General features: G+C 39.2%; 4 protein-coding genes across 6 annotated transcripts; 3 read left to right on the top strand and 1 right to left on the bottom strand.

The window, feature by feature from the left end:
- Positions 1 to 7,202: 7,202 nt before the first annotated feature.
- LOC139466102 (uncharacterized oxidoreductase YtbE-like) lies at positions 7,203 to 25,784 on the top strand. Its single transcript, XM_071248117.1, has 7 exons — positions 7,203 to 7,239; positions 15,220 to 15,424; positions 17,921 to 18,049; positions 18,742 to 18,849; positions 19,524 to 19,742; positions 21,678 to 21,825; positions 24,716 to 25,784. Exons 2-7 carry the CDS (start codon positions 15,225 to 15,227, stop codon positions 24,773 to 24,775), a joined length of 864 nt encoding a protein of 287 aa, XP_071104218.1. The 5' UTR covers positions 7,203 to 7,239; positions 15,220 to 15,224; the 3' UTR covers positions 24,776 to 25,784.
- Positions 25,785 to 32,541: 6,757 nt separating this feature from the next.
- Positions 32,542 to 53,712, bottom strand: LOC139465656 (endoplasmic reticulum resident protein 44-like). The gene is made up of 13 exons (XM_071247392.1): positions 53,575 to 53,712; positions 48,557 to 48,620; positions 47,694 to 47,733; positions 42,513 to 42,582; positions 39,915 to 39,960; positions 38,967 to 39,151; positions 38,396 to 38,511; positions 37,602 to 37,659; positions 36,749 to 36,865; positions 35,894 to 36,005; positions 35,489 to 35,636; positions 34,215 to 34,326; positions 32,542 to 33,684 (listed from the first exon to the last, which is right to left on the bottom strand). Exons 1-13 carry the CDS (start codon positions 53,629 to 53,631, stop codon positions 33,535 to 33,537), a joined length of 1,275 nt encoding a protein of 424 aa, XP_071103493.1. The 5' UTR covers positions 53,632 to 53,712; the 3' UTR covers positions 32,542 to 33,534.
- Positions 53,713 to 55,132: 1,420 nt separating this feature from the next.
- On the top strand, positions 55,133 to 120,147 carry LOC139465655 (protein PTHB1-like). 3 transcript variants are annotated; one of them, XM_071247389.1, is made up of 24 exons: positions 55,133 to 55,292; positions 57,731 to 57,853; positions 69,794 to 69,953; positions 71,583 to 71,647; positions 72,484 to 72,597; positions 72,847 to 73,021; positions 75,577 to 75,655; positions 77,204 to 77,291; positions 77,730 to 77,825; positions 78,527 to 78,656; positions 79,742 to 79,923; positions 81,173 to 81,249; positions 81,517 to 81,573; positions 81,761 to 81,863; positions 82,193 to 82,297; positions 82,908 to 83,048; positions 83,929 to 84,024; positions 85,351 to 85,517; positions 89,687 to 89,839; positions 93,053 to 93,235; positions 95,073 to 95,262; positions 95,907 to 96,137; positions 96,635 to 96,767; positions 116,205 to 120,147. In XM_071247389.1, the coding sequence occupies exons 2-23, from the start codon at positions 57,742 to 57,744 to the stop codon at positions 96,754 to 96,756; spliced, it is 2,826 nt and encodes a 941-aa protein (XP_071103490.1). In that variant the 5' UTR covers positions 55,133 to 55,292; positions 57,731 to 57,741; the 3' UTR covers positions 96,757 to 96,767; positions 116,205 to 120,147. The 3 variants fall into 3 exon arrangements, with proteins under 3 accessions (XP_071103490.1, XP_071103492.1, XP_071103491.1); XM_071247391.1 differs by lacking the exon at positions 55,133 to 55,292 and adding an exon at positions 55,568 to 55,583; XM_071247390.1 differs by lacking the exon at positions 55,133 to 55,292 and adding an exon at positions 56,228 to 56,264.
- LOC139465995 (uncharacterized) lies at positions 104,110 to 104,925 on the top strand. Its single transcript, XM_071248011.1, has one exon. It carries the CDS (start codon positions 104,110 to 104,112, stop codon positions 104,923 to 104,925), a length of 816 nt encoding a protein of 271 aa, XP_071104112.1.
- Positions 120,148 to 130,140: the final 9,993 nt, after the last annotated feature.

Raw genomic sequence — 130,140 nt, 5'->3', positions numbered from 1 at the left:
AAGGAACACCCCTTAAAGGTTTACATAGAGATGTATAAGGAACACCCATTAAAGGTTTACACAGAGATGTATAAGGAGCACCTCTTAAAGGTTTACATAGGGATGTCTAAGGACACACATTAAAAGGTTTATATAGAGATGAATAAGGAACACCCCTTAAAGGTTTACATAGAGATGAATAAGGAACACCCATTGAAGGTTTACATAGACACGTATAAGGAGCACCTCTTAAAGGTTTACACAGTTCACTAGAAGGAACACTCATTAAACGTTTTCATAGTTCATAAGAAGGAACACCCTTTAAACGTTTACATAGTTTACTATAAGGAACACAGATTAAAGGTTTACGTAGTTAACTAGAAGGAACACACTTTAAACGTTAACATAGTTCACTAGAAGGAACACACATTAAAAGGTTTACGTAGTTAACTAGAAGGAACACCCATTAAAGGTTTACATAGTTCACTGGAAGGAACACACAATGAAGGTTTACACAGTTCACTAGAAGGAACACACATTAAACGTGTACATAGTCCATTAGGAAGGAATACACATTAAAGGTTTACACAGTTAACTAGAAGGAACACACATTAAACGTTTACACGGTTCATTAGAAGGAACACCCTTTAAACGTTTACATAGTTCACTAGAAGGAACACACATTAAGGGTTTACACAGTTCACTATAAGGAACACAGATGAAAGGTTTACATAGTTCACTAGAAGGAACACCCATTAAAGGTTTAAACAGTTAATTTGAAGGAACACCCTTTAAACGTTTACATAGTTCATTAGAAGGAATACACATTAAAGGTTTACACAGTTCACTAGAAGGAACACAGATGAAAGGTTTACATAGTTCACTAGAAGGAACACCCATTAAAGGTTTAAACAGTTCATTTGAAGGAACACCCATTAAACGTTTACATAGTTCATTAGAAGGAATACACATTAAAGGTTTACACAGTTCACTAGAAGGAACACAGATGAAAGGTTTACATAGTTCACTAGAAGAAACACCCATTAAAGGTTTAAACAGTTCATTAGAAGGAACACCCATTAAACGTTTACATAGTTCATTAGAAGGAACACTCTTTAAAGGTTTACAAAGTTCACTATAAGGAACTCTCTTTAAAGGTTTACATAGTTCACTATAAGGAACACTCTTTAAGGGTTTACACAGCTCACTATAAGGAACACTCTTTAAAGGTTTACATAGTTCATTAGAAGGAACACCCATTAAACGTTAACATAGTTCACTTGAAGGAATACACATTAAGGGTTTACACAGTTCACTATAACGAACACCCATTGAGCGTTTACATAGTTCACTCGAATGAACGCATATTAAAGATTCACACAGTTCTCTGGAAGGAACACACATTAAAGATCATTAAAGGTTTACACAGTTCACTAGGAGGAAGAGCCATTAAACATTTACATAGTTCGCTAAAAGGAACACACATTAAACGTTTACACGGTTCTCTATAAGGAACACCCATCAAACGTTGACACATTTCATTAGAGTAACACCCATCAAAGATGAACATAGTTCACAATAAGAAATACACATTAAAGGTTTACATAGTTGACTAGAAGGAAACCCATTAAAGGTTTACACAATTCACTTGAAGTAACACCCATTAAACGTTTACATAGTTCATTAGAAGGAACACCCATTAAAGGTTTATATAGTTTGCTCAAAGCAGCTTCCATTAAGTGTATTCATATATCTCTTGATTGAACACACATTAGAGGTCTTCATAGGCCTCTAGAAGGAACAAACGGGTTTACATAGATCTCCAGGAAGAATACTCATTAGGGGTTTAAATCTTAAATCTGTTTCGGTGGATAACCTAGAATGGCTATTCTCTTGCACTGACAAGTATATTTACAAACTTTTCTAAAAGGAGTGAGTTTATATTTAACGTTACATCGGCAATATTTCAGTCATATCGTGACGATTTCTAAAAGGAACACCCATTTAAGGTTTTCGTATATTTTTGCTGAAGAAGCACTATCACAACGTGATCATACTCATCAAGAAGGTGTGAGTGAGTGATTGAGTTGGGTTTAACGCCGCTTTTAATAGTATTCCAGTTACATCGCGGCGTGTCAGCTTAATAAGGGAGGTAAGTCCGAAGTGGTGCAGGTCTCAGACGTTTACCATTTCGGTGAAACCCACGAGCACGGGTATGGTGCTGACAAACCTAGAAACATAATCGGCGCGAACTGGGATTCGAACCCACAATCATAGGTTTCTGGCGTGCCCAAGGGACTCAACTCTGCACAGCGAATCGCGGCGCCTTAGACGACTTCTCATCAAGAAGGAATATCCATTAAAGGATTACATAGTTCTCGAGAAGCGCCACCTGTTAAACGTGTTCATAGATCTCGAAAAGGAACATCCATTAGGCACAGTCAGACTGTATAACAGATAATCAAGACGCGGAATTTTGAAGAACAAAGGAAAATAAATGGATTACATAAAACAAGGCAACATGTAAATCTTCTAATTGCTTTAACGAGACGGCAATAATGATGCTCTTGTACACAACTGATAATTGGCGCAAATTGGTACATGACATTCATTTGTCAAAGACAAAGCATGCACTCATTGTTTTCAAGCATTGCGTGTGAAGCAATAAACATGTCTTGCGCTTTCATTATCAACGATGAAAATTGTAAGGTGATTATGTGTTGAAACGTAACAATTTTCATCATAGAATCACGAAAATCTGTCAATTTGTATGGACAATCTTTATGAAGAAGTAAAACAGACGCGTGCCCGTAAAAATCTCCTCAGCAGACAGTGATCAATGAGAAGGTTGTGCTCTTGTCTCAGGTTCTCAACATCTTATTTCCGCAGTTCTTCTAAACTATGGACAACCTCTGCAAAACGGAAGATCTTTTCATCCGACGGAGCTTCAAACAGATTTATTTTCGTCTTTCATATATACTTTTTTGGAAAACACGAAAATATTGTTACAACATGAAAATGAAATGACAAAATTTATACAATACATGCATTGACAATTAAGCTCATTTTCATGATATACGACCCATAGAGGACGTTTATAAAGCTGATTCATAACGTTTCGTCTACACCGATCTATTATGTGGGAAAGTGTTCACCGAATCTAAGATAAGCACGCAAGCGACTTGACACCTCTCGGCAGACGACAATTTATTACATGACGTCACAGCACGTGCACGCCGTGCTGTTCCGCTGACGATGGACGCCTGGTGTGACGTAGGTAATTGACAGTAATGAACTACGAAGAAGTCTTCTTTTTTTCTATGAAAGTCCAAATGGTTTCTCTCTGTATACCGACCTTTCCGTACCAATCCAGTCGCAAATTCTTCCAACTTGATTGAATGGCTCTTTCTTTGTGCAGTGTTCCTTCAGAAATGCCACCATGGCGCCTATTACAGTATCAAACCTCCCCTGGTAATTTGATGAGTTCGGGGATGTTGTTAATGGCGCTAATGACAGTGGAGATGTTGCCAAGATAGAGACGTGAAAATATAGAGTACGAAAGAGTTAACTCAATAAACAGCTATCTTACGCTTTTCAATGAGTCAATTTCCTAAACGGCGTTAATGTGCTTTTGAATGCTACCTTTGAAAAAAAACACTTGATCAGTTCTAGCACGGTGCATTAAAACGTAGTCATTTTGGGTATATATTTCGTGTGATACATGCTTGAGTTAGGCTTTTCAAAGCGCCAGTCTGGACACTTATCGCCAATCAAACGAATTATGATCTGAAGTTTCGTATTCGTTGTGAACAAATAGAATTAACTATAAGGTCCTGACAAAGACAGAAACAGGCCTAATTACGAACTGCGGGGCTGCTGTGGGACAAAAAGAATCACAATTGTTTCACATAATATAAAGGATATTCTTGAATGTTAGACTATCAGGCAAAAAATACTCAATGTTTTATGCAGATTGTAAGAACTGCGGGTGCTCCCGGTAGGGCAGGACATGTTCACCCTTTTTGCGAACACCTGGTGTCAACACTGATTTTCACTGGTCCATTCATATAATGTACACAGCTATGTTGCCTTTTACGCCATATGGGATCTGTTTCAGCAGAAAATCTAGGATGGTTATTCTCTTGCATTGACAATTTATGTTTATTATGTACCTCGAACCTACCGAGTACCCACGTACTGCTGGTTGGAAAAGACAATTCACCAAAACGGTATCGAGATACAGATATTATTGCAATAAAGTTGCTCATTTGAATTAGGCGAAACTGCATGTACCATGTAATCGCCATCAACTGAAGTGAGTGAGTGAGTACGGTTTTTTCGCCGTATCACGGCGGGGGACACCAGAAATGGGCTTCACACATTGTACCCATGTCGGGAATCGAACCACTAGGCTACCCGACCGCCCCTTGCCATCAACTGAAAGAACGCAGATAGTACAGGAGTCTTGTAGGCAGAGTACACTCTGTGCACAACCCTGTTAGTAAGCATACTTCAGTCTAAGTGAGTGAGTTGGGTTTAACGCCGCTTTTAACAGTATTCCAGTTTTATCACGGCGTGTCAGCTTAATGTGGGAGGAAAGCCCGAAGTGATGCAGGGCTCAGACGTTTACCCCTTCGGTGAAACCCACGAGCACGGGTATGGTGCTGACAAATCTAGAAACATAATTGGGGAGAACCGGGATTCGAACCCACAATCATAGGTTTCTTGTGTGCCCAAGGGACGCAACTCTGCACAGCGAATCGCGGCGCCTTAGACGACTGGGCCACCCGTGCCCCCTACTTCAGTCTAAGCAGAGTAGAAGTGTTGTGAGATACTCATTGACATGACATATGTAATATCGTAATATACCTGTATCAAATACATCACCATCGAATACCCATTACTTGTTTGTTTCATTTTAGCCACATCAAATATGGGTGTATATTTTCTGTTGCCCGGCAGCTGAGTCAACTAATTCGGGTGTTATTGTTAAGTTGAACTAGCAATATCTGATGACCCTTATCAATCAGATACCGTGCCTTAATGTCATGCACGTTGTGCAGTGTCTAGACTTTGAAATGGACACCTGATGGTGTTATGTAGTACATACAATCTCTTGTTCACAGGGGTTGTCAAGTCGTCTAAGGCGCTGCATTTCGTTATGGCGAGTTGCGTCCTATTTGAGTTTCAGAAATCTATGACCGTGGGTTCGAATCCCAAAGATTCACCCTAGGCTTGTCAACACCATAATCGTGCTCGTGAACCCCTGAGACCCGCATCACTGCATCACTTCGGGCTTTCCTCTCACTTCAAGCTGACACAACTTGATATAACGGAAATATTTTACAAAACGTCTCTCATTGTAAGTGAGTGAGTGAGTGAGTATGGTTTTACGCCGCTTTTAGCAATATTCCAGCAATATCACGGCGGGGGACACCAGAAATGGGCTTCACACATTGTACCCATGTCGGGAATCGAACCCGGATCTTCGGCGTGACGAGCGAACGCTTTAACCACTAGGCTACCCGACCGCCCCACTCATTGTAAGTATTAGTATTAGTAGTAGTAGTAGTAGTGAGTGAGTGAGTGAGTGAGTGAGTGAGTGAGTGAGTGAGTGAGTGAGTTGGGTTTTACGCCGCTTTTAACATTATTCCAGTTTACCACTTCGGTGAAACCCACGAGCACGGGTATGGTGCTGACAAACCTAGAAACATAATCGGGGCGAACTGGGATTCGAACCCACAATCATAGGTTTCTGGCGTGCCCAAGGGACGCAACTCTGCACAGCGAATCGCGGCTCCTGAGACGTCTGGGCCACCCTTGCCCCCAGTAGTAGTAGTAGTAGTAGTAGTAGTAGTAGGAGGAGTAGGAGTAGTAGTAGTAGTAGTAGTAGTAGTAGTAGTAGTAGTAGTAGTTTGATTTATTAAATCTTAAGCAGTGATATCACCGGGAGCAGGTCAAAACGGCCTCATGTCAGAACGGCCTTAAAGGATAAAGTGGTCAAGTCAAAACGGCCACAAGACCTATTCTACCCCGGATCTTCAGAGTGAGTGAGTCGGTGGGTGGGTGGTTTGGCCGTTGGATGGTTGTGGTTTTAGTAATATTCCTGCAATATAAAAGTAGCAAAGAGTTGCTTCCATTCCAAGTTTCAACAGTTCACTTTAAGAACTCATACTGTCATTTATATGTGCGACCGTGGTTTTCAAAACATGTTTTTAAGCGTGAAACTTGATGGTTTTTTCAAGAAGCAGCATACAAATGTGACAGAAACACCATCGTACATATTTATTTTATTCACCTTCAGTATCTGCTTTTAAGTGTTCAACTTTTATGTTTAATCATTAGCTAAGACAGATCAAATGTAGTTAATGTGTCCTTCATGTTGTAAGCCTTAACAAACCCAAGCCATGACGTGCTCAACTGATTGGCCAAGCTAACCCTCAAAGTTGACCCTTTGTCTCACTGCATGTTCTCAGTCTGCACACATTTCCTGCACAGACAAGTTGACAAGTGAAATCATCTAAAATCAGCTAAAATCAGGTTAGTTTAATATGTATGTGTATATTTGTATTGTTGTTATTGCAGTTAAATGTTGCAGTACATTAAACCTATAATACTAAACTTAACTAAACGTGTTTAATATTATCATATTCTCGATTACAATCTATTTAAGTAAATGTGGTAAACATGACTTATTAATTGTAAGCTTTGGTAATTACTAATATATCACTTTTCTGTCTCTTTATTATTGTATATATGCGGAAGAGTGTATGTGTTGTAGATACTATAGATAAATATATGACAAATCCATTGGCGGAATATACGTCTCTCACCCGTAGCGTGTGTTTGCCTATCGCTAATTCATTGCCCTGCTACACAGATACAGATGGATGACGGATGATTCAGGATAAAAAATATGAAAAGATTTGTTTCGGCGGGAGGTACATTTTCAGATATATGGTTTCAATATGCTGACTGTTTGGAAAAAAAGAACATTCTCTTTTCCTAAAACCGAGAACTGATCAGTCTGTCAATAATTAGATAATTATATGAATAGGAATATAAATTAATACTAATTACAGAATAATAATACATATTACTAAATGTTTCATGTTGTGAAAAATAGAAACGACGACGGTTTGGGCGCGACATGGCGTAAGGGACATAACTCTAAATTACAATATCTGAAGATGTTCATGTATTTACATATTATCTCCCTTGTTGAATCGTGATTGCAGATCATCTGACGCCTTGAGACAGGTGCGTGTTAACATCGTGATAGTAACTGTAACGGATTTTGTCAGTTTCATTTTTCATGTGCATCCCATACAATGACAGTTGTTTGAGGGGATAAATTAACTTAACGACACAAAACCCAGCAGGCTTATTATGGCTGCTGGGATCGTTTTCGGCACAGCCATGCGGATTTACAAGGACATAGCCATAGGTGCTCGACGAAGTCCTTTCTCTATGGTAATGAGTGTATGTGCAGTCACGACCATAGACCATAGGTACAAGCACGTGAGAATATGGAAATAGCACACTAAATTTGCCTGTTGTTGTTTTTTCATCTAAAATGGTTTTGAGACCAATAATAACAGATGTTCCAGAGTCATGGTACAGAACATCATGTTCAATTTCATTATTTGGTAAGGAAAACTGTTCGTAGACCCAGATCAAAGTTCATTGTATGCCTGTCACTGCTTCAGATAGCATGACTATGTGAGTCAATTAACCCAGATGTAATAGATGGTTTCAGAGACAGTCATTAAACATGTCAACATGGTAAAAGGACTGCTGACAGTAACAAATCATAAAACTTTATGTTAGAAGGCTAATTTTGATTACGCCGTTGTGGCTTGTTCATTTCATGTGCACGTGCCGAGTCAGTGCAAATTAGCCAGGTGTGCGACACACAGTAGTCAGTCCATGTGCGCGACACACAGTAGTGAGTCCATGTGCACGACACACAGTAGTGAGTCCATGTGCACGACACACAGTAGTGAGTCCATGTGCACGACACACAGTAGTCAGTCCATGTGCGCGACACACAGTAGTCAGTCCATGTGCACGACACACAGTAGTCAGTCCATGTGCACAGTCCATGTGCGCGACACACAGTAGTCAGTCCATGTGCGCGACACACAGTAGTCAGTCCATGTGCACGACACACAGTAGTCAGTCCATATGCACGACACACAGTAGTCAGTCCATGTGCACGACACACAGTAGTCAGTCCATGTGCACGACACACAGTAGTCAGTCCATGTGCACGACACACAGTAGTGAGTCCATGTGCACGACACAGTAGTCAGTCCATGTGCACGACACACAGTAGTCAGTCCATGTGCGCGACACACAGTAGTCAGTCCATGTGCACGACACACAGTAGTCAGTCCATGTGCACGACACACAGTAGTCAGTCCATGTGCGCGACACACTGTAGTCAGTCCATGTGCGCGACACACAGTAGTCAGTCCATGTGCACGACACACAGTAGTCAGTCCATGTGCACGACACACAGTAGTCAGTCCATGTGCACGACACACAGTAGTCAGTCCATGTGCATGTGCCGAGTCCGTGCAATTAATCCAGGCATGCCAGAACCTAGACTTGCCCCGGGCGTGAGCTTAGTTTATTGATGTCTATGGACATAATCTTCATAATATTATTTTATTTATCTATCTATTTTTGTTTTATATTAAATTTATCTAGTACTTATGTTCACACAATCTGTTATGAAAACATATCTTATATTATTTCCCCCTCTCAGTTAGTTTCTCATTACTCTTCTACAAACTATGGTGACTTTGATTTTATCCTTTCTTCTCACTGTTCAATTTACCAATATTTATCACTTACATTTTACCCAGCAGATCCTTGTGTTTTACTGTGCCTATTAGGGCTGGGACGAGTCCAAATTTACTACCCGGGTACCGACACTCCTTTTACCCGACCCTACCCGCGTACCCGCTGTTGGTGTCAAGAGATAGGTATAAAATGTCCGATTGGGAATAGTTCGACAGTAGCCCTGGCAGAATGTTTTTAGATACACTTATAAAAACGATGTGGTCATGCATACACTGAAGTTGACTGAAGTTTTAGCTTTGTTCAAACATATTTAAGTCAGAAGGAACGTGTTCATAGTCATGAAGAAATGCAAACATTAGAAATTTTAAATTGTCGTATAACCATGTAGTTATAATTATAGTGATTTTTTTTGTTTGTCATGAAACAATATATCGCGTGACTAACCACGAGTCCGGGTAGTCCTGTGAGTATCCGGGTCCTACTCAGTACCCACCCGACCCGGGTACCTGATTTACCCGTCCCAGCCCTAGGCCCTATATTGTGCAAATATTACCTTGTATATCATCACTGTTATTTCCAAATGTATTTTTGAAGACGTCTTCACACTTTCACTTCCAACCACCGATTGTGTGTCAGTATATAATACTTGGCTTCAAATGAACTTCGATAATGGGGGTTGATATTGTACATTACAGGCAGTCGTCGGGCATATTTGCAACAGTGATGTACTCAAAGAACACACATACATTCCATAATTGTTTGCATTTTTGTAATGTGGTATTCTATATAGATCACATTTCCTCTACCACGCTATCCTACAAATGATTATGTTACTCTGCTGTGGAGATATCCACCCAAATCCAGGCCCTCATAGACTATCAGATCTGAACATAGTTCAAATAACTCTACGCCGTCTTAAGGATAAGATAGACCTCATAGCTATTGAGTTTCAATACCATGATATTATCTGTATTACAGAAACGTGGTTACATCCTGGCATTCCGGATAGCCAAGTCTCTATTCCTGGCTATCATTTACCGTTTAGGCTTGATCGCAACACTAGAGGTGGTGGGGTTGTAATATATGTCAGGAATAGTTTACACGTTAAACACATGGACCAATAACTATATAATTAGACTTGAGTCGATATGGATCCAGGTCATATCCAAAATTTGTAGTGTAATAATTGGAAATGTTTATAGAGCAGACAAAGGCAACTCATACCGGGATCTCATAGACAAATCTATAGGTAATACCATAGACCTTAATATTGATACAATTATGACAGGAGATTTTAACATTGATTTTCTTGGAGTAAATAAACAAAAAATTGAATATCTTCAATCGGCATAAGGTCTAAAACAGATAATCTCTGAGCCAGCTAGATTAACCTACCATTCTAGTATGCTACTTGATTTGATCTTTGTATCACGTTATAGTAATGTAAAGGCCTTCGTTTCGCTTGTCCCTTTTTGTAGTGATCATTGTCCAGTGTACGTAGGAATTAATATGCCTAAACCAAAATGTTTTGTATCTTCATGTGGAAAGTTGTTGAAATGGTTTGACAGTTATCTATTAAATAGAATACAAAAAGTGGTTATTAATGGTAAAGACTCACAGTTAAAATCTATCATGGCAGGTATTCCACAGGGATCGGTCCTAGGACCATTATTATTTTTGATCTTTATAAATGACCTGGTTGATGATATAGACAGTAATATACATCTCTTTGCAGACGATACGTCACTCTATATTATTGTCGATGATGCTAACACAGCAGCAATTAATTTAAATGTTGATCTAGAAAGGATATCCGTATGGGCGAATAAATGGCAAGAAACGTTTAATATCCACACAAAACCGAAACCATGATGTTTTCAAGAAAAATTAACCCAACTGAAAAACCTGTTCTTAGAATGAAAGGTACTCCAATAACAGAGGTCTCATGGCACAAACACCAAGGGCTAATTTTACAGCAAGATGGCTACTGGTCAAATCATATAGATAATATAGTAGATAAAGTAATCCCAATTATTAACTGCTTTAGAACTTTCAAATACCGCCTGTCCAGAAAAGCGTTACAGAATATATTTACACAGATCTTTGTACGATATGTTTTTTCACAACCGGAACAAAAGGCAGAATGGTTTCGATCACATGCAGCCGGATACAATGAACGTAATTGTTTTACAAATACACGCATGTGGACTTCGACTGGGAATTATATCTCATCAGTTTATTTGTAACTTTATTTGCTTTAACACGCTTTTAGGGGGAAATTCTTCATGCATTTTTGGGAGCCAAGGTTTACCCCGTGGTGCATACGGAGTAGCGGTACATCGAGGAGCATTAAGTTGAGGGACCACTTTATTTATCATTTATTTTACCAATATTCGACTATTGTGACCAAGTATTGGATAACTGTTCTCAAGAACAAGTGTTGGTATTGGAAAGGCTAAATTTAGACGCACTGAGAACAATATGTGGAGCTACACGTGATACCAGCCACGAGTCTCTATACTCTGAAACTAACCTTACACCCTTATCCAAACGACGGCAATCTTATAAATTAAAAATATTTTACAAAATGGTTAACAAGTTAGCCCCTGAATATCTATGTAATCTTGTTCCTCCTAATGTCTCAGCAGGCTCACGTTACAATTTAAGAACTTCTTCACAGCTACAGACTGTAAATGCTAGAACAGTTAACTACCACAAATCATTTTTACCCGACACAGTGCGAATGTGGAATGAATTACCTGATAATGTTCAGTCAAAATATACTGTAAATGACTTCACTAAATGTATCAACAAGACAGAAAATTCTAAAATATTTAGCTTTAACTTAGACTATGGTACCTATGGTATGCTATCTGTAGTGTAGAATCATAGATGTGTAGTTAATTGTCGAAACCTTTGTATTCTTTCTATGTATCACTGCCGACAATTGATCCCAACAGCTTGGGCCTGACCGATGCTCAGTCAGGTACACATAAGTCAGGTACCTGTAGTCTATTCTCCTGTGTTTATACCCAATGCTTGGGAAGGTTGTCAGTTGTGCAAGGCGAATCGATCCCTAGCTGGGCCTGACAGATGCTCAGTCACGTACACATAAGTCAGGTACATGTAGTCTATTCTCCTGTGTTTATACCCAATGCTTGGGAAGGTTGTCAGTTGTGCAAGGCGAATCAATCCCTAGCTGGGCCTGACGGATGCTCAGTCACGTACATGTACCAATAGTTTTCTAGTCACATGTTTGCAGTGAGAATCCCCTTACGCCAGACTTGCTTAGGTATGTATGATATTGAATGTGTCTCAGGTATTAAATCATTGTTGCAAGTTTTGTGTTGAATTGTCATTTTAAATGCACACAAATATCATCTGCTGATCATAGACATATTCTTGATTCTACTACCTGCTCCTGTGGATATCATTATGGGGATCCTACACATTACTTCTTTTCATATCGCAACTAGGGTAATCTTAGGAACGATATGTACTACTATATAAAGGGATATGACTTGGATTCGGTATTACAATATTTGCAACAGTAGGCACAATCAATCTAAATTTATTATTTTATGTACAGTTTACTCTTATTAATTGTTAAATGTTCTTTGTAGGGAGAGGTGTTTTAAATAGGTTGAACCTGTTCACCAATCCCATTCCTTTGAAATTCCTTTGAAATGAATTTTGTTTAAATCATGAAACTTTATATACAACATCTTGGTCTCTTGCATTTAGCATTGTTTAGATGTAGATTCTTGGACCATTATCAAGATTATCTGCTGACAGTGCAGTTCCTTTAAGGGTCAGTGAAACCAGATCGCTGTAACCCAAAGCATTTGTACTGCAGTTGTATGGATATAGGTGAATTCATAACCAAACCAATTCGTAGCCATGGAGAATTCATAGCCACTCCCAACTTGTTGACAAAATTCAAGGTGAACTCATAGACAAAACAAATACAATAGAGAATAGAACAGATTACTTACCTGATTATATACAGTTACAAAGAATCAAGAATTATTTATCTATGATAATGGATCCTGCAAAAGAAATACTAATTTTAATACTTACCTTATTTTTTATTTAATACTGTATTCACAAAAGGCCCTGCCAATCAAATCACATGGAAACAAACTTGAAACTTGCAACCAATCGAAATATCTTTCATTTAGGAAGTGACGCAACCAATCATATGCCATGTACAAAAACTCTTATTATGATTCTATTCCAATATAAGAAATGTGTCTGGGAATTCACTCCAGGTTTGTCTATGGGTCCACCATAACTTGGTGGGAGTTGTGAGTGGCTACAACTTCACTGTGTCCCAGTAGTTCTATGACACCAAAGTCACAAGCAAATGTCCCTGTGGGGATTCCGGACACTATACTGACCCTGGGTATATTGGTAACCTGGTGTCTTTTTACAGAAATTTGGGTTATTTGACTTCTAAATGGTGATTCATTTACTGTGATACTAGATATGACAAAACTAACTTCTCTTGAAGACTTTAGACCCGAGAAGGTCCGGGGTAGAATAGGTCTTCAGCAACCCATGCTTGCTTTAAGTTCCACCACTAACTGTAACCTTTGGTACATGTTTTGCATCTCCAGGCTGCTCCTGCAAACAAAACAGTAATAATTTAGTAATGGCATGAAAATTGAAGTCACTCTGTACATCAGACCCGTGAAGACCCAGGGCAGAATGGGCCTTCACCAACCCATGCTTGCCGTAAAAGGCGACTATGCTTGTCGTAAGAGGTGACGAACGGGATCGGGTGGTCAGCCTTGCTGACTTGGTTGATGCATGTCATCGTATCTGAACTGTGTGGATCAATGCTCATGATATCAATCACTGGATCACAGTGGCATGAAGTGTGTTGATTTCCTTCAGACTTTTTTTGCATATTTGTTCAAAGTTACTTCTCCGATATTTATCGATAATTTATCGATATTTAGTTAACGTTTATAAATCTATATGATCTGTATCGATTGCCAGCCAGCCCTAATGGTCACCCTGCCCCACCACCCCTCCCATGCCACAGCCTGAAAGGGTTCATTCCCATTATGAGCCCCGTGTAGATCCAGGTAGGGAATACGTCTTCAGCAACCCATGCTTGTGTAAGAGGCTGACTATGCTTTTCGTACGTGGCAACTAACGGGATCGGGTGATCAAGCTCGCTGACTTCGTTGATGCATGTCATTGTATCCCAATTGGGTGCATTGATTCTGATCACTGTATTGTCTGGTCCAGACTCAGTTATATACAGACCGCCGTCATATAGCTGGAATATTGCTGAGTACAGCTTTAAGCAACAAACAAACATTCCCATTATGACTACCAAAAAAGGAAGGGGTAAAATTAGCCTACCTATAGAATAATGGACTGCTCCAGTCGTTATCTGTCCTCTGCCTATACATTCATGAACATTGTCTAAAGAGATGTTGTTATTTTTTATGTATCATTCTTTATTTTCACAACAATAATAGGGTATTCACAGAAGCAATAATAATATTATTGGTAAATGCAACTAAAACTATGTTTGCATTATTAAAGAAAGCATGAAATAATAACTTGCCTCTTCATCATGTTCATGTTTGTTATCAGCATTTGACACCATGACTTCTTTCAGTGCCATTTAGAAGTTGGTGTGATGAAGTAAGACAAGTTCTATGGATGAACAACTTCTTTATTACAATTAGTGCAATTGTAATAAAGAAGTTGTTCATCCATAGAACTTGTCTTACTTCATTTGACACCATGTTTGCCCTGATTTGTATAGTTCAGAATTTTGGGGATATGAAAATACAAATCTTATTGGATAGTAAATAGAAAATTTCTTATAATTGCAGCTGCTCTTTTTTACTCAACACCAAATTTCATGGACTACAGTAAATTTGGAAGAGAGCCACTGTATAATAAAATGTATAAACTCATTTTAACAAAGTTACATATTGTTCTGAAGAGCATACAGTTAACTGCATGTAATTCTTTCCTAATGTAGAGCGGTCCAATACCTGGCCAGGATCTCTTTTTGTTGATGTATGGCCATAGTGCTTCTAAATGGGGATGAAGAAGTGCTTTGAAATAATTTGTCATTTGTTTTACAAAGATGCAGTCATCAGAAATATTATGGCCTTATGTAGATATGAACTGCTGATGGGCAAATCAGAATGCAGGATTCTAAAAATGTCATGGCGGTGTTTTGCAAACAAAAGTGACTAAAGTCTATTGTGTGATTCTGACTGCGACCTAAACATGTGTTTACCAATCAAGACACATCTATTAAAGTTTCAGCTTCAGTTAGATGCTGACTCTATTTGGTCTTGGTGACTAATGGATGGATCTAAGCATGTATTGCCATTTTGTTTAAGATCTGATGAGATCAAAATTCATGTTTGAAGTAAGATTATTTTATTTTAGATTTGATGTCCAGAAGATTAAGCACAATGGTTACTATATGCAAGAACCTCTCCAGCACCATCACCCTGAATGATGGGAACACCATGCCTATGTTTGGTCTGGGAATGTACCTTAGCAAATCGGGCTCTGGCGGCAGTGCTGAAAAGGCTGTCACTCACGCCCTAAAGAATGGGTATAAGATGATTGACACAGCTGAATTCTATGGGTAAGATCCACAGCAAACCTTAATTACTATTATCTATCTATATCTAGATAAATGACGGTAAAAGATGGTACTTTTTTATTACCCTGTCTAGCGCTCGGCATTAAGTGGCTAAAACAAGGACTGTTTGGCTCGGAGTCAGTATACTGTGTCCGAGTGGGGTATTCTGTTGGCAGCCAATCGGTCAAAACACAAAGTTAAAATAAAGGACAAATGTTTGCAGTAATAGTCAAATGTTACAAAAATAAGTCACATCGAAAGAATGTGAACTAAATAACGTCAGTGCGCACGAAAGGACACTAAACTGCTACCAATTCTACCAATCTACCAGTGGTTTAGTTAAGAAATTCCAAATGAATATAACTTCCAAGAATTTTGATGCAGTGATCGGATGAATTGTATCTGAAACTATCATTTAATCAGCAATTATATATTCCAATAGTGAGCTATTTTAGTTGCATCACCACTGATTACTGTTTACTGTATATATTAAGAATAATGATAACCATAAGCATAGCACTTTGGAGCAGCTGATATCTATTGCCAGATATGTTTTATGTATGAAATAATTTGATCAGTCACCATTGAGGCCTCGCGTTCTTGCTACAGCAAATGAATGAAGCCAAATGCTTAAGTTATATGTATAATATTAGACAGTTACCTTGTTTGAGGTATGTGTCCGTCAATATAAACATAATGGATTATATCCCATACAGCTGAAACTGTACAAACTTGATCGATGTCACATGTCTTTGTAACAATCTAATATTTTGAATATATAGCGTTCCGGGATATTATAACCTGTCTTCATCTCTCAACTGGTCACATAGGTTTGTTATAATTATGTGATAATTATGTTCATGATGTCCACTGTTCTTTCAAAATCCTTGGAGTCCGACAATAATCAGCATTCAATCAACATACTATCGGGTAATCCTTTGAAAAAAGTATGTAGCACTTCATGCCTAGATAAGGGTGTATTCTGTCTGCTTTAGCAAACCTACACATATAAACATTTACATTTGACAAATCCACTGTGCATGATAACAGTGATTAATCAATCAACATATCATCGGTTAATCCTTTGATATTTTTTTAGCGAAAATGATCATTCCTCTCTTGCTGTGCTGCCACGTGCATATTACATGTAATACCTTCACAACATCAAACCTTGATTTATGACCAAATCTTTGATTGAATACTTACCCCAGACACGAGAAATGTCAAATGCGAACCATTGATTGCTATATACATGTATATCCTTGACAACTTCAGAGGCAGGGGTGTGCGTTATTGAGTTATTTTGCATCGTCTTTGTCAGGTAATCTGAGTGGTTCTACCACTAATTCTACCTGAAACAAAGTTGTCATTAACTGAGCATCAAGTGAATGACGACAAATACACAGGTGTAGGGTTTTACCATAAAAAATGGTTGACAAGAAGGAAGTAGTAATTGTTGTATTATATGCAATTTGCCTGAAAAGTAAGGGTCGTACATACACAATTACACACACAGACTTTGCAAGGTTGTAGTAAGCATCATCCAATCAAATGTGAGGAATCAACGGGACTCGCCCTCGCTGTCAACGAGGTGGTCCGAAGCCCAGTTGACACTAACTGGCATCTGGTGATTGTGCGGGCTAATTAAAACAGTGCCGGCTAGACACCTGAGTGTTGCTTTCTTTTAAAGGATATAACTTGTCTTCCTACACAACGCTTGTGCCATTGCCACGGTGCAATAGACTTAATTAGTCCCATGAAAGGGGTAATTAGTTTTCATAGATATCTGGAATAGTCCTCAATAGTTATGCTTAGGGTTTGTGTAATTACGCAGAAGTTTTAAAAACATTCTGCAAGTTTTACAAAATTCCTGCAGATTTACTGCAGAAATTTTGCGGATGAAGTAAAATACTTTTGCGTTGTAGTGTTTTCCACATCGGTTTATCACATTGATAAATCTGTTTATAGATTATTTTTATTAAAAACTGTTGTCAGTTTGAAATTCATGATATTCAGAGTGACATTACAGGTAGACTTATTATTTAGTAAATGAAGTTTTTAGTTTTTAGTCAACTTTTAGTTATATATGTTGGGTGGGATTAACTAAATGACAGCTTCATTCACAAAATGTATTGGTAATAGAGGTTTCCTTTTCAGCGAGGGGGGCACGGGTGGCCCAGTCGTCTAAGGCGCCGCGATTTGCTGTGCAGAGTTGCGTCCCTTGGGCACGCCAGAAAGCTATGATTGTGGGTTCGAATCCCAGTTTGTCCCGATTATGTTTCTAGGTTTGTCAGCACCATACCCGTGCTCGTGGGTTTCACCGAAGTGGTAAGCGTCTGCGACCTGCATCACTTCGTACTTTCCTCCCACATTAAGCTGACACGCCGTGATATAACTGGAATACTGTTAAAAGCGGCGTAAAAACCCAACTCACTCACTCACTCACTTTTGAGCGAGATGAACTTGTATAAGTTGCTTGTCTAACACATTTTATTTTAGGAATGAAAGTGATGTTGGCCAAGGGATAAAAGCATCTGGACTTAAAAGGGAAGATTATTTCATTGTCACAAAAGTCTGGACTAATGGATCAGCTCAGTGTCGTTCTGCATTCACAGCAAGTCTTAAAAAGTAAGTTTTGGGAGTCGGTATATTTTTTTGTTCACTGTACAACTGCATTGTACCAGGATTACAGTACAATATATTTCAAGTCAATCTATCATCGTAATATCTCATTTTCTCGAGGCAAGGGAGTTAACTGACTGTAAAAATCCTGTTTCCACCCTTGCCGTACTAGGCTGGAATTTCTGGGTTCCCTCGTAGTGCCACCATTGGCTATTTCAAGTTATGTCTCTTCTACGCCCCTCCTATTCACCAATCAGATTCTACATCTCAAATCACTTGCATTTGCTTCAAACAAAAGGGCGGAGCACCATCAAGACGATCTGATCGATAATGAAAATTTATTATGTAAAAAACGGGTCTTACTTTGCAAAGTGCATCAAATCATGTGAGCACATTGATTAAAAACATGAAAAGATTTGGAAAATATCTGTTGACACTAAGTTGATGGTACACATGTTTTGCAAATGCTCCTGTCGACCAAAATCTGCCCGGCAGTTTACAAATTGGGTGTCGATTTCGTTACTCAGTTTTGATTGGACTTTCCATAGAATCGTTAGTCCAGCCAAAACAGCCGAACTCCACAATCCATCCTTGTACGGACATTTATGTCTGTTGTAGATAAAATGTATTTCTTTTAGATGAAAATCTTTTGCTGTGTTATGTTTTGATAAACATTTGTTTTTTCCATATATGCGCAGATTGGATATTGGTTATGTAGATCTCTACCTTATTCACTCTCCCTCGGGGGGGAAGATAGTGGAAACCTACAAAACCATGATGGAGTTCCAGAAACAAGGACTTATCAAGTGAGTTTCTCCCCTTTTCTATTGACAATGAAAATGCCAAGCACAGATAAAACAGCAATATGAAGCCATTCATCTTTCAGAGTTGCTCAGTGCAAACATTGTATCAAAAGTTTTTATATTCAATCAATTAAACCCGTGAAAATCCGGGTTAGAACAGTTCTTCAGCAAACCATGCTTGCTGTAAGAGACGACTGTGCTTGTTGTAAGAGGTGACTAATGGGATTGGGTGGTCAGGCTTGCTGACTTGGTTGATGCATGTCATTGTATCCCATTTGCATGGATTTATGCTCATTCTGTCAATCACTGCATTGTCTGGTCCAGACTCGATTATTTACAGACTGCCGTCATATAGCTGGAATATTGCTGACTGGGTTTTTAAACAACACTCAATCAATTACAACTCTTTTTGGTAATATGTTAGCCATCCATACTCCCACAGTGATCTCTTACATCTGCTGGTGATTTTGGAGAATATATCCCCTGTAAACTTGTCATAACTGTCAAATAGAATTTATGGGGTGGTCAGGTTCTGTAACTTGACGTATTGCGTGTCAGAAGCCCCTAAGGAGTTGATGCTGCTCGTTCTGTCAGTCACTGGTTTGCCTGTGACATTCTATATCACTCTCACTCACTCACTCGCTCACTCGCTCACTTACTATTACATCAACTATCAGATCAATAGGTGTGTCCAACTTCGGCGTGCACCACCTCCAAGGAATGAAAGAGGCTGGGTTGCCGACACCAACAGTCAACCAGATTGAGCTCCACCCTTGGATGAAGAAGAAGGACATCGTGCAGTACTGTCAGGCCAACAATATTACTGTCATGGGTTACTCGCCCCTTGTGAAAGGTCAAAGATTTAACGAGCCATGTTTGGTGGAAGTTGCCAAGAGGTATGGAGTGCTACACTTTGTGTTATTTACCTGCACTACTTAAGTTGATGTGACACATGTATCTTCTACTTTTTTTAGGACATTCAATGACCGTATACTTGACCTGATCGCACTAGTTTATTGTTTATGTTATCTGGACAGCATTGTTGACGCCATTGCAATGTTATTGTGACATTAGCTTGGAATGTCATCATAACTGAAGACTGTTGATGTCATTCGACAATTGTGGTTTTCCAAGATGGTGGTCGTGATCACTGCATTTTTCTTAAGGGAACTTCAAAAGGATTAAATAACAATAGATAATAAAGACATTATGACACTCGCATTTGTATCATACTGATTTTACGAAAATTGTGTGCTCTCGCTCAGGAAATACAAGAATGTTCACAAGCATGTAAAATCAGTATGACACACCTGCGCTCATGCTTGTAGGATTTTGTCATTGTATGACCGTTCCATGGAAATAGTGATTTGAGTACCCTTTCACCTGCTTCCTCTACTTCTGTGAATCATAGGATGTGAAACAGGACTTCATACTCCTTTAAGTCATTCCTGTAGTTCCCTCAATGCAGATATATTTTAAGTCAATTTGTCAGAAAACGAACCATGCCTGTCTGGAAATCCCTGTCACTTGTGTCTCAACCGTGCTCATTATCCTGCCTTTAGAACTTCATAATGTAACAATGTTTTGTCAGTTGGAGGTCTGTTCTTGATCCAGATAATTTTTTATGGTGATATTTCATGCTCATTAAAACATATAATATGTTTGTTTTATAGTGTGCAAACATATATTTTGTCAACAAAGAGATATGATTAACATTTCTATATACAATTTATACTCATATACATCTCTCATTTTACATTTCTTGTTTTACCATTTACAACCATGTTAGTATTTCCGTGGAAGTACAGAACTTTGTATGCATGTTGTTTATTTCCTTGTTAAATTTCTACCCTATTGTCCACTGTCTGTATATATGTTTATGGAAAGAGCGTTTTAAGTTGAACAACTTTTGCCCAATACATTTGACCTTTTAATGTCAATAAAAGATGTTTAAAATACACAGTACTTGTGCCAATCTAGAAGAACATACTCTGTTCCATTAACAATTTGAAACAACTGACAAACCCTATGGCATTAGAAAAATGATTCTCCTTTAAAGACTTATGAATCTTAGACATTATTATAAAAGATCAATGTCACATTTTGACATTTCAAAAGGTGCATGGATGTTCAGGATGTATGGAAGTGAAGGACTGGTATGTAGCATTTTTTCAGGTCTGTATACTGTAAACAGGGAATTTTTTGCGACCGTTTTATTATTGCGAGTTTTGCGAACGAGACTCAATCGCAAAAATTAAAAACGCAAAAATAAGTTTAAATAATACATACATACTTTATTCATTGCAACACGTCATCAAATGTTGAAATCACCAATCAGAACCACAAGTTACTCTATAAGTTTAATAACACAAATGAATGCAGAACGGTCACACAATACATCACAAATGACCGTGTAAACAGACCAATTAGTGTCACTGTTAACTCACAGTATTCATGCCTTCTTCCAACCTCGCTTGATTGCGTCAGTGTCCTTTGCAATTTGCTTACTTACTTACTTTGGAGATTTAACGTGTGCTTTCTGACTGATGCGTATTTCGCAATTTGATTTAAATCCTTCTTATATATTTTGCATTCAAACTCAGTCATGACACTGAGTTGAGTCAATTATCAATTATAAACTTTCCGGCCAACTCAGATTAACTAGCTTCGGAGAGAAGCTATCTATTGTTTAGTAATCGAGGGGTCATCTCAACACGGCAACTCGCAAAAATATCTTGTCGCAGTATTGTCTTTGGTGTGGTATTCGCAATATTTTAACGGCGCAGAAATAAAGCTGTTTACAGTATACTTATGTCCAGGGTGTGTTTCAGGTTAGGAAGGACAACAGCTGAAGTTCTTATCCGGTACAGTGTCCAGATGGGATACATCACAATCCCCAAGTCTGCAAAACCTGACAGAATATTGGCCAATGCCTCGGTCTTAGACTGGGAGATTCCACAGTCTGACATGGATGTTTTGGTAAATATCTACTCCTTATAAGCTAAAGTCCTGGACCCTGTCTTAGCAAAGAGAGGTATTTGGAAACTGCCCTGGGATCAGTAGTGTACAGGGTTTTAGCTGAGATGCCAACACAATATTTCGGAATACCATGGTTAACTGGTGTCTGGAATTAATATCTCCGAAAACAAATTACCAGTCATTATTTGCATGACCGTCATCCTGAGGCAAGAGTATCTAATATCGAAGCCTAGTTTCTACCCTTGCCATTTCAAGCCTATTTTTCTTGGCTAGAACGTGGTGCCACTCGGTGTACACTCGAGTTGTGTCCCTTGTGATCAAGACGTGATATCCAGTCAAATTACTGGTCTAAGTTCCAATGGCTTTACGATGATGACCTCTGTAAGTGATGTTATTGGACAGATTCCCATAAAAGTAAAAGGGTGCTTTCATTGAAAACTTTGGACAACTACGAAAATATTTGTCTTGGCTACATTTTTGGAATAGTTTCAGGACAAATTCGACAGGTGCTGACTGCAGCCATAGCAGTGACCACATATAGGGATCACAGTTGGTGATTTTGTTAAACATTTTCTGATTTGACTGTCGGTATGTGTGATAGTCCCCGAATATTTTAGCACGGAAAAGTAGGCTTGAAGTGGCAAGGGTGGACACTAAACCCTGATACAGGCAGGTGGACATGCCGGCCTTGGGAAGATGTAGCATGACAGACTATTGTTCTGATAAAAAAATCATCTGTTCCATTTTACTTTATAACCCAGCCTCTGTAAACCTTCCCATCCCAAACTAATACGAGTGATTATTGATTGGTTTTGCACAGGTGATAATGTCTGAAGGTAGGTCAATATCTAGTTAAACGTACTGGCAGTCTTTTGGTTGGCATCTCCTCATTACCCAGACATTTATAGTCAGCATTATGGGTGATAATTTTGCTACAAAGGGGGATAACACTCCTTTTGAAATGATATAAGTGACCCTCCATCTTATCACTTCCCGGCTGGTCCCTGGCTCAATGTGTGCTGCAGCAACTCGTGACATGTAGAGACGCGGCCACAAGGAAACAGTTCACTGTTGCACTTTCATTCAAAAATGGTCGTTTGCTACTAAATGTCAGGAACGCAGCACATTTTGTACTGATGTTTAGTTACAATAGTGGCTTAGAAATTGTTAAGTCCACTAAAATATGAACTGACATGAAGGTAACTCGAAAAACGCCATGTAATATGTCCCAGCCTTTTCTATGTCAGGAAACAACTGGCATTCTGGATATCTTGGGTAACATCGCCTCAGTGAAATGACAGGCTTAAATTGTCAGCCTTTCTGTTATTTCCCACAACAAAACATTCAGTATTGCATCATCCGAATCATACATACTCCATATTCCATAGCATTTATTAATAAAGTCGCAGATACAAAATTCACCATGCATCAGTGACACATGGACATCTTTTCACAGGTCTTTACTAACAAGTGAAAAGAAATCAGTTCAAGTTTGTTCATTTTCCAAAGGTCTCACTCAGTGCTTATTTTACAGACTTTTCATAGAGAAATAATTTGCTTAATTGACTTAAGTTTTGTGGATATACTTCTAATGTCAACTAGTTGACCTGGAAGGAAGGGTTGATCAGCTGATTCCACCATTTAGCAATAGATGGCCTGTCAAGATGGCACCATTTACTATTACAATCTTGAGCAGGTGTGGTCATATCACAGAACATGAAACCTTCATTTCAGGATATGCCCCAGTACTATTGTTCAGTCGAAATGATGTATTGTCCATACACAGGCGTGAACGCTACCAAGAAAGGTGGAGGCTGTACTGGTTATTACATGGAGAATCTCACCCGAGTGTCTTTTGATATCAAATACATGTATTAGTATATCAAGACAAGTTGATAAAAGTGGGAAAACCCCGAGGCTTGCCGAAGATTTTTTCCACTTTTATCTGCGAGTGTTGATATATTTTATATCAAAAGACACAATGGTAATGTTTAATTTATCATCCAACATCATTCTTACAACTTTTTCAGTTTGAAGACAGTAACGCATTAACCAGTGAAATGTATGTGTTATCATGACGTCATATTGACCTGTCAGATCACTTGTATAAACTCTGCCCACTAGAGTGCGGTAGTTACTACCGCAGATGTGGCTTTAAGTGTAACAGCTTCAGTAGCAGAGCCATTAGTGATGTCATTTCATTGTGATGTCATGGTAAACAATGACATCACAATGGTTTGCAAAGCATTGTGATGCAATTTCATTGCAGCGATATCTAGTGTAGATATCGCTTGATCTGATGCAAGCATATCTCCTGTGGGAGTCTGTTTTGAATGATAAAGTAACACATACCACTTGCATGCCACTTACCACATGCTCTATCAGTTTACGATTGGATCCCTTTGTCAGCACAACTAGGGGATTAGTGAAGGGAAGACAAATTGAAAAAGATAGGCCATTTTGTCCTTCTGCAGTCATTGATCATGATATCGGTGTAGTGCTACATAAAACTGATTTTCTTTTACAAGGAACTTATCATTTGTAGAGATAGTTAAGGGGAGAGAAGGGTCATTAAAGTGAGATTCAGTATTTCATTATTGAGATCTTGGAAGCAAAGAAAGAGGTTTGTATTGATGAAACTGGACACAGGCACATGGAGAAACATTGACAAGGTTTTAGATAGGGTCACCCAAGGAAGGAACTGTGATAGTGAGTGGCATTTAGAAGTTGGTGTGATGAAGTAATAAAGAAGTTGTTCATCCATAGAACTCGTCTTACTTTATGATAGTATACATTCACCTGAAAGAACCTCCGAGCCCCCTTATAAATAATCAGTCCCTTATTGATAGCAATGAAGCTGGTTATTCAATTTTACCTTTTTAATTTCCAGAATTCCTTTCCTGAGCATTCTTGTACATGGAACCCCTGTGAGTTTCCATGGGAAGGGTGATCACAGCAATGTCACAACGTTGTGTAAGGGGATATTGGCAACATGTTCCACCCCAAATCCCCCAAGGCTGTCTAGTCACTGCAACAACCATCCTTCAGAAGATCCGGTGGACAGACAACTGCCATATACCCTGTATATGTAAGGATTTTTATATATTCCAGATTCTATATTTATATACCCCTGATATTTGTTATGGCAGTGCAATGGTTAGTCCAGTCTTGGTGCTCTCATTGAAGTGGTTTTTGTTATTTTGTTACTGACACAAGTGTTATGAAATTGTTTTATTTCTCTTGAATAGAATTTCTCTTTGAGTTATCATGATATAACATTTATACTAGGTTTTCATTTAATAATCAGTCCACAGCAAGGGATTTTTATAAATTATCATTGTGTTATATTTATACATTTCATATAATTATATTTTAGCAAGTAATACATATCAGGTAAAATGCATATACAAAATATCAGTAGTTTCAGTCAATTTTTAGAGAGATGCTAGCCTAAGGTAACGGGAACCCATCTCCCAGACATAATATCCAATAAGACAAAAGACATGTCTACATAGTCTTATAGATTGCCTTGAACTATTTTATTTAGGTAAATCTGTCATCACCTTTATTAGAATAACATTCAGCAATTACTTCAATTTAGACTCATTAAGGATTAGCCCCATACAAGCTCGTCTATAGTGATACCATAATCTTTCCAAGCACCCAGTAAATATGTCAACAAGATTAACAGGATTAAGTATTCCCCTCTGTCTGGCCATTCATTAACCATAGGGCACACCCCATCGTGTATCAACCAATCATATTCCTTTTTATTGTTCTAATTTTTGTTAAATACATACAGAAGCCAAATGGTAGGCAGAAGGGGTTTGATGCTCATACCAAGCAGATATCTCTCCCACAGCCCAGAGGGTTGTACCGACTCTCTGTGGAGCCCTCAGCGATATTCTAAGATATTTAAGAATTGACCTTCACTTTGTGTGAGTTCATTGGAGTATGAACCTTCATAGAGTGAGGGCCAAATTGTATGAACGTACGAGCTTGCGAAGACGTTAATACAATGTTTGGCCCTCACTCTATGAAGGTTCATACTCCAATGAACTCACACAAAGTGAAAGTCAATTCTTATAATTTTTTTATCTCAATTTCTTACCTCAAAGGATGTAGACCTAGATCTAAACACAATTTTATTTGGTACGTGTGACTTCATGTTTACACTGACAGCCATACAACAAACAGCTGTATCGCGGAGTAAAATAGTTCCTCAAAAAGAGAGGTGACATGGGCGTATAGATGCACAACTTGTTCTGCAGAAACATCTTACGCAGCACATGTTCAAATCATATCCTCATTCGATGAGAAAGGTCTGTAAAGAACTACCTCAGTAAGTCAGTCACAATGACAGTGCATCGTAATACATTTACATCAAGTACAAGACGTCAAAATGGCCGACACGATAAACGTGACGGGACAGATTTCCGAAGTTGTTAATGAACCTGTGGCGGTTACATGTGTTAGTCATCATTGATCAACTGGCCGATCATTGAAAGGTGAATAAAGATGCATCAAACAGACACAAAGATAAATTCATAGATTGCTGGAGACGGCCAATGTCAGCCTAGGCACGCATCAAGTCAATACTACGATAGTTTAGATGAGCATTTCTTAGTTTGTTCATTAGGATGGGCTGTAGTGAGGATATTCGTGAACAATCATGCAGTCACGCTCTCTGACATTTCTCAATCTATACTGAAACGCCAAGACCAAGAATAAAGGTTCTAAATGATCAGAAAGAACGCTTATGCATGTTTTCGTGCTGGGGATTTCCCAGGGGTTTCCCCAGGAATGTGGAAGTAGTCCGTCAGTGTTTACGTCATTTCAAGAACACGGTCTCGTGAAAAACCTATGAACGTCAAATTGTGTCGTTCATACACTTATGAACGTCAATTTCGCGGTCATGTGACCGACCTCTCGTGCAATGGAAAAGCCGTATATAGTGTAAACTTCAAATTAAAAAATTATTGTAAATTGTTCATTGTTACTTGTTCTTGTAAATAAAATTGTGATTAGTCTCCTGTGACGCCAGCTCTTTGCTGACTAATTCCCCCAAGAAAACCAGCACGCCATTTGGAAGGTTTTGTTCATCCGAATAGAACCATAATAGTATTACTAGATCAGTATTTTATTGTGGCTGTCAAGATTCAAGATTCTTTGTTCAGTATTTTGGGCCATGTGGCCTAGAGTACAATTACAATTACACTAATTGCTGCGTCACGTGATGTCAGGAAAATAAATACAAGTAGTCTTATTTCACATTAAATACATGATTTAAGTATAAGGCCAAAGCCTTTACAATGTTGATATTTTTGGAGTTGAGTAGATTACATAAACTGTGATTATCATGATGGACATTGGATAACCAAGGCAAATAGTGGTTTCTGACAGAAGAATATTTTGAACCAAAAAACAAAACATGAAATTCATCCTCTAATTGCCTCCCTTTACAGTGGGTACATAGATATAAACTCAAGTCTTCATTTGTATGTTTTGACTTTCGTAGCATGTTTATCTTAAAACCGTGTAGCGATATTCTGAATTTACAATATGCTCTCCTCAGTGATTTATTCGTGAGAGTATTGATGTAAAATTCTGGCTGTAAAAGTGATTTCAAATTTGCATAATGTGACAGATATTTTGATGATGAAATAGTCATGCCACTCTTGAGAATACATATCACTCAGCCTTTGTTTTATTTTTAGTAAAAATAGATTTTCATCGCCAATATGTTGAGAGATCCATACAAAAGAAAAGCCTGAAGAAAACAAAATATATCTTACATCAGACACCCAGGTGTGTTCATCATTATCATCTAACTGTTTAAGTAGCTTGTAACATTGTTTGGGATATCGACATGGATTCATACGTAGCAATCTCAACCAGTATTTAAGTACCCTTATTTTGCTAAACACGAACATATTTAATCGCCCAGTTTCACCAAGTATAGCTTTATTAGAGGCATATTTTCCGATACAGGGATAGTTTTTAAAATAGGACGTATGTACTTTTTCTATACGTTTATAATATTTTGCCCCCAGATTATTGTGGCTGTCACCCCAATGTGAACTCAGAGAACATTTATCATGTTTATACATTTTAGAAGTTGCTTCGCTATACTTTGTTTAAATGTAAGTCTCATCCCAGTGCTGCTGTTATATTTTAGCTGATATACATGTATTGTATATTAACCATAACATGCACTCCTGCTCTTCCAAAAGGCTCTATCAGCACTTGCCTCTATTGCCATCAGTTATTCTTTTGTGGTATTTCACAGTCTTGAATATCAGAATTATATTAATAATAAAGTAGTCTTGTATATTACCATTTAATGTTGCCTAATTCTTTGTATGACCATAATTATTACCCTTGTTTATATCGACCGCCTCCGTGGTCCAGCATCTGCTCAGAGAGCGGAGCGTCAGGCGTTCGATCCCAGACGCATCATGCCAAAAGAAGGTACGTTACAATTCTTGGCACATTAAGGGGCTGAAACAAGGAGGACGAGTCGGCTTGGAGTCGGTAGCTGTGTCTTAGGGGTATTCATACCATGTTTGTTTGTTGTCTGACACAGCACTCAGCAATATTCCAGCTATATGACACAGTCTTTTAACAATCAAGTCTGGACAAGACAATCCAGTGATTGACATCATGAGCATCGATCCATGCAATTGGGATCGATGACATGCATCAACCAAGTCAGCGAGCCTGACCACCTGATCCCGTTACTCGCCTTTTACAACAAGCATAGGCGCCTTTTACGGCAAGCATGGGTTGCTGAAGACCTATTCCACCCTGGATCTTCACGGGTCTCTCAGTGGGTTAGCACTATAAAAGTGCAAGCAGACAAAGACATACACACACACACACACACACACACACACACACACACACACACACACACACATGCAGGGATGTCACTGAATAAGTGCAAAAATCTTTGTTAAGCCCCATTTCACCACCACCCATTGTTTACTGAGCATACTAACGGTTACACTATCAAGGAATTGTATCAAACCATATTCTGAACTGAACAGTTAACAGATTCAATTTCTGTCGACGTACAATTTCTATAATCATGAACCAACACTCACGACACTTCCCCAACATAAAATACATCCGGGTAGCCTAGTGGTTAAAGCATTTGCTCATCACATCGAAGACACGGGTTTGATTCCCGACATGTGTACAATGTGTGAAGCCCATTTCTGGTGTCCCCCCGCCGTGATATTGCTGGAATATTGCTAAAAGTGGCATTAAACCATACTCACTCACTTAAATACATCCATACTTTAAAAAAATCCATTCTTTTGCAGAAACGATAAAAAAATTAACATGAAACTTTGTTGGCTGTATTAATTCTGTGCAAGTCCTTGTGTGAAGTATATGTGGTGCATGTGCCGAGCTCAGTATCAATTTGATCTTCCAGTGCATGGACTCAAAATACAAAGTACAAAAATGTGGCGTCTCAAGTAAGTAGTTTGTAAATCATTTTCACATTTTCATGAAATGCTGTCAGGGATTGTATAGAGCCATGAACAAGGTTACGTTTCTTTTGTCTTTCAGTTTTTCTCATCAAATGGTTATCAAATTACTGGACATGAACATTGTATTGCTAAACACAATATCATACATATTTTTACTGAAGCCTTTAACATTTGTACAAATAGTGAAATTTAAGTTAATTTCACTGCATCATATAGTGTCGTGTGGCTGAGCTGAGTAACACTTCATTGAAATTTCGATGCTTTGAAAAAAAATTAATTTCAGAATGTTTATGGTGCTGACCAGCCAAGGATCAAAATCTCGGTCTAATAACACTCGTGATTATCAGCCAGATAGATAAATAGACATTGTATCAATTTCTCTCAATGTTTAGAAAATACACATCCTCTCACAAATACAACAAACAAAGCTTAAATTCTTGAAAGATTTTATTAGCTTCATATGAAAGTCCTCCCCAAACATCTCCATGTGACATTAGATAAAACAACACAAGTGCGTTACAAGATACGTACAAGAGCTGAAGTGAGACAAGGGTAGGTAGCCCACTCCTCTGTTGAGGAGCTGGGGCACCATGTACCTTCAGTGCCCTCTACCGTCAACAGATGATGACTACTAGCCTCATTGGATCTTCACATTTGATCCAACTTGATGTAGACATCACAAGGTTCCTGTTCTTTTAGTTCAATGCTAACATACGCTTTGTAAAGGACTGACCATTTGGTATTCTGGGTGTGGTGGGGCTTGGGATTTTCATTCCAGATTAAATATTCTTTCAGCTGCACCTCCAAAACCCAATATACATTTCATTTAAAACCATGAGCCTGATGTTTTAAAAGAAACTCACCCAGCAATAATGTCTTTGCATCAGGCAATTTTTATTTTTTTCAACAGACTTGTTTTTCAAGACTTTTCGGGGATAGAATATCAAATGGTCGGTCCCTAGTATGTAATCAGTTCTGATTCTGTCAATGGATAGTGAATCTATTATTGATGAAGAGGATGTACATTTATGATTGCATGCATCAGAATAGACACAATGAGTTTAATGCAACTAGTCTACTGCTCATTTCTCACTTGCACTTTATATAACCGACTTAGGGAGCAAAAAAACACATCTTACAGATGTTTACTTGTCTCAGGACCAGTGGCCGTTGTGCACTTGCTTCAGTGCTACTGAACATGGTTTAGTCACCAGTATTATGAGGGCAAAACATGTTGCATTGTGATTCGTTTTTGTTTACTTAGGTGGTGTGGTTGATGTGAGTTCATAAAATGGCTGGATGCAAGTCACAAAAGGCAAATTGTATCAATTTTGATTAAATAAACAAACTGAAGACTTCCTTGGCAAGAAATATATTCCCACAAGTTACTCAAAATGAAAGGAAGATCTTGTTGAGTGTGAATGTTGGCAAATGTATTTATTTCGACCAAGTTCGGATGTGGGCACAAAGATATATATGCATACAGATTTCCACAGCCTTGCGAACTATCGCATGTAAATATTTCCCCATATCAAACAGTATAAAAAATGCCATTTCTTACACTCAGGCAATCAACAAAACTGTACAACCAAATTCTCAAAGAAAGCATTTAATGCGTACTACAAGTAATACAGAATATATATATACCAACGACCAAGAGTGTTTATAAAATGAAATGCCTGAAAGGTTTTAGGACTGTACCAAGATTTCCTTACTTTGAACTGAAGTGTGGCAGAATCCCAAGTTTAGTAACATTGCTCCCTTGAGACAATACAATAAGCAGCTTCGACATATCTAAGGAGTTTATCCGGAGAGCAAATCATTCTGAATATATTTGAGCTTTATCATTAAATATTGATGAGACAAAACAGAATCATGCACACACTGAAGCAACTATCAGTAATTATATTTTATACCTGTTTTCTGGCTCAATAAATACCTCGTTCTTTGAATATATACAAATGAGTGGCTAGAAAAGTGATGTCCTCATCACCATTTCCTAGGAAAGAATCAGGGAGAGCATACAGATGTAGACATAGTTACCAAATGAGCCTCCAGTCACGAGGTTTATAAGTGTCTTCACAAGGAGGTTGTAATGAAAGCCATATTGCACTCCAAATTACACTTAAACCGGTTGAACATAACGGAGACAGGAAAGATAGAATCACACATTAGCAATCAGACAGATGGTGTCACGGATCACATATTGGGGTGAGGATCACACTGTACAGTGACTTGAAGCTAGGGTATGTACAACAGGCTATTATGACCAGAATCCTTCAACATTAACGTTCTCTGAATTTGTAACAAAAACCGACAGCATACTCAAGTTTATTAAGAATTAACATTATCAAGAATAGCTTCTGTGGTATCATTTATGGTACCTACATCCAATGTACTGCTACTTTGGCCTTTCAACTATTGCCTGTAATTAAATTTTATATATACAAAACAAATGTTTAACAGCAATAGGCAGTTTGACTGATTATGATAGATAACATGGCATAATACAAAGCATGTGTAGAACTACACCACTTCATATTGTTTAAATCATCCTCAATTTTCCAGCGTACTACATCTCCATTCTATTAATATGTATACTGACTGGCCAGCTACTTCTATCATAGTGTCCTTCAAATAAAATGGACACATTGCAGCCTGGATAATTGAGGATGTAAATACACAAATAACAGCAATAAGAATAAGATGCCATCTTGATCTTGCAATGAGCTGACACAAGTTGCAGGATCACACACACACACCAATTATAACCTGGTGTCAGCGGTTTCTTAAGAAAGAACAAATGTGTGACTGCAGAAGAAGATTTTTTGGTCCTTGACGCAGATCTGTAGGATGTTTCGCTGATGAGAATGAAAGCAAGTTCTCGAATACTTCACTTTCCACAAAATCACCAATGAAACATTTAACAATGGCACACGGTCTCATTGACTAATTCTGAACTGTTCAATGCACAACTGAATACAGTAACAAATTTCAACTGCAACACAAGAGCTAAAACAGCAGCAACAGTGTCTCTCCTGGTTAACTGTTCATGCAACAAGAAGTAAAACAATACACATTACAATTCATAATCCACATCATCACAACGAAATGTATCCTTCACAACTTCAGGTCAAAATCAATCCATAAAACTGAAATATGAATGACAGGAAGAGAGAATTGAAGTATTCAGAATATTCAGTAGTCAGAATTTGACAACAGAGATAAATAATACAATTATTTTGGATTTCAGGCTATTGTTTGCTATTGATGCATACTTGCTCTATTTAGACTTAACCTTTTAATTGACTTCAAATAACGCATATATTTATGATGAAATAAATAATAATTACCGAGACTCATGAACTGGTGAAATCAAGGACTAATGAAGATTCAATTACAAAATAATATGAGTGAAATACCATATTTGTTTCTAATAAGTTCCTACCACAGCAGTGAAGGGAGCTAATGGGACTGTTCAGTGTGTAGCCAGCTCTGTGGGAGGAAACTATTCCTCCTCTACAATCTAGCGCTTACAGCTGCTAAGACCTGGTTGTGTTTATGTATTGTATCCAACTACAGTCAACTCCAGACAAGAAAAATGAAAAATCATGACAATAACGCCTAACAAAATAAAAGAGTTGGTTCTCAAGCAATGGTTTTTTGACATATAGTGTGGGTGGACGGTGTCTCTTTTTTCTTCTTTTGGTTGTTCAAACTTTTATATAACCAAATAAACAGTTGTGTACAATCAACCTGGGAAAGGGCCTCCCTACAAAAATGTATTCCTTGAAAAGTAAAATACTGGAATACAGTATTAGACTACCTTGGACATTTTGATGATGTGGGTGGTGCTGAGAACCAAGACCATTTTCTTTTAACCAAACTCAAGTAAATGAGTGTTCGACAAACATGAGGTAAACACTTTAACCTTTAGGTTACCCAGACACCCCTTACTAAGGTCCCTTTGAGTTCCTTATATCTGGAGTTGACAGCAGGATCTGATTGTTTCCAACTTTCTGAGAGAATTACATCAACATGATAAACAGAAACACAGTGAACCCTGTAGAGAGGGACACATAAATCATTAAATATGAATCCCCAATTCGTACATACACATTCAGAAGAATATATACACCCAAACAGGTTCACTCCACTTTCATACAGACATATAAAATCAGCTTTTCATTTTCAATGAGATTTTTATGATCTATAGCTCATCCTTGAGTATAGTATATCTGTTGCTTGAGGGTGCAAGCTTTCTAAATGTTGACTCCGGGGGCGATGTTGGTTTTTTAAGCGGTGGCGTTCCACCACTAACTGTATCCTTTGGTACATGTTTTGCATCTCCAGGCTGCTCCTGCAAACAAAACAGTAACAATTTAGTAATGGCATGAAAATAGAAGTCACTCTGTACACCAGACCCGTGAAGATCCTGGGTAGAATAGGTCTTCACCTACCCATGCTTGCCGTAAAAGGCGACTATGCTTTTTGTAATAGGTGACTAACGGGATCGGGTGGTCAGGTTCCCTGACTTGGTTGATACATGTCATCGTATCCCAATTGCGTGAATTGATGCTCATGATGTCGATCACTGGATTGTCTGGTCCAGAATCAATTATTTTTCAGACCGCCATCATACAGCTGGAATATTGCTGAGTGCTATTTTATTTTATTTTAATCCCAAATCATCAATAGGCACCAGTTCACCATTTGTCTGATCTGTATAGAAAACAGATGGACGGATGGGAATGATAAATGCATGTCCAATTTTCAGATTTGGTCAAGTGACAACATATCTTTAGCACAAGTATCTTTGTAGGATCATCTGTCATTGTTGAACAATGTCAAATAAGGCTGGCAGGGGAGACAACTCCCACATATACTTACATTAGCGATCTGTGCTGGTGTAGCCTCTGTGGGATCAGGCCCATGATGGAACTCTCTGTGAAGTTTCCCGGAATGAAGATCCTCAATGAACTTTTTAAGTATGCCTGGCTTACTGTAAAACAAAAAGGTATTTCAAGACTACACAGAAAATAGAACCTTATTTTAACAACTGACAACCATCAGTGCAGAGAGAGAGAGAGAATGTCATTTCGACCAGCGATTAATAGTTTGCATTTACCAGTACACATATTTTACCAGTCAATATTCAGTATATATTCAACAACAGACACACTGGGCCTATTCTTTCCAGGAAACCCAACCCTGGAGCAAAAGACAAGCTACATTACATCCTGAGTAATGTCTTTATCTCATGCATTGTTTTCACTATCAACAATGATCAACCAATGATCATCCAACAGTTCATTCAATGACTAAGACTCATGCCTATCATGATCATGTAGAATGTATTTGAGCATCTTCCTGAGACAAGCGTGTCCACTAGCCTATATCAAAGACTACTTTCTATGCTTGCCACATCAAGGCCACTTTTCCTTGCTCAACCCTGGCGCCACCTCGCGTAGATCGAGTTGTGCCCCTTGTAATGAAAACGCAATATCTAATCAGATTGCTGTTCTTATCTCATATAGCATCACAAAGATGGCGACTACCATAGGTGACAACATGGTCGATGAGATAACGAAAACATTCGAAATTTCATCAGTGACACAAAAACATAGGCAATTGTTGGGGGTTTAAAAAATGAAAAAGACATATTCGTGTCAACAAAGAGAGGCAGCAGTAGATCACTTCCATACAAACGGGTACAGTCGTGGGTGTTGATTTTGTGAAACGTTCTCTATCGATATATGCGATAGTCCAATCATATGTAGCACAGGAAAGGGGAAACATGACTTTGATATAAAAAAAAAAAAATTAAAAAAAAAAAAAAAAAAGGCTAATAGATGCTCTTGCCTTGGGAAGGTGGTATTTGAGATGCTCCATAGTGATTGATGTTTAATGCCACACTTAGCAATAATTCAGCTGTAACATGGCAGCCTGTAAATAATCAAGTCTGGATCAGACAATCAAGTGAGTGAAATTATCGGCAAGATCCCATGTCATTGGTGTAACATGACACACAATGGACCAAAGCACCTTAGGCTGACCACCTGATCCATGAAGTCGCCAAGCATCACCGCTGGGGGGGGAAGTACAGTCACATATTTGACATGTATTTGAAATCAGTGGAATTTGGAATTGGTGGGTGTACATACTCTAAATCCTTCTTTACATCATGGGGGAAGATGTACATGTGCCTGAAACTGTCAATGGCGAGGACAGGCAGGTCACTCAGAGTCTTGCCAATATGGTGGAGAGGGTGGGTGAATTTACTCCCATCAGCAGTCAGGAAATTAACATTTGCTGGAAAACAAAACAATGTCTTTGTGTGATTGCTGTAAACAAACACAGTAACAAATATTGAATTCATACCATCTCCATAAGCAAACAAATACTGAATACATTTTAAGAATGTTTTCATGACATACATACATATATAAATATATTATAGGTGATTGCAATCACTTGTGACTCTTCATGCTTTTGGACTTTTAATTTAAGTTTTGTAACTTCAAAGTAATGCCATCTGAAATCAGATAAGCAACCATGTAGATATTAACCTTTCTCATGCAATAGCTGTGTAGAAACTTCATGATTAAACTTTTCAACCACGGCATGGTCGTCAGGGTTGTGAAACAATATCAGGAACGGCAAACCCTCTTCTGTCAATTCCTGACAAAGCAAATCATACATATTAATAAAATAACACTGTCATCATAAAAAGCAAACTATATGGGCAACAACTTAATGAGGGGAGGTGGATTTTGGTCTAACGTCGCATCAAAGAATATTGTACTTATATAGCGATGTGCATGCATGTGTGTGTATGTGGCTGCTTGTACTGTTCCGGACTAATACCGATTTTATAGTACTAGCCCAGTGAGATACCATGCATACCACTGTTTAATACCCGACTCAGACATCATAAACTGACTGAGAGCAGACCAGTCCTTGTTTTAGCCCTTTGGTGCCGAGCGCCAGGCAGGATATGACACGGACAAGAATCCAACCCTGGACCATCCGCTCTCCGGGTGGACGCTCTACCACAAGACCATGGAGGCGGTCAGAAGTTAATGAATGAAAGTTGATTTAATGAAAGAAATCTAGAGCTTAAAATAACTAAGGAGTTGTAACATATACAACAGAAAAATAGCATCACAATCTGACAAAATTCTTTTTAACTTTTTTGACTAAACACCGCACACGGCAATATTTCCAGCTATGTGACATGCCATTAACCAAGTCAGACCAACTGATCGATAGCTGCTTCTTACATTTGGCATAGGTTGTTTGAGATCTATATTTTTACCAGAGTCCCCACAGTCCAAAATTCTAAACTCAATTTCCCATGATCAAAGTGATATCACATTTATCCGACTATGTCAGCACCATGGCACAGCTGAAAAATTACATACCTCTGCATTTTCAAAAGTAATCTCCCTGACAAGGGGCACACACTTGTCCTGAATCCACACTCGCAGATTCTCAAAATCGGTCAGGCTGCCCATGAACATCATGTCCTGTTTGCCAGTCTAAGGGGACAAGAAAACAGTTGGTTAGAAAACATGGGGACACTTTTCTGTGCCAACAAAATAGGTATTTTGTGCCTGACCAGCTCACACTATTTATTGATCATGCACACCTTTACTGTGACTACACAAGTTGCAATTACCACATCATAAGCAAATTCAAACATTCCTCACAACGGATTGCCAGTTTGACCTAAAACATTTTAAGGATGGCGATTTGGTCTTCTTGGGAATGGAGGCAGGAGGAGGTGTCTAGGGGTCGAGGACAGAGGTAGACGTGTTGGAGGTTTATAGCCTAACTGAGCATCAATTTGAAAGTCCCTATATTGGTTGTATTTTGACATTGGATTTCGTCTGCTGTCCGTAAATTAAATGTATTATTACCATGGTAATAGCTAAATTTTAAACTTGTCAGCTGTGTGTGGGTAGCAAACTAATTGGATACATTTCTGGGAAACTGTTGCAGTGAAAAAAACAATTCATCTATCTTCTTCAAAGCCTGTAATTATTTGTAGACATTGAATAAATGATGAATGAGCACGATGTGAAATTGTACATAATAATATTTTGTACACACTATTTCAGCTAGAGGGCAACACTGAATGGGCGTCACTAGACGGGAATGTACCTACTGGTCATCCTATATTTAAAGACAATTAAAGACTTATATAGTATCAACTTGGTTACTTGCACCCGTTTGTGTTGGCATTTCACAAAAAAGGTTTTTCAAAATACTCACGCCAGGTGGTCTGAACACAACACGGTCTCCAGCTGTCCTCTCAGCCTCTGATGCTGGTCTGCAACAATCACATGAACCATTTCTTACTTGTCTGCTCACTCAAGTTTAATGATCAACAGAGTGATACATATTTTCCCTAAATAGTGTGTCACAGGGAACTTATAATGCCTGAAGAGCAACAAGAGCCATGGAGCCCCACCCTTCACCAGGCCATGGAGCCCCACCCTTCACCAGGCCATGGAGCCCCACCCTTCACCCGACCATGGAGCCCCCCATCCTTCACCCGACCATGGAGCCCCCCATCCCCACCAAATCATGGAGCCCCACCTTCAACAGGCCATGGAGCACACCACCCTTCACCAGACCATGGAGCCCCACCCTTCACCAGGCCATGGCGCCCCACCCTTCACAAGGGCCATGGAGCCCCATCCTTCACCAGACCATGGAGCCCCCTATCCTTCACCAGATCATGGAGCCCCACACCCTTCACCAGACCAGGAAGCCCAACCTTTCACAAGACCATGAAACCCCACCTTCAACAGGCCATGGAGCCCCACCCCACTTCAGACCGTGGTGCCCCACCTTTCACCAGGCCACAGAGCTCCACCCTTCACCAGAGTAAGGAACCTTACCCTTCACCAGACTTTGGGGTTAAGATGTCTTCACCCAGATATAACTAACAACATGCACCCATTGTGATACAACATCTGTATTATCTTTACTAAATGAAAGTTCAACCAAACATGACATAAAGGCCTATCAATATTTTAACACCTATTTCTTCATTGACTTACCCAAACAGAGCATGAAATTTGCAATCATCTCTGAAGGAACTTGCAACTCTGGCAAATGTCTTGTATGTATCAGAGTTCTTAGCTTGGAAATATCCCACAACATGCCTCTTTTTGTTCTGAAACAGAGCATTCACATCATTATTACACTGGTATACTTACATTTAGCTGGGGATGTCACCGATGGAGAAATTACTCAAAAGTATCATGATATATCAATATACTGATTATAATATGTTCCTGAATCGAACATCTAGGCAAATAAAATGCATATTTCACAAATTTTCCAACTGCACAAAATGTTACATAAAAATGAGTGATTCTCCATATGCATTAGAAACACATTTATACATTTACGTTTTCACTAAAGGATACTGGGAATGCTTTTGATAACCCCACAAAGAAATAACTTTGTGGTACATTCTACACAAAGCATTCACCAAATTATGTAAATACTTTCAAGTCGGTCGTCAGTGTAGAATATTAAAACTGGATCAGCCCCTTTTATAATTTACAACATTGATATACGATGACATCACTAGAGTAAGCTCCTCCAGTGCTGAGGTGTACTCACATTTAGTTCCTCCAAGGACTCTGCATCTGTGTGCTCCTCCGCAGGGTCGGTCAACTGATCCTTGATGAACTGAGCTAGGGAGTCGGCTGACCTTTGACCCCTATATTCTTTCTTCACAACTTCACCATTCCGGAAAAGTTTTAAAGTGGGATATTTGTTGATTCTATATGTTTGAGCAATATTGGCTGAAAACAAACACAAAACAAAACATTATATGCTGAAAAACAACGAAAACCATAATAATAATACAGATAGAAAAAGTCTGATTATTTGAACAGGATCAAACACTTTTCCAAGCATGTGCATAGAAACAACACATATCATGTATCAACGCATATCATGGTACTTGAGTCAGTCATACTATGATATTTATCACATTTCGCAATTTGTACATCCTTTTTGTGAGATTCTCCATGTCCCATGTGTAAAGTTCTCCAAATTCCATGTGTGATGTTCTCCATGTTCAATGCGGCCCAGCTGACAAGAGGTTGCTACCAACCAGATCGTGTTTAACCTGCATGAATGCCTATGTATTGTATCGTCAGGTGTGAACTTGTAATGCATCATTGAAATGTTACAGCCCTACATGTACTAATTCACCACTATAGTCCATCAACAATTGTTTTGGCACCTGGTTTTTCAGAATTATTTTCCATTAAAAAAACACACACCATCACGCAACGAAAGTTTGGAAATGGAAAATAATTGTGAAAATACAGGTGCCAAAATGATGGTTGATGACTAGCAAGGTCTATTGTTCAGCCAGTAACCACTTAATCACATCCTCGGCATGGTTCGTTTCAACTAAATTAAACATGGGTACACCAATCAGCCATGTCACACATTGTAACCCGACTTTTATGAGACCCTTAATACAAACAGGCACAAATGGAGACCTATTCAGGGCATCCATTGAACTTGTTTAGTAACAACAAATGCTGCACTCACTTTCTCGATCACAGTCTACTTTTCCAAAAACAACTCTGCCAGGCATCTGAAAATGAAAATTCCATACATATTTGGGATTCTGTTCATTTCAAGGGTTACATCTGGCTCACAAGGAGACAACACTCCTCATAGGAAAACTGTGATTTATGATTTGGTTGGTTGGTTTGTTGTTTAACGCCGCACTCAGCAATATTCCAGCTATATGATGGCGGTCTGTAAATAATCGAGTCTAGACCAGACAATCCAGTGATTAATATCATGAGCATCGATCCACGTCACATCTACAACTAGCCCGACAATATTCATGAAAAGGCCCACAATTCTAAAGGTTTATGTGCCCTAGGGCCAACCTATTAAAACCCTAGGTTTATCACTGAAAAGAGAAGAAACAAAAAAAACAAGGCAGGATAAGGTTCCTTTTTGGACAACTGGAAATGTCAAACTTAAAATCCCACACTATTCATCAAGTCAAAACTATGAAATTATGAAAACTTATCAAAGGTGTATATTTAATTTAGCAATGCCATCCAGAGCTACAAAAATAAATAAAATACCCCCCTAAAAAAACAACAAATTACTTTCAATTACCTTGCGTACAGAAGCGCATGCATTATATGAAAAACTTAAATGTATCAAAACAGCATGCATAAATACCCAATGAAGCTTTTTCAGCATGCATACAAAAGAGCTAATTTCTGAAACACAATTACGAGCTGATTTACTTTTTAAGTCAAGCCTATTTATTTAGAACAGTTATATACATCTAAAACATTATTTCATTTTTTTTTAAATCTTCAAATGTCCACTAATTTTGGGAAAAACCTAATACAGTGATGATTAGATCAGTGAAAAAATATTGGTTACCCAATTAAGATAGAAACCCTTGAGTAAAAACTCAATTGCTCAAAAAGTTATCTGCAGCTCTGGCCATCCGTCATGACATATGTGCTAACCTAACAAGGAAGTAGGTGTTATTATAATAATTTGATACAAGCAGGAAGGACTTAGAGAATTAGATCAGAAACACTCTATCCTTTCAAAGTGATCATGAAAATCTCTTAGAAATGTTTGTAACATTGAGTGTAAGAGCAATCCATCAATTTATTTCCAGTGTTCTAGAGATTTCTTGCTATAACCCCCAAATAATTTTTCAGTTTATCATTAGTTTTTAAAGTTATAACAAAGATTGCTAAACTTTCATCCTTAATTGAGAATAATGAACATATACATAATATATTCCATGCCAAACTTCAGTTAAGTCAATTTCACACTTGTTGATATCTCAGTGCACACAGCTCAGTTAATAAATGGTGTAATAGTGTATACAGGTGGATAATAGATTTAAGCTAGAAGTGTTGATATTTCTGTACATCAATTATTCAATGACACTGTTTTTTTGTCTACTGTTTTTATATTGTTTATTAAATAAGCAGCGTGTAAAGTTATTATTGCTGACAAATTTATTATAAGAATTTACTTCAATATAATTTGGTATTACAGAGGTAAAAACAAATTTTTTTTTAAAAGTGTGCACACATTGTGTAACATGAATTTATCTAGTCAACAAGTTTTAATCTGCCATCATGTTAAAGAATTAATACAAATTGAAAATCGATAGAAATCAGTTGTTTGCTTGAGCAGAGGTTAACCTGTTTCATGAATAATGTGAGGCTTTTCACTTTATAGCAGGGTGCAAGAGATCTATCCTGCTCAGAAATCCACAAGCAGCCTGTTTTATTAGTGGCAGGGTATAAGGGACCGATTTTCCAACACAAACATATTTCCCTCACCGTATTTTTTTATCAAAATCACCTGGATCAATCAGATCTCAACAATGTGACTTGGAGGTTCGTTTGTTTAAGTAACACTCACCAATATTCCAGCAATATGACGACGGTCTGTAAGTAATCGAGTCTGGACCAGACAATCCAGTGATTGACATCATGAGTATCGATCCACGCAATTGGGATACGATGACATGCATCAACCAGGCCAGCGAGCCTGACCACCCGATCCCGTTAGTCGCCTCTTACGACAAGCATAGTCGCCTTTTTTGGCAAGCATGGGTTGCTGAAGACCTATTCTACTCCGGATCTTCACGGGACTTGACTTGGAGGTAAGATTGATGGTGTAAGTGAGTATTGTTTTATGCCACTTTTATTTTAGCAATATCATGGCGTGGGGCAGCAGAGGTGGGCTTCATACATTGTACCCATGTGAGTAATCAAACCCGGTCTTCGGCACAACAAGCGAACACTTTAACCACTGGGCTACCCCACTACCCCACCACTATATAAAAACAACTCAAGTAGTGCATTCTATGCAGTATGTACGGAACTTACTAAACAAATGCTTTTCTTTGGATGCACATCATATGAAACTAGACTTTAGATGAAAAATGTGCTTGCAATATTACGACTTGTATTTGAAAAGAATTTATTACAAACACAGTTTGTGATATTGCAGTGTTTACATGCCAGAGCGCTGTGGAAGTATGAACATAATTGGGGAGCTAAATTAAAATAAGGGCGCCAATGTTAAAATTAGTGTTGCTACATGAGGGCTGATATGTTACGCAGACTTTGAAGGGCAACTTACAGGGAAAGCTTCCCTCACTTTGTTGGATGCTTCTTCAAACACAGGTGTCAACATCTGACTGAATCGGCACCTGCAAATGTACAATATTACTCAATGTCATTATTACTCAATACAAATTCATTAATTCTGGCCGAACTCCAATCTATAAGGTATCAACATGACAAATTGATTTTAAAATAGTACATTATTGAGGACAAAGAGGACATTATTGATTCTCTAATCATCTGACCAAGCTGGTGCATATTTGAGGTGTAACGATACGGGAGGGTCGCGATACGAAATGTATCGCGATACAGGGGTCGCGATACGATACGTATCACGATACAGTGTTGACTGGTACAAGCCAAGCCAAGTTGATGTCTTTCTGCTCTCTAAAAGATGTGACAAGTACAGTTGAAGAAGATATAAGGTGTTTATTTACTGTTATAGCAAATTGTCAGCAATACAGTATGTTTTACTGAAACAACAAACTAGCTTTGAAACTGTTAAACCTATTTCATGTTTAAAAGTACTGTATTTTCTTGAGTATAGTGCGCACCAATATATAATGCGCATCCCCCTTTAGCGGGTTCAATATATTGGAAAAAAAGAAATTTGAATATTATGCCCAGAAAAAAATTACAACGTACCCCTTCAGCGAAGTCTGGCAAATGAACGGGGTGATGAGAAACTTCGTCAGTATACAAATTCGAAATCTGAGATAAAAAATTACCAGACATGTTGATTTACCGTTTAAATTGTATTTTTTGTTCAGCTAGGCATTGTTTTATATCCAGGAATTAAGATTACCTCGTGTATTTTCAAGTAAAACTAAGCCAGAAATCAGCTGTACACACGTTTTCTCAGAATCTACCGGTGATTCGGTCAAGACACACCCAATGATAAAACTTTACAGGATTTTAATCCAAGGATCGGCAAAAGTTGTATCAGAAACTATTTTTTTATCAGGAATAATATATTCCAATATCTTGTTAATTTAGATGCAGCTTTTACTAATCATATTTAAAATAATAATAACCCTAAGCGAAGCAGCTGATCGCTATTCCCGGGTATTATGTTTTACATGGAACCAGTCTGACTAGTCACCGTCAAGGCTCCTGTGCATGTGATCGAGTGATCGCGAGAATTACGTGTTGACATAGAATCGTCCAACAAAAACAAATATGACTTTTAACGAGTCAAAGTATGGCATTTATGATATATGTATCCATTCTCTGTCAACTAAAGTTCGTTTCAAGGCGTCAATAGCGGTAATCTGACCGTGGTTGCTGTTAATAACGGTGAGTTGTGCGATCTCCCGGTCGCTTCACATACGATTTCGCCGAAATTAATTAAAACAATATTAAAAGGAATTTTGAATAAAATTAATGAAATAAGTTACAAACATAAGTCCAGATATACCGAGAACACTTTTTAGAGCCAGACAGTGTAATTACATGAATAATTTGCGAACTTCAGTATGGATTTGTTGACATGGTTTTTCCGGTGTTACATGCTCACGGTAATGTCTTTCCATGGGGAAAAACATCAAAACTCATTAATTCATGTATAATGCGCACCCTTCTACACAGCTGTGTTTTTTAGGGGAAAAGGTGTGCACTATACTCAAGAAAATACGGTAAGTAAAACTGTGTTATGAAAATATTGTATGTATCGCGATACATGCTTTCCAAATCGATGCATCGTAATGTGGGCTGTATATTGGGATACAATACTGTATCGCCGTATCGTTACACCACTAGTGCATATCCTTCCATCATCTACATTTATGTAATCATGCTTTCCCCAATAAATCAGTACAGCAAGTTACTTTGAAGTTACTGTATTACATTTTCTTTTCCTGCTCAAGCCATTTGTGTTCATAAGATTACACAAATATAATAAATGGTGAGATTTATTTATCCATGTATTTTCTGTTTTGAAATAATATTAGAGATAAGTTAGACATTTCGTATGTCTACCACTGAGTATATTGATGAACCTCAAGGGTTCGTGTTTGGCGCAGACAAGACAGTCTAGGGATCCTTGCCATGTGAAAGATTTAGGGTAGCTTGATTCAAATGATAAAAATAGATGGCATATCAAATTTGCAGGACATACTGTTGATATTTCTTAAATTACTACATCCAGAAGTCTTCAAAAGGTGACAGTCAGTGATCAATGGTTATAGACTGAAGCCTTCATCAATTCAAAGCCATTCTCCACACTAATATTACTGAATTTAATAAGAAACTATATTAGAAAGTATTCTTGTAGCAAAAACAAATCATCACATAAATGTCTTTCACACAGGGTAGTCATAGCTGGATCCAAGCGGGTGTGTCAGATTACCAGCTGTTTACAAGCATATAATCATGATAATATCCAGCCACTCGATTTCAACTAGTCACCAGATATTGATCCCGAGCTGTATCCTGTAAATGTTAGTAGTTGTACACCTGTGTTCAATTGCAAAATTCACAGCTTTCACTCGACACAGACTGTCACATCTGCATGGTTTGCGTTTCTTTTAATGTTGAAATGACCCAATTCATAGATACAGTCAACTCTCGTTAATCCAACACTCGTTAATCCGACATTGGCTTTATCTGACACTAATTATGGGAACCGATTAAATCAGTGCTATTTAGACCCGTTAATCCGACAGTCTCGCACTCCGACTCCGACACACCTAATTTGCAACGAATTACTGAAATCACTCATTAATCAGTCTCGTTAATCCGACACAGTGATCAGCGTACTCCGTGGTCATCTGCCCGCGAGTACACAGCCCATGTTTTGATGCGAGACGAATCGGCTGGTAGCTGCATATTACAACAGCTGCAGAGATAAAGTTGTTTAACAATAAACAATTAATGCTTTAAATAAAGAAAACAGGATAATTCACATGCTTAGATTACCTCAATCTTATTAAGATCAGATACAAGTTCTCGCTATCGCCGAGGACATCCCATCACAGGTGGTCACGTCAGAACAACCTTTCGCGAACTATGACCTACCAATGAAATGACCAACAGGAAGTCGACGTTAGCCACTTAGAAAGCAGCTTTCTTGAGCTTTGGGTACCAGTTTCAAAGTATGCTTTTTAAAGTATTTTGCATCGGTCATACAGTCCGTAAGAGTTGTTTTGTGTTAAACTTTAGAGGTTGCATGATTAGAAAACATATTCCGCCAATTTAACATAACAATATGAATATATTTTTTATAAAATTTTTTACGTGTTTGAATCCTTATCTATCGTGTAGTTGTCCGATTTTCGATTATGAACGTTGATACTACTAAATTTCGTTTACCCGACATACTCGTTAATCCAACATAATCATATGCAACCATCGATGTCGGATTAACGGGACTTGACTGTACATCATTTTTCACTCATAGCTGTCAATGACAGTTTCAATGTCAAATGGAACAGCAGAAAATTCAGCCCCCACAAGTTCATGTATATGCAATGCCTGAGTTCAATCAGGTAAGAAATTTTTTATTAAATAAATAAAAAAGAAATGAAATAGAATAGTCCAATCAACTTATCTTATTACTTGCCCGTGAAGAGATCACCCGTTTAATAAACACACAGCTGTATTACACATTGTGTAATAACAAAACGAGTGCTTATGTACTCTCGGAACAAGTTTCACGAACAAATCTTGAAAGCTCTCAACATCCCTTGGCTTATTCAACAACATTGCGTGTGGAGTTGATAGATCACTGAGAGGAGCTTATGCACACTCGATGACCCCAGCCACCTTGTTGCTAGGCTGACGTCACATGGCATTGTTTCGCCGATAGATCTTGCAACAAAATTCCACAATTTATGTCATCGGGTATTGTGACGTGATTGTAAACTTTGAGGTGCAAGGCCCGTTCCACATGGCGATCGTATTGAAGCGCAACAACAGTCGTTAGTCTAAGTTAAAGTATGTGAGTTGCGATAGTCTTAGCCCTTCGATAATTTTGTGGAACGGACGCCTGAATTCTAAAGGTGGACCGTTGTTTGGTATTAAATTCATACATTTCAACTTTTGACGTGTTTGAAGTATTATTCTGTTGAACTCAATTGGACTATGCCGTGGATTGTGTAGGTGTCAGCCTATTCATACTCAACAGTATAATTCTAAAAACGTTATAAATGGCAAGTAATAAATGAAATACTAAACTCGCTCTCGTGTAAAACCAATTTCAGATGGCACAACTATTCACTCGTTTCATAAAATTGGTATTACACGGGAGCTCGTTTAGTATTCTATATATCTCACACATGCACACCCTTTTCCCTGTCTACACCCTGGAAGGCTTAGAACATGATGAAAGCTAAACAGCCCATAACACATCATTCTGTCTCCAGTCAAATGAGCTGCATAAATGTATTATCAACAGGATTTTCAGCGTCAATTCTCTTCAAAGCTTCATTTCAATCCAAACACCTGTTGTTGTCAACACCTGTTGCTTCAATATCTCACAATGAATTCATCTACAGCTTGATCAGCCGGATACAATGTCAGTCCCCGAGACAATATGGGATTCAGACAAATGAGCCAGTATCTTCTTAAATATCTCTCATATTTTCACAATGGAGACAGCAAATTGGATTCCAAAATGTCATTTTATTAACTTCATTTTGCTGGCATATGCAACACACCTTAACAAATGCTAAAAATAAGGATAACCTATCATTGAAGAGTAAGCATCAGTATGTTCATAAAAATATGAAGGCGAGAGAGTTTTTGCACAGATTAATCTAGGATTCTAACAAAGTGCCCTTGGCAGGCATAACTAGGAGAAAATCAATAACTTGTTCTTATTTTCCTAAAATTTAAAAAAGACATTCAGGTGTATTTTAACTGTATTTAAACACTGTAAAAGTTAGCATTGTTATTTGTTAAAGGCTCTTTCTCTATTTTTGGTCATGTTATCAATGTAACTCACAGCATCTCTAGAAAGCCATAACAATTGGTTACAGCTATATTCATATTGCATATTGCATATGTTGCAAGCCGTACTCAAAAAACATAAGATTATTTGATAGTTAATCAGTTGGCAGTTCCATATTGAGCAAATAAATTACAATTGACCCATGTTTCATATCCTGTGTTTAGACTTTACAACCTGAAACATAATATTTTACCCACATGATTTCGAAATGACATCAAGAATATTCAGTAACTACTTCCTTATACTTACCAGTCAGCATAGAAATTCACGAACACTATTTCATGTGTGCCTGAAAAAAAAAAATAATATATATATATATATACTGAGGGTTTATACCACTGATATCACAATTAACAGATGGAAAAAGTGTTTTTCACAACAACTAGAACAGGATCTGAATATTATTACTTCAATAATGATACACCATTGCTGGACCATGATAGTAAACCCTACTTCTTGCATCTCAACATGCTCAATTGAGGCTGGGTTTATTAGTCATATTGTGTACGTATCCCGCTTATCCAAAACAAAAAGTTGCAAACGTTGAACACCACTTAATTTTTTAGAAGTCATTTTTTACTTGTCATTAAAACTTAACGTAATGTTCTTTCCTGACAAATCACATAGATATAAACATTCTTAACATTTTACTTAAATATTACAACCATGACAACTACCACCCAAGGACTTTTTCAAAGGAAAATTTGTGAAGAAAATACAAAATGAGTTCCTAGTTTGAAAGAACCAACTGTTTTTTGCAGAGACCATCATCTAGGCTAATTCCAATGTTAGATTATATTAATGATATTTTGAACAATTAATTAGGTCTTACTGACAATTGAGCAACAAGCACCATTAGAAATTGGCACTAGTCCTACAATTTTATTTCTAACTGCCCAAAGGTTAAGGTATCTCAAGGACTAGAAGAAATTTGCCCTTTTCAAGGGTTTTGCTTTATGTTATCATTATAAGGACAAGTGGACTAAAACTGATAGTTTTTAATGCTGGCATGTGTGACATAAATACAGAGTGAAGCATGCTAAGTGCAACTCAACTTCAGAACATCGCTGAGGAAAGTTGCCACTTGACATGATGTTACCTTGGTTACTCACCTAAAATACTATTGACATTGCCGTCGTTGAGGGGCTGGACCTCTGTCTTGACAACACTCACCAGCTGGAAAATACACACGCCAACATAACTACATGCACAAAGGTTGGAACTTGTCCCCAAATTGATGACAAACGTCGGGTCAACAATTTCATAATTTGGAATTGAAAAAAATACAAAATTCTCACATGATGAGTTTACAGCCAAGAGGGCCAATAAAGAGAAAAAGTTTCAAATTATACATGAAAAACATTGAAACTGAAACTGTACTCATACAAACAAAATAAACTTAACATGTCAAAGGAAAACCAGTCGTAAATACAATGCCAAAAGACCTCTGAAAAAATAGAAATGTTGGCTGATATTTTGCAAGAGACAGATAGCATTAGGACAGTTTCATAATGTTATCAACTTTATAAGATATTTTAAGACTCTGTATCATAATCATAGCTGAAAAATATGCTAGGAAGACATTTTGGTGGCCTGTCAACATCTTAAGGAACATTCTTTTTAATAGCATAACATTGACTGAAATTTGTTATTCTCATATTCAAATTGTTAACATATTTGTACTTGAATTACAAGCATAGATTTATGACAGTATGTCACAGCAGTCATGGTAGTTAGTAGTCAATTATCATTCATAACTGACAACCAGCTGAGTATCAGAAGACCATAGTATTGGTGCTAATAACTGACTATCAACTCTCCAGCCTCATCATCACAGCCTGCACAACTATATCATGTCTATAACCAGCTGACAATGCTCTGTTATCACCATGATCACAGCCATGTGATGTTGTTAATACCTCTTAATGACAAACATAATTCAAACAAGGATAACTTCAAAAATAATTAGCATAAGGCTTCACAAATACTAATATATTAGAAGTTGTGGAATGATTGGTAACCATGGGTGACCATGGGACCCCAGTTTGTGCTATTATTACCATAATTACTGAAAGTCCTCACAAACAAAAATATATAGACCCTGCTGAATCCCTGGGAACACCTTATCATCACTGGTCAGAATACAATAAGTAAATATCCAGTGTTTAATTATTAAAAACATCTCTGGATGTTACAAAATTTGAACAAGTCTGCATGTCCAATGGTAATATATTCGGGTAGACAAGTGACATTTTCTTGTGGACTAACACTTTCACGAAATCTTACAGATATGGAAGATGATTTCTTCGGACAAGTGAAAGAAATTCGAAGTTTGAACCTTAAAAGTGACATGCCACTCATTAGTAGTCTGATACAGTAAAATAATTAAGAAGAATTTTTGTTGTATTGATAAATGATATTGGTGGATGTCATAAGTATAACGTTAGCATAAATTAATTGAGAATGAAAACTGGTCTAGATTAAATTATTCATTCAACAATTCAAGTGCCACCATTTGGCAAGTGACTAGGTTAATTAATGCCAAGGGCACTAATTAAACCCAAACAGACAGTTCAATATGTATACTTAACATAACTTCCTTGAGGCTAAGCCGCTTGTCTACTCACAATTTGTGGCCACTTCCTGACATTACGACAGAGAGTGATGGCCATCTGGCCATACCTACCCCACCCCAAGGGTTAGATGGAATTCAATATTATAACCAATCTCTTGTACTGAACAAAAATGAATACCATCATGACCACAAACATTTGATATTAATATTCACAAATAAATCTTACAAATTATCAGCAGGATTAGTTTTGTTGTCCAGAGTTTTGCGTTTATTCTACATTAAAACTTTATGAGCCCCGGTCTGCCTTATCATGCTTATCTATAAGGACCAGTGTTCATTCTAAATTTGTCCAAATGTGGGCCAGTGATCAAATTGACTGCTGAAATATGGACCAAATAAAGTGTGATAGATAACTGATAATAAATATACCTATCCTTAGAAATGCTTTTCATGATTTGGAGCCCATTTCATCTCTAAAGGAAAACCTGACATGTTTTAGTGTATGGTCATGAATATGTACGAGTGTCTGTAAGTACCAGCAGTGACACATTATGTACCATCATGATCTGTTTTTATTAACAATCTCATTGAAATCAAATATTAGCATTTTTGTAAACCTGGACACATCCCTGTGGTACTCGCAATCTCAAATTACCTGCCCCTGATTTCCATTTGCCAATTTCATTGGCTACGCTACTAGGTCAAACGTATCAATCAGAATGCGAGTTACAAACCAGCCTCAATGTTGGGTTTTCCAGTCTCATTGATTACAATCAAGTTTGTGAGAAAATTCACCATTGAAAAACTGACCGACTCGCAAATGAACATGATGAAAGCCCTCAAAAATCTTTTGATGGAAAAAATGTCTTCATGTCCAGTAAAACTAGCAGTGGCTTTGGTTTCTAGGTAATACGGCTTACCTCCCTTACCCTTTCCCTTATACATGTTATAAATAACATAGCATTCCCTTATAAATATATGGCTAACTCACCAGCTTAAGTGCCACCCTGGTTCTTGTGAATAAATAAGAAGTGTGAAAACAATTCAGCAGGCTAAAGGATGCTAATGAATATCAAGGGCGGGCAATTTGAGACTGTGGGAGCAATGGGGATGGGTCCATGGGTTAGTGTAGATTTACTGAAATGCTAGCCCTGGAGATGGACTGTACTTAAAAAGCTATGCTACCACTGAAGCAGAAAATACAAACTTCATAATCGTAATACTAAATCAATATATCATCATTACGAAGGCAACAGATTGCCTACAATATCTGACAGAAAACAATGATGCCCTGAAAGTCAGCCACACAGCACAGTATTTTATATTACACAAATAAGTATATATACTCCAAAACGTTGTGTTCCTCATAATAAAGAAGTTGACATCCATAAGTTCTCTTCCTTGAACCAGGGTATGTTTTTATTTTGAACCGGAACTCTTTTTTTTTGGCCTCAGGTTACAATATACATACTTCTTTATCACTCAAGTGAATAAATGCTGTGAGTGAGTTGTGTTTAACGCAACCTTTCACAGTGTTACAGTTATATCACGGCATGTCAGCTTGATATGGGAGGAAAGCCTGAAGTGATGCAGGTCTCAGAAGTTTACCACTTTGGAACCTAGAAACATAATCTGGGAGAACCGGGATTCGAACCCACAATCATCATGATCATAAGTTTCTGGCGTGCCCAAGGGACCCAACTCTGCACAGCGAATAGTGGCACCTTAGACAACTGGGCCACCCGTGCCCCTGAATAAATGCTATGAACCAGAGAAAATATATGTAAATGTTCTTGTATAAACAACAAAAGTAATAAGATAACAAAGGTGGAAACTTAACAAAGGAGGCCACAAGCTACTTGGCGGCGATTAGCAATGGACAACTTGAACCTGAGATTTAAAATATCACTGATTGGTAATAGGCAATGGACAATGGACAAACGGGAGGCGAGGTTTAATTAGAACTAGTCCCCTGTTATGAAATATAATTGGAACAACAATATTTATTTAAACCGTAAATAGGATATATTAGAACCTAATAAAATGCATGTTGAAATATTACAAAACCATTAAATCTATTGTTCGATGTATATGATTATTTGGTTTTAATTGAACATAATAACAAAGGGAATTGAGTGAAAACAAGGTCATTCAAAGCAAAAACTCATCCAACCCAATAAACATATTAGAACATATACAGTGTTACAAGTACCCCCTACCTAGCCTTAAGGCAAGTATGACAGTTTAAATAGCTGCTTCCATCATATTAGCCATGGATGAGACCACACATCTTATTACACTTATCTCTCTGATACACTAATCATTCTCCTATTGTTGATGTTGAAGAAGACACCAGCTATTCCAAACATAGACATTTGAAACAAATATCTTGCTTTGATGTATTTAACATGAAAGGTTTTAATGCTAAATGTCTCCAATTTAAGTCCAAAGAAGATAAACAAATAGCATGGGAATTTCTTCTAAACAATAACTGAATTACTAGTTATAACCACAGTTCTGATTGAGTCAGCCTTTTTTTGTCAGCTAACAGTAATTGTAGCTGAATCAAATCAGCATTGATCAACATGGTCAGGGCACAATGACACATTTGTGAGTGATGGACCAGCTGCTATCTTACAATCAAGTACCTGTCCCGCAGACAGCCTTTCTCAGGTAATAAGTTTCCATATACATGATATAGCTAGTATGGTAAGAATAAACTTTTCTGAAAGCAACACTAAAATATCAGACAAGTAGACCATGTAGACCAGTAATCAGACAACTTATTGGCTAAACTGAACATGCTGAAGTGCTATCCTTACAGATAACTCTGAATGTAAAAATAACTCAAAGTTACTTTTCTTTGACATGTATGTGGCACTTTTTTCAAGTTTGATATTCCATTTAGTGTCAACAGGTGTTTTGGAAAACAGAGAACGAGAAGGGCAAATTGTGTTAAATGACGTTGATACAAATGAAAAAAGACATTGAAACATATGAATATAAATATACAGTCATATCTTCACATGCATACATATTACATACAGGATATATACCCGCTACATAAATGATGCTTTGGCTCCCAAACAATAGACATCTTGGCGATAGATAACTTGATCATATTCTTCTCACTATTATTATTAGGGAATATAGGCATGCTGCATTTCTAAAAAGTCTCAGTTGTTTACTTATATGGGATTAAGTGTTAAAGGTACCATTATAATTATGACTGACATATTCCACATACTTGATATAGAACCGTGAACTTCAAAGTGCAAACATTCAGTATTTAATTTGGGATCACGTCAAAGAGGAAATGAACACTCTTTTGCCAACACCCACCAGCGCATGCTTTAGATAAGAAAGCAAGGTTATCCAATTAGATAACTAAACCTCTTATCTTACAGTAAAAATAAAACTTGCATTCGCAACATTATAACCAGTAATTAAAATAGGAACTGCTTAGACAAGAATGTCACACCACGGTGAGTTTGTTGACAGAACGACAGGAGCAGATTGCTCGCGTGCAATCAATCAGTTGCAATTTTTACGTACCCATGCTAATAGGATGCACAAGAAGTGCGTTGACTGTCTTCGTATCAACGATTTCATCGTTGCAATTATCGGCTGCAGACGTAAATACCCACACACCGGTAACCAGATGCTTTCAACACCTGAGTCCAAACAAATATGGCCGAGTGCGTGCGTGTAATCTCGTACAGATACTACATTCTACATGACAGATTCTGTTAAATGATGACCTGTTCAAAGCGCGAAATTTGAAATCATGTAGTTTTACATTGTTAATCTGGTGCCCTTGCATACAATCACCGAAGCTGGGAATTCGATTTTTTACAGTAATGTTTACCTCGAAACCAATGTATGTTTTCGTCGTTTTGTCACTCATGAATTGCTTTTACGACTGCAAGTGAATGATTTCTGCAGCTGGATATCGAGGTAGACGTGAGACCTCCAGAATCTTATATATGAAAGTCAACAACAGGAACATAGAAAATGTTTATTGCTAAATATTTGCATACTTTATGTCACAAGTGTAAACAATCTTGCAATCAAACGAGTCAGAAGTTATTCATAGTTGAGACAACATTGCACAAAATAGGTTAAAAGCAAGAAAAGATACAACATTATATATTTTAATGGCTTAAACGGAATCTAGACTCAACGGCGTTGTATTTTCATTTATAGTTATTTTTGTAATAAGAATGTGAATTATGGATTCGAAGAAGTCACTGTTTCCATAATAATTTTGTAAAATGATACATTCGAGGTATATTTTTACTGTTGGGTTCCGAGTGCATGAACCCCTGTGCACATTTTGAATGCAATGTTTGAAATGATCATTATATTCATTTTTATTGAGTGATTGTTTGAAGTAATGGGAGATACTAACTGCATTTTATGATAATAAAACGGAGACTAATTAAGTCTAAAGTAAGTAGTTTTTGTAGTTAAGTTATGTGCAGTAAAATATGTCAACAACCCATTTCACCTTTACTTATAAAACAACACGTTAAGATCCGGGAATTGTATGTGTATTAAGTCACTAATCGCTAGAGAAAACGTTAATTAAAATATGAAAGTGTGTGTACATGTGTGAACATGTATATCTTTGTATTGAATGACTATTCTGTCAAACAGTTATGATGCCCTGTCCTGTTGTAACGTTTTCGCTTCAATTTATGTTGGCACGGTGACTTCTAGTTGATGGCATTTTCATATATTATAATTTATAAAACACCTACACTTAATGTTAAACAATATTTCATTTATTATAATATATCTTACCGTTTTATATAACAAGATTCAATTACTCGAAAAGTGAAATAGGGTCGCAAACGTTCAACTGAGGTATTTCGCGCACCTGTCATTAAATGCTTAGTTGTACAACAAGTAGTAGTTCTATGATCTCGCAAAAGAGAGAAAAATAATGTCGTTAAAGTTCTGAGGAAGTATTTAATCAAGTTTTCTACCACAGATACGCCAGCCATTGACAATGATATCGTGCGTTATGCATAGGCAGTACGAAGAAACAAATGTGTATAATTCTCGCGATGTGTACTTCCGCCCAAGCATGCGCACTCCGTCGCATAGCTGGTAGCAGAAATGTTTTGATGGAAACCAATTTGACATTTGCGGAAACATAATATTATCATGTGACAGTTACCTAATGTGCCTTTATGCAGACTGGATTTTCTGTACTGTCCCGCAAATTACCAAATCCACAAGTAAAGAAACCTGTTTGTTGAAAAAAGGTAACAACGAATGATGTATTTTGGGGCACGTGTTATAAAAAATAGCCAACAAGTGGTCGGGTAGTAGGCCGCAGCAAATGAAAACATTAGACTATGATTCAGAGTAGTTCTAATGAAAGCATATTTGAATAACCTCACTGTTCTTTTAGTCATATCAAAAACATGCTGTCGTGGCTCGAAACACTTTCAATCTTGTTTGTGTCATTACTCTCAACTGTCTGTGAGATAATGTTGTAATCTGATATTGTGGATGCTAATATTAAGACAACTGATATCCAAAATATTCTGAATGTGGGTAAAAACGATGTAACATGTTATCTGCTGATGCAATCTGCCCCATAGAGTTAGGTGTAACTGAAATAATTACACTTTCGTCATACTAGTTCCCAACAAAACATTGCGCTGAAACTGTTTTGTGATTGTCATTATATTCAAATTTTATCCAGTGATCCCGTCTGGAAATGTGCATGATAAGTATTCATCAGAAATGCCTTTATGACCTTATGGTAAGTAAGTTATAACTATAACTAGGAATTCCCTGAGTAGGTTGATAGATACATTCATGGCTGTCTTGAATCGAGTATTATTCATATATATATGCAAAGTGTAAGGTGCAATAGGACATTGTAAGAGAATACATGTACAGATTATGAGTACTCGAGTAGCTATTTGCCAGAATGTTTCTCTGTGGGTTTGTGATGATGCCATGCTTGTTCTGATGTATGATGCCATATAGAATGTGGTCCTGTGTACAGCGCACAAGTCACACATCAGGAGAAGTTGAATAATTTTTGTTGCACTGATTAGTTGGATGGATGAACGTGTTGAGTGAGTGAGTTGGCTTCAACATGTTTAACGCTGCTTTTAACAGTATTCCAGTTATATCATGGCGTGTCACCTTAATCTGGGAGGAAAGCCCGAAGTGATGCAGGTCTCAGACGTTTACCACTTCGGTGAAACCAACGAGCACGGGTATGGTGCTGACAAACCTAGAACATAATCGGGGCGAACCAGGATTCGAACCCACAATCATAGGTTTCTGGCATGCCCAAGGGACATGACTCTGCACAGCAAATCGCGGAGCCTTAGACGACTGGGCCACCCGTGCCCCCCGAAGGTGTTGAGAGTTTCTAGTGCTTCTAGTACTTCGGCCCTGCCCCACACTTAAGCACATGTGGTGTCTTCTTGCATCAGTGGCTTTGTTCGAAATATGTCTCTGTTCACACAGCAGTGAATAAGTACATGTCATCATTATTATTATAGCATGTCTTCCTGATACATGTAATTTTTTATTGTCTAATTCTTCGTGATATGATATGTGGCATGGTACAAGATACAGTCAAACCCCTTTGTCTCGAAATCCTGGAAACTAAAGAAATAGTTTGACACATCTGACTCGACCTTTTAACTCTCTGACCTAGCCAGCAGCCAAAGAAAGCATTGCACTTTTTGAATAAGTAACATTATGTACACCTATAATAAGAGTCAGGCTTCTGACTTAATTGAGATGTGACCTCAACGTCTCATGATCTGATCCAGTTACCCCTCAGTTAAGCCATATTCTCTTGTAGATTGCTCAGACATGTTTTCATTAAATTCCAAAGTAGGAACAACAATTAACTAAAACCATCCTGAATGAAAGAACATCATGTGACCACCAATTGTTGTTTGTGCGTATTGATTGTCTCAGATGTGTACAAAGTCATCTCTTCATCCCTGATTGAAAGATTTGCTATTAATTATTTTACAGATTTATCTTTAATTGAGTACATGTCGAGTCACTTAATCATGGCAGCCTTTACTCAAGCCAATCAACAGATTACTGTCTTTGATATTTCATGTCACTGTTTAGGTCATTGTACTTCTAATTTGTGCTTAGTTGTGTTTTTCATCTTGTCAGGGTAATTTTTAATTTATTTTAAACTTTTAGGACTGCACTAAGCATGCTAAGGTATTTGGACATTTATTCAAGAAGAATATATTCAGTAATAAATATGATAAGATGATCATATTTGTGTGTTTCCAATGTTATGAATTATATGATGTATATATGAGCAGTCTGTGGCAAATTTTTCTCAGTACTAGCCTAAAATCGTCTTTTGCCATCATTTTTCTGCAGATTTTAGCAGAACTATTTGGACTTTCTTGTCTCAGGTTTTTGGACCAAACCAAATATGACCAGACTCTACTTTGAGACTTATGGCTCAAGTTTCAGACTACGGCACCATTGTCAAACACTTGACTCGAGAAATATTATATTTGTTAGCATTTAATTTACAGTAAAGTATAGTATATCTATAAGTATAAGATAACAAATGCAATGAAACTATACTTTATCTTATGTTATTACTGGCAGTTTATAATAGATTCTATAGATTCTAAAGCATCTAAATTTGGATTGAATATTGATTGGTTTGTTATTTGGTTTGAACTTTCAGATTGAGCTGTGATGTCGTTGTTCAAGATCCGCGATTGGTGGTCAACAACAGTGGGAGAAGATGAAGAGTTTGACCAGGGATGTCTGTGTGTGGCTAATATTGACAACAGCAGTGATGGCATAGGTCAGTAGGTTGCCATGGTGGATTTAAGGGGAGTCCTTGGTAGTTGCTGATATATAACTTTTTGTACCTTAGGACCCTGTATGTCAGTTAGGGTGGCCTCTTGCCGGCACGGCAATTCAATTCCCATAACTCTGTGTAGAAATTCAGTTTTGCCTGATTTTACATATTTTCCCCCTTTTTGTTATAAAAAAAGTATTAACTTGCATGAAGAAAGACACAAATAGTAACATACATTCATTATGTTTGTATTAATGTACTTTTGAAAAAAAAATAACAGTAATCTTGACTTAGAAAGGGAAAATGTTAAAAAAAATGATGCAAAACAGTAGGGTCATTTCAATTGGCAACTGCAAACTTCATTTGATGAATTTTGTAATAAAACTTACATCATTAGAATCGCAAATGCTTAAGGAATACTATAACGCACCGTAACGCGATGATTTTCGCCAACTTCCATGCGTAACGCGGTGGCGAAAAAATATCAAAAGCAGGAGAAATGTGTTGGAATTGGTGGGCAAGCCATTCGCGCGCGTTCAAGGGAGATAACCGAGTGCGGCTTATTTACCATCAGCTGCCAAAAAGAAGAAGCGGCAATAAAATATACAACTCTAAGTACATCGTCATTATTAAGCGTAATACAATGTTGCCTTCAAACAAAAAGACATTGGAGAGAGAATGAGGAAATTCTCAAAAGCTTTGACTGTCTCAGGTACCCAAGAAATGACATTTCGTTACATTTTGAGGGCTCTTTTACCGGATGTGCAGACAACTTGAGAGTTCTTCGACCGGATCAGCTGACTACTTGTGCCTAATGTCAGGTCTCATCGTATGGTCAACGCAAGTTACACCATGTGAATTAATTATGGTAATTCCTACAAACACAATCGTGATCTTTGCTGTAACACACAGGAAATGTTACGTAATGACCATGTCGGGCAGGTGTTCTGTTTATGTAATAAACTTGTCAGTGTCACCAAGTTGTTTTTACAGTGATTTATGGCACCTCGTTAATAAAATCAAAGCCAGCATTTCCTCGAATCCACGAATTTTGCAAGAGAATTTTTAGTTGTTTAGTTGTTTATGTTTATATTGTTTATGGCATTTTCTTGATTTCATGAATTTTGTATGACAATTTTGATAACATGAGAATCGCAAATGCTTACGGAACACTGTAACGCGGTGGCGAAAAAAAAGGAGAAATGTGTTGGAATTGAGACAGCAAATTTCAATATATTATAACCATGATAACGCGGTTGGTTTCCGTGGATATCGCCTGACAAATATGTATGTGGGATTTTATTATATGTAAATCTGCCGCCACACAATTGAATCGAAAATTACAGTCCCCAAGAAAATACATTTTCAGAAAAGATCGAAAGCAGGAGAAATATGTTGGAAATTAGGGGAGCATGTGGTATTTTATTAGCGATTTTAATTGTGACAGCATATATATGTGTGTGTGATGGCGATACTCACCTCAATGTTCCCTTCCGCCACTTTATTATGTGGCGATACGGTACGGAATAATTCGAGCATGCGAAAGACGTTCGTGTGATGTTAGTCATGTCAGTCAGCATTTGTCACCTCGAGTTATCGGCACGGACACGATGTTTAATGCCAGAATATATACATGAGAAATCTTTGTCACATGTGGTAACCAACCACGATATGTCCACGAAGTTCCATATTTTAAACATCCGCGCGATTTCCATCTGAAGAACGGTCAGAATATAACAATTCAGTAAAAACCATAAGCATTGTTGTAATCAGACCAACCATGATCCGGCAAAAAGCTTTATTCCGGCGCAGTGGTGACCTGGCATTACACCTAATTTGCATATCATGTGACACAACATTTCGTAACAAACGCGCTTATTCTGAAATTAGAAATGCAAGCCTTTCTGTGCGCTTTACATATTATTTGGCATAATTATTTAGACTGTATTGCTACTGGCTATAAATTATCGCCAACTCCCCGTTGTCGCACGGGATATCATTTTAATTTTGCTCGTTTTCATTAGAAGAGAGAAATATTTATCCGAAAATGATAAACAAAACACTAGTGAGGAAATATTTTTTTTAAAAACCCACAATAATCGCCAAGCTCGAATACAGTTTTATCAAAGACATGCGGGCTAACGCGACTAATTCACTCAAACATTAAAAAAACCCACAATGACGCACTTCCGTTCTGGCATTGCTTTCTATCGGTCAGTCATTTCTTTCTCAAAATACAATTCTGGAACCTATTTGAGCTGTACATAGCATGGGTATATATCGAAATCCATAGTACATAAGATAAGCATGTAGAGATCGAATTTGGGGAACATTGGTTTGTCAGATTGCAGACGACAAATTGGTAATGTCACTTGTATAACTGAAGCGCATGCGTGATCACGTGGCACGTGGCACGCGAAAGTTCTAACAGAGATCAAAAGCAGGAGAAATATGTTGGAAATTGGGGGACATGTGGTATAATATTGGCGATTTTGATTGTGACAGCATATATGTGTGTGTGATGGCGATGTTTACCTCAATGTTCCGTATCGACACTGCATTATGCAAATGCTTACACAAATGAACACACGGTTGTTTTCGACTATTTTCGTCAACCTCCATGCATAACGCGGTGGTGAAAAAAGATCAAAAGCAGGGAAAATGTGTTGGGATTTGGGGGGCATGTGGAATTTTAATAGCAATCAAAATAATTGTGACAGCAGATTCAAATATTTAGAACCACGATATCGCGGTTGATTTCCATGCGTAAAGCATTACCAATATGGATCTGGGGTGATATTATATATGAAACTGCCGCCACACAAATAAAATCGATAGTAAAATCCCGACTGTCCTCATTGGATAAATGTTGCTTAAATATACGATTAGCAAGCATTAAATTCCAACGTGTTGCGCATATGTCTTTTACCCATTTCAACTGGTGGTTCTTTAAGGGACCACCAGTTGAAAAGGGTAAAAGACATATGCCTGGCGAATCATATTTGCATTACCAGTGGTGCTAAGCGCTTGCGGGCTTTTTTTATACATGTTATAAGGCGCCGAGACAGCGACACCGAACTTGTGGTAAACATAGTTTCACGGAGTTTTTGCTCAGTTTAGTTACTGCATAAAACATTATGAAATCGGGTAAGTCGAAGTGAAACGGCGATTACCTTGATTACATCCATGACTTACGCCGTGGCGAAAAAAGATAAAAAACCCAGGAGAAATGTGTTGGAATTGATGTGCATGTGGATTCAAGCAATTGAGATACTATGACATACCAGCAACCCATGCTTGCTGTAAAAGGTGACCATGCTTGTAAAAGGCGACCAACGGGATCGGGTGGCCAGGCTCGCTGACTTGGTTGATGCATGTCATCGATCCCAATTGCGTGGATCGATGCTCATGATATTAATCACTGGGTTGTCTGGTCCAGACTCGACTATTTTACAGACCGCCGTCATATAGCTAGAATATTGCTGGGTGCGGCGTGAAACAACAAACAAACAAACGATGACATGCATCAACAAAGTCAGCGACCCGGACTTGGTTGATGTATGTCATCAATCCCAATTGCGTTGATCGATGCTCAATATGTCAATCACAGGACTGTCTGGTCCACACTCGATTATTTACAGACCGCCGTCATATAGCTGGAATATTGCTGAATGCGGTATTTAATATATGTTGTGTTGGAGGGAGCGTTATTTACATGAGCCAGTTTGGCCTGTTATCAAATCTCAGATGAATAAAATATGATTAACCCTTATTACATGTTGCGGGGTGTCTTATTTCATACAAAACCAATGTTCTTAAACACATCACCTTGGGTGAAACAGATTTATTTCCTTGTTTTTAGCGTCGATTTCATAATGCTTGCATGCGTATGGGATAACATAAGATTGTTATTTGATATTGTTAATATGCTGTGGGGCATTTGATATTTACAGTCCACATGCCCACAGTGATTTTCTAATATATATTTCATATGCATACAGTACTTCTAGAAATAATGCAAATTCCATACACATCTGCCATACACAGGAAACTCTGTATATTTAATTATCCACTGTGATTGGCAGTTATACAGTCATCCCCCGCGATAACGCGGGTCTCGGGGCCCATGGACGACCCCCGTGTTATTCCAATTATGGAATGTAGGTCGGGTGATAGTTGAACTAAAGAGGAGTCAAATACATGTACTGTATATGCACACTTGAGGACGTATGTGCATAAATGAGTAAGATCGATCTTTTGTAGAAGTTTTGATGTTCCGTTATTGTTAACTACTTTGACTGTTGGGCCCATTTGAATGCAAATATCGTAAGATATACATGAATGAAATAATCTTTTGGGCTTGAAATTTCATAACTTCGCCACAGATGGGTGTCCCGTCATGTCGGGATAGCGTAACTCACGCAAACAGTGCATTGTCCAGTGTCTGGTCGTACCCCGTCTTTTCCTGCTTCATGCCAAGGCCTCCGATTCTGTCTTTAGCCTGTGAATCTCTTTCTCTCTTGATCAACGCTGACTTCTCCGCAATGCTTGTCGTCTGCTTTTCAATGATGCCATGATGAATTGGTACAGAAAAAACTGGGAACTGGACTTTTATATACCCAGTATGATTTCAGCACTCACTTCTTCTCACTTTTAATGTAGTTTCAGATTAGTTTTAACTCTTACATACGCGACAGCTTGATGTTCAAAACTAGTCACAGCAAAGATTGATTTGTTAAATTGATGAAGATGGAAGTCGGATCATAATTAGGTCCAGATACGGAAAACCTACGTCGTGTGTTTTAAACAAATAAAAATAACAGGTGTTTATTGTTTTTTGGATATTATTGTATTAGGTAATCCCTGTGCTATCACCAAATACGCGTAATCAAATGGGAAACAGCATGACATTTATGGGAGCCAGTGATCGCCCTGCGGTCAACTGGGATGACGCAATACAGCACGTGACTTCTCCATAAATGAACTTACCCCTCCACGTTAAAATATGTCGCCTCTTGTTTTGTTTACATTGACAAACTGGGAACTGCACATTCCATCAGCAACTAATATATATACAAAGCCAATTAGACCGTGCACGCGTTGGCACAATATCCCGTAATTAATGCCAAAATATTCTTCATTTCAGAAGGTATATATATATATATATATAAACTTCATATATGAGAGAATCAAAAACAAACCAAATTCTTAGGACTTATCTTCGATCAACATCTCACCTGGGATGCTCACATCCAAAACCTAACAACTAAATGCAGTAAAGACCTAAACACCCTAAGATGCCTCACTGGCTCAAACTGGGGAGCCTCCAAAGATACCCTCCTCTCACTCTACATATCACTAATTAGATCAAAACTAGACTACGGCTGCGCCATATACAACACCCTAAACAACTCTCTATCTAAAAAACTTGACTCAATACAATATCAGGCTCTCAAACTAATTACACGCACCCAACATGGCACCTCCTACACTTCACTCCAGGCCTTAACAGGAGAAATGCCACTAAGTCTACGCAGGGAACAGCTAAGCTTAAATTTCTGGGCCGCATCCCAATCAAACCCTCTCATCCAAAACCTAATAAACCAAAATATCAGCCCCAAAAACCAAGCTCTAGCTCGTAAACACCCCTTACTTACCCCAATATCTCAAAGAATAACAAACTACCTAAATGAACACCAAATTAAAAATCTTAAACAAAACTGCAAACAATCAAATATCTTCACCCCTAAACTTAAAATACTCAAAATAGACACAACACTAGCTAGCCAAATAAATAAACAAACCGACCCAAACATAGCTAAAACCACCACACTAGCATACATACACGAAAATTGGCCAAATTGGTGTCACATTTACACGGACGGATCTTCAGATCCGACCTCCAAACACACAGGTTTCGGAGTCCATACCACACAACCAACTAAAACTACACAATCCTTCCGACTCCCAAACAACCAATCAATATTCACGGCAGAACTAATGGGCATGGCCTCAGCCCTCCATAGTCAAGAATCCAAAAACCACAATAAAATCCTAATACTTACCGACTCCCTAAGTGGACTGCAAGCCCTCAAAAACAAAAATACCAAAAACCGACCTAAATTAATAAATCTAATACTTAAAAGCTCCAACGACCTAACTAACGCAGGCAAACAAATAACTTTCTTGTGGATACCCGCCCACGTAGGAATATACGGTAATGAAAACGCCGATAAGGCAGCTAAACTATCCCTCAAAATCCCAGAAATAAGCTTAAACTTACCCATCTCAAAATCAGAAATTAAAAGTGTAAATAAGCAAAAAATCACCAAAAAATGGCATAACCTATATCTAAACTCAAATAGCCAAATCAAAAAAGTACTCAGCAAACCACTAACCAAACCAAAAATTCACCATCCATCAAAAAAAATCGACAGAGTAATCACTAAACTCCAAACAGGACACACCAACCTAAATAACCACCTAAAAAAAATAAAAAAACATACTACAGGTAACTGCCCACACTGCAAACAACTAGAAACCCCAGAACACGCACTCATCTACTGCACACACTACCTAACACATCGAACCGCATTACAAACCACCCTCAATCTAAACCAGGCTATCACTCTAGAAGCAATACTAAACCCACAAAATAAACTAGAAAACTTCAAGGCCTTAGGCGTATTCTTAATCAAAACGGAACTAATAAAACGCATCTAAAAACACAATAATCCACCAAATCAAAATTACATAAACACACAAAAATCCACCATACCCAGCTCCCTTAGTTCTCCTCCCTTACCCCATCGGCATCTATTCCAAATCTCAAAATTCCCAAATTCTATATAAGCAACCCCTAAAGCCCCCTCTTGGGTTGCACACACCACTTTCGCCCCTTTCGGAAACACATTAAATGGCCTGGCCGGGCCCGTGTGCGAAATACGCATCAGTCGGAAAGCGCACGTTAAATCTACAAAGTAAGTAAGTAAGTAATATGAGAGAATCACGATTTCTGTCCGTGGTATGATAGTTGATGACACCACGAATTAGCCAAAGTACTATGTATCGACATCACAGGCGCGGCGTTTTGCGAGAATGCAACGATTACTTGAATCGGAATTCGCTCGATCGTTCATCCGTCCAGTCACTGGCGAAGAATTGTGAAAGTGTAAGAGAATGGAAGCGAAGCGAAAATTAACGTATTGATGTCAATATCGAAATATTTTCTATATGATTGTATATGAACACATTTAACATTAATAATATACCAAGAATTGCCCAATATCATATGGAATTGATAACGGGGTAAAATATTTTAAAACAAATTATTATCTAAAAATATTATGCTATTTTAATATAATACATTTTTATGCTGCTGTCACCCATCTTGAGTGCCTCATGTTTCAGTTAATTTAATATGTTTTATGTACATAAACATGTACAAATACATGGACATATCAATAAGAGGTCTGATTTACTCCTAAACGTTCATCCAGTAATGAATGCGTCAAATTAACAGTCACAACAATAACGCGTCAGGCTGTACTTTACAATGACACAACCTTACGAGTTTCTTTGTCAACAAGTAAGGGTTAGTTTCTGGGATATGCATTAAGGCACTTATATCATCTTTTTACAGACGTGCACGTCTCGAATTCCTTGAATTGGCTGTATGGCAACGTGAACCCGGGAATGATTTTAATTGTTTGACAATCGACCGTGCAGCAATATACATCTACAATATACTTCATCGCTGTTTAGACCCGTTAATTCGACAGCGTCGCACTCCCGACATCGACACACCATATTTGCAACGAACTGCTGAAATCACTTTTTAATTAGCCTCGTTAATCCGACACAGTGATCAACGTACTCCGTGGTCATCTGCCCGCGAGTACACAGACAAGTGTTTTGATGCGAGACGAGTCGGCGAGTAGCTGCATATTTCAACGTCCGCAGAGATAAACTTGCTTAACAATAAACAATTACGGCTTTAAATAAACAAAACAGGATTAATCACATGCCTCGATTACCTCAATCTCATTAAACTCATATGCAAATTCTCGCAACCGCTGTGGACATTACAGGTCACGTCAGAACGACCTTCCGCGAAGTTTCACCGACCAATGAAATTACTAACAGGAAGTCGACGTAAGCCACTAAGAAAGCAGCTTTCTAAGCATTTGCGGCACTAGTTTCAAATTGGCGACTTGCATTCCCAACTATGCCTTATAAAGAATTTTAAGTCAGACAAACAGTCCGTATCAGTAGTTTTTGAAAAAGTATTCCGCTAACATAGTAACATAACAATATGATTATTTCCTTTTTTAGTACAACGTGTTTGAATTGTTATCGAACGTGTAGTTGTCCGATTTTCGATCACGAACGTTAATACTACCTAATTTCGTTTATCCGACATAATTATATGCAACCAATAATGACGGATTAACAGGACCTGACTGTACGATGAACACATCCAACCTTAGGAGGACGTTTCACAGTGAAATATGCCCCGGTCACATTCCCACAACAAGAAAAAAATATCAACATTGTGTGCTTAGTGTTTGTCAAATTGTCGATTCTTCTTCTCATTGTTAACATAGCGAACCACATCGCGGTTGTTTGTTACACTACTACAACTAACTTGTGATTGTAATGTTTCAACATATTATTGGCAGCTGCTGTAGAAAATACCCATGTCCTTAAGTGTACATACAACGGTTCAAAATTACAAAACGTGTCTATTTTTCCGTTCTGGCCGAACGTAATGTTAATTCATTGGACCTTCAAAACCTGTGTAGCATCGTTATCGTAACATTTAAATGACAACAAAATAAGTACACAGTATTATTAATATCAATATCTTCGTGAAGATCCGGGTTAGCATGGTTAGAATTGGTCTTCAGCAACCAATACTAACGGGATCGGATGGTCAAGCTCGCTGCATAGATTGATGCATGTCATCGTATGCTCGTGAATTCACTGGATTGTCTGGTTCAGACTTGATTATTTACAGTCCGCAGTCACCCAGCTGTGCGGTGTTAAACAACCCCACAAAGAAACAAGTCACCTCGCAGTAATGAAGTCCGGGAGTCAATTATTATCGGTTAACCGCAGTGCATTTTTTTAATTCCAATAAATAACGGTAGAAACGATGAAACATACACGTAAACACGCGCGCACAGTGAATATCACAGGCAACATTGTGTGTAGAAAACATACTGTCCACGTGTTTTCAGAATTTGAAAAACCAAGTTGGCCAATGGAATTTATGCCCGGGTAAAAATATTTGCATAAAGCGAATTCCGACCTGTCGACAACGGACAAGTACGTAAACCATCTGTCTAGTCATTGAAAAAGATCATGTTTTCTTCCCCATTTATATTTATGTTTGATGTTATTATTCTTGCATTTGCTATAGTGTAAATTATAGCTAATGCAACATATTGTTGCCATAACACGCGCAATTGAACTTGCTACAAACACCCGCCTGAAACACGTGGTGCTCTTTGTGATGCTGATGTATCCCATAATTATTATTGTAAGTGCTCACCAATAAATGGAGCTGTTGATGACATCTGAACATGATTTCAGAATGAACATGTATATTTGGTGGGACTAAATATTTCATAAAGCAAAGAAACAAGACAACAGGCGTACGGATTTCTTCCGTTGACTTTTATTTCTAACATCCTCAAATAAACGATCAAAAAGATATGCCTTAACTGTTCCATGACGTGGATGAAATAACTAATCAGCTGCTACCGTATTTTCTTGAGTATAGTGAGAAATATTTGTCCAAAAAACACAGCTGTGTAGAAGAGGGTGCGCACTGTACACGAAACAATGAGTTTTTATTAAAAAAATTCCCCATGGAAAGATATTGCCGTGAGCACTTAACACCGGAAATACCATGTCAACAAATCCATACTGAAGTACGAAAATTAATCATGTAATAACACTGTCTGGCTATAAAAAGTGTTGTTTTTTTGTATATCTGGACTTATGCATGTAACTTATTTCATTAATTTGATTCAAAATTCCTTTTAATATTGTTTTAATTAATTTCGGCGAAATCGCGTGTGAAGCGAGCGGAAGATCGCGCAACTCACCTTTATTAACAGCAACCACGGTCAGATTACCGCTATTGACGCCTTGAAACGAACATTAATTCACTGAGAATGGATACATATATCATAAATGCCATACTTTGACTCGTTAAAAGTCATATTTGTTACAGTTTGACGATTCTATGTCAACACGTAGTTCTCGAGATCACGTGCGCGAGAGCCTTGACGGTGACTGGTCAGACTGGTTCCATGTGAAAAAGAATTACCCGGCAACAGCGATCAGCTGCTTCGCTAAGGGATATTATTATTTAAAATATGTTTAGTAAAAGCCGCAACTAAATTAACAAGATATTGGGATATATTATTCCTGATAAAAAATAGTTTCAGATACAATTTTTGCCGATCCTTGCATTAAAATACTGTAAAGTTATATATCATTGGGTGTGTCTTGACCGAATCACCGGTAGATTCCAAGAATACGTGTGTACAGCTGATTGCTGTGTCCGGCTTAGTTTACGAGAAAATACACAAGGTAATCTTAATCCCTGGATGTAAAACAACGCCTGGCAGAACACAAAATCCAATTTAAACGGTAAATAAACATGTCTGGTGATTTTTTATCTCAAATTTCGAATTTGTACTGACCAAGTTTTTCATCACCCGTTCGTTTACCGGATTTCGCTGAAGGGGTAGATCTACGGTGTAATTTTTTTCTGCACTTAGCATTCGATTTCCCCCCCCCCCCCCCCCCCCCCCCCCCAAAATACTGAATGCCCTAGAGGGGGGTGCGCACCATACTCAAGAAAATACGGGTAATTGATATAGGAAATACCCACACACATTGTGTGAACTCTCAACATCAACTGAATGTCATATTAAATCGTAGACCATTCATTGTGTGCTATGATGAATAGATAAACCACTAAACTCGTGAAGTTCACGTAATAATTTTCAAACAATCCTGATAGTGCAACACGTCAATTTTAAATCACACACATCCAAGTACACACACGTCTTTCCATGTATTCACATTCACCCGCTAACCGCACAGGCCGCGGACAGCTAAACGAGCCTACTGGTGGTAATGAAGGCCGGGAATCAACCAAGCACTAACGGTGAAGTGACACCAATACACAGGATATTCAAAGTCCTTTTACACGCGCTTCATTGACTTTGCCCACGCACGCGAAAAACCGGGTCCTGCAGTAGGAATTGAAAATCCACATCCCAAAGAGGCCACCCTGACTGTATGTATCAGTGTTCCCGCTAGGTGAAACTGTCAGTCATAGTGGACTGGCTACTGAAACAATTACCAGTCCCCTCTAACTGTGAACAATTCGCGGCACCTTAGACAAGTGGGCCACCCGAGACACACACACACACACACACCACACACAACACACAAAACACACACACACACACACACACACACACACACACACACACACACACACACACACACACACACACACACACACACACACACACAAAGGTTTGAAAGCCTGTTTGCCCCGATTATATGTAGATTTGTCAGCACTATACCTGTGCTCATGGATTTCACTAAAGTTGTACACCTGTATCATGGTATTGCATGGTGTTTTCCTTTCACATAAAGCTGACACGCTGTGATGTAACTGAAGTACTATTTAATGTGACATTGTACCCATTCCCATCATGCTCTTAAGTTCTTAACTGTAGATCTAATTTTGAAAAAGTATTTTTGTAAGCCAAACTGTTGAAACATTGGTACTCATTTACAAGAATAAGACTAAACAGTAACTGTAAAAATCACCACATGTTACTTGTAAAACAGTGTACTGTTCAAATCACTGTTTATTAGTGATGCTGAAAAATGATTGTTTGTTTGCAGATAAGATAATTTTGGGCAGTTACAATGGCATTCTACGTATCTTCAATCCTAGTCCGACAAAAAGTGAGTCAGGATCTAGTGGGTATAAGGCTGAGGATGTTATGCTGGAACATGCATTCCCCAACCCAATACTCCAGGTGGAGGCGGGCAAGTTCTCATCGTGAGTATAGGGACTTTTTAAAATGTGCTGGTATGCTTTTGTGTTGACTGCAAGACCTGTTGTATATCATTGAACTCAACCGATTATTTTATCTCAGCTATTTGCTGATGTGAAGTGATGTAGCAGTATAATCATAGAATAAGAGTCTAATTGTCAAAGCTACACATTTGTATCCCCCCTGCATTTAATGCGGGGCTATAAAAATGTGTATATAGTATGTGTATGTGGATATTGTCATTATCTACTCTGTCTATCCGTCCTGTCGTATTTCATTTCCGGAGCATAAATTGAAAACCGTGAAAGACTTTTCATCCAGACTTGGTACATGTATTAACCAGGGGCTGAAGTGGTGCCGTTTGCTTTTCTGGGGTCCAGGGGATTTTAATCTTCTGATCATGCTGATGACTCTTGTCATAAACGTGATAAACACAGCAAGTGCCTGTGAATTAATTCCAAATTTAAGATTGGTTGTTTATTTAGTTCATAAAAAGTGAGTGTGGGCCATGACATTAAATCTTTACCTCATTGTATTGTGTCATGTTGCTAATAGCCCATGGTTTTGTACGTTTGCTCAAAAGCAGCATATCAATGTGGAAATTGTTTGTTTTTTTTAAACATGTTGAATACTGTTATTAACACTTTAATTAAACCATTTTGAAACATTGAGTGATTTCCCAATGTAAAGTATGGATTTTGCAATGTTTGATGGCCGAATTAAACTAATGCAATATACATTCCCTTAATATTATCCCCCGTCACGAAGTTGAAGGGAGAAATAGGAATGGGTGCTGTCCATCTGTCTGTCTGTGATACTACGTTTCCAGAGCAGAACTCAAAAACCATGGTGCCTTTTGATCATGTTGATTGATTTGTAGTTTTGAAAAAAAGTTTTTTCAAGTTTGAATGACGACTTTGACTTGGTGGTGAAAATGGTGGTAGTGCCCATTTCCCAAGCAGATCTTGGAAACTGTACTATATTTCTTGCCTTACACAAAACTGGACATGTCATATTGGTGGGGGATATGAATATTTCATGCTTGTTTCATTTGTTTCTACAAGCAGTGAAGATCCGGGGTAGAATAGGTCTTCTGCAACCCATGCTAGCAGTGAAAGGCAACTATGCTTGTCATAAGAGGCGACTAGCTTGTTCGGGTTTACTGATTTGGTTAATGGATGTCATTGTATCTCAATTTACGTAGATCAATGCTCATGATGTCAATCACTGGGTTGTCTGGTCCGGACTTGATTATTTTTAGAACGCCGTCATGTCTCTGGAATACTGCTGAGTGCAGCATTAAAAAATACACAAACAAACATTTGTTTCAACAGCTGAGTAAATCAGTTAACCCATGATATAATTTAAGGTGAATAGTGTTCAAAAGGCATTAAACCAAACTCCCTCTTTAGATAATTTTGATTTTATGTCCCTTTCATAAATATACACTCTTGACACCTACCAGCTGATATCTTTAATTATCTATCTATGATGTCTTTATGACAATTATTATTCTTGGAACCTTTTTAACCTTAATAACACGTTATAGACATGACTCAATTTGTCATGACTTTAATATATTTTAATAGCTGAAATATACAAGATTTAACAAATGTATTTGTTTTGTTTTTCAGTGGATCTGAAAATCTGACATTAGCCATACTCCATCCAAGAAAGATTTCAGTGCTAGGTGTATCAGGTAAGAAAGATAGAGACAATTACTTTTTAACCCTGCCAACACCAAGCGGTCAGTGTTGCAATGTTTAGCCATTCATCATGGGTGAGAATGGTACTCAGTGTTGTTTCTGAAGCAACTCATATGGTGAGGGGATGGTAATGATGGGAGATCACTGCTGATGCTACTAACCACTGGTCAGCTTGTTCCAGACCTCATTATACACAGGCCATCATGATAGACGGGAATATTACTGACTGGGGAAAACATTATTCCCTCTCGAGCAATGCTCAGTCCATTTTCCCGAGGCAAGAGAGTTAACTGATTATAAAAGTCCAGTTTCCACCCTTGCCGAACTAGACTGGTATCATGGAGTTACATTTTGGCTGGACTAATGAGTCTATGCATAGTTCAATCAAAATCACGCATCGAAATCCGGTTCGTAAACTGTCATGCAGAGTTCGGTCGATTGCAGGATTTGCAAAGCATGTGCAACTCGCTGTCAACAGATATTTTTCAAATATTTTCCAGTTTTGTAATCAAGGTGCTCACATGATTTGAAGCACTTGGCGATGTAAGGCCCGTTTTATCGCAATATTGATCTTGATTGTCTATCAGATTGTTATGTCTGGGCGCCACCATTTTGTTTGAAGCAAATGCAAGTGATACGAGAGGTGGAATCTGATTGGCCCATAGGAGAGTCATAGAGAGACCTAACTCATAACAGCCACTGGTGGCGCTACGATCGAGCCCAGGAATTCCAGCCTAGTTCGGCAAGGGTGGAAACTGGACTTTTAAAGTCTGTTAACTCTCTTGCCTCGTGCTCAGTCTAATGAGCTTTGTATGATTTCCATTGACAGCTATATCAGGCAGTGTGGGACACGGGAGCCACTACCAGATACAGCTGCTGTATGAACACAGCCTACAGAGAACGGCTTTCAACTTCTGTTTTGGGCCGTTTGGTGGAGTAAAGGGTGAGTGGTACATTCATCTACACTTTCGGGCAAAATGCCATTGACACTATTGTTACTATTACTAGTTTTGGTTGTTACTCATATCACCATCACCATGGTGGAAGCATTTTTAGGTTATTCCCTTCCCTGTGGCAATGTAGCAGTCTTTGGTGAGTAAGCTGTATTGACATGTCCTACTTGTACTTCATAGGTTGTGTTGTAGTGGCATACAGAGTACGTCTTTCAACATACTGTCATGATCTCTTTCAGGACGTGATTTTCTGTGTGTGCAATCTATGGATGGAACTGTATCAATCTTTGAGCAGGAGAGTTTTGCATTCAGTCGCTTCCTCCCCGGGGCCTTGTTGCCAGGCCCCATCAAGTACATGTCCCGCACAGACAGCTTCATCACTGTGTCATCCATGAGACAGGTGGAGAGCTACAAGTGAGTTGGATATATACTTTTGTTATGATACAATCATTTTTTCACTGTTGGGCAGTAGAAAATTTCAAATCAGAAGTTTCAAATCAATTGTATTTCATTTTTAACCTTCTGGTTTTCGAAACCAGACTTTATGACACAGGATGAAAGTTGACAAACTAGTGTAAACACTAAACTGGATAACAGGAGTGTGGATTTGATCTGCCGCCTGCCAGACCTTGTTCCACAATACTACCGTGGTGCTGTGAAGATTGTAATTCTAGGTTATGGTCAGGTCCAGGCCAACATCAGGATCATGACAGAGGTGTGATCAGTGTGTGAAAGAGACTTTGGCCCTGATACATTTGTTCTCGGGCTGAAAGTTTGAAATTTCAGCATGCCCTAACGGCCTGCAGTTTAAGCTGAAGACATGGTAAATGAACCATAACACTGAGACTGCTTGGTGAAACAGGGTCCAGCTTCAAAGTACTCCGCTCGTTAACTCGTCCAACACCGCAGACTGGTGTACCGTCCACACCATAGCCAGCTGATAGCCACGTTAAGATTATTAGTATTGATGTAAGGGAGGTAACTCTCAACCTGGAAGTATTTCTATAAATAGAACGCAATGTTAACATAGTTTGGAATGGTCGTGTGAGTGTTGTGATGATGTCATCATAGTAAAACCGTTGTGTTGTCAGTTATGGTTTTGATCTGATCAAGTAAACATCGTTTGAGTTTACCGGCGACTTGAGTCTTCTTTCAGTATAAAGTTTCTCAAACCTACTTGTCGTATCATTCATTCATTAAATCTATCCCTTTTCACAAGGTCAGGAAATACGTTTTTGATGTCAGTTTATCAGTTTTTATCAGTAGATTAAAAATTATGAACTATTTCCCGCAATGTTATTGAAAAGAGATAATCTGTGATACATGCCTCAACCATGGGTCCATATCGAACATGTCAAAGAGCAATATAAAGACGTTTAAAGCAAATCATAAATACATGAAAAAAGTAATAAATGATATCAACATATTTAAAAACATTGTCAAACTTACATCTAAGTTACATTTTCCAACTTTTCATGTGATCATGTAATGTAAGTCAGAAGACATCACAGCATTTGTCACCTCGCTAATGGTTGTGTTGTGTAAATTATAATGCAAGATTATGTCTCCCTGCCTCAGCTAAAATATTTGGGCCTACAGTTTTTGAAATACTGCTTGAGATTGTTAGTGTTCTCAAACATGACAAAACACAGAAGATGATAACTTGTTTTTCTTGCTTTGCATTTTGACATTTTTTAATGAAAGTGAAAATACTAATCCAAATTTTTCTGGTTCCTTATACACAAGTTTGAAAATTAGAAATTTTTAAACTTCTCCTATCTCAACCTTTGCATATCTTCTTTCTTCATCAATCCTATGTGGAAACATGCTTGAACCATGTTTCCAGCTTCTGAAACAAAAAAATGTTTACCTGAATACACCCCAGCATCTCTATGGTTCTGACCAACAACTGGGTCAATTATATGCTCTCATGCACAGTAACCTTCTCAGAATGCCATTCTCTGGCCAAGGCAGCCTTTTTGCAGTAGACGATTGTTGGACTGTCAATCTAAAGCAAAGGTTTCTGCTGAGAAGTCATCTGTGACATCTATAACTGCATCGGCAGCATGTTCAGAAGAGCCTATCTTATTGGTTACTGATGACACTGTCTCAGACAGTTTCTTTATGGACGACATCTCCAACCCTGACCTCACTTTCCACCACAGGGTGACGTTCGATCCATTCTGATCTCCGATGACCGCTCCCACTTACGCTTCCATTCAGATGATCGAACACGCTACTCAAGATACCGCGAATGGATCAACCACGTTCTGTTTCTGCTGCGGATCGTGTGAGGGACGGCAGTTTGGTTGTTTGGTTGTTCCACAACGAACAAGGATATGCAAGATCTAAGATCAGCATCCAACGATAGGTGATCCTGCTACCCGGGGATCGGTATTTAGGATTGGGCTGCTTTTCTCGTTCTCACACCAGACTATCTGCAGAGAGCGGTCAATCACATTGCTCCTATGTTCGGTGCTCCCCAGAATAACAAGGATTGGAGGACTATCCTTGTGATTCAAGTTCTGGATCGACTTCAGCTGACTGCTTCTAAGCTCCCTCGCCCTTAGGAAGTTCTCCTATTTCCAGGATGAGTCCCCCCTGATAGACTATCAAAATCAATGTAGCAATTTCAACCATTTGGACTATCCGTGGTTTAACGCCTATGCAGGTCATTCTCATAGGTGGGATAGTTATCCATCCCATTTGGATCCATACTACCAGCAACCTGGGCACTCGTACCCTCCAAGGTTATCTGACTACCGACCTACTGCTGTCTACGCTCGATGCCCGCTTCATCATGCTCCCACTGTTTGACCTTACAGCAACAACCCTCAAACCCCTCCATCTACTTTTTTTGTCTACTGAAGGAAAAATACATAATTCCAACTTACATCATCAAGATGTTTTTGTGGGCGTGATTGTGAGATTATGTCATGCTTGTTATATAAAGAAATCTGTTTCCCCAGGTACCAGGTGCTGGCTGTAGCAAGTGACTCCAGCAACAAGGAGGAGTCTCAGAACCTCAAGTCTGGCAAGAAAGTAGCTGTAAGTAACCATGGTAACACTCATCTCCTCACACTGGGACTAAGGGCAGTAAATAACATATGTCACACTGGGACAAAGGGTAGTAAGTATCACATCTCCTCACACGGGGACTAAGGGCAGTAAGTAACACTCATCTCCTCACACTGGGACTAAGGGCAGTAAGTAACACTCATCTCCTGAAAATGGGACTAAGGGCTGTAAATAACACATCTCCTCACACTGTGACTAAGGGCAGTAAGTAACACTCAACTCCTCACACTGGGGCTAAGGGCTGTAAATAACACATCTCCTCACACGGTGACTAAGGGCTGTAAATAACACATCTCCTCACACTGTGACTAAGGGCAGTAAGTAACACATCTCCTCACACTGGGACTAAGGGCAGTAAGTAACACTCATCTCCTCACACTGGGACTAAGGGCAGTAAGTAACATTCATCTCCTCACACTGGGACTAAGGGCAGTAAGTAACACTCATCTCCTCACACTGGGACTAAGGGCAGTAAGTAACACTTATCTCCTCACACTGGGACTAAGGGCTGTAAATAACACATCTCCTCACACTGGGACTAAGGGCAGTAAATAACACATCTCCTCACACTGGGACTAAGGGCAGTAAGTAACACTCATCTCCTCACACTGGGACTAAGGGCAGTAAGTAACATTCATCTCCTCACACTGGGACTAAGGGCAGTAAGTAACACTCATCTCCTCACACTGGGACTAAGGGCAGTAAGTAACACTCATCTCCCCACACTGTGGCTAAGGGCAGTCAGTAACATTCATCTCCTCACACTGGGACTAAGGGCAGTAAGTAACACTCATCTCCTGAAAATGGGACTAATGGCTGTAAATAACACATATCTCCTCACACTGTGACTAAGGGCAGTAAATAACACATCTCCTCACACTGGTACTTAGGGCAGTAAGTAACACTCAACTCCTCACACTGGGGCTAAGGGCTGTAAGTAACATTCATCTCCTCACACTGAGACTAAGGGCAGTAAGTAACACTCAACTCTTCACACTGGGACTAAGGTCAGTAAGTAACACTTATCTCCTCACACTGGGGCTAAGGGCAGTAAGTAACATTCATCTCCTCACACTGTGACTAAGGGCTGTAAGTAACACTCAACTCCTCACACTGGGACTAAGGGCAGTAAGTAACACATCTCCTCACACTGGGACTAAGGGCTGTAAGTAACACTCATCTCCTCACGCTTGGACTAAGGGCAGTAAGTAACATTCATCTCCTCACACTGGGACTAAGGGAAGTAAGTAACACTCATCTCCTCACACTGTGACTAAGGGCTGTAAATAACACATCTCCTCACACTGGGACTAAGGGCAGTAAGTAACACTCATCTCCTCACACTGGGACTAAGGGCAGTAAGTAACACATCTCCTCACACTGGGACTAAGGGCAGTGAATAACATATGTCACACTGGGACTAAGGTCAGTAAGTAACACTCAACTCCTCACACTGGGACTAAGGGCTGTAAATAAGTGTGTTGTCATGTTGCTTATGTATATTTCTGTGCCTTTCAGATGGACTGGGCTTTCAACATTGGAGAGCAGGCAATAGACATCTCTGTGATATCATTCCAGCAGACTCCACCATGTGTGATGGTGCTAGGTATGGTTGTGATGATGATTGCTGTGGGCATAGGTGGCCCAGACGTCTAAGGCAGTGCTTTTCACGGTGTAGATTTGCATTCCTCAGTCATGCCATAGTCCTACAAGCATTGGTTTTGGATCCCAGATTCACCCCAATTGGGATTCTTGTTCTTTTATCACCATTACCTTGCTCGTGGGTTTCACCAGAGTGTTAACATCTAAGACCTGTATTAGTTCTGGCTTTCCTCCATCAATATGCTGACATGCTTTGAAATACTGTTGAAAGCGGTGGTGAGCTCAACTCACTCACTTGACATTTGGGAATTCCTGTAATACCCTGTTTTACCTGAGGACACCATTAACCTTTACATTTTGATGATAACTTTGACCCCTCATTTCATTCACTTGATAATATTATGCAATTTATATATGCATTGTCATGTTTTGTGTATTTCAGGGGAAAGGAATTTGTTCTGTCTGACAGACAGCGGGAAGCTGCGCTACATGAAGAAGTTTGAATTTGATCCAGCTTGCTTTGTGCCTTACACATCAAGTATGTAAACAGATGACTTTGTCAGACATATTCATTGAGGACAAGGGGGCATGGGTGGCCCAGTCGTCTAAGGTGCCGAAATTCGCTGTGAAGAGTTGCGTCCCTTGGGCACGCCAGAAACCTATGATTGTGGGTTCGAATCCCGGTTTCCCCCCGATTATGTTTCTAGGTTTGTCAGTTCCATACCCATGCTCATGGGTTTCACTGAAGTGGTAAACGTCTAAAACCTGCATCACTGCTCGCTTTCCTTCCACATTAAGCTGACACACTGTGATATAACTGGAATACGGTTAAAAGCAGCGTTAAACGCAACTCACTCACTCTTTGAGGACAATGATGATGTATGCCGTCTAAACTATCTCGACATTATAAGCTATAACATTAACATTGTTTGGAACTTTTGAGATTATTACCTTGGGTTATTTGTCTCTTGCAGTTCTATGCTGTGTAATGATGGCAATGTGTCTGAACATATGATTATCACACGTTAGAGAAAAGATGGTGTGAGACCTGAAATATTCCCAAGGTTTTGATCTTATTTACTCTGGATGCATTTATGAATACATTTAATATCCTGCTCTTCTTGCCCAAGGGTGAACTAAGACATTCAGGAGTTTTAGGTAATGGTCAAGAAATATTGAAATTTCATGTAGCGAAGAATACAGAGAAAGACAGAGTTGACTTCTGTGTGTTTGATTCAGTAACGGAGGGGACCATCAACTACATGGTGGCAACACACACCTCGTCTCTCATGATCTACCAAGATGTCACCCTCAAGTGGGCCGCCAAGATGGAGCACATACCTGTCCACATATGCACAGGAAACATGAAGTAAGCAGAAAGTTGTAATCAATGTATCACACGGTAGCTAGGGAGAAGATTTGTCTCATCTCATAAGGGGCTCTTCATTAAGTACACAATATGGCATTGATAATGTGATTTATTTTGACATTGATTTCCAACTCTGTATGCTTACTCAGTATTCACCTGATGAAGCGGCAAGAAGTAGCTCTGAAATGTTATAAAGAATTCAAAAAGTTGTTATCCATAAGAAAGTGTCATGTATTAATGATTTCAAGCATGAGAAATGAAGGATTTTCTCTTTCAATTGAATAAATGTTGTATGTGTCTTGGGGAGCAGGGAAGGAAAGATACTCCATAATGGCTGGTGTTGATTATTTGTATTACTTGATTGTGATATTTGTAAATAAAACACCAATATTATATTGAGGTCAAAATACTTGCGACGTGATATGCAGCTTATTTACTTCATCATTGATGTAACAATGATTTTTTAATCATTTGCCTGTTGCTTATAGTTGAACCAATCAGAATTTAGCCTTAGTTAAGCATGTTAAGTGTTAAGTTGGGTTCCTATTTTGGGATGACACTGTTATAATGTTTGAAAAAGTTCAGCACTGAGTATCTTGTATATACTTCAAATATACTGTTCATGTATTGCACATGTGTCAGTTCATAATCTTTGCTAGAATATTCACAAAATAGTTTGGGGAGGTCCTGCAAAGTAGTACACAAGATGAAAAAGGGAATAGACCACCCTTTACTGTTGCTCTTGGTTAGAATGGACTCCCTGTGGACTCCTTGTAAGTGCTGACATATGAGGCAAGGTGGTTACATGGTATGACCAGAGAACAGTGTGGATCTTTGTGTATCTTGTGAGCCAGTGGTTTGCGTGGTCCAAATGCGATAAATCACAGGTTGCCTAGGTGTAGCTGGGTGATTTCTAACAATAAAACAACATTGACTTACTGAATAGCTCTGTGACTTTTATGGCTAACTTACCTATGATATTGCATGGGATATGCATATGATTGGAAGGTGAAAGCCAGAAGCATAACTGTTAAGTGTTATGACTTATATTGTAGATTGAAGTGTGTTTCTTTACTCTCCTGCAGAGATCTGAAGGGTGTGATGGTGTCACTCAGTGACTCGGGGAGGCTGGAATGTGGTTACCTAGGGACAGATCCTGCAATATTTGTCCCTCCCACGGTGGAGGCGAGGGAACTCAACTATGCCGACATGGATGGGGAGATGAGGAGATTACAAAAGAAAATCAAAGATAATGCTCATAAATCTGGTGAGAATTTATTCCCTCTGTCCTTTTAGAATGAGTCACCTTTGTCCTGTGAGAATGAGTCACCTTTGTCCTGTGGGAAGTTGTCACCTTTGTCCTGTGGGAGTTAGTCACCTCTGTCCCGTGGGAGTTTGTCAAGTCTGTCCTGTGGGAGTTTGTCCCCACTGTCCTGTGGGAGTTAGTCTCCTCTGTCCCATGGGAGTTTGTCACGTCTGTCCCGTGAGAGTTAGTCTCCTCTTTCCTGCGAGAGTTAGTTACCTTTGTCCTGTGGGAATGAGTCTCTTCTGTCCTGTGGGAATTAGTCACCTCTGTCCTGTGAGAGTTAGTTACCTTTGTCCTGTGGGAATTGGTCACCTCTATTCTGTAGGAGTTAGTCCCCTTTGTCCTGTGTGAGTTAGTCCCGTCTGTCCTATAGGAATTAGTTCCCTCTGTCCTGTGGGAAGTTGTCACTTCTGTTCTGTGGGAAGTTGTCACTTCTGTTCTGTGGGAATTAGTTCCCTCTGTCCTGTGAGAGTTAGTCTCCTCTGTCCTGTGAGAGTTAGTCTCCTCTGTCCCGTGAGAGTTAGTCTCCTCTGTCCTGTGAGAGTTAGTCTCCTCTGTTCTGTGGGAGTTAGTCACCTCTGTCTCCTCTGTCCTGTGAGAGTTAGTCTCCTCTGTCCTGTGAGAGTTAGTCTCCTCTGTCCCGTGAGAGTTAGTCTCCTCTGTCCTGTGAGAGTTAGTCTCCTCTGTCCTGTGAGAGTTAGTCTCCTCTGTCCCGTGAGAGTTAGTCTCCTCTGTCCCGTGGGAGTTAGTCTCCTCTGTCCTGTGAGAGTTAGTCTCCTCTGTCCCGTGGGAGTTAGTCTCCTCTGTCCTGTGAGAGTTAGTCTCCTCTGTCCCGTGGGAGTTAGTCACCTCTGTCCCGTGGGAGTTAGTCACTCTCTGTCCTGTGGGAGTTAGTATCCTCTGTCCTGTGGGAGTTAGTCACCTCTGTCCCGTGGGAGTTAGTCTCCTCTGTCCTGTGGGAGTTAGTCACCTCTGTCCTGTGGGAGTTAGTTACCTTTGTCCTGTGAGAGTTAGTTACCTTTGTCCTGTGAGAGTTAGTTACCTTTGTCCTGTGGGACAAGCAACTCAATTACTGAAGCTATCCTTCCCGACCCGGGTGAAATTGCTGACTACTGCATACACAGTACCCTGGTTCATTCCACAACCTCTTAGAGGGTGTATCATGTATGTATACTTCAGCCATGACATGATCACCACTTGTGTGTTGCAGTGATAGTGCCAAACCTGAAAACAGATGACGACCTCACAATAACTATCCATGTCAATCCAGCCTTAGATGACTCCTCGGTAAGTGGGTACCTCTTCTTTGAGCATGTTGAGGGCCATGTTGTATTTAAGGTCTAACTTTCTGGTTAGAAGTACTTAATAATTTCAGGACATTCAGACCCTTGTATTGAACAAATATTACTTGTGTTTTATTGATAACAATCAAATAAGGAAAAAAGTGTTTTGGGGCTCATCATATCATTATTGCACTGATTAGTATGCTAAACTTGTTGTTGGGTTGACTTTTCTCTGACACACATAAATGTTTCTTGATTTTCTCAATTCAAGATGGCTGCAGGGGTAGAGATTGAAAATGAAGATATTGTTCCTTCCATAACAGCAAGAGTAAGTATAGGGAATAAACTGTAATGGTTACAGAATTGTAACAAGTAATATTGAAAGTAGCTCAGGTAACTTGTAATATTATCTATTCATTCACATGCAAACCTAAAGTAATATAAAATGAAATAAATGAGTATTGAAAATATGAATTGTTACTGGAGTAATGAGTCTTGTATTCTTTGTTGCTCAGATCCAGCTGAAATCTCGACTTCTCTTGGATAACGTTAGAATTGAGATTCACACCAACTGGCCCCTTGCGGCCAACCAAACATCTTTCACAGTTCCGTCAGTGGGTGAGTGTTGGACCGTAAAAATAACTTGATCTTCTCATAGCTAAAAGCTGTGTTTGGATTCCAGATTATAATAGGCTCCCGGTACACCATGCTTCTTGTATGAGATGACTAAAATGAGCATCCTGTGGTTACAGTGGATGACCTAGCTAGCCTATTGTGCCATCTCATGATTGCCAAAATATTTACTGAATCAATCGATTGTGATCCAAACCGATTACTGTTGTTCCCTGTGTGTGAAGCCTTTGTTACAGCCATTCACTTTGAATACTTGATTTACACTTGTGCTGAATCTGACTTCAAGATAATACCGACTGCACCCTTTCTTGCAGACCCCAATAAACCTACAGAGTGTTTCTGTGCCTTCTTCATGCGTGGTGCTGGCCTTCCTGCCCACCTCTCTGCAGAAGTATCCGCCAGATATACAAGCGCCTCAGGTAGCGTGGTCTTGCATGATGCTTTTCGTTGTTTTTGTAATTCTTATAATGGACTTCAGGAGGAGTGTGTACACATTCATACGCTGTATGCCTTCAGAAAACATAACAATTACAATGCTTATGCTGAGTAATGTTTAAAATTAAGAGTGATTCTTGTCATAACACTGATGTGATAGATACAGATTCAGGCTATCCCTTGATGTAATTTCTGTAGCAGAAAACTACAAGGATCTCATGATTTTAGTTAGGTTTTTAACACTCTTAAGGATTTGAATTGATTTTCATTTACATTGTGCCCAGTTACCATGGGTCATTGTTCATTATTTAAAACCCAGTGTTTGCCTGGACAGATATTAGATTAATCACATGCTGCTGTGACATGACTAATATATTTCTGATGTGGCTTAAAATGGTATTCACATGTTTACTAGTTGTCATGTTAATTTGAAACTGATCATGGTGTCAGAATCAACACTAACTGTAGTGATCTTCTCACAAGTGTAGGGCCAGTGATTGGTGCACTCTCCGATGTGGTTCTAGATATGCTGTTTATTTATGACATACATCGATTCAACTGCAAGTCTCCTGAAACTCACTTCTGCTTCTCCAGGAGCACCGCGAGTCAGCACAGCGAAACTGAAGCTACCCTTTGACCTGGTGGTGAAGCCAGTATTCCCTGTCAAAGTTGCCGTCCACAAGCTGACAATAGATACCAACAAGCCACCTGTCAATCTCAATGAACTCTTCCCAGGTGAGTCTAGTGAACTTTGAGATTTTTTTATTGTTTACCCATTTTTGTTTTCTGTTGACTTTTTGCATTACTGATCAAATGATTTTTCAAATGATCAGAAGTGTTGCCCATTTATCGTTCTTCATCCATAGTTGCTTAACCATAGCTTTGTATTTGCAATCAGTAGATGTTGGATAGTAAAGCAAGCAATACATTGCTACAATTTCACAACTGTCTGATGCAGAATGACATGGTCAGCAACACGATGTATTTATTGTTTTGACATGCTCTATTAATTTTGTTGATGCTCATTGGTTACTTGAGCTGTGACAACACTGTGCAGAGTTGTGTCCCTTAGATAGCTGATGCCACACTTGTGACCTCAGATATCAGATTAACATTCACTTTGATCCTTCATCATCAACAATCTGTACTTGCAGGGTTTATCAAAGTTGTATATTATATGTGTGACCCGTCACTTCACTTAAGCTTTCTGTCCTCACCAAGGAATCAAGGTGTTGGTGTGAAAATTCTTACTTACTGTTGACAACTGGAATTTCACCCTCTCACTGTGGTTTGATGTTTATGTGTGGCACAGCTGGTAAAATCACCTAGGGTTCTGCAAGTCACTGTACAGAGTTGTGTCCCTTAGGCCTGCCAGAAACCTATGATCATGGGTTCGAATCCCAGGTTCCCCCTGATTATGTTCGTAGGTTTGTCATCACCATACCAATATTCATTTGTTTCACCAAGGTGGACTGCATTGAAAACATTTATTACATAGTGTGGCCTACACACCATTCACTCTGACTCATGTCTGATGTACTTATTATTAGCTCGGGTGATCTTCAGAATATATATTGATACGTTATTATCTGATTTATCTGTTGTACTGTTCCAGATCTGCTGGGAGAGAATGCAGGAGGCCAGGGTGCTGCTCTGGGCTTCCAGTTCTATGGAGGACCTGTCGTTACTGTCCTTGCCTCAAAAACATCACGTGAGTGTTCTCAGTTTATAAGCTCAGAAGTCAAAGCCCTTACAAGATACTTATGGTATTCATTATGTCTCCCCCAGAATGGAGGGAGACATATTGTTTTTGGCACGGTTCCCGTCGGCGTCGGCATTCCCACCGTTACCGGACAATAACTCAGAAACCGTTTAATATTTTTTTGCGAAACTTTGTATACACATTAACCCAGCACTGAAGTGGTGCCTTTTGCTATTTAGAGATTTTTGACATTTTTATTTTTTTGTTTCCATGGAGATAAGTTGAACATAGGCTCTAAATGGGGGTAAGCTTTGTTTCCTGACCATAACTCAGAAACCGTTTAATATTTTTTCGCGAAACTTTGTATACACATTAACCCAGCACTGAAGTGGTGCCCATTAGTTGTTTGAAATTTCTAGGAGTTCTATTTTTGTCTCTGTTATTTAGTAATGGAGGGTGGGAATGAAGAGATGGGGTTTAAAGTGAAGTAAACGAATGAATGGAGGTTAGGGGAGTGGGGGGAGACATATGTTTTTACGAGTAAAAACACTTTCTAGTTTTCAGATGTGATCAAGGGTTCAATGGTTAATCATCAATACTTTGTGGGCATGTATGCATAGTGTTTCTCCATCAATACACACAACCGCTATGCTGGTGATATGAGGCTGTTTGAAACTCATGGAGGTCAACCGAGCTATTTTTGTGTGAACACTACCATTGCCTGACATTAAGGCAGCGAGACTACAACACATGTTGCATATGTTATTAAGTGAAAAACATTGCTGTTTGTGTTGTGTCGGCTTTACCATGACTGGAACCTGGCTCTTGCTAGATATGTTGGTTAAAAATAGTGATTATACCACATAGTGGGTAATGGAGGAACCAGACTTGTGATATTTCCATGTAAAGTCGAATTTCCATTTTTTAAACTCTGTGACCAGGGCTCAGTCTTGGACCTAGTTGGGTGATTGCAGCCCCCAAACCCTTTTAAATCTATTTTGTTATCTTTCAATAACATGGCAAAAGAACATAATGTAAACAACGTTTACAAACCTGTGAAGTATCGACGAAGTAGTTAGTTATGAACAACAAAATCAAGGGATGGATAATATGTTTCAAAATGTGTTATTTGGAGAATGATCATTCCCTTTTTTTGTGAAGTATCATTGATTTCACAAACTTTGCCCATGTGATTACAACATTGTGTGAACTTTATGTGACACTAAGTCCTCATACATGCTTTTCAATACAAGTATAGTTGAGCTGACAAAGATTCTTCTTAACATTACATACCTGTACGTTATATTCATATATTTTTTTGCACATTGATTTCAGAACGATACAGATTACAGTGTGACCAAATTGAAGCATTATGGCTGCCGATGAGGGAGTTAGCTGGTCGACTTAGCAACCACTTTAATCGTGCCAAAGACTTTAAGGTTTTCTTTGATGGAGCTTTGCCGCTTCAGGAGTACTTTAATTTGGTGGATGTTCACTTTGAGGTGAGCCCCAAACAGGCATCTGCCTGACTCTCTTGTACAGCACTTGTGTGACTCAGGAACACTGCATTGGGAAGAAATTATGTTCATGTATTCCTAATATCATGCATGCTCACTGATGCAGTGATTTATCATTATGCTATCATTATACTGCTGCCACAAGCTACTTCAAGCAGGTCAAATGACCAGCACTGTCTCTGATTTGTAAACAAACGGTATCTGGATATGCTGATATCAGAAGTCCATGATAACCAGTGAAATCATGGTTTACATTTGAAAGTCGTTGGTTCCATGTCATAGCCCTAATGTTAGAAATGTAAGGGGGACCCTAGTACTACAGAAGAAAACCTCAAGGACCCAAAGAACCCCCTTAGTTTTGAACGCTGCTAATGGATGTCTGTCTGTAGAAATTAGCAATTGCCCTTACTACAACAGCGACAGCTCCCATGAGGAATCCAGGCTAGAATTTGTCCCAACAACCTGTGGTGGTCATGAGAGACGACCTATGTTATCAGGTGATATTACATTAAGTAATACATTACCACTGTTATACCGAGGCTGTTTTCTCCCACAACTGCTGCTATAGCGAAATCTACCACAGTGATCTCAATTACCTCATCTTGCGTTAGCAAGACGTGTATCCAAGACTGCTGAAGCGTTCCTCGAATATTCGGTGATATTTATTATAGTTTATTCTCTAATAAACTGTGCTTTTATGGGGCGTTGCGGTAGCTACGCTTAGATATAATTTTCCCGCCAAACGGAGAATTTTTCCCACCCTTTTTTCTGTATACTTGCGGGGTTCGCGTATGCACGTTGTGTTTTACGTTTCCCCTGTTCTTGTATGGTTTGGGGGTTATCATCACTTATTTCTCTATATGTTATATGTGTATGTTATATGTTCACATTGCTCGTTTATTTTCTTGTGAAAATGCTCGTTTGTGAATCATTGTGGTGCGTGGGTTGTAACCATGTTTTGCTCTTTGTTCATAGAATCAAAAATGTCATGGAAATGTCCCCGGTTCCAACCCCCTCTACCCTGCTCCTCGGAGTTGCGGGTTGTGCCGCAAGTTTATCGACCCGGGATCCCCACGATCGTTGCCCGCGGTGCAGGGTTCCTTGCGGGGACACCCGGTGCACCCAGTGAGAAGGTCTGGGGCCTGCGGCATTTGAGCGCTACCGACTGTACGTTCAGTTCGTCTCCACCCCTCTGGTGGCCGGCTCGTCCAGTCGGGGTCCCCTTGCGGGTACCACCTCCACGGCTACGGCAGATCCCGGGCTGTCCGGGGATTCCGTCGCCGCATTGCTATCTAAACTTGTGGACTCCAAGCTGGCGGCCTTATCTCAGGATAGGCCGCTGGCTGTTCCGTCCCCGGCCTCTTTGGTGGCTGCGGGTTTGGACGCGGGGTCCACCGGTACGGCGGCGGCTGCAGTGGTCACCGGTCCTTCCCCCGAACCGTTGCTCCCGCTATCGCTTACGGACCTCGTGGCATGCCGAAGCCCCTGCCGATACCGCGGGGAATCCACAGCTCCCTGGGTTCCTCCAAGGTGTACGACGAGTCGGCCGACAAGGCTTTCCCAGCATCAACCTTGCTGCGCAGGATTAAGCCTTCCCTGGAGAAAACCTTCGCGGTTACCTCCGGTCGGCGTCTCCCGTTACCTCCACCGTCGTGGAGAAAAGGGTCCTTCCCGGTGCATGACCTTGCCTTTCCCGAGGCTGGTCCTACCGCGGAAGCCCATGTTGACCCTTTTGGGTGTCCGTGCCCCACCGGCTGCCACGGTAACACAAGGTACCTTGCAGCAGCTGGACACCCTCGCTCGACACTCCAAGCTTGCAATGTCTAACTGAGACACACACCTGGCTGCAGCGGCCAGTCTGGTCGAAGGTTCCCCACGGACCGATACCAGCGCATTTATAACTGCCTGATCGGTTTAAATGCTTCCCTGGAGTACGTTTATTTCCGGCACGTGCCATTTTCTCCGGCGCCAGTCGTATCTGGTTGCCTCAGGGTTGGACGCTGCTAATCAGACCTTGGTCTGCTGGGACCCTGTTTAATAACAAGATCCCTGGGGTTCTAAAAGAACAACAGGCCGCTGTGTCTGCCGAGGCCTGCCCCGCCCTGAGGGCTCCGGTAAGGGCTCTCAGCAGCTCTTTCGCGGGAAGAAGGGGAACTGGGGGAAGCCCAAGTCGTCTAAGGACGGCAAGGGCACCTCCAGGTGACTTTCTTTGGAGGGGTTCGTGTGCCGACAGCGCCAACTTCGGTTGGCCCGTAGGCGAACCCGTGTCACAGGCCGCAGCCTGTCAGGGCCCCTCTCCTTCCCCAGTGGGAGCCAGACTCCAGACTTACTGGGAGAATTGGGAACAAGTGTTCGACGACCTGTGGGTGGTCAACACGATTCGGTACGGCTATCGGCTCGATCTCAAAGCGAATCCGCCGCTCACCGTTGCCCCGTCGGCAGGTTTCTATTCGGAAACCAATCTTCCCATCCTCGCCGATGCCATCGGCAGGTTGGTGGAGAAGAGGGCAGTTCAGGAGTTAGCTCTACCAGAAATAACACCGGGGTTTTACTCCCGGATATTTCTCGTTCCCAAGATGGACAGTGCCGAACTCAGAATGAACTTGAAATCGTTCAACGAGTTCTACCTGTACAAGCCGCCCAAGAGCTTGGCGGACCTGAAAGCTCTGATCATGCCGGCCGACTGGCTCGCTTCGATCGACCTGAAGGATGCTTATCTGCATGTTCCGATTCACTCGGATCATCACAAGTCCTGCAAACCAGCGCACTCACACCACAGGTGAGGCGGCTTTTTGTGTGTTTTGTCCTTATTTGTATTTTGACAATTATGCATTTAATTGTCTGTCGTGTATTCCAACCTTGTGATACATGCTTACGAATACTGGAATTAGGTCACGCGCCTAATACATACATTAAGTAGGCTTGCTCTGGGATATACGGTCTGAATGAAATTAATTTCCCTCTTTCGACTGTTTAACCTGATCTAAGATTAAGCTCACGCGGATACAGTGTTCTTATCCGCTGCGGCGATGAAATACCTATCCAGTGGGGCCGTTTGGAGTCACCAATCGTTTTGGCAATGACGATTGAGCCTTACGGTATGCGCTTGACAGTGCTTTGGTATTCCTATAGGGTAACGCCTAGCTAGGTGCATGCGCATCAGTGCTTCCGCCTGGGTGTTTACTTCCGCTGGTCGGAAGGAATGCTAGCAGTCAGGATTTGGGTTGTAGGTGCTCCCCACCGCCTACTGTGGTAGTCCGCCTCGGTATAACAGTGGTAACGTATTACTTAATGTAATTTGTAGAATTTTCCTATTCGGAATATTCTATAAGTAACACGTTACCAATGGGCTGCTGCCCGCCCGTCCGTCCCCCGAGCACTTGCTCTCGCAAGAGACAAGAGTGAAGGGTGTCACATGGCAGCTAGGTGGCTACGCACGTGCTGCATGAGGTAATTGAGATCTCTGTGGTAGATTTCGCTCTAGCAGCAGTTGTGGGAGACAACAGCCTCGGTATAACAGTGGTAATGTATTACTTATAGAATATTCCGAATAGGAAAATTCTACAAAACTGGATTATTTACAGGCTACTGTGAGGCTACTGTCATATGCAGCATTAAAAATTGGCACTAGTCCTGTAGTCCTTGCCAAAATGCCCAATAGTTAAGGTATTATAAGGACTAGTAGAAATTTGCCATTCTTAAGGATTTTACTATATGCTATTATTATTAGGACTAGTGGACTAAAAATGTTAGTTTCTACCGCTAATATGTCTTAGTGTTTGTTACACAACAAACAAAACACTCCCATGACAGTTTGAAAATATATCTTTAGGTATCAAAGTGGCTCTGTCATTATCAAAAAGGATTCAATGTCATACCATACAATCATCGTATATGCTGAAAACAAAGGAAAAATATGCCAGTGAAAATAGATGAAAGTAAACCATTTCATTGCATACCGGTATGATTTCTCAACGTATGTAGACATTAAAAAATGATGTGGATGAAACAATGTGTGTTGGAAGAGCTGTTGTCTGGATATTATATTTATCCCTGTCATATTAAACACAGTGTCATGACTAGCTGTCCAGGTTGTTGCTTCAAACTGTCTATAACTGTATTCATAATGGTAAAATGTGTCAATATTTTTCTAGTTTCGGTTGAATGCTGAGAAATGTAAGGAGGTTCTGGAGCAGAGGGCCCAGCAGTTCCGGATGATTCAGAAGAGATTGCTCACCAAGTTCAAGGACAAAACTCCATCTGCACTACAGAACATGGACACTCTCCTGGAAGGCACTTTCAGACAGGTGGGCATTTCTAGTGGTAGCAGGAAGGAGGAGTGCAGCATCAGATATGTGCTTGGCATTTAGTATTGGAGGCCTGGGATCAACAACATTTATCTACATTGTAACGCTCTGTTACACAGGGCACTGTCATTCAACAACTAATTGTAGGGATAGCATCTAATTATGATATTATATGCTTCCATGGCGGTAATCAAATTGGCTATATCCAGTTGCACAATGATGCCTGGAGCAGTAATTGGACTGCACCTTTTTAAAGCTTTTGTCAAAATATGAGAGCTTCTGTAGTTAAAGTTCTAGTACTACTAGTCGACCCCAGAAGATCTGGGTTAGAAGTGGTCTTCAGCAACCTTAATTGTCGTAAGAGGCAATCAACAGGATCAGGTGGTCAGGCTCGTTGACTTGGTTGATTTATATAATCAATCCGAATTGCTCATGGTTTCAATCACTGGATTATCTGTCCCTGACTCGATTATTTACAGATGACTGTCATATGGCTGGAATATTGCTGAGTGTGACATTAAACAACAAACAAACTACTAAAGTCACTTATACAAGTCGACATCCATGATTAGGTAGAGATAGTGCATTGAATATACATACAAGGTTTACTCTGTGTTTTTATGTACCGTATTTTCTTGAGTATAGTGCGCACTTTTTTTTCCAAAAAACACAGCGGTGTAGAAGGGGGTGCGCATTATACACGTTTGGATGTTTTTTCCCCCATGGAAAGACATTACCGTGAGCACGTAACACCGGAAATACCATGTCAACAAATCCATAATGAAGTACGCAAAATAATCATGTAATTACACTGTCTGGCTATAAAAAGTGTTCTTTGTGTATCTGGACTTATGTTTGTAACTTATTTCATTAATTTTATTCAAAATTCCTTTTAATATTGTTTTTATTAATTTCGGCGAAATCGTGTGTGAAGCCATCAGAAGATCGCACAACTCACCGTTATTAACAGCAACCACGTTCAGAATACCGCTATTGACGCCTTGAAACAAACTTTAGTTGACAGAGAATGGATACATATATCATAAATGACATACTTTGACTCGTTAAAAGTCATATTTGTGTTTGTTTGACGATTCTATGTCAACATGACATTCTCGCGATCATGCGATCACGTGTGGGTGAGCCTTGACGGAGACTGGTCATACTGGTTCCATGTAAAAAATAATACCCGGGAATAGCGATCAGCTGCTTCGCTTAGGGTTATTATTATTTTAAATATGTTTAGTAAAGGCTGCATATAATTAAGAAAATAATGGAATATATTATTCCTGATAAAAAAAATAGTTTCAGATACAATTTTTGCCGATCCTTTCATTAAAAATCCTATAAAGTTATATCATTGGGTGTGTCTTGACCGAATCACCGGTTGAATCCAAGAAAACGTGTGTACAGCTGATTGCTGTTTCCGGCTTAGTTTACGAGAAAATACACAAGGTAATCTTAATCCCTGGATATAAAACAAAGCCTAGCAGAACAATAAATACTATTCAAACGGTAAATAAACATGTCTGATGATTTTTTATCTCAAATTTCGAATTTGTACTGACGAAGTTTCTCATCACCCGTTCGTTTGCCGGACTTAGCTGAAAAGGTACGGTGTAATTTTTTTCTGCGCATAATATTCGAATTTCTTTTTTTTCCAAAATATTAAACCCGCTAGAGGGGGGTGCGCATTATACATTGGTGCGCACTACACTCAAGAAAATACGGTATTGCAAATTTGGCCATGAATGGTCCTAAAGCAATGCTTGTTTGTGGCTTGTTTGTTGTTTAACGCCACACTCAGCAGTAGTCCAGCTATATGACGGCGGTCTGTGAATAATCGAGTCTGGACCAGACAATCCAGTGATTGACATTAGAGTACTGATCCATGCAATTTTGATCGATGACATGCATCAAACCAAGTCAGTGAGCCTGACCACCTGATCCTGTTAGTCGCCTATTACGCCAATCATAGTTGCCATTTACGGCAAGCATAGGTGGGTGAAGACCTATTCTCCCCCAGATCTTCACAGGTCCCTAAAGCAATGCCATTGCTTTGAATAGTTGTGCACCTAACGATTGTGGGTTTGATGCCCAGATTCCCTCTGATTCTGATCTTTGGTTTGTCAGCACCATTAGCATGTCATAAAAAATGCCTAGACCTGCATATCTTTGGGTTTGCTGCCCACATAAATAGAGGTTATCACGCGAGTGTGCTTGGGGATGGTAAATATCCTGTATTAGGAATAAACATTGTATTTAGCAAGCCTTGGCGAGCTAAATACATAGTGTTTATTCCTAATACAGGATATTTACCATCCCCCAAAACACAAGCGTGATAACCTCTTTATCATATAATGTCATTCTTTAATTCTGTGCTTCAAAATCGCTTTCCCTCTCTCATAACATTACCGAAACATTGCGAGTGTTCCTTGAATGCGCGCATTAATAATTATTACTTCACAGGGTAAGTGATGTGTCAGTCGGACAGTGACAGTAGCCAATATAGTTCCAACTGAAATCTGTTTCTTATACAGTGGCGAAGCAAAATATACGCAAAACGACAATATCAATCGGTCAGTCCGCTAGAGTAACTGCCCTTTGTCAAAGGGAAGCTACTCTAAACCTAGTCTACGAGACGTCACGGCCACAGTCAGACGTTGTTGACCGTCGGTCTGTCCTGTCATAACGTTAAGTAGTCAGATGTACACAGAGTGACAAAACGAAACAAGGTAACAATTCAAACATATTTCGGCCAAATCCAACTATTTTTATTTGTGGAGAAGGTTTCAAGCCGCAGAGGTCTACAAGCACAGATATGGCTACTGATCCCGCTTGGCTAGGCCTTGTGCCCTCGCAAAATTGTTTCTCCAAAGTTGCCAAAACTTATAAAATGCCTTCGCTACGTCACAGTTAGACACTGATTTTCAGTATATTAGACTGTTCTTTTGATAATGCTAGCAATTATCTCTGTAGTTTATCCAGATTCCCGATGGTTAATTCTGACTCGATCGGCGACCCCATGTTTGCTTATAAACAGTGAAAGTAGTCCCTACTTGACTTTTGATATTTGCATCTCTATCCGCATATGACCCCAACGGATATCGTTTTTATCAGTTGGCTTTATCCTGCCGAGAAACCTACCCATTATATGATAAAGCTTACTATTCAAACTCACTCATTCACTGATTTATTTTTGTGTGTGTACAGATCATCGCTCTAGCAGATGGTGTGGAGGAGAATAGACGGGCCCAGGAGGTGGCTGCCACAAACCTCAGCTCAGCTACGCACTTGCTCAACTTTCTCATCAAGATCTGGACGGACATGACTGATGATGAATTCCAGGTCTTGGAGTCAGCGGTGTCCCCCATAGTGAATGATAGCGAACAACAGGTGAGATGATGTCTCCTGTCTTTAGTTCTGTTAACTGAGAACATCCCTTAGTGAGTTACTCACTATGATTATTGAGGCTGGGGAGATGGGTAGGCTAGTGGTTTAAGTGTTAGCTTGTCCTCAGGAATACCCAGATTTAATTCCCCACAACGTGTGCAGCCCATTTGTTGTCCCCCTGCAATTATGTGGTTGGAATATTGCAGAAAGGGGCCTTAAACATGTTAAACAATACTTACTCTTCCACTCACTCTCCTGACACAGGTTGTAAATGGTCGATCCCAGCATGGATTACGGGGGCACGGGTGGCCCAGTCGTCTAAGGCACCGCGATTCACTGTGCAGTTGCGTCCCTTGGGCTTGCTAGAAACCTATGATTGTGGGCTTGAATCCCGGTTTGCCCCGATTATGTTTTTCTAGGTTTGTCAGCACCATACCCGTGCTCGTGGGTTTCACCGAAGTGGTAAACGTCTGAGACCTGTATCACTTCAGGCTTTCCTCCCACATTCAGCTGACATGCCATGCTATAACTGGAATACTGTTAAAAGCGGCGTTAAACCCAACACACTCTCTCACTGCCTGGATTACAGGAATAAAAAATACTGATGTGTAAGAGACACTTGCCTTGACCATGTGTTATTATGCCCTGATGGTGTAGATCTTTGCTCGTGCTATCAAACAAAGGTTTATTAATAGGCTGCCATGATAGAGCCTGAATATTGCATACTGTTGTATTAAACAAACTGCACTCACTCACTGCAGATGGTGCAGGTGCTGTTGAGTGTGTCAGTAGATAATGTCCTCGCTGTTCTTGTACTATCCACCGCATGAGATGTTAGATTGAATATATGTCCTGAGTGGTTTTGAAGGGGTGGCCTGAGATGGTAGATGGTTCACATGTACTGAGTTTTAGATTCTTGCAGGGGTGGCCTGAGATGGTAGATGGTACACATGTACTGAGTGGTTGAGTCTTGCAGGGGTGGCCTGAGATGGTAGATGGTACACATGTACTGAGTGGTTGAATCTTGCAGGGGTGGCCTGAGATGGTAGATCGTTCACATGTACTGAGTTTTAGATTCTTGCAGGGATGGCCTGAGATGGTAGATGGTACACATGTACTGAGTGGTTGAGTCTTTCAGGGATGGCCTGAGATGGTAGATGGTACACATGTACTGAGTGGTTGAGTCTTGCAGGGGTGGCCTGAGATGGTAGATGGTACACATGTACTGAGTGGTTGAGTCTTGCAGGGGTGGCCTGAGATGGTAGATCGTTCACATGTACTGTGTGGTTGAATCTTGCAGGGGTGGCCTGAGATGGTAGATCGTTCACATGTACTGAGTTTTAGATTCTTGCAGGGGTGGCCTGAGATGGTAGATGGTACACATGTACTGAGTGGTTGAGTCTTTCAGGGATGGCCTGAGATGGTAGATGGTACACATGTACTGAGTGGTTGAGTCTTGCAGGGGTGGCCTGAGATGGTAGATGGTACACATGTACTGAGTGGTTGAGTCTTGCAGGGGTGGCCTGAGATGGTAGATCGTTCACATGTACTGTGTGGTTGAATCTTGCAGGGGTGGCCTGAGATGGTAGATCGTTCACATGTACTGAGTTTTAGATTCTTGCAGGGGTGGCCTGAGATGGTAGATGGTACACATGTACTGATAGGTTGAGTCTTGCAGGGGTGGCCTGAGATGGTAGATGGTACACATGTACTGAGTGGTTGAGTCTTGCAGGGGTGGCCTGAGATGGTAGATGGTACACATGTACTGAGTGGTTGAGTCTTGAAGGGATGGCCTGAGATGGTAGATGGTTCACATGTACTGAGTGGTTGAATCTTTCAGGGGTGGCAGGAGATGGTAGATGCAGCTGTGACGCATCTGTTGCGGACGACACTGGCCAAGTCAGCGAAGGACCAGACTGTGAACCCCTCCCCACTTACTGTTCCACAGGATACTACCAAAGTGAAGAAGCATATAGCGTTACTCTGTGATAGACTTGGGAAAGGTGTAAGGCTTGTTGAAGGGTTGTCAGGTGAGTCAATACATGGAATATTATCAACTTATGAAGATCTGGGTAAGATTTGATCTTCAGCAACCCATGCTTGTTGTAAGAGGTGACTAACAGGATTGGGTGGTCAGGCTCGATGACTTGGTTGATGCATGTCATCAATTGTTTGATCGATGTTCACGATGTCAATCTCTGGATTGTCTGGTCCAGACTTGTTTGTGGAAAGACTGCTGTGATATGGCTGGAATAATGCTGAGTACGGTGTTAAACATATCGACACATATTCACTCTTCATGGGTTAATATCCCAGATATTTCCCGATTTGGCTCCTAAGTTTGTCAGCACCAGAACCATGCACCAAAATAGTAAGCACGTAAGACTCATTCTACTGTAAGCCTTTCTCCCATATTAAGCTAACACACAGTGAAATAACTGAAAGAAGCCTCAAGCTGATGTTAACCACTCATTCACTTGATGGGATGCCCCAATTTCCACTCACCCGAACATTTATCTCGGGATTTTTTCAGTAGATTTTAGTCATATCATATTAACAAGTATCAGCCAATCTTACTTTGGCAAGTGCAATTCTGTTAGATTCTGGCTGTAGATAAGAGGTAATAGTATTTGTCAGGAAAGTATGAACTTCATGTATACATTCTTCAATGTAGATCGGAAAGAGCGAAAAATGAAACTGCCTCCATCCAACAAGAGCATAACAGAAAATGGAGAAACAGATTCCTTGATAGGCGACACATCTGCACTGGACTCAGTTGTCAACACCAAGTACAAAGACAAGAAGAAGAAGAAGAAGCACAAGAGAGATGAAGGGATGAAGAACGGCCGGACGCTCAATGACCTGGAGCCGATGGGTCTGCCAGTCATGGACAAACCTAATGCAGGTAGGCATACATACTGTGCCCAAGTCTGGATGCAACACTAGATTTCAAGGTTTACAGTTTTCAATACGGATGTTTGTCATATTGACCACGACTCTCTTGCATTATTATTGTTTGCCATAGGGTTGGAATTGCTGCTGGGATTAAGTTTGCAACGTGAATTTATGAGAAAGCACCCTGTCCTGTGTGTGTGGATGAGCTTTTATTCCAGCAGTTTATTTAATAAGCATGGACATAGAAATGTGATCGTTTACATCATGTCTCTATTGGGCAATAGTTATCTTGGTTTGACTGAGGCCCTTATGGTCAACCTCAGAAGACTGCTATATAAAATCTTTTTCTTCGCCATAACAAATGATGCATTGGCAGACTAATAAATATTATAATACACTGGCTTTGAGCAGTGGTTATTGAAACGCCTTCAGGGTGTAGACACAATACTGGCCCAGCTAGTGTGCTACAAATGGTAAACTTGTAACAGCACACCTCTGTGTTGGCAGGCATGTTGGACAGCAGGAAACAACAACACATTGAAGACATGGTGCCAGACCTGGGAGATATGGATGGACCAAACCTCAGCAACGGCAATGATGACAGCAAGGAAGTCGTCTATGCTTTGTGAGGATTTCAACTGTAAGTATTGCAAGTAGTATGTTACCATGGTTACATGTATGTATTTCATGCTCAATTCATTAATAAGGAGATAAACATACTGTTTTCATTGTAAAGTTGAGATATGTGACCTTTAGATTTGATAATGATAAAGTCATTCTTAAAGATGCAATAGATAGAGAATATCTATATTCAAATTGTTGTCCCTTAACTTTGTAGTACACACACCTAATTTATTTCTTATGTATAAGTTTTTCTTGGATTGGTATAGTAGAATTTGATCAGGTAAAAACAAGCAATTTGTTGCCAACATTTTTTGATATTATTCAAACTGCCTTCTGACAATGATTGAGACAGAAGGTTCCAGTCGTTGTCAAAAATCAGCTCTTTCAATCAGTGATTGTTATTATGATTGTTCAAAGTTAAAATAGAATGAAGATCAATTAGAGTGCTTCAGATGCTATGTTGCCTGGGTCATGTACCCTGAAAAACTAAAACACATGACCACTTGTTTCTGAGCTATGAATTTATGCCTGTATTTCTCAACATTGAGTGACCCATAAGAATTCTCATCAGTCTGAAACTGATTTGTGTCTGAAAGTGTTTTGAATTGTCACTTTACATACCAAGTTATTTCCCTTGGTCTGTACAAAGACCTGTCTAGTCTGTAAATGTTTTATATACCTAACTAACCATAAGATGTATGTATGTGTGTCTCCAGTCATAGATGGACACAATGAGGATGTCATGTCATGTCATCAAGGAATGCTGCTGTTGTTATTGTGGTTTTTTTAGATGTAACTATCCTTTTATTCATTAAGATGTGGACATGCCATGCCAGGCATGTTTAGGTTTACCCACAGCTGAATCCTTTTCAATAACTATTTTTTTGTTATTCTGTTCAGCCTGTCCATATGTTCACCATTTTCTGTGTTTGTCCTGTTTTCAAGTACGGTACATTTGTGATCTGTCATTGATGTCTGTGCCTAAGCAGCTCAGAATGTACAGCTCTTCTGTCCACTAAATAGCCACAAAATGGGGTTATTTTTAGAAATAGAACAACACAAAGGCAATAGCTTTTCTTGGGACAAACTGTGAGCAGAGCTGTCATCTTCTCACTCTTTGACTTATCATTTTAAATGTATATTATTGAATTCATAATTGAAGTACCACAGTTCAATCGGTGATGTTATGCTTGAATTTAAATTTCATGGGCTCTGATTTGTGAGGATAATGATTCTGGCATGCAATCGGATGGAGTTTTCTTTGTAAACATACGTGCAAGTGAAGGATGTTGGCAAGTGTGTGTCGTGTTAGTGATGGAAAACTGTGCTGCCACACGTCAATAATTCTTGTGACATGATTGAAACTAATAGGCAGTGCCATGCTAAAAACAGCACCTTAAGATATGGGGATATGTTCTTATGTGTGCCAGTATTGTTACACTCTGCCAGTTAACCCTGTCTGTACACAGGGTTAACAGTCAGTGTACAGCCAGGGTTATCAGTCTGCGTACAGACATGGTTAACAGTCTGCGTACAGACAGGGTTAACAGTCCGCGTACAGACATGGTTAACAGTCAGAGTGTACAGACGGGGGTTAACAATCAGTGTACAGACAGGGTTAACATTCTGCGTACAGAGAGGGTTTACAGTCCACTTACAGACAGGCTTAACAGTCAGAGTATACAGACGGGGGTTAACAGTCTGCGTACAGACAGGGTTATCAGTCAGTGTACAGACAGGGTTATCAGTCAGCGTAGAGGCAGTGTTAACAGTGTGCAGACAGGGTTAACAGTCAGTGCACAGACAGGGTTAACAGTCTATGTACAGACAGGGTTAACAGTCTGCGTACAGACAGGGTTATCAGTCAGCATGCAGACAGGTTCAACAGTCTGCATACAGACGGGTTAACAGTCAGTGTACAGACAGGGTTATCAGTCAGCATACTAACAGGGTTAACGGTTAGTGTACAGACAGGGTTCTCAGTCAGCATACAGACAGGGTTCTCAGTCAGCATACAGACAGGGTTATCAGTCAGCATACAGACAGGGTTATCAGTCAGCATACGGACAGGGTTATCAGTCAGCATACAGACAGGGTTATCAGTCAGTTTACAGACAGGGTTAACAGTATGCATACAGACAGGGTTATCAGTCAGCATACAGATGGGTTAACAGTCAGTGTACAGACAGGGTTAACAGTAAGTACAGATAGGGTTAACAGTCAGTGTACAGACAGGGTTAACAGTCTGCGTACAGACAGGGTTATCAGTCAGCATGCAGACAGGTTCAACAGTCTGCATACAGACAGGTTAACAGTCAGTGTACAGACAGGGTTATCAGTCAGCATACTGACAGGGTTAACGGTTAGTGTACAGACAGGGTTCTCAGTCAGCATACAGACAGGGTTCTCAGTCAGCATACAGACAGGGTTATCAGTCAGCATACAGACAGGGTTATCAGTCAGCATACGGACAGGGTTATCAGTCAGCATACAGACAGGGTTATCAGTCAGTTTACAGACAGGGTTAACAGTATGCATACAGACAGGGTTATCAGTCAGCATACAGATGGGTTAACAGTCAGTGTACAGACAGGGTTAACAGTAAGTACAGATAGGGTTAACAGTCAGTGTACAGACAGGGTTAACAGTCAGTGTACAGACAGGGTTAACAGTGTGTACAGACAGGGTAATCAGTCAGTGTACAGATAGGGTTGACAGTCAGTGTACAGACAGGGTAATCAGTCAGTGTATAGACAGGGTTGACAGTCAGTGTACAGACAGGGTTAACATTGTGTACAGACAGGGTAATCAGTCAGTGTATAGACAGGGTTGACAGTCAGTGTACAGACAGGGTTAACAATGTGTACAGACAGGGTAATCAGTCAGTGTATAGACAGGGTTAAAAGTCAGTGTACAGACAGGGTTGACAGTCAGTGTACAGACAGGGTTGACAGTCAGTGTACAGACAGGGTTGACAGTCAGTGTACAGTCAGGGTTATCTGTTTACAGACAGGGTAATCAGTCAGTGTATAGACAGGGTTAACAGTCAGTGTACAGACAGGGTTAACAGTCAGTGTACAGACAGGGTTAACAGTCAGTGTACAGACAGGGTTGACAGTGTACAGACAGTGTTAACAGTCAGTGTACAGGCAGGGTTGACAGTGTGTACAGACAGGGTTGACAGTCAGTGTACAGAAAGGTTTAACAGTCAGTGTACAGACAGGGTTGACAGTGTACAGACAGGGTTAAAAGTCAGTGTACAGACAGGGTTAAAAGTCAGTGTACAGACAGGGTTGACAGTCAGTGTACAGACAGGGTTGACAGTGTGTACAGACAGGGTTAATAGTCAGTGTACAGACAGTGTTAACAGTCAGTGTACAGACAGGATTGACAGTCAGTGTACAGACAGGGTTGACAGTCAGGGTTAATAGTCAGTGTACAGACAGTGTTAACAGTCAGTGTACAGACAGTGTTAACAGTCAGTGTACAGACAGGGTTAACAGTCAGTGTTAACAGTCAACAATACAGACAGAGTTAACAGCCTGGGCATGTAGACAGGGTTTTCAGTCTGGGCATACAGTCCGTGTTAACAGTCAGAGTGTACAGAGTTAACTGTCTGGGCATGTAAACAGGGTTTTCAGTCTGGGCATACAGTCCGTGTTAACAGTCAGAGTGTACAGAGTTAACTGCCTGGGCATGTAGACAGGGTTTTCAGTCTGGGCATGTAGACAGGGTTTTCAGTCTGGGCATACTGTCCGTGTTAACAGTCAGAGTGTACAGAGTTAACTGTCTGGGCAGGCAGTCGGCATACAGTTGGAGTTAGCAGTGTGAGTACAGTTTGCGCTCTCAGTACTTGTTTACCCTCAGGTCCTATGTCAGCTAATTTTCATAAATATGCACTGTGTAATATGCATTTTCAGTAATGAAGTATAAGATAAGATCAGTTGCAAAAGAAGGAAAATAGCACGCTCATTAGAAAAGTTAATTCATGTTATGATTCAATGAGATTATAATCCAACACAGTAATCATGTGATTTTATCCCAGATACTATGACGTCTTTTTGCAATTCAAAACACATTTTAGGATGAAATATTTAGAAAGCCAAGAAACTGCTATTAAATGATAATTTTCTTTTTATTATGCAACAGGAAGTATTTCTCATGAAGCCTATCATTGCATGCTCGGGTTCGGATAATTCAGGAGAAAGTCCCAGCACCTAAAATCTGTAAATCACTTCACTCTTTATATCAAGACTATAATTCATGGCAAAGAAACAAGGCTTGTCCTGAGCAGGTAAAGCCATCTTTTCACCACAAAACTATCTTAATTTGATCTGTAACCCTTGTGCAGTACACAACTTTTAACATAGAAGGCTACACGAGTGCAAATTCTATTCATATGTCCACTTATGGTCCATTGTTAGTCATTATACATTGAAAGGATAATCAATTAGAATTCCTGCAATAACTGGCCTTCTAGCCTGAATTAGCCTAATCTCCCATTAGATGGGCAGATGAATGGATCACTTCAGCTCTTAAACAGTTCAGATAAAAAAAACCTGCACGGTTCCCCGACGGAATAAGTTTCCCAGTGGGAGTAAAACTGATACTGTTAATTTGAACCACAATTGAAGTCTTTCTTCCTATTGTACATTTGTCACTACTCAGACCTGTACTTAGCTACTTAAATTTCTCCATTCCCAAGGTTCGAGTGTCTCGGCTTGTAACCTGATACTCCAGTCTGTTGAAGTTAATTACAGTTTTCTGACGTGCAAGTCCCTCTCGGAAACAGCACCAGGATCACAATTGTGTGAACACGAGTCAGTGACGCCCACTAAATCTTGCTAATTCTGGGGTACAGTTACCCGCAAATGTTTTTGCATGACATCGCTAAAACCTGTAACATTTTGTAGGGTAACCTTCTCTTGTTGATGTCTGTGATAAGGGACAGGTTACTGTGTTTCTAGATGGAATCAACAAGTTGTTATGGCAGTAGGTATAGTAAGGCTATTTCTGCTGATCTTAAGACGGAGGTGTTCATGCATTCTGGGGTGTCTTTATCACTCAACTGCCATTACGGTCAAAGTTTAAAAACAGTTTTTGGAAAGAAACACCTGCATATCTTAAACGAGATGAGGATAATGATTTGTTGTGTGTCTCTGATTACATTTTTGATAAAAAGCAATATTTCATCTAAAATACCCTCTACCTTTATCATTATTATATGGTTGGCTGCTGTATATATATTGCTTTGGGGAATCTTCAAAGTACTTTTTGTTCCAGTTCAGATGGATTGTTTCGATTTTGTAACTTGATATCTGTCTTTGTAACTTAATATCTGACTTTGTTTGATAGAATAATTTGAAAATATTTGTTCCGTAATATTTTTGAATGAGCTCTCTTACCCAAATCTTTTCTATAGCATCAATGAATGTCAGACAATAAGGCCTGCAGCACTTTGGGCTATCCTCCTACATTAAGCTGACATGCTGTAACATAACGGGAATACAGTTAAAACCCAACTCACTCACTCACTCAATCAGACAGTATGTACATCTTTGCATCTACCAAACTTTCCAGTTTAATGGGTAATTTTTTGTCCTTAAGGGCGATAACACCTTTTTGAAATGATATAATCAAAGTCCAACCTGTTGCCTCGGCACTTGTTCTCGGCTAGTTCTATTTTGAACTTTTTATTATGATGTATAGTTGACACAATTTGTTATTTTCTTTCACAATTTCATGAACAGTTTTTTGTAATTTTTATACACCTCTGAGTAATGAACAGTGTTTACCGTATTCGACGTAATAAGCGCCCAGGGCGCTCTCAAAATTAGAAATAGGGGGCTCTTATTAGAAAGTTATTTTGGTGGAAATAAATAGAGTTTAAAGATAAATTTCGTGGTTTAAGCTGACAGCCTGAAGTGTTTACGACGACAAATATATTTTTCCAGAATTAAATGCCCATAATTAAGGGTGTGTAAAACACACGAGTGCGTATTATACGCGAATAAATAAGTCTTGTGTACATTGATCACTTGGAAGGGGTGCTGATTGGGATTGTTCAATAGCCAATATCTTAGCAAATGTCGCTGTGGGCGCTTATTAGAGCGGGGCGCTTATTACGTCGAATACGGTAGTAATTTTTATACATGTGTGTTGCAGTCAAAAGACACAATTTTTTCTCCAACTTTACATGCTGCATATGACCTTCACATTTTGCTTATCATCACCTAGCAGGCAGTAGATGCTGCTCTGAAATGCATGCATATAGCATATGTGGCAATAATATGACTTATCTATGGATACGTCAAGTATATGTCATGTTTAGAGTGCGGAATTCAAACGGAGAGGATAACACTTAGCAAACCGTCAACAAAGTGAACTGGAATTAACGATCGGCTGATCCCATGTATCACTTTGGACTGCCATCAAGTGGTTTACTATTATGAGTCGTGGTCATTCCTGATGTATCACAGAACATATAGTTCAGGACATGACAACAGACATATCCTTGTTTGGGCAAAAGATATACTGCCCATACACCAGAGTGAACATTATTGACGAAGGTGAAGGCTCTTCTGGTTAACTGTCTGTAGGTGTGACAGTACTGCTCATATGGTGCATGCAATATTTGCTGACCGTTTAAGGACCAGCTGGGTCTTATAACAGGTTAGTGAAGGGAAGATAAATTGAAAATATAGAACATTTACACTGTGTCACCTCCCAAAATGTGGATGCTAAAATCCCATAACATTCCTTGTCTATTTGCAAGATCATAACACTTCAGAAACTCTTGCACCCTAGGTCATGACAGATGTCCAGAGTGTTCAGATGACTTAAAGTTAAGTCCGTTCAGAGATTGTCCATTGATATGATGATTGTACTATTGTGAAAGAAACACAATAGACATTCAAGACAACATCTATTACCTGAGCTGTCAAATGCCATTGAAGGAACCTTTTTGAATGTGATTGACGAATCATTTTTAAACATTTGTTTTCGCATGTGAGTAAATCAGAGACTTTATAGGCTTTTTATTGGTAGATTACATGTATATTGTATTTCACTATCAAAGGGTTGTGGCTTGTTGAGTGTATGCTTGAAGTTCTCAGTGTTGATGTGTGTAAGAATGTGAAGGTTTTGTTGCACAAAGTTGCTGTTGATGTTTTGTTAGCAAGACATGTAGTTTTTATTTGGTGCCACATGTGTACTTCAGTCAGTTACATGGACCTTCAGCAAGAGTAAGTGCAGCAGATTCAGTCACCAGGATTATTGTTTACTCTCAACTGTAGCTGAAACAGTTGTGTTTGATTGCTGTGGGCTTGTTTGTGAAGCAACTGGCGATAATGATAAAAATGACCACCGTTAGAGAAAATGTTATGGCTTCCCCTGGTGAGCTTGCCCTTGGTGGAGACATGGCTGAAAATTGGAGAAGGTGGAAGGGACACTTTTTGTTGTTTCTTGAAACAATGACCGAGAAAGATGATGATATTCAGACTAGTACTTTTCTGAATGCCATTGGAAATGAGGCACTGAATGTCTACCACAGCTTTCACTGGGACAGGGAAGGGGACATGGAGAATGTGAGTAAGATCCTGGAGAAGTTTGGCTCCTACTGTTACCCCCACACCAGTGTGATGTACGAGAGGTACTTGTTCAACATGCGTTGTCAACAAGAAGGGGAAAACATTGATAATTATGTGGCTGAACTGAGAAACATGGCTCGGTCGTGTGAGTTCGGAACATTGACAGAAAACCTGATCCGTGATCGGGTAATCTGCGGTATCCATGATGACAAGGTGAGAAGCAAGTTGTTGAGGGAGGAGGACCTCTACCTGGAGAAAGCTATTGAGATCTGTCGGGCTGGGGAACAAATGTCCTGCAAAGTCGACCTTCTCATGGCCTACAGTCCCGTGTCCACTGATGACCTCCACCGTGAAGACCGCAAGATGAGTCCAAGGGATGACATACTGAGTCAAGGTACTGAGAGCAGACAACAGGACAACAAGACCGTCTGCCACAACTGTGATGGCAACCATAAGAGGTATGAGCAATGCCCAGCATTCGGACTTGTGTGTCGGATCTGTAACAAGCGGAACCACTTTGCCAAAGTATGCAGAAGACAGATCCTTAGACAGCGTATGTTTAGGAAGCTAAGAAGTCCTCCATGAACTGATGAATTGACTACTGACACCTTAGAGATTGGATTCATGTGCCAAAGAATGCAAAACTGGATGTCAAGGGTCCCGAAAACCACAGGATAATGTTGTCATGTTATTCTTTGGCTGGCAGTTTGTTTGTTCTCTATCAGGTGTAATTCAAAATGTTAAGTCAATTCTTGCAGTATGTACTTTATCTAAGGATTTGTTTGCCTACTGGCAACAGATTGTAATTTGTCCCTGGAATTCAGAAATCATATTGGGGTCAGATCCAGGATTCATTGATGAAGGACTCCACACATAACTTCCTGTATTAACCATGAGGGTGTTCAGGTGTAAATATTACCCAGGAACCGGTAATATTCCTCATAGTAATTATTAGATATTATCCAAGACCACATATATCTGAATGACATACCCATGATATGCTTTATCTTTATGCATTGTTGAAACCCATCATGTGAAATCAGCTTTTGTAGTACATGAAGATGACTATGAGCAGCATGAAATATCCAAGTGACCATCTGACAGTAAGACTGTATATGTTTGTTTAATCGATAACCATAGGTTGTCAAGAGAGAATGGAACAGAGTGGTCATCGATTTTCAAAGGAGCACCAGTTCACCCTTGGAATATGCCGCATGCATTTTGTATCCTTTAAGGTATATCAGTTATGTACAAATGTGTGATCACTGTATTATATATAGGTTTGCAGATTATCCATAAGCTTTTGTCCAAATTTCAGATGTTATGATTACATGTATGAGAGCTGTTCTTCAAGGTAGGGGAATGTCAACTCATATGAAATATGATATGGTTATCTGTATGGTTTAGTATGTCATTTTGAAATAAATTATGTTTGAATTGTATCTGTGACTGATGTTCAGTGCTAAAAATATTCATGTTTCACAGCTACTGTAAAGATGTAATTTCAAGATGAATACTTTTATGAATTATACCTTTGATACAGTTACATTGATTACAATTTGGATACATAGAGTTTGACGTGGTCATAATGAGCTGTGGACTCCACTAAATTCATGTTAAGCCTTGTTGGTAGTAGGAAGAACTTTCTATGAATTTTTTGTATGTATATCTTTCAACCAGAATAGAATTATCTGGACCTGTTGGACATTGACTAATGTCTCGGATACCCTTTGATATACCTGTGTGTGTGGCCAAACACATGAGCAAGTCACCTGAATTTTAGCTTATTTTACTCAACAAAAAAACCTGCTTTGTTTTTCTTTATCTGAATGGAATATTCGTGCAAGTCATTCCTGTTCTCATGACAAAGTAACATTTACTATTGGGCCTTGTTCACATTTGACAAAGTTAACTGAGCCTTTTCTCTCCAGGCAGATCCTAATCTTATGTGAAAACTACAGTCCTTGATTCAGCTTCCTATAGAATTCTTCAAAGCGTAGCATTGTGATAACCACAGATTACAGAGGGGTAGGTGATATTGCGTACAGGCCCACTAGGCCAGATTCCTAGGTAACTCTTTAAAGCTTAAGTATTGCAACATAATTATGATAATGACTACGCTAAGTAACACACTGATGATGGGGCTTTAGAATGTTTTTTATTACCTCTCCACTTCCCTTTTTTAAGAGAGGGTTCATCTTTGTGCTAAAAAATTCAAATATTGCAAGATATTCTTAATGTAGTACCAGAGCCATAAAGATCATTTTAGGTTATAAGTTTTTATTACCCTTTTTTCTGTGAAACAAATTTATCTTTAAACTTTAATGTAAATAGTTTTTATTGACAATGGAAATTCATTGACTTTTTAGATAATGATGATTTTTGGAAAATGCTAAAGGACAGTTAAAGAAATATGTCAATATCTTTTAAGAGCTACATGCTGAGGAACAAAGCTGCTCTTTCACATGCATGTTTCAGTGCAGCTTTGTTATCACCGTGCTAATTTCATAAGGCAGGACCCATTTGTTGTTTTTTTATGGATTTTCTAGGCAAAACATAAGGAAATGATGTGAGGTTTTATTATTTCAGTTACTTCTAAGAAACAAATTGTTATGTTTTTTCTCCTTTTTTGTTCACATTATGTGAACTAACCTGACCTGGTCTCATCAAATAGAACAAACTATTGGTGCTTTGTCTGATTTGAGTTTAAAGAAAAATTGTCAATATAAACTTGTTTATTTGTACTTGATTTAAGTTCGTAAATTCCAATAAGTTATGATTGAGGCAAACTTCAAAGCATCCATCACATTTTCAGAGTTTATCTCTTAGTTTACACTTCTCCTTAATGCTTGCTGTTAGAGAAAATCCCGTCAATAATCTTTGAACAATACATAGACAGAGAAACGTCTATATCATGTACCTCCTGAACTACTGAAAACATCGGGAACCTCTACGCAGGAAAGATGTACAACCCAGTTGAGCTCGTCACCCCTCATTATGCCTGACCTTTCCATGGGTTGTTGCTTTTTATGAAATAATGACTTTCTTGTCAACACTAGCGTGTATGTATATGAAAGAACACATATTTGCCTAATATCGCTGCCCCTCTTACGTTAAGATAGACAGGGCTTACAAATGGGAAAGGCGAGGAAGATGATCATCATAATTTACTGCCTCGTTCTGTCTGGTTAAGTGTCTTCAAAGTGGTGTCAATGATAGGCCTACAATGACGATCATATCTCTCATGATTTAAGGTGATCAGGGATCCCCCCTTTGCTGCAATTTCTATTCAGGTCACCATACACCTGCATCTTATCACAATCCATCTTGCGTCATGTAAGCTGTGATCGACAGTGTGCCCTCTTTTCTCCCACTCTTGGTTCACTATGTGGATAAAAATGTATCATTAAAGCTTAAAAGTTGTTTGGACTTTTGTGGAAGCTTTGTTGAAGGTGTGATTGTAAGATTTGAATGAAAACATTGACGCATTCTGTGAAGATGTTGGGAAACTGCTTTGTTGTTGGATGGGATGCATTTTTTGTCCCATCATTTCGTGTTTGCTGATTATGTGTGGCCTGTATGTTGTGATAACTAGACGTTCAGAGGCTTCAAAGGCTTCTTCACATGCCTTGCCAGGATCTCAGTGGTTCAGGTTAGCATGATTGCCGTAAAAGTTATTTGAAGTAACCCCAATTTGCTAATACAGCTTGGGCCAGTGAAATTACCTAAAGGACTGCTTTGGATTTAAAGAATGCATTGTGTATTATGACTTATTAACTCTTGTGTGATGTTAGACCAACTGTTATTATTTGACAGGTTTGTTGAGATGGAACATACAGTTAGTGGTGCATACACTTAGTGGTGCATACAGTTAGTGGTGCATACACTTAGTGGTGCATACAGTTAGTGGTGCATACACTTAGTGGTGCATACAGTTAGTGGTGCATACAGTTAGTGGTGCATACAGTTAGTGGTGCATACACTTAGTGGTGCATACAGTTATTGGTGCATACACTTAGTGGTGCATACACTTAGTGGTGCATACACTTAGTGGTGCATACAGTTACTGGTGCATACACTTAGTGGTGCATATACTTAGTGGTGCATACAGTTACTGGTGCATACACTTAGTGGTGCATACACTTAGTGGTATATAAGAAATAGCAGTAGTGGAAAAATTGTTTTTTCGTTTCTTTGGTGACCGCCTGCATGGTCTAGTCATTGGCTCTGATGTCAGTATACTGTGTCTGAGTATGGTCGTCATGTTAAATTGCATGGTATCTCAGTGGGCGGGCACTATAAAATGGGCATTAGTCTGGACTAGTACAAGCAGAGGGAGAGAGAGAGAGACACACACACACACACACACACACACACACACACACACACACACACACACACACACACACACACACACACACACACACACACACACACACACACACACACACGTGTATGTCACTATAGTCTTTAACATGATGTTAAACCCCATCTCACCTCACCACACCTCACCTTGTTTCATTGGGTATAATAAATAAGGTATTTCTTCAGACACTGGCTGTGGGGTCGGTTAGTAGTTGTGTTGGTTCGTGTATGAATTCCCCATTGGTACAATAGGTAGCGAAAAACCCAAGCCACTGACTCCTTAGGACACAGTCCAACCTTTACACTGCTTTCTTGAGTTTACTGGATCTGACAGGGCTGTACCTTCAGGTTAACATAGCAAATCAATTTTATGAAATAGATGTGCCTGGCAATTCCTTGGCTTGTTTCACTCAGAATATGACTATCTGTTGTGAAATGGACTTTTATGAACTGAGCTTTCTGGACTAGAAGAAATATTACTATTGGGTGTCGGTGAAGTGGCTGATATTGCAACAGTACTGTACTCGTACTACCAGAAGAGTGAAAAATTTTAAAATTGCAAAACATAGCGTTTGATCATGAGTTTTTTGTCTTGATCAAGATTTGGAAATCTTTAAAAAAATAATGGAAACAAAGTAAATAAAGGGAATGTCACATGTAGGATAAAGGGTGCTGATCTGTATGTCTCCATTGGTTGTTGGTTGTTTTACGTCACACTCAGCAATATTCCACCTATATGACGGCGGTCTGTAAAAAGTCTTCATTGGTTTAGCTGTTTACAGTTTATTCATTTCCAGGCTCTGCTTGAGATTCTTGTGGATGTAGCTGAAATATTATTTACACCTATGTAACATTTTGGTGAAGATATTAGCATGTACAATTCATTATGGATGCATGTTTCCATACTGATGACAACACCTTTATAGAATAGGTCTGCAGCTTGTTGCATGAGGCGGCTAACGTGATCGGGTGGTCAGACTCACTGATGCTTGTCATTGTATCCCAATTGCGTGGATCGATGCCCATGACATCAATCATTGGATTGTCTGGCCCAGACTAGCTTATTTACAGACCACAGTCATTAAGCTGGAATATTGCTGAGTAGGGTGTTAAACAACAAACAAACAAACAATGCCTTTACGAGGGAGCACAGGTAGTCATACACTTCAATTGTAACTGTGCAGAGTTGTGCTACTTGACTCTTCCAGTATTGGCTTGTCATAGATAAGTAAGTCGCCTCAATTAGTATCCTTGATCTGTCAACACCTTAAAGGTGCTCATGGATTTACCAAAGTAAGGGTTTATTACCTGCTTCACTTTGGGATTTCCTTGCACATAAAACTGACATGCAGTGATCTGGCTGAAATCCTGTTCAAAGTGATATTAAACCTTCCACACTCACTCATTCTACAACACAGTGACCCATGCAGATCCGGGGTAGAATACCGGTAGGTCTTCAGCAACCCATGGGGGGCACGGGTGGGCCAGTCGTCTGAGGCGCCGCGATTCGCTGTGCAGAGTTGCGTCCCTTGGGCACGCCAGAAACCTATGATTGTGGGTTCGAATCCCGGTTCGCCCCGATTATGTTTCTAGGTTTGTCAGCACCATACCCGTGCTCGTGGGTTTCACCGAAGTGGTAAACGTCTGAGACCTGCATCACTTCGGGCTTTCCTCCCACATTAAGCTGACACGCCGCGATATAACTGGAATACTGTTAAAAGCGGCGTTAAACCAAACTCACTCACTCACTCACTCAGCAACCCATGCTTGCCATGAAAGGTGACTATGCTAGTCGTAAGAGGTGACTAACGGGATCGGGTGGTCAGATCCCTGACAATGTTATCCCAATTGTGTGGATCAATGCTCATGATGTCAGTCACTGGATTGTCTGGTCAAGCCTCAATTATTTACAGACTGCCAAGATACAGCTGGAATATTGCTGAGTACGGTGTTAACAAACAAACAAACAAAACAGTGACTTTGTAAATGTGTGTGCAAGATTCACTACCAGATAGTGTGGACGGAGAAAGAGTTAACCAAATGGACAGCTTGAGTGACTTAATATGTGTGTGAAACTGGTATCACTGTCTCCGTGAGTAATGTCCTGAGCAGGGTATGCATGTAAGCGTGTTAGACAGTCATCATACACGGGGTCCAACTCACGACCCGGGCACGCTACCCGATAGTCCTTGTGGTAGATCGGAAACTGTGCAGCCAGAGGGAGCAGGGAGCGATTGGGCAGCATGAAGAGTTGCACAAGGGAGACAACAAAAGGCTCACATAATCTGAAACTCAGGGAGCAGATGAGGTCTGTCAGGGGAGATCAGATGTGCTAGTCTGAAGGTGTAGATTCCCCTGATACCACACCAATTAAGATGGTATTGTTATCTCTCATTTGGGGGATGGGAAAAAGCCATGTTCTGCGAATGGAGTGACAACACTGGAAGTGTGGATTTATGTGTACAGATCGTAGGCGATAATTTGTGAGGGAAGTTCTATCACGAGCAGGACCTGAAAGACAGATTCTTTGCCTGACTGCCCCCATGATGTTTTAAGTGGCGGGCACACTGTGTTTAATACCCTGTAGTCATTCACCACATTCTAGCCATACACTTAGCTGAAAAAAGTCAACCGCAACATATGAGCAACTTTATTCAATGCTCTGTTTCTTCATGAATGAGGGAAGGCAGATGGAAAATTTCAAGTAGTAAAATGTAATACTATGTTTCCAAGTCTGCACCCTCCTCGATGGGGTTTGTGATGAGATGTATTCACTGTGATCACTCAATCCTCCCATTTCATGCAAAGTGAAACATTCACAGCCCTGTACATAGTTGCACATTTGGTCTCATAATCAATCAGAAGCTCCAGAGTAATTGAGCAGGATGGTGTTTGGTGATGCAGTATTACGCCATTCAAGATTAGGGCTTCCTTTCTTTAGTAGATTGAAGTACATAAGTAAGTATTGAGAAAAGTCGGTGAAACAGTTAGGATGTCTGAAGATAGATATGTGCGTGAATCAATGGAACTTACAGTTATTGTGGTAGTGCATTCACATGGATCATCTTGAAGATTGGTTGAAAAGAGAGAAAATTACTTTCTGCACCATTTCTGTTCTTTTTAATTCTAAATGTTCAAGATTGTGAGGCATGTCTTTTTGAGTGTTGCATGGCTTATCCTTATGTCGCATTTGCCGTATTAAGCACCCTACTTCTATGTGTTCACCCTGACCAACTTCTTGACCAACCTTTTACTTTTTATAAACACCTCCTACTGAGACCAATTTCCTTGACAGTACATATTTTCTCGTTTATATTACTTTATATATAGCTGACAACACAGATCAGGCAGTTCATTACTGTGATCTGTGTGTCATTGAAATAAGCGCACACCTTCGTCAACTTTCTAAGTGACCAGAGTGCTTATTACAGCAAATACAGTAGCTGTATGTCATTGTGTGGGAAATCAAATCATATCCAATTGCACTCAGACTACCAGCATGTGCTAAGTCATGATGATATGAATAACTTTGGTAACCTTGATAAAGGTTTTTTATTCAAATGTAATTTCAAAGTATGGTAAGCAAGAGCTCATTTTGGGTCACTTGAACTGCTAAATTTACTAACTGCAGAAAACTTGAAAATAATAATTATTCTCTTCATGTTGTTGTTGTTATTAGCTGTAAAAAACATAATTTGTTTAAGAAGAGCAATGTCTTCACCAAAACTTTTCTTTTATGGAGAGGTAGATGTTTTGTCACTGACTTGTTAGATATCTAAAATCTCTACTTATTTTATGCAGACATAACTCTGGACTTGATGTTGTATGTCCAGATTTACAAGTACATGAATAAAAAGCTGCTCATTGTTGCATATGAACACTTTTTACTAATATTGTGGTCTTTTAGGTTCTTTTCCCAAATATATATGTTGTCAATTTTAGCAGAGATCTTTAGTCTCCCTTGATAAAATGTCAAAATGCTCAGATGAAATGTTATATTTGCAAATGGGTTGAGTTAACCATCAAGACATGTTACAATGGTGTTATCCTAGGAATACTTTTGCTGTGAGTCACTAGGGAAGTTCTGTTAGACCCTTTTGAATATTTTCCCAGCTACAACTTCAGATGGGCTCACAAAAGAGTATATGATCAACTGAACTTTATGTACAGCTAGGATTTGCAGGGTTAACTGAATTTGTGTGGTTGCTTTGGGTTTCTTCCCTCTTTGAATAACCTACAACTACACATGACTGGAGTTCTGATGAATCTTGAAGTGTTGCAATTTGGTTACTTTGCGGGCCCTGATAATATTTTCAGCTTTGTATAAAAAGAAAGAACTATTAAGATTACATATTCTGTATACATGTATTTAAGTATTGCTTCAATATTTTTAAATATGCAAAGTGTGCACACCCTATTTATGCCTCCATTAACGCAAAATTATATTGAAGCATATAGATGTCAACAATAATAACTGCACAAACTGCAAATCTAATCATTAACATAAAGTACTCACTACACAACCACATGAGATCAGTAATATCAACACATAAACCGCCCCTTTTATTATCAGCCAATCAGGAAACAGAAACTTATACATTTGATATATGGCATTATGATTTTAGCAGGCAATATTCACCCCTAACACATGTATGTACATTAGTTTGGATGTCAGTTATCATTGTTGTTAGACTACTCATTAAGTGAAAAAATCCGGGGTAGAATAGGTCTTCAGCAACCCATGCTTGCCATAAAAGTCGACTATGCTTGTCGTAAAAGGCGACTGACGGGATCGGGTGGTCAGCTTGCTGACTTGGTTGATGCATGTCATGGATCCCAATGCGTGGATCGATGCTCATGTTGTCAATCACTGGATTGTCTGGTCCAGACTCGATTATTTACAGACCGCCGTCATATAGCTGGAATATTGCCAAGTGCGGCGTTAAATAACAACCAACCAACCAACATTAAGTGAAAATTACTGTTTCACAAAGAGTGTCTTATCTGGAGTTTAATTTTACCAAATTTACATCAGTGTGATGTGAGAGCACCAAACAGTAAGGTCTTACTGATTTAGTGATATATGTCAGTGATTGGTGTTTTTTGTTTTGTTTGTTTGTTAAATGCATTAATTAAGCAATATTCCAGCTATATGATGGTAGTCTGTAAATAATCGCGTCTGGACCAGACAATCTAGTGATTGATTTCATGAGCATCTACGTATTTGGGATATGATGGCATGCATCAACCAAGTCACAAAAGTTTGCTGGTGATAGTAGCTTACAAACAGTGGATCACGTACACTCAAGTCCCGTTAATCCGACATTGTTGGTTGGATATGATTATGTCAGATTAACGAGTATGTCGGATAAACAAAATTTGCTAGTATAAACGTTTGTGATCGAAAATTGAACAACCACATGATAGATAAAGATACGAACACGTAGGAAAATGAAATATTCATATTGTTGTGTTACATTGTCAGCGGAATATGTTTTCTAATCATGCAGCCACTAAAGTTTAACACAAAACTAGTGTTACGGACTGTATGACTGATTCAAAATTGACTGATTTGGAAAGCATAGTCTGGAATGGAATTTGCTAATTTGAAACTACTGCAGCAATGCTTAAGAAAGCTGCTTTCTTAGTGACTAATGTTGACTTCCTGTTAGTAATTTCATTGGTCGGTCAAAGTTCTCGAAAGGTCGTTCTGACGTGACCTGTAATAGGATATCCTCAGCGGAACTTGTATCCGATTTGAGATTGAGGTAATCTAAGCTTGTGATTAATCCTGTTTTGTTTATATAAAGCAGTAATTGTTTATTGTTAAGCAAGTTTATCTCTGCAGCCGGTGAAATACAACTACTCGCTGATTCGTCTGGCATCAAAACACGCGTACGGGGCTGTGTACTCGCGGGCAGATGCCATGGAGTATGCTGATCACTGTGTCAGATTGACAAGACTGATTAATGAGTGATTTCAGCATTTCATTGAAAATTAGATGTGTCGTAGTTGTAGTTCGAGACTGTGATTTACGGGTCTAAATAGCACTGATTAAATCGGTTCCCATCATTTGTGTCGGATAAAGCCGATTGTCGGATAAACGAGTGTCGGATTAACGAGACTTGACTGTATCCCATAATGTCATGGGCCACATATCAGGATGTCATGGGCATGCATGCATGCATGCACACACAAGCATGTGCATGCACGTCGCTATATAAGTTCAATAGTCTTGAATGCGACGTTAAACCCGATTTCACCCCACCTCTCCACCGAATTTGCTGACTTCTTGTAGTAGGACCTATGATTGTTGGTTCAAATCTGGGTTCGCACTGATTATGTTTCTTGGTTTGTCAGCACCATACCCGTTCTCATGGGTCTCATCAAAATGTTAACTCCTGAGACCTGCATCACTTGGGACTTCCCTCCAACCTTAAGCTGACATGGGGCTGTTCAAAGCAACTCACTCACTTTTGGTATATTGCTCATTTCATTGCTGATACACACATTTCCCCTCATTGCTCCTTGGAAGAAGACACGGAATCTCAAAGCCAAATGCTATGTTCAACTAAGTTGAGGTAAAATAATGTTAATGTAGGCAGTTAGGAAATGGTTACTGACAATCTGTGCAGGTATGGGACATAAACCAGGAATTTATGTTGTCGTGTAGAATGCAGAGAGAGTCCTGTTTTGAAGGTGAAAGACCTGGGTGTAGAGATCCTGAGCTGCTGAGCTGTTTTTTGCTATGATGTCATTATATTTTGTTCTAACCATTAGAATTCAGTATTTATGCTAAAAATATCTGAATGTCAACACTGACAGCAACTTTTGTTGACTGGCTGTCTTTGTTGACTTCATATCCTTGCTAGCTACAGTACCATGGTGCTGTTTTTAAGATTGCGTGTACTGCAATATGTTCATAAAGATGTCAATGAAATACCACCACCTGAAATTTTTTGCTGGTTTGAGCAAAAGAGATTAATGCAACTGCATCAGTCATAGTGTGTGTGTGTCATTTACAGAGAGCAACTGATCTATCAATACACTGACATTTCTCCTGATTGAGTCTGGTATAGAAAAATCATGACATCATAGGCAATGATATAAAGCAACTCCCAGGGTATACAGTGTTAAACAAATACAATGATGCTTTGGGCAAATGCATGTAAACTTTGATCAGGACCAGTGGTCCTATTGCACAATTCATTTATGCAGCTCAAGTTGCCCAATGAACAGTTTGTGTTGCACAGTGAACACAAATCTTCCCAGCAGACATCATTAAGCATATTTTCCTTTGTATCGGTGAATGTTTCGTGGTTCTGGTTGTGCTGGTAGCCTGAAGAACTTCTTATAATAAAACCTCACTTATAATTGTGAAGGGGACATCCTAACACACCCAATGGACAGTTTGCCTCTGGCCTTTGCCTTCTAAGTACAAGCCAGTATATGTCACCTGTCATCTGTATTTTGATCTGTCATGTCCCTATTTGTTTCAGGTGATAGATGTGGATGCTTGACATCACCTCAAAGAATATGTGCCAAGATACGAAGTGTCCAGAAAGAGAGCAGAATGGTTATAGTGACAACTTATGATCTCATCAGATTATTGTGATAGAGTGTATGGTTAATGGCCAAGGAGATCTTGTGGTCGTGTGAAAACTGTTTATTAACCACAAGATTGACCATGTCTTTGGGTCTGAAAGCTTAGTTTGTGGTTTCCTACAGGGTAACATTTGGAAAAATGTAGGATATGTTGATGTTAATAATTCAACTGGTGCAGGTTATCACATATTGGAAATCCAAAGCCTCTTGCCTAATTTTGATGTGGACTGACATTTACGGTATTGATTTTCAAACTGAGAATGACACAGATTTAGAAAATCCACCACCTAATGTAGGGCAGGTTTTGAAACTGTTTGCCAATTATACCAATCTATGTCTTATTATGCAAGTGTTGCATCTATGGGTGCCAAGCCGGGTTTCGGAGCTTCATGGTGTCTAGATGCACAGTTTCTCTCGGTGGCAATAAAACAAATACATCTCAGTTTGATGACTTCTCAGAAGATGGCAATACATAATTGTTGACATGAAATTCAAATATATTCTATTTTTTAACAGATAACTGTTGTAGAGAGAAAAAGGTAATTGTTACAATCTGTTATGCACTTCATATAGATCTTCAAAACATTGAAGTCTTGAATATTTGTTATTCATTTTCTACCACTGGCATGTTTAATATATTGGCAGGACCAAGCTTGAAACTGGAGATAATCAATTATCTGTTTGTGACTTAAATAGGCCTTGATTATTTGTACCCATAATCTCATATATATGTATGATATTGTTTTTTGAAATACTAGATTATAATAATGATTACTTCTCAGATACGGAGAAATGGCTTACTGTCAGCATGTGATTCTGATGTCCTGTTAATTCTAGATGATTTGATCAGTAATGATGTAAAAACAAGAAATAAAATTCAAATTTGATTGATAGGTATATTAAAGGTTCATTATTTCAAACTTCTTTGTCTTCATCAGTCATATTAAAAACCATTGAAATTGGACCATCATCGTTAGCAATGTCATTACTCTGAGAAAAAAGCAATGATCATTTCACCGACATGTTTTTTATAACAAGCTGTGTAATTTATCACATGTCAAGATTCCGATCTGAATCTCATTGTAGAGATATCCGTCCACAATTCAAGTACATTACACGTTCACATTATACAGATGTGGATATAAAGTTACTAATCCTCATTGTCCTTATATTGATTTTGGTGTTTTTAAAGATGATGTTAGAAGTTAATGACAATGTTATCTTTATGATGCTTTGAATCATATAATTTGTTAGGATTTTTTCACAGCCACAAAACTCATCTTGTACAGGTTCCTTTTTGGAATGAGGAATGTTTTTGCTATTTTAGTTTATTAATTATTTTGTAGACAATCATTCCTTTATGTTCTACTACAAATTGCAAGTGGTTATGCATCTTCCCGTGGTAAAGGAGTTAACTGACTATACCAGTCCAGTTTCAACCCATGCGGAACTAGGCTTGAGTTATGTTTTGGCTGGTCTAACGAGTCTATGCATAGTCCAATCAAAATCATGTAAGAAATCAACATCTGTTTCATAAACAACATGGCGACTGCTGTGCAGATTTCGGTCAGCATGTGTACCGTCAGCTTACTGTCAACGGATAGTTTCCAAATCAAAGCGCTCACGTGATTTAATGCACTTTGCAATGTAAGAACCGTGTTATTACAATATAGAACTCGTAATAGCCAGTGGCGCTTCGATCAGGCCCATAAACTCCAGTCTAGTTCAGCAAGGATTGAAACTGTTTGTTTACAGTCAGATAACTCCTTTGCCTTGGGAAGATGGTGGTTTTGACAAATGTGTACATAATGATCACTGTATGTACCTGTTGTATAATGCCACAATTTTATTATATATATAAGTTGGATTGGATTTTCATATGTCATATATTTCTATTGGTTGTTGAATCTTGTAAATAGGATGCATTTTGAATGTGTGTTTTTGTTTCAGAAATGTTTATCCACTGAGCTTACTTATGGTCAGATGGTGAAGCAGGGTTTATGAGGGAACAATTGTTTCCGATGACTGGTTGTTGATGAACAAGTCTATAGGTCTGCAGATGCATGTGATGCTTGTATCCAGTTCCATATTCATGTTATCAATTGTTATATACCAAGCCCTCAGATCTTTTGTAATTTTCAACCAGTTTCACTGATGGTGACTGATATGATTATGTTTACATTCTGGTTTCTTCTTCATGAAGTGCATTTTCTAACCCTGTTATCTATAATGTCTGCATTTTTGTCATTGTATAGAATTTTCGGTTTCAAGTATTTCATGATATTTTCATGTGTTCTATACGCATAATCTGAGGCAGTGCATTGAATATTTCTTTCATTGTGATCTGGACAAATATTATGTACCGTTGATTATGTTATCATTTTTGTCTTTATCAAAGATGAAAATAATGTTAGAGGTTTGGAACTGTGCATAAAGTAATATAAAACTTTCCTTAAACATTGGATAGATGTGTTATATATATAGATTTCCAAAATTCCTCTTCATAGTCATGAATTATTTATATATTATGTCACATATCGGTCACAAGTGTGCAGTTTGTTTTTGCACATATAACAGTAGTGTAGTATTTTCAAGAGAAATATTGATATCTGTTATGACAATATACACAATCTGGACCAAATGTCCATGGAACAGAAATGGTTTCCATTTTCAGAATTAATTTTACGAAGAATAAGATTCTCAAGAAAGGTAATAGTTACGGAAAAGTATTTTAAGACTGAGTTTGGTTTAGTATTTCAGTTGTATCACATCCTCAACTTTATGTTGGAGGAAAGGCCAACACCATTTGCAAAAGTTCAAATTTCTGAGTTTAGCATTAGGGTTTTTACCTAGTCAGTATTTAAAAAAACTGGAAGAAATAAAGTCCCCTATGAACTCTTGCCTGGTGAGGGAGTTAGTAACTGGTGATCAATGGAATTAGTTTGGGTTGTGACAAGATAAGCACCTGTTGTTTTTATGACATATGTTTCCATTTCATGTTGTGTTTTTAATATGTTTCATTCGCTGAATAATGATGAAAGGAAAAGATAACTTCAGAGTCTTTTGTTCAACCCCTTTAACAACCTTATTCCTTACGTGTAAATTTGACACAAGTCCAGAAACATGTGTTGTTAATGCAAGTCCCACATATGTAAGTTATAAAGTATATTGCAGCATATTTATATGCACTTGTACAGAGCTATGAATGAGAAATCAGTATGTGTATTTGTGAATACAACCATTCAGTTTTGAAAAATGTATGCATGACAACAAACTTAATGTTAGGTTATGTCCATTACATTTGGTTTATGAAGCATGCAACTGGTTATTCAGTAGCATACAGAGAATGACATTTTATTGTAAAAACAGATTAATATTTGAGCTCAGTGTGAAGAAAAATGAGAGTTCATAAAGTTTTATTCCACATTGTGAAATATCAGGTCTGCTGATCTGTAAAAAAAGTAATTAAGAAAATGACAGAGGTTTTATATTGATCTTCTTAGATATGTAAATGTGCTATGTATGGATGACATCTAAGGTATCCCTACCTTTAGTATTACAATCACAAATTCGTGGAACGATTGCCCTTAAACATGAACAATAAGGTCACAATGATGTTAGTGCTGTGGATCATATGTGTATTATATATGAACTAGCTATGTTATAGCTATATTCTAACCCAAAATTTCTTCACCTAAAGATTGACTTATTAATGCCTATCTTTTAGGAAAATAAGCTATTTTGTATGTGGTAATATTGTCAACATGGAGATATCATAATTTATATAATATGATATGTGACTTGTGCCGTCCATTTTACTTGAAAGTCTGTCCATAATTTCACAACATTTTGTTCATGTACTGAATAAAATTGTTATATAGATGTCACTTTTTCATTGCTTTCTGTAAGAATGGATATTTCCAGAGCATTTATGGTATTGATGCCCGTTCAGAATTGTTCCCAAGTATCTCATACTTGCCGGATCAGAATTTTTCCCAAGTATCTCATACTTGTTAGAGTGTAGGACGGGTGGTTAGGCCCGGTGACATAGTTGCCTGTGTGACATCGTTACTGATGGCGTGGTTATGCTTTCAGTTGCCAGAATAACGTTGACTGATGCGTTCAACACTAGCCATTCCCTCCAGAGTGTATTATCAGAAAAGAGTCACGAGGAAATAGATCTCTTGTATCACATACTTAGGCATAGTAATTGGTTGAGCTAACCGACTATGGTTTATGGATCTTGCTTTACCTTGCAGTCAGTTTTCATCATTGATGCCTTTACATTATCTAGTCTTTGTCTTGTTTGTATACCTGTTGATTGTTTAACCCCGCATTCGACTATATGAGGATGGCCTGAGGATGGCCTGTACATAACCGATTCTGGACAGGACAAACCTGGTAGTATTCTCCACAACATATGTGCCGAACTGCCATGACAGATTTATGCTTCAATAACATGGAAACTCCATGGTGTTTCTCAATTAAGTAGGCTCGACCTGGGTGTTATAAATGATTCCCCTTCAGATACCCCTTCCTTTTCTCACAGTGATTTTCTCCCATTCCGTGTCAGCACTCTGCAGTCTAAATCTGACAGTGTTTTCATACGTTTGCGCACTTGAGGTCTTCAACCTTAACAGATGACCGACATAACCGCCAGATTACCCAAGGTCTTCTCTTTCTCCTAAATTCCCTGACCCCTCGCCGGTGTTCCTTTAATGTCCCGCCAACCCCTTTAATTCCACGTTATTTGGGGGCAATATATTTACGTGGGGCGACAGCGAGTCTCCTGTCGGTAACGTTGAAACATCAGTGTCAAAGTTTGAGAGTATTCGCTCCCTACAGAGCCCCGACCGTCGTTCAAGACACGACTATCGTCAGTAGACATCTCAACGATACAGAAATCTTGTTAAAATTTGCCGACTTGCTATGGCAGATAATCAGACACAAAAGAAATGTCATCTCCCCAAAATCAGTTATACACAATTGCGCCCCCTCCACACGCTTGTCTGCAACATAAGAAATACATCTTGAACCACTTTGAGAAGGCAGAGAAGCTTATTAATATCCCTGAAGACGATTTTATTCATCGCGGTTGGAGTGTAGCAAGGGTGATCTCTTTTTCTACTCCTCTATACACTGTACATATATTGGCAGGGTAGACAGGTCGTGGCGCTAGGTGGTCGTCTCAAAACATATTTCTTCAACAAAAGACGCACCGGGGATGCTTAAAACAGTATGCGGTTGAAAATATGTGATATGTGTCTCTAGAATCTATATAGACTTAGCAATATATGAATCGTTTGTCTGGATTGTGACCGATTTACCCCTTGCATTGGTCTCCCACACACAGCAAATACTCTCTTTATTCGATCACTTGAATTTATTTACGAAATTAACGATAACACAGTCGGTTAGTTCTTTAGGCATTGCCTGTTGTCATGTTATGGTAAGGTTTTTAATATGCAAAATACAGTCTTAAACAACGTTAGCATGCGCTTGGAACTTAATATATGATACCGATTATAAAACGATTCACAAGTTTCTGTTCCTTAGAAAGCGCTCATAGACAAATCAAACAGCATTTGAACTTCTCATGAATTATTCAAGGGACACATACGTGAGCAGATAAGAAATATAATGTATTATAATGAGGTATTTCAACTGTATTTAGCAAATCGCTCATTAAAAAAACCGTGAATATATATATTGATACAACAGAATTGGAGCTCCTCAAATGTATAACCCCAGCCTCAGATAAGTGATCAGGAATGAGATGGTCCCCTTAATTACGGGTAATTGTCACAGGTAGCGTCCGTGCACTCAGGCATAAGGGATTATCCCCGACGGTCGCGATGTACCGATACACTAAAGTAGTCCGCTAATCTGAGCCCAGTATGCACCCTCTGCCCCTTACTAGACAGTTGACGGGATCCCCCGCCATCATGGTCATTGTGGCCATGTTTAGAGAAGAAATTAATACGGGCAGTGCGTGAAATTTATGCAAAACGGCACACAGGAGTGAATGTTTGGCTGTTAGCTTTTCATATACGAAACGTCCAAATATATTGAGGAATATCCAGTGACGCAGATTCTGAGCTCTGATAAGATGTCATGTGTCTAGTGTTTGGGGCCTCGACTGATCGGTGAAAGAATAATGAGCTTTTGTATTCAATGGAGCGTCGTAAACATTGGTTTGATAGACATAGATATATAACGTGGGAATTTAATCAATTAATATAATTCAAAGTATAAAATCTCAAACAAAACGGCAAAATATCATGAACATAAAACAACCCAATTAAGACCGAACGTAAAGACACATTTTCATAAAAAGAATGCAGGCTTTCACCAAGCTTTCAACCAAACAAAATACTTTGCGAACGCTACTTAAATGTTTGTATACTATCATAGTTTGCAAGATGTTCATATTTGGAAACTATCACTGATTACACAATCTTGGAATCTATGAACGTTTACAAGCTTCAAAAACGTTTGGAAACTATAGTCCTTTCCAAATATTTCCAACCTAGGAAACAATTTTTCCAGTGTTTTTAGTGCATCTGAAATAAACACGTTCCATTTCCTTGCATTTTCCTCCAACCTGAAACCGCCTCCGTGGTCTAGTGGTAGAGCGTCCGCCCGGAGAGCGGAAGGCCCGGGGTTCGATCCAAAAGATGTTAACGTTGTTGTTACCCTGTCTGGCGCTCGGCATTAAGGGGCTAAAACAAGGACTGGTCGGCTCGGAGTCAGTATACTGGTGTCTGAGTGGGGTATTCATGTTAAACTGCGGCATGGTATCTCAGTGAGCTAGAACTATAAATCGGCATCAGTCCGGACTAGTACAAGCAGCCACACAAACACATACACGTACATGCACGTCGCTATATAAGTGCAATACTCTTGGACGCGACGTTAAACCCAATTTCACCTCACCTCCCACCTGAAAATTTTACATTGATAAACTCACCCATTCCCAGGTCTCCTACATTCTACTTCTGGTCGCACGAGGTGATTTAACCAAATTGAATCAGGTGATCAGGCTTGGTCAATTGCGTGTCATCGTACCCCCAAAGACTAGGAGCGTGATATATTTGTAAGTAGGCTTTGTTCTCTGTATGAGAGGATTGAATTGGCCAGCGACTACACACAATGCGTAAGGAAATATTATTTAGAATGTCTACAGTAACTTAATCTGTTACCCATAAAAACCCCGGTTAGAATTGGTCTACAGCAATCCATGCTTGTCGTAAGAAGTGTCTAACGCGATCGGGTGGTCTCGCTGACTTTGTTGATGCATGTCATCGCATCCCAGTTGCGTATATTGATGTTCATGATGTCAATCCTTGGATTGTTTAGTCCAGACTAGATTATTTACAGACCGTCGTCATATAGCTGGAATATTGCTGAGTGCGGCGTTAGGCAACAAACAGACTTGATCTGTATGATTGTCTGTGTTTCGTTGCCATACTGGTTTGCCTTGACTACTATTTCTAGGCCACCGTATTGTAGCTGGAATGTGGGTATATGCTCACCCCTTTCTTATCATATTCGTTGTAATTCCCGGGACTGAAAACTGCTGGAGTAATAACAATGAAACATCCATATTTCTAAAATAAAAATACTTTCTGCCTTTGTCATAACTTCAACGCCATTTGAGAATTTTGTCCGGCCACCCCGAAGGTAATGTTTATGACGACCATAACTGCCTGTACATTTAACGCATCTGTTCACAGCGCATATTGTTTAACAAAGGTGAGCAATCTCGCTGGTGTAGTTATTGCTTTTGTTGTTGTTTAAATTGTACCAGACTTGTGAGGAATCGAACCATTATCTCAGGCTTTAAGAACCAACGCTTTAACCTCTAGGTTGCACAGAACATACCGAATACGAAGTCTTCCCAATTCACATCCTTACGTTGTATGTCTGATCGCGAAAAGCTTGTTACCTGGTTACTCTTAAGGCTTTCTATATTTTGCCATTACGAAGGTTTTCAAGAGTGGTCACATGAATGTAACGGCCTTTGAATACCATGCACGTATTGACCTGATCTTGACATCGGCAGTGCTGTCTGCCGTGGGACTCAGGTTATACACAGCATAATGAACTTCCTAGGATACACAAAACAGTCTTGATATTTGTTTATGATCCTGGACGCCACAGCGACATTCAAAATAATAATCAGTTGAATATCAGCAGTTCTCATAATGTTTTAATTACTTCCTCGCTTGCCTCACTCACTCACTCACTCACTCACTCACAAACATCATAGCAGTTAATTGTATCTTACATTTGTTCTGTTGTCACTGAAGTGTTACAATCTCCAGGTGATGAGAGCTTCAGTACCTGTTGACGTGATATCGTTGACAGTTGTCAGCATCCCAGGCCGTCTGTAAAACACGTGTAGTGACCAACTGAAGGTATTTCCTGGATTGAGATATCAATTATTTCAAACATACTCCCGAAATAACGACAGAACATCTTTGATATCATTAATTATATCAGAAATAAACAAATGGGATTCGTACACGACCTGGAAACATGAAGATTTTCAAACTTTGGAAACTGGAAAGTATTCGGTCTGAAGTGGTTAATCACTTCACACGATGTACAACCCGGAACATTATGATGATAACCAGGTGCATTTCATAATTGATAACTAAGTGAGTCCATCGCATTTGATTAGTTAATCTTGCAAAAATACTTTTGCTTAACCAGAGTTGATTTCAGACCACGCCCATCAGTGGTCTACTGTTTCCTGATTGGCTGATAATAGGATGGTCAGGGCTGGGGTGGTGTTAACGATATCACTGATTTCGTATTGTTGTTTACATTTTGTGTTTGTGTTAATGATTAAAAAGCAGTCTGGGAAGTTATTATTGATGACTTATTTTTTTATCCGAATGGATTTAGATATGTTTATTTACGTTTCTGGGGGTGTAAATTTGAAAGAAAGGTGTGCACACTTTGGGTAATCCACTTCACGTATTTACAGTATGTTCACCGTTTTATACGTTTATACCCCCAGAAAGGTAAAATGTATTGAAGTCAATACTGCAATAAATAAAACCAATTCCTCTCTTACAATCATCGCAAAACATGTCAAGCAATTCAACGCTTTTCTTTGAATGGCAGGCTTCCGTTTGAGGTGAGGTGAAATGGGGTTTAACGTCGCGTCCAAGATTATTGCACTTATATAGCGACGTGCATGCACGTGTATGTGTGGCTGCTTGTACTAGTCCGGACTGATGCCATTTAATAGTGCCAGCACACTGAGATACCATGCCGCACTTTAACATGAATACCCCACTCAGACACAGTATACTGACTCCGAGCCGTCCACTCCTTGTTTTAGCCCTTTAATGCCGAGCACCAGACAGGGTAACAACAAGTATCATCTTTTAACGTCTTTTGAAATGACGCGGCCGGGGATCGAACCCCCGACCTTCCGCACTCCGGGCGGACGCTCTACCACTAGACCACGGAGGCGGTCGCTTCCGTGCCCGCTTCCGTTTGAAAACAGCTTGGGTCCAGCTGGATATGCAGTTGGTCATCAAGTGGTGATAACATCTTTTAATTAAATAACAATCTCTGGACACTCCCATTGGGTAATCAGACCCAGGTGTTCGAGTGTGCTACTGTAAGGGTACACTGTCCAGCTGTTCGACACGGATACAGATGTGTGAAGCCTGTCACGAGTTTGCTGGAAGCTATCACTATGCATACAGTTCGCTGTATATAAAGAGTGAAGATCATAACTTAGAAAGTAGTTTGTTTCAAGTATGCAACAAGCGACTAACATAGACGTATTAGATGTGTCCTTTGACGCTTTGGACTAAATAATAGTTGCAGTTAATAAAGTGTGGCCATTTCCTTTTCATTGAAACCGACAGCTTTCTATTCAATGTTTGCATCCTGATGCGTATGTTATGAACCTACTGTGTTTGCGTGTGTCCAGGTTATTTTGCGAAGGAACATTCATCACTAACTTCGCGCACTGTACATTATATTGACTGACGTTACGATTTGAAACGCGTCTGTGGTCTAGTAGTAGAGCATCTGCCCGGAGAGCGGAAGATCGGGGGTTCGATCCCCGGCCCCGTCATACCATAAGACGTTCCAAGATGGAACTTGTTGTTACCCTGTCTGGCGCTCGGCATTAAGGGGCTAAAACGAGGACTGGTCGGCTCGGAGTCCGTATACTGTGTCTGAGTTGGGTATTCGTGTTAAACTGCGGCATGATATCTCAGTGTGCTAGCACTAAAAACTTGGCATTAGTCCGGACTAGTACAAGCATACACACACACGCACGCGCGCGCGCACACACACGTGCATGCATGGCGCTATATAAGCGCAATAATCTCGAACGCGACGTTAAACCCCATTTCATCTTACCTTGAACCCCCGATAAGCCACATAACTTTTCTCAGTTCTGAAACTGATCCGACGTAAACGTAGAACGACACAAGATATATATTGATTTCAACATTTGTATTATTTATACACGTTTCGACGTTACACATTGTGGTTTCATCATGTGAGTGAGTGAGTTGGGTTTAACGCCGCTTAGAAAGATATGTCAGTTATATCACTGCCTGTCACGAGCAAGACGTTTTCCACATGGCACAGGCATGTGCTGACAAACCTAGAAACGTTATCAAGGCGACTCGTGATTCGAAACCACGATCAATACTTGCATACATGTAACGTTCTGGCAGGCTTGAGGGCGGCAACCAAGAGACTTGAGAAACAAGCTTGTTCCTGGTGCGGCACCATTGTGACCTTCCTGTACATTTGTATGGAGAGCTTACTCCTCGTCGTGGGAAGTATTTAGTAGTTTCGAAACCACCAATAACCTTGTTTGTTTGTTAATTGTTTAGCAGTATTCAGCAGTATTCCACCTATATGTTGGCGGTCTGTAAATAATCGAGTCTGGACCAGACAAACCAGTGATTGACATCATGAGCATCGACCCAAGCAATTGGGATCGATGACATGCACCAACCAAGTCAGCGAACCTGACCACCCGAACACGTTAGTCACCTCTTACGACAAGCATAGTCGACTCTTACAGCAAGAATGGGTTGCTGAAGACCTATTCTATCCCGTATCTTCACGGGTCTCTTAACTATCTATATTTAATCTACATATACACAGGCTAGAATTCGTCTACAGCAACTCATGCTTGTCGTAACAGGCGACTAACGGGATCGGGAGGTCAGACTCGCGAACTTTGCTGATGCATGACATCGTATCCCAACTACGTAGATAGATGTCCATGATGTAAATCATTGGATTGTCTGGTCCAGACAAGATTATGTACAGACCACCGTCATATAGCTGAAATATAGTTGAGTACGGCAACAAACAAACAAATACTTATACAAGATGTATACTACACAAAGTTTGATGTAGACATTTCTATATATACATATATATAAACAATCACCGAAATTTCTCTGTCATGAGTTGGGTAGTGCACCATTTTTCGTTATAAACTACTGACTTCCAAAGACGATAACGTACATGTCTACATGTGTTTTATTTGCAAATATTTTGACTCGTAATGTAGAGTGTAAACCGTTGCATTGTTATCCTGTGGCATTTTCATAAGTCGTCCTTGGTGGGACATCCAAAATTCAAGACCGTCTCAACTTATAATATAAAAATCCTAAAGTTTAGATGTAAATTGGGATTTTCAAAAGAAATAATAAACCCGTTTACATAACGTTAACGTTTATATCAAATACATTTATATTCATTTCCGCCCATGAAACGTATTGCGTGGGTTTATTGACATCATCTATTTTGAGTCCTCGGCTTTATTGCGTTACCGTATCTTGTTCGTCAAGTCTGTGTCCTTGTTTGTCGTGACGTTGGTGGCCAAGACCACCAAGACATATCGACGACCGACACAGTCCCGCAGAATACCAAGACGGGTTGCCACACTAAGTCGCAGGGTTCGTTTCATATATATTACACACAATACTATCCCCATCATCAAAGAATACAGGTTTTAGATCTACCCATCAACTAAAGTAAGCATTACAAATCTGTCCTAACTCAGATTCTCAAATCCAGAGTTAAATCCTTGGGATCATACCCTTATTGTCAAAGGAGCCTTGTGGGGTATCACGTGATTATAACAATTCTATCGGAAACCCTTTGGCCCCTGCTGGGCCTTATATAGTGTTCATACACTACACCGCATTGGGCCCAACAATCAACATGCTTATAGAGACGTGTAGCGTTCGCCCGGTCTCGCTCAGCCATTTTGTTCTGTCTCAGCCGACGAAAGCTTTATGTCAAATTGTTATTTTCCGCTCGGATGAATTGCTTCTGTAAGACAGATTTTTGAATTTATGTATTCAACAGGTGGTAATTAAATTTGGAGGGTAAACCAGTGCGGTTTTCAAACTTGAAAATTTACTTATGCTAAAAGGGTAAACGCGAAAGGGTATTTTTTCGATTTGGTAATTTGAACACGCTTTGGTGGTTTTGAAAAGGTTTAATTAGAAATATTTACCGACTGGTTGTGGTTTGGTGAGGAATATTAAATAACGCATTGACGCATTGTGACCTTGTAAGGGGGGTTATGTGAAACCACCACAGTAATTAATTGTGATACACAGATCTAACCAAACATGTGTGTAATTGGTTATTGATGAAGTGACTGGTTACCCAGTTTGCGACAAACAATCTTAATAGTGAATACAAACCCACAGACATCTGCGCACATTCACTAAGGAATTCGGTTGGTTTGCTAAGCAGCGCAGCAGTGGCATGTATGTATGTCAAAACACTCGCACTGTTGATGTTGGAATACAATGACTCCGTAGGAATATGGTTAGAAATGATACTACACCTGTTAAAGTGCAAGGTATCGCAAGGGTTCTTTTTATCCCACCGGATCTTTATACATTAAGAATTACAAACATATTTTTAAAATTGTTCATGAAAATGATCAAATATTTGGATGTCATTTCAAGACATACTTTGTTTTACCTTTGTCAAATGTTTTTTCCACAGATGCTTCGGGCTAAAGCCACCGGCCAATTAGTAACACAGTTGTTATTTTGATAGTAAACTACGGTTATAACGAACTCAAAACGACCACTTATTTTAGTTCGTAATAAACGTAGTTCGTTATAAGCATATGTACAGCGCATATACAACAAATGGGCCGGACCAAAATACACAGTTCGTTATATCCGTCAGTTCGTTATAAGCGTGTTCGTTATAACCGTAGTTTACTTTTCGTTACACATCACACTTTAAATTTATTTCTTTAAATAATCACAAGTGCTGGCCAAAACTCAGTCTATTTCTATTTTCAACAGTACTATAATTGCAAACTATCTGAAGAAGTCTGAAAATTTTCATACCACTATTACAATATTTTCAGTAACTTTAAATTTGACTTTTATAGTCTGCCTAGAATGGCCCTAGACCTAACTCGTCCCTTGGATTTAATTACACGTGTAGTTGAACAGTTGTTCTTGTTTCGTTTGTATTTACATATTAAAACGTAGAAGATAAAACTGTCTTTGTTCAAACATTTAAATACCATCGACAAAACCCTTTCCACATTCATAAGAAATCTTGTTGAGTTGATTATATGATTCCGACTATATGATAGGCATGTGTTTATGAAACACTATGATACATATCAGATGGTTAGAATGTGCCACTGTGTTATTCCGTACATAGAATAATACACTAAATATAAAGTAAATTTAAAAAAGTCAAAAGTTCATGTTAAACAGAAATATATCTTAATCGCAGAAAGGAGAGAAAATGTAGAAATATTTAAGTATGATTTAAATCTAT

The sequence above is a fragment of the Haliotis cracherodii genome, unplaced genomic scaffold, assembly GCF_022045235.1.
Source record: "Haliotis cracherodii isolate W230 unplaced genomic scaffold, xgHalCrac1.p SCAF_18, whole genome shotgun sequence".
Classification (NCBI taxonomy): Eukaryota; Metazoa; Mollusca; class Gastropoda; order Lepetellida; family Haliotidae; genus Haliotis; species Haliotis cracherodii.
The sequence above is the reverse complement of the archived record's forward strand: the minus strand, read 5'-3'. Positions and strand labels throughout refer to the sequence as shown.

Coding starts and splice junctions, on each gene's coding strand:
- LOC139466102 (XM_071248117.1), top strand. CDS start 15,225: ATGTCCAGAAGATTAAGCACAATGGTTACTATATGCAAGAACCTCTCC. Junction 18,050..18,741: donor TTCACAGCAAGTCTTAAAAA/GTAAGTTTTGGG, acceptor ATATATGCGCAG/ATTGGATATTGGTTATGTAG. Junction 18,850..19,523: donor CAGAAACAAGGACTTATCAA/GTGAGTTTCTCC, acceptor ATCAACTATCAG/ATCAATAGGTGTGTCCAACT.
- LOC139465995 (XM_071248011.1), top strand. CDS start 104,110: ATGACCACCGTTAGAGAAAATGTTATGGCTTCCCCTGGTGAGCTTGCC.
- LOC139465656 (XM_071247392.1), bottom strand. CDS start 53,631: ATGAAATCGTTGATACGAAGACAGTCAACGCACTTCTTGTGCATCCTA. Junction 48,621..53,574: donor TGTGCATCCTATTAGCATGG/GTACGTAAAAAT, acceptor TGTATTTTCCAG/CTGGTGAGTGTTGTCAAGAC. Junction 34,327..35,488: donor GATGTAAAGAAGGATTTAGA/GTATGTACACCC, acceptor TTTGTTTTACAG/TAAGCCAGGCATACTTAAAA.
- LOC139465655 (XM_071247389.1), top strand. CDS start 57,742: ATGTCGTTGTTCAAGATCCGCGATTGGTGGTCAACAACAGTGGGAGAA. Junction 71,648..72,483: donor TTCAGTGCTAGGTGTATCAG/GTAAGAAAGATA, acceptor TTCCATTGACAG/CTATATCAGGCAGTGTGGGA. Junction 96,138..96,634: donor CATGGACAAACCTAATGCAG/GTAGGCATACAT, acceptor CTGTGTTGGCAG/GCATGTTGGACAGCAGGAAA.